We start from the raw sequence: 144,179 nt of genomic DNA on the forward strand, positions 1-144,179 counted from the left end.
CAACAGCTGGGAACACCCGTCCTCGTCCCATTGTCCCATTGTGCTGCCTCCCTCTGCCTTTTCTACCAGGTAGCTACTGGGCTGTTGGACATTCCTTGCATAAGTGGCTACAGAGAGCTCTGTGGCTGATGTCCCTTGGCTTGCGGGATCAGGGGATGTGTGTGCCGGCTGCAGAGCCTAGCAGGGGCAGTGAGCTGAGGGAGCCAAAAGGTTGCTCTGTGTCCTGCATGGCAGAGGGTGCGCTTGCAGCATGTGGGGCTGCAGGGGCAGGGCAGCTCCCTGGAGCTGGATGGTTCCCCCAAGGGAATGAATGAGGGGGATTTCACAGAGAGGTTTGAATTCATGGATCATTTTCAAGTGGCAGAGAATTCAAGGCTAATTCTACTGAGTAAAGTTATCACCAGTTTGTTTGTGGTGAGATGGCAGTATCTTCTTAAATTACTACACAACCATCTTGGTTTTAGAAGCCCGCTGCTTTTCACCTGTTTGTATCAGAATCATCATTTGGGTCGTGGCTTCTCCCTGTCTGTGGTAAGAAAACGAGAGCAATCAGAGCCCATTCCTTTGAAAACTGATTTACTGCAGGTGAATAGAAATGCAGTGTGAGAGTAACAATCTCATAAAAGTGAGCATGGTAAAGTCTGTCTCGTGCTGTGATGTTGGGTGGCTGTTGGACAGCTGTTCTAAGCGGATTTCCTGCAAACTGCAGTCTGAGTGGCTATGTAGGTTTTGTTCTCTGGAGGTTTTGAACCTGCATGTCCACAGGAAAGTTGCTGTCCTGGCGAAGAGTAAATTTTTCTTTTACACCGATGTCTGCTTGTCCTGATCTTTGGGCAGGACACTGTGTTTTTATTGTTTACAACAGTTACATGGCAAATCACAAGGTATGAAACATTCTCTAGGACAGGGGGTTGCACCTTAATTCCAGATTTCCTGCTGGCCTTAGTAGGCTCCTGTGACATTTTAGGCAACTGACCTACAACTAAACTCGTAGTTGACCCACAGCTTGTCAAAAATTGAATCCCTCACCCTGACCACATAACCACATATTTCCCCAGTAGCAAGTATTGCTCTATGCTTATTAGAAATATTTATGTTTAAATAGTCCTCTAGGAAAATCCATGTGATTCCAGGTTTAGGGCTTGACACAAGGCCGTGTGTAAGCTACATTCCTAGTCCTAAAGAAACCTGAATTTTTGTAAAAGGCTCTGGAATTTAGTGAACTCTGACTTCCATTAGTTATTTTCTAACATGATGCTTGCTACTGCACCAAAGCATCAAGAAATGCCTGGCTATTTTTGGTTGATGTTCCTTATAATAAACTCAGCGGGTGTTAGATTTAAATTTCTTCAGAACTTTAGGACTAATTATAGGACCCTCTGCCACCTGCTTTTGTGTTTTTTCCAGCTTGGAGCCCCTGGAGACCGGCATGGCAGGGTGAAGACTAACTTAAACGAGATGTAAAGGAGGGGGCACGCAGACAGCATAGAACAAGATAAATGCATGGGCACAGAAGGAACAGGAGCTGCTTTGCTTTCCAAATCAAACAACTTGAGCCAGAGTCATTTAAAACCAAACACTGCCAGCTTAGAGAAAAGAATTTATTAGAAACTGTTAAGCACTACACAAAACTAAATTTTAGAGTATTTTTTTCAGTAGACAGCACTCCAGCCTGCATATACAGTACTGTGGACTTTGGGCAGCCACTGTGCTCATAAGGTATATCTTTCAGATGAGACATTCAAGCAGCATGCACAGTGAGACAGGGGAAGGAGTGCAAGGAAAACCCTTTTGATTTGCATAAATTCACAGGAGGTACAGTTTTGTTTCCCACAAGGCAATTTGGATTGAAGGAATCACCACTACCCTGGAGGCAGCAAGGGGGCTCAGCTCCCCCCCTTTGCCCTCAGTGCTGGCGCACATTGGGACTTTTCAGTAGAAGGTGTTTGAATAAATAGAAATACAGCTTTCATCCTACTGGGACACAGCCAGGACTCCGAGGTTGCTGTACTCCCCTTTCAGGCAGGCACACCAGCAGAGACCTCACTGCTTTTCAGGAGAAACAGGAGCAGAGTCTACGGATTAAGGCAATGCATTTCTTTAATTCAACATAGAAATTGTAACAAACTGCGTATTTTATGATAAATTCTGGAGTATTTAATTGTAAAAAATAAAGTTACTGATCACATGCTACTCTATCTGCTATTCTTCATTAGGTTTTGAAATACAGTGGAGCATCGCTACAGTCACTGCCCCAACAATGTGGCAGCCAGTGACAGCTTCTCTTCCACCCAGGAGCTGCAAACCAGGAAACTAATGACCCCTGCCTTCTCCCAGTTCAAATCCTCCCTTGTTTCTTCCCATCTCCCCCAGTTTCCACCTCTCTTCCAAAAGAGGAAAAAAACCCCATGAAACACTTATCTGACTCCTGAAAGGAGCTTTATAGCAAGGCTCAACTGTATAGACTAGAAAAAGATACAAAAAGTGATTAAAATCCAAAAATTCAGAGAAGGAAAACGTAATAAAGTACGCATGGCGTGATAAACCAGGATACACCTAGCAATTTGCTACATTTTTCAAAAGTGCTAACCAATTTTAGCTTAAAGTAGTTCAAGAGATCTTACAAATTGCTACCATAGTGTAAAACTGAGTATTTTGAAAAATCTAAAACCTGACTTGACTGTAGAAAATGTATTATATCTGTTTCTAATTTACATAGCATTTGTATTTAGGCACACAAAAATAAATATAGACAGTCAAATGCTTCATTAAGTCTGCAGAAAGTTATAGTTAAAACTAAGCAATCAACTGTTGTGACAAACATCACATTTTTACACTTCTCTCTCTACACCACACATGTGTACCAGGGTGGATATCCCTTATTTCATCCTCAGGCTTCTGCAAAAGTTACTTAAGAGAGTGAGACTGTGTTTTCTGCCAAAAACAGGTAATTTGGCTGGCTACAAAGAGATAATTTCTCAGAAAACTGATACTTTCTGTTAAAATGTTTTATTCCTGCTTCTGGGCCGGGCAACTTCGGGCTGGAGCAGAAGCCAGGCTGAGCTGTTACGGCACAACAGGACTGGAGGGTTAGTGACAAGATTTTAATAGCACTGTGTAAGAGTAAGGGAACAAATCAGAGTAGGACTCCTTTGAGAAGGATCTCAAGCTGTTCTTTCCCTAAGGAACACACAGTGATCCCAGTATTCCAGCAAGTCTCCCTGCTGCTTCCTCAGTAAAATTGGTTTTACCTTAGGTGTAAGCATTCCCCAGGCACATTCAGTGACCCCACAGCTGTTTTTTACAATGCTTGTGGTACCTCTAATAACCTCTCTCCAGTGCTCAGGGAAGCAGGAAGACATTTGGCTTCCAATGGCATGGGCTCACCAGTACCAGTCTGGTGATCCACGCCACAGTCCCTAAGTAATGGAGAAAAGTATTATGCAGCTGAGATGGGCACAACTGGCAGTCTCTGGTCAGCTGGGAACCTAACAATAAATTTCAGCTTTCCTGATTTCACTTGAAGAAGAAACTTTTCTGTTTCTGAATATCCAGCTCTAGTACACTAATTCCCCACTAGCCTAAGGGCACAACCTGAACTGTGGTTATCAGTGTGTGGTGACTGAGGGCTTTCAACACATAAAAATTATTCAAGTTATCCCACTATCTTGAAACAAATTGAAAAACATCACAAACAATACCAAGCAGCATAAGTTTTATTTGGTGTTACAACAGCTGTGCAGCACCCATGCTTTTGGGCACCACGTTTTACTGTTTATGACTTTTCAAAATCTAAACGGTTGTTCAGGCAACTCCATGTGCTTTTTTAATATACATATTGTGACCCCTGCATTCAGCCTGTCCAGTTAACACTAGAAATATTTGTCAATGCAATTAATTATTTCACCTTTGCTATAATTAGGGAGCAATCAAAAGAAAAATTTTACTTTAATCTGACTGATCACATGTACTGTACATACCTGTTCCAAACCCAGCGTACTCAGAAGTTTCTAATTTAATGCACTCTCTTATTCAAGTCAAAATGCTGTACATCTACGTATCCACACAATCGTACATTCCTAATGATTCTTCTTTACACCTTTATTCTTTTTAGACATCTGTTTTTAAAAAGGAATAAAGAAGTTGCCCTGCAGATCTATATTTCTTTAAACAAAACATTATACAACTACCTTGAAAAATAATTTTATCAAAACCAAATTCAAATCACTGTCATGTACAATTTTCAGTTAACAGTTCACATTGAAATTGCACTTTGCAGATAGAACAAAACTAAAAAATGAAAACATATTCTATTTCCTTTCACAGGAGACTGCCTCTTCAGGATTTTTCTTCCGTGAATGCTTGTATTTGTCTACATACGCTTTCACTAGATTTGCCACTTTTGCAGAATTCACTTCTCCGCTCTTGCTATGACAAACCTACAACAGTTTAAAGAACAAAAACACTTGAAACACTTCCGTTGATTTGCCATAGTCCCATATTATTCATTTATTTCCCCCACACTCCTGATTATTCCATCCCAGGCAAAACATATTTTAAAACTCCTAATACTTTCCGATTGCTTCCCAAATACTTCTGAATTCCCATTCAACTCTTCCACACAATAACCAGGTTCTGTTCTGAGAAGCCAAGGAAAGCTCTTGTGGATGGAGAAAGAAGAAAGCTATTTTTGCTTCTCCCTCTTCGCCCTTTCCAGCAACTATGAGCTGTTCCCACAAGAACGAGAAATGCAGCCCAAAGCCTGCCCCAGGTGAAATGTGTGCAGCTCGGATCACTGCACCAACTCACTTTATCCACAGCTTTCCGCACAATTTCTTTGTATTCCTCCTTAGTGATATCTTTGTTTTGGTAGAAAGGTTTAATCGCGAGCTTGACCTCTTGTGCTGCTTTTTCTTGAATTAGCAATTTCTGAAGAGAAAACAAACTTGAGTGTTATTTTTCACTGCCTATGTATCTTTATCAATCACAAATTAAAACTTCACAGGAAAAAGGTTGCTACAGAAGATTAGAAAACCACCAGCCCCCCCACACACACATTTCAGCTCTCATGGGAGCTGCCTGTACTCTGCTAAGAACAGAACATTTTCCCACAGCAGTTCAAGTAATATTCATAATAGTGCTGCTTTAAAGAAGACTACATTAAAGAGTCAGTTGCTAATCTGTGTCCTATGGCTGCCACAAAAATATTACACACACAATGGTATGGAGCATATTACACTGAAGGGTTATTGTCATAACTTGCTATTTTTTAGTATATCAAAATGCATTTACATAAAAATTAATATTTATACATTTTAATGTAAATATATAGACAGTGTATATATAAATATATGCTGAACTTTGAACTTGCCTGGTCCTTCTTCGAGCTATCTGCACTGGCTTCCACTGTTACACTTGCTTTGTTTTCTCCCAATTTTACAGCTGCATTAGAGCTCTTCACGTGACCTGATGACGTTGCATTACCCGAATTTGGTCCCTGAACTGTTCCCACGTTTCCCAGGACTGCTGCTGGAGCAGGCAAGGCTGGAGCACTCATGCTGTTACTTACATGAGCAGCATTTGGAACACCCTGTTTTAAAAAGTTATCAGCTGTTAATAAGTCATTCTTCCATATGGCAATGTGCCTTTCTAGGAGTCTCAGCTGCTGCAGAATGAGCACAAATACTGCATGCTTTGGTTCATTACCTAATTCCCACACTGCCCATTATTATGGAAAGTACATACATTACATTAGATCTACTCAAAGGAAAAAATAAAAAGAAGAGCTTGAGAAGTAAAGCATCTTCTATGTCACCACAGTGGCTGCCAGTTTCTAGCTCTGATACCAGTAATAAAGTACCCTGCAAACAGGCATGGAGGGTGTTAGTACAGGGGGAAGGAAGTTTATGGCTGCAGAATCAATCTGATTTACAAAACAGGGCTGTGATAAGTAAACATTTTTTAAAAAAAATCAGCACCTAAACACACATGCAAAAGGTATCTTAAGCCATACTTGCATTCCTGCATCATAATGATGCTGCTTTGAAAACATCTATTTTCATATTGGTTATCAGCTTGAACTTGCAAATGCATTTCAAATGTAAATACACAGGCTAGAGATGAAATGCTGGCTGAAGTACCAGGATCTGTTTTTCAGGGAAAGCCATTTTCTGGTCATTTCCAAACATCACCAAAAGGCACTGTACATACTTGGGAACTGAGAAATTAAGTAGCTCTCAGACTTCAGATAGAGGCCATTTTTAGCAAAAGCCCAAACCATCCTCCTGACATGTTTCTGGCAGGCTACACTAAACACTGCCTTTTTGCAGGTCATCACCATTACTTCTTTATACATCTGCATTTATCCAGATGGAAAATAATGCAACAGGAATTTGAGCTCTTTGGAAAGAGAAATGGAGCTGTTATAATCAGCATACTAACGCTCACCAGCATGCTCTCTTCATTTTCTTTTCAACAGGAAGGACAGCTGGTGTCCTGCAGTATTCAGTCATTTCTATTATGCTACCCCTGAGGAACCGATGAATGAAAGCTCAAAGAAAAAGCAGCAGTGGCTCCCTAGAGCATTCAGGTTCATGGACGTCAGTCCACAAAAGCAGGTACGAGCAACAAGTGTAACACGGGCTTAACAAGAAGTAACTGTGTTTTGCAGCAGTACACAATCTTTACAGAAACACATTTATTGCTGCATTAGATACTCATTTCAGAGGCTGGTAGCCTATATTCTGACTTCTTACACTTTTGGAGGTTAAACTTACTGGATTTCCAATTGTGAAAATATTTTAATTACAGACAGGAGTCATTAATCAAATCAGCAAGCAATCTACCAGGATTTTAGTTCCAGAAGTACCTTGCTGGTTTACTTTGCAGTGTATTAAGTTATTTCGTATGACCTGCAACCCCACTCAGTATTTCCCACAGCACTTAACTCTCCTTGTTCTAACTTAACGAATATGAACAGATGACAGCAGTGAAAAGTGAGAACAATGTAGGCCATTTATCAGTTCACTTCAGATCTTTAGAGATGATGCATGAAAACACAGGGTTAGAAATTGTTTGTTCTAGAACATCACTTTTTCAACCTGCAGTGTAGGGGAAAGCATTTTAGGTTAGAATAGGCAGCAGCAAAAGAAAAGCACAAACCCCAGTCAGCTCCTGAAGAGCCCTTTACTTATCATAAATGCAGCATTACATCTTCTTGCAGGGCCATGGATTCTCCTCCAAGTTGTTCATATTCCTTTCCCTGATATAAAAGCTCTTAATATAAACAGCTGGCTACAGGAGGAGCTCACATACACGAGAGTTGTTTTAAAGATATCTTGAGAGTCATAAAAAGATGGTCTGACCTGCGCATGGCAGAGTGTTTTTGAAACTGGAGAAATAAAGTGGGAGTTAGGTCTCAAACAGGGCATGCAAAACCGGGAGAATCAGGTAAGAAGGGGGAAGTAAAGAACATCAAAGAGGCCTCAGAAATTATTAATAAAAACACTCAAAAGATTACACAGAATAGAAAATGCATGTATGGGGAAGCCACTGAGATGGTGACAGCTGGAGAATGGAAGTGTGGAACAAATGGGTGCCATGCAGTACTCAGCAATTTTCCTCTGCTGATAGACCCCATGGGATGAGAAATGCAACACAGAAGTTTAGATCACTTCCTACATGCTGCTGAAAGGGAATTCAAACATTTCCTAAAATGCTTAAAAATCACATTTGGAAGGGGAAAATATAGTTTTGGAAGCAGGTCACTTCTAAGATGAAAAAGGTAATGGACAAAACTGATGAAATTTTTCAGTGTTCCACTACCACAGAAACCCAGTTATGATGTTGTGTGTTGTTATTATTTAAAAGCTACAGTCTCTGAACAACCCATATGCTCATGGATGCTTCCACTTCAAATTTGGTGTGGGGTGGAAGAAAACAGGCAAGAGAGAAAGAAACTGCAAGTATAAATTTATGGTATTCGACATAAAGAATCCTTAACTGGTATTATTTCACCACTGCTCTGCCATGGCTTCTGATAAAGCATACCTGCAATTGTTTTCCATCTTGCTGTGAAGCAATGTAGTTGACTTGTTGAGATGGTGGGGGTGGAGGTGGAGGCGGAGGTAATCCCTGAGAAATATTTGTGGGAGCAGCTACCTGTATGAGAGGCACTCCGGTAGGGAGATGCATGGGCATTGGAGGGTGGACGTTGAAAGGATTTCGTTGCATATTCATCAAGGGAGGATGGACACCCACTGGATACGGGAAGATATTCATAGGTTGGTGCTGTGCATTCACTTGTGGCATTACATTCATTTGTTGATGCATCATATTTATTGGTAACTGAGAACCATCACTTTGCTGGTTGCCTTGGTCTTTGAGATTTGGATCTGCAAAAAAAAAAAAAAAACCAGACAGTATATCAAGAAGAAATTCTGTACTTCATAAAGCAAAAGCAGAGCCAGGTGTTTAAACTCTTAATTAAGGACAGATTATCAAAAAGCTTTCTATAATCAGAGTATTTTCAAGATACTGCATTACATTATTACACAGCACTCACCACCATATATGTCATGAAACCAAATGCTAGCTTCCAAGTTTAAAAAGTTCAGGTTACTATGGAAGCCTGCATTTTGAATTTCTGTTCTCTACTTCTTCCTATAACACAGCCAATAAATTATTTCATCACAATGAAACCGCAATTTTTCACGAAAGAGCAGGAAGACAACATAATTTATCCAGTTCCACAACTGCAGAAGGTTAGTCACACATTACCACAGCAAGTCTCTGCTTCCCTTTGCCTGAGTCACACACACTCACTGTACAGTTCTGGTAATTACAGAAATACTCAGCTGGGATTTTTCACACTGAGCAGTAAGTCATCCTCAAACAATTTCAGAGATACTCATACTCAGAAAGAGTTGTTCCAAAACCCCATAGTGGTATAACAGGTAAAGCCTAGAAGTAAAAATAAACTCTTGGGGTAGCAGGTAGCACTTCTTAAATAAATTACTTTGACATCCAATCTTCTCTTCAACAGAAGCCAAAAAGTTAAAATCTAGTCACAAGCAGCAAGCCTTCCAGAAGTCAAGAAATTCGTTTGGAGAAATGATTGATAGGCTGTAATTTAAATGTCCTTCCTTAGAATCCCTTTCTTGAGGAACCCTGACATCTAAATCACAGGGATCGCAATCTAGGGCCTTACGTGTCAGCCCAAATCCTCATTTTTAGCGATAATGGGATAGCAGAATCACTGAGGTTGGAAGGGACCTATTGAGACTCTCTGCTCCAACCTCCCTGCTCAAGCAAGGTCAGCAAAAGCAGGTTGCCCTGGAGGACCATGTCATTCCGAACCGTGTCATGATGGCCTGTTTTATCCAGTTATGAGAGCTTGCTGTACTATTCTCAGCTGAATTCAGGTTCCAAAAGTGAGTAACAGCATGATTGTTCCTGAACTATAAGAAAAAGTCTTTGAATCACAAAATGCTTTCAGTTACAGGTTTGGTAAGCTTTCCCTGCAGCAGATTAAAGGGTGAAAGTGTTGCCTCAAAAGTAGGAAGCCACTGATGCAGTTGTCTCTCAGAAGAGGGAGAAAACTGCTGGCACATGGGAAGAAAATGGATAAAAATGAAAGGCAAAACAAGGTGACAGTGTGAGAGTGCAAGTGCAGTTGTCTTTAGAAATGGATTTTATATTTTTTAAATTCAATTCACATCTACCTTTAAAGATTATTAATCAGGGCATTAATAATCTGTGGATGACTTCTTAGCTATTCAGAATCAATCTCATCCACAGTTAACTTATTTCTACCAAAATGTTTATTTCTGGCAGGGTAGTTGTCTTTTAGATATAAAAACTCCTCAAAAACTAATTTAGACTTAAATTGACATTTTAGAGGAATTTTAATACTGAAATACAGTAAAAGCACTGGTTTTGTATTTATAAATTTCCCTAGATTTTTTTTTTAAAGCATTTCAACAGGACTGTGCTTATTTAGGAGCAAGATTAACATCAACATGGTGCTTTGTCATCTCTAAAATCTGTCGTGTGGGTCTGCACAGGCAAATTCATGTCTTTTGAAACAAATCAGCCTTTTTAAAATTGTGCAGATGCCAAAAGTAACCATGAAGAAGATACGCTTTCTCTTCAGCCAAATCAATTTACTTCAGCAGCACTTTTCAGATGCACAGTCCTTAAACCCAAACTTGAACTTTACTCAAAACCAAGAAGCCATCAAAATACAAGAAATCACCAAACTCCACACCTTTACCCCTCCATATTGTAAAAAGAGTATGGATTCACCCCAAATTATTTTTTAAAGAACTAATCAGCAGACCAGATCACAGGACAATGTGACAGGATTTTAATCAGCTACTGCATCTGTGACTAAGCTATTATATTTCAAAACCATTAATACCTTGTTCAGGTGTCTCCTCTTCTTGTCTCATTCCCCATCCAGACTGTGGGCTCGATGAATTGCGTCCCCTTCTTGAATAATAATTCTGCACATCAGCAGGTAAAGTCTTCCTCACAGCCCAGCTGGATGCAGATGTCCACCCAGACCTGTCGGCGGGTGTATCGAACGAATACTCTTGCTCATTCTTACGCTTGTATGGCTGCTGTTCTGAGAATCTTGAAGCTTCATTCCCAGAACCATTTGAGTTCCCTGAGAGAGGTTTTCTGTTTTGCCAGTGATTGTCACTCTGGTCTCCAAACATGAAACCACCTCGGCCACGCCCACCTCGGCCACGCTGGCCTCTCCCTCGATTTGGAATCCAACCTGAGCCAAAGTTTTTATTCCAAGACGGTCCTGCATTATCATGCCTGCCCTCTTCCCAATGTGGCTTCTCTCTCTCTCTATTCCTGACTTCAGGAACAGAGTTTATCCTCTCCATTACCCAGTCTGGACAATCATTCCTCTGCTTGTCTGAAGAACATTGATCATCATTGCTTTTTTCTGTATTGTCCTTCTCTTTTTTAAGATTTTCACTCTGTTTCTCTTGATCACTTCTGTATCGATCATTTCCCCTGGGACTCCTCCAGCTGTCATTTGCCCATCTCTCTCTCCATCGAGGTGAATGACTTTCCCTCTCATTTCTAGAAAATGACGTGCCTTTATTTCTAGTCCTAGATCGTGATCTTGATCTAGATCGTGACCGTGACCTAGACCACCTCCTATTCCTTCTGTCACGATCTCTTCTTTGATTATCTCTATCACTGCTTCGAGACCTAGATTTTCGCCTTGGAGGTGAATCCTTAGTTCCTGATCGAGATGATGATCTCCTGCTTTCCCTGACAGTTTCCCTTTTGGGAGATTGAGATGGTGGTTTTTTCTCATCTCTGAGCGTGTCTCTCTTTGGAGAACAAGATAAGGATCTCCTTCCCTCTCTCACATTTGCCTTCTTGGGTGATCGTGAGCTCCTGTCTCCAGTTGTCTCCCTTTTAGGGAATGGTGACTGAGATTTCCTGCCCTCTCTCCTAGAAGGAGACCAAGTTGTCGATGGAGAGTGAAATCTAGATCTTCTAGTTCGAGCCTTTTTCTCTTTTTTGAGCTCTGGCTGGCACTCTCTTTCTTGAGAAAGAGTTTCATCTTTTTCATCAGAACCTGATGCAGAGTTTCCCATATCACACTGTAAGGAGTTCACTTCTCCTTGCTCTGTACTTTCAGCTGGTGGTAACTGCTCAATCTTAGGTTCATTCTGGTCACTGCAAAATGAGTCACAGTCCATTGGTATCATTTCATTGTTGTCTTCACCAAAATGTTTATGTTCAGCATTTACGTGTGGTGATTCTGAAGTTCCACCCTTTTCACTTTCTGAAATGGTGTTCTCTTCTAAGGGTTCTTCTGATGTACTGTCCATAGAAATACTGTGTATTAATGCATCTGGTTTTTCATCTTGAACAGGTTTTGTATTTGCACAGTCTGCTACTGGTTTTAGTTCAGTCTCAGAATTATCTATTTCCATGGCTTCAGGATGCTCAGGCAATTCACTTCCAAGGCTCTCTAATGGCTGATCTTTTCCCAAAGGTTCCAGATGTTCCAACAATTCATTTTCTGGACTAACTATGGGCTGATCTACTTTTGTCAAAGTTTCTGTGTTCTCCATTAATTCTTTTTGAGGACTACATGATGCCTGATCTACTTTTTCAGAAGTTACATGGTCACATACATCATCTTTGGGACTAGCTACTGTTTCCATTTGTTCAAGAGTATTTTCACAATTGTCCTGATTGGTAAGATCTACTTTTTTTTCAGTAGCCTCTTTTACTTCAAATTCCTGAATTTCACTTCCTAAAGTTAGTATTGGGGGTTCTTGGAGAGAAAAACTTACATCTGCATTGCCTGAAGTATCTTCATCTCTGTCACATTCTCGTGTAGTTTCCTCAACTTCTGCATGCTCGCTACAGCTTTCCAATCCATTAGCAGATTCTGTTTCCACATTATTCTTCTGTGAGAGGCTTGCATTATTGCTTTCATTATCTGACTGATGGTCTTTATCTAAAGTTAGAACTGCTTCAGGCTCAGCAATGTCATCATCTTCCACTGAACCACAGGGCGATTTTTCAGGACGCACAGAACTTCTGAGTTTCTTTTTAACTGCAGGTGTTTGTTGTTTAACTGCTCTTTTAGACTTGCGTTTTGGAGGAGCCTTCTCTGGTTCTGCATGAGTTTTATTCAGAGATGGGTTATTGCTATCAGAGGCACTGCAAGCAGAACTGCTTGATTGAGGGGAGCTGTGAGACTGACTCAGAACCTCATTTTTGCTGTTTCGTGCAGACCTCCTCATAGGAGTAGTAGTAACGGATTTCCTCCTACTTCCTCTAGTGCCAGATGAACCAGAAGCTTCCTTTTTGTCTTCTCCTTCTTGGGTACATGCAACAGCATATCCTTTGCCTAAAGATTCTAATAAAAATAGAACACATTAAGATTTGATAATAACCATTTATCTGAACATAGTTAAGAACATCTGCAGTGTAACAGATACCCTCAAATAATACAATTTAAGATTTAGTATGAAATACTGCCACAGCTTTTTTTTCTTTTTTAAATGAAGACTGGTTGTTTTCAAGAACAGAAGCAAGTTAAAGTGACACATCAGACATCTGAACACACACTTTAGAAGCAGTGCCAGCACGGCTACATGGACAGTGATGGCATTCACAATGAATCTGTTATTGACATGGCTGCTCAAAGACAGTCAGCATTTAAGCTGTTAGAAAAGTAATGAATTATCCACACAACGCTGTTAGCATATAGCAGTTCCTGTCAGTCTATAACACAGGCCTGTTGATAGTGAAGCTCAGCACTAGAGAAAGGGACATTTTCCAATGGCCATCAGGGGATGATCACACAGGCAGCAGTTGATCAGACACAGCAATGACAGTGCAAACTTATTCACCAGTTACAGGGCAAACTGAACTTGAACTCTGCCACAAGGTACCCAAGGTGCCTGTAGCATTTAAGTGAACAGGGAGTGCAACTTTTGGGGCAGCCTGCAGTGCATCAAAAAAACACTAAAGCTCTACAAAGAATGATTAAGGCACACCTAGCAAGCAGCTCATCTCTTGTGTTAGTACTGCACTAATTTATTTCATGCCATCTACCATTTGACAAAAGTCTTGGTAGGGAAGCCAAGGGTTATATTCACTGCACAGGGAAGACTGCACTGCCAATAGCTATGAAGGCTTATGGAATTAAAGATAATTAAGTAAATATACTTGAATGTAATACTTCAGAACTAAATTAATTTCTTGAGATGTCCATTAATTTGTTTCACGCTTTGTGTAGATTTCAGGAAGCATCAAGAATGTGGTGTTTAAATGAATTATTTTACAGCTTCAATTTCATACAAAAATAGTGCAAGCTTACTAAGAAAGATTAATTGCTATGGTTTTTGCAATGAATCTCTCATATCACAAATGTGATTTTAACTCCTTGTACAACATTATTTCCCATGCTTTTGCTACACTAAAATATTTGTCTGATGTATGCATAAGCAGATTTTATAAAAGTAAGATCGGAATAAGAAAAGTAAGTAACAGCAAAAAAGCCTCTTTCTACCACTTACTACTTTGTTAGCAGAACAAAAAAAACCTTTCACTGTATTAAATGCAAGCAATTATGTCAGAAAATGAACTCCACAACCACTTCGCTAGCCTTTAAAAGAGCAGAGGACTATAATTACATCTTCTGACCTTCCTTGCAAACACACAATAATTTGCCTGAACATGAAAAAAAATACAATAGTGGTTTTGGGATTCGTATGTCCAATGATCAAATGACCGCTTAAGATAATGAAAACCAACAATATCAACTGTATAGAAGGTACCATGTCTTTAAAAGAAAATATCATGATGGTAAGAACTTCCAAAGGAATTTCAGGTGACTGACACTATTTCGGTTATCTACTCTACCAGTCTCACCAATCATTTTGTTACAAAGTGACTTTACAGTGGTTAACCAGCACTAACTCAAACAGGTGGCTGTCTCAGACTAATTATGTCTTCAAACCTACTACAGTAGCCAGGAAATCAAGTCAGATGTTACATGACATTTCACATTTTTAATATCTGTGATAATTTTCTTCAAGGGAGAAGTAACCATCTTGCAATAATAAAAAAAACCCCAGCAGAATACAAGTGGAATGTACAAATCTGGACAGAATTAAAAGCTGAGTTATTTTTCTAACACATTCAAAATCTACATGTGAAGCAGAAACCTCTTTTTAGCATGCCTACTACTTAAAATTTTAACAGAAAAGCTTCACAAGCTTTGGACTTGGACCAAATACAAGGCATTTCAGCTCACTGACTCTTTATTGAAAAATATTTTATCACACAAAAACTGCATAATGCCAGCATAAATCATAGTAGTATTTGTAGAGTCACTAATGCATTTTCAGGTCAAATTAGTAAAAAAGACTATTAAATGGTAACAGACTTTTAAAACTGCAGCAGCTACAGGGATGATTCAGGCACTGCAGTTACATGATCATCACTGGTATTTGTATGCCTCATTGAACTACCCTGGAAGCTACTGTCAGCTGGTACTCTGATGCAAAACTGTATACTTTAGGTGTGACCAAAAGTTGAGGGGAGTGTAAAAAGAAAACAAAAAATGCTTATGATATGACCTTAGGCACAATTTAGTAAAAAATGCAAGAACCAGTTTGCATCTTTTCTTAAAAGCATCTATTTTCTTCATTCTCCTTTTCTCCACCTTTTTAAAAAGCCAGTGTCCTTTGATATATATATTTGCCATGCATCTCTAACAGTATTCTGTTAGAATACTTTCTCTTTACCTTTTCTTATGCATGTCAGCCTTTTACTCAGATGCTATGTAAAAACTAAATGGGGAAGGAATACTCACTCAACAGAATGTGACTAAAATCCTCAAGGGACATCTTCATATCCACCATCCCTAGGTTTTACTAGTAAATTTTAAGACTCTTACTTCCTGCATGCTCCTTATCAATGGAAAGTCTTTAAACAAAACTTGAAGATTACTTAGAACTCGGAATCTTAAAACATTGTAGTATGTCGGCACTAATCTTAAAATTCAATCTTTGTCCACAGTAAAAGTATCAAACTTCTAATCAAGAAAACTGACAAAATTCTGTTCTAAATATAATTTTTTAATGCTTCCAGTGCATCCTAATAAAAAAGCCTGACTATAGAAATAGAAAGGTAGAAAGGGAAGTCAAGAGGTATGAGCTAACATGCATACTACTAGAACCAAAATGTGGAAGGATCAGTTACATTGCACTGCCAAACATCAGAGATCTGAGGAAGCAACCTATCTGCTTTTCACAAGGAAATGTGGAGGTGAAATACATACCTTTAAAAAGAATAAAGAATATGAATGAACAAAGAAAGTTCTTCATGATCCTTCTACTACCTATCTCCTTCCAGCAATTTACTTCCACACAATTTTTGTAAGCCAGGAGACCCAAATCTGTCCTATCTCTTTGCCTTCTAGGCAAGTGGTGTGATTCCCAATTCAAAGAAGGTATTAACTCTAGCCTTAAAAAATAGGACTCCTTTGTTTCCACTTCTTTGAACTTGTGCAGCCTTTTGGAAGAGAAACTACATTCTTGCTGAGTGTGGAGACAGAGGCTGTTAAAGTAACTGGAGGAAGGCAATTCCTTCCATGTCTTGTCTTCTGCCACTTTCCTGACAGATCCTGGAGCTCCAGTACTTTTGCAAGCTTTTGCCTGCAGAGCTTGTAGATAAACTGAAAGAGATCCATACACTTCACTGCTTCCTGACTAATGTTCTTCTCTGTCAGAGAAGTTTGTTCCCGACACTGCACAATATACCTCTGAAACACACCATTCTTAATGCATCAAAACAAGATTTATCCTTGAACAATGGGAAACGAAGAAAGAAGAGCACAAAAGAAAAAAGTGTTGCAATTAGAAATAGAGTTAAGTTACATAAATACTTACTAATTTAATCTTCAAAAGAAAAAGTTATACCAGCTTTGGGGTGGATGATTCATGGTCTGTATTCCAATTTCAGAAATTAAGTAGCTGGCTTTGAAATAGTACCAAACTGCATTAAAACAGATTTTTTTTTCACCGTTAAGTGTAACTAACTCTGTTTGATTCCTGATAGTCATATTTTAACAATACTCCACATGAGCTATAAATAAAACTTACAAAAAAAAAGTTTACCAAAGTTTTCTGAAGGCCTGATATTTGTTGGAAGAACTCTCCCAGCCACTGCAGAAGAAGTGAGAAGAAAGGTCTCAGCTTCAGCTCCATAAGATATTAAAGGAACTCTGGAAAAGTAAAAGCAAAAGCAGTAACATTAGTTGTTAAAGCTGTTTGCAGCAAGTTTTGGAAACAATGCACAAAACCAAAACACATTAGGCAACTACAACCCTTCCAACTTCATCACAGCTGGAGAGAAACACAAAGCTGACAGTGAACAAAACTCTTCTTTGTCATATTTAATTTCAGGCTCATTTTACTGCCTAATCTATTAAAACTGTTTGAACAAAGTATGTTATGTTAAAGCAATATACATCTATCTTTCTTTAAAGTCAAACATCGATCAGTAATAGCCTACTCCAAACTAGTAGGTTATACTGGTGGAAATGAGAGTCTGAGTGCTGATTTAGAACCTCAGCAGAACAGCAACCTTTTCTGCAGAAAACTGAGAAATAGTCTACATGAGAATTTAGAAAAGGCTTCTTTTTTTTTTTCATACAAACAAAAGAAATATATACTTATTCAGACTCCCTCAGCAAACCTTGGGCAAAAACAGTTTAGTTAGAGATCTACATTCTTTACATTAACACTGAGTGATAATGAAACTTCCCTTAAGAAAATGTACATATACAACAATTAAATTATTTCAAACCTAGATGCAATCTTTTATTATAATTAAAAAACTCTTCACTTCCTCTTTTAACTTTAGTATTTGTTTTTATACCAAAGAGAGTAAAGAGATATGTAGTGAAATTGAGATTATAGAACCAATTTCTTACTGTGTTATTTTAAAATCAGTTATTTTTGTGGTTCTGCTTTATATTCACAAAAATATCCTTAGGGCATGTTTTAACACACATCTGCTCTCTAACAAAAACACCCATAGAATTATTTTATGTTCTCTATTTCACTTGATAGAGCTCCTGCTAGCTCTTTTTAGATGCAAACAGTATTTTTTCCTAAATGATGACAGAAAAAGTGATAGAATCAACCCATGAAAGAGGGTACAGGGTAGTGTGGGGAATCGGAATCAGACTGATGTTAAAGCGAATATAATTTGATATCTAGGGACAGAAATAATTTTAAAAACTCATTGAATATTAGCTTCCAAATAGAAAATACATTCAAACTCACATTTCTGTGAAAAGGTGACACATTAAGATGCACAATTCAGTGGAGTTACTATGCTTGTCATGAGTACCAAAGAAGTATTAAGACATACAGAAAAGAATCTATTGACATAAAAATACCAAGCAGCAAATACACAAAAATTTAACAAGATAAATGTAAACGCTATTCAGTTTCACGAAAATGATATACTATCTAAAGAGCAATTTGAATCAATCAAACTCCAAACTTGAAGTATTAAGATCCACTATGAATCCCAAACACAGACCTTTCAACTCTAGCAATCACAGATGAACAGGACAATTCCAGTTCCTGTCTCTTCTGTCTGATCCCTGCATTGACTTCTGTGAATTCTGTACTGAAAGACAAATTTCATACAAGAAGTTATAAAAAGTAACTTTGTACTATGACAACTTTGTATTTCAGTAATTGCTTCTACCAATGACTTTAATTTAACTGTATTAGAACTTTCAACAGTCATGATTAAACCATGCATTGGTTATTGCTTAGAGGAAAAACACAGTCACAGTAAACATAAAAAAAGTCCTAAATAAATAAAGCAGATGGAATGGAAAACAGGAGATGAAATGCATCTGCTGGGGAGTTGAAGGATGGAAAAACTTGCATCTTGACAAATAAATTCTGTTACATGCATGGCAAGAAGTTCATGTTTTACAGACTGTCAAAAACACACAGACATAGTAGGTTTTTTTTTTTTTTATTAGGCCATATTATCCAAATAACATTCTTTTGGACTGTTCTTTTTCCATCTATTCAGTGAACAATTTTTTTAATACACCCATTCTTAAGTATTAGGCTTAATTAAGTATTTTGCTTAATGCAAAATTGCTTCATGGATGTTTAAAGTATTCCTCTTGGAATCAAGGAACAACAGCAAAGAAGACTGTTTCTGATACAAACCAGGATATTTACTGTTAACTCTTTTGGTAACTGCTGTTGTAATAACAGGGCTAAGCCTTTCCTATCCAAGGCTTCAATTCAGCAAGGAATTAAACAAACTAAAAATAAAACTCTTATTAAATCAATGAGATTAAATACTCAAGTGTGTGCTTCTTATGCTGAACAAATGAGAGAAATTGGCATGTGCCCTTAACAGTACTCATTTTTAAATGTTTGTGTTTATACTTTAGCTGCTCTTCATCAATGAATAAAAACCCTGGCAATCTTTCAATTTCAGTATTTCAAGGCAATATATACACACGTAGGAGCAGAAGGAACTTCAGAATCTACAAGACAGTAACCCATCAATTGATACGAAGCGCTAGTACACACTAACCAGTCATTTCTACAGCTAAAAAAGGATTCTTCACTGCTGCCACCAGCCAGAAGCGTGCTGAAGAAATTAGTTCTGATGCACTCGTTCCAACAGGTCTGTCTTCTGGGCTACACAAAAAATAAATGATGAATTAAAGACACCCAAAATAAAATAATTAACACTAAATACATGAAGATGCACTGAAATTAAATTAGGTCAGCAAGACTTTAGCTCACAAAAAGCAGAAACCATAATAGCTCCATAGGTATATGCAGAGATTTGCAGTTACAGCAAACAAATTTTCTCTATTCATTTTCTAAATTTTCAACACCTGCTCTTTGCAGATATACTTCTTATTTTATATAAAGCAAAATCTTTAATGCTCTACACAGACACTACAAATAAATAAGCCTGATCTTCACTATTGCACCATTCTGCTACCTAATGCACCACAGTAGGTACAGCTCGAGCACCTTCACACCCCTGCACAGCAGTTCACCAACTGTTCTGTTTCAAGTAACAAGAAAACATAATGAGGGTAGCTGGGATTCTCCTTTGCTCTCAGGCAGGAATAAAAAATTGACAACAGACTGGTGTGTCTAGTTACTGGGCCCTCACACAGAGGCCCAACACTCAGAACTCACTTAGTATTTCAAAACATACCACCACCACCACCTATTTATGTTGCTAACAAGGCCCAGCCGTGCACTGTCACTGTCTGCAGGCATGCAGGGAGCTCTGCAGCTGGGCACTGGGGCTGGATGCTGGGGGAAAACCAAAAAACAAACCCCATCAACAAACCAATAATAACCCTCCAGATACTCTTCCCCACACTGACACACTTACCTACACTGATCCATTTTTGCCACAGCACCTAAAGGGCTCATACCACCTCAAATCTGACTAAAACTTTCCTGTTCATTCCCTATGACTGGTATTCTGAAACAGGAATTTAGAATACCCCCATAATTTTAATTCAGCAAAGTGAAAAATAAACTTTGTAATGGAATGTATATAAATATATGTCTCAGTATGCAGTCATTATCCATGTGCTCCATCAAACCTTGGCACAGAGAGCTACTTTTGCTGGGAACATGCCTTATTTCATCAGTACGCAAATTTTAGGTTTTGCCTAAAAAACTGCTGGGTTTAAGTTTTATTTTAAGAATAATATAAATTTCGAACATTAACCTTTCTCCCTCCAATTAAAAAAGCTATCCAGATGTTCCACAAATGTCCTTATGAAGTGGTTATTAGTACATCAGGGCTTTCTTTTAAATTCTTTTAAATTTTGAACATCTCTAGAATAATTGAGCCCTGTACTTCCTCCTGAAGGTTTTTAATGGTTCTACTTTTGTTTATGCACCTTTTTTTTGCAACAGTACTATTTGAGACATTAATGCTATTAATCACTTCACCACAAATCAGTGAAACTAAAAATGAAAGCATTCCCCAACATGAAGTCACATTAGTGGCTGATCTACCATTAAGCCCTATCTTTCCAGTTCAAAACCCCTTCAATTCAGTGAAAGGTACCTTTAAGTTTACAGGGTAACAGAACCAAAATTTCCAAATACCTGATTTAGAAGGGGCAAACTGGAGCTAACGATGTCCCTGACAGCTATGGTGTAATGAGCACCAAATTGAAGTGACAACTCAGGCCATCACCTATTGAAAATACACAGGATATACCCCACACTACGTGAAACAAAGCAGTAGCCAAAACAGGGACTTGAACAGAGCTTTTCCTCCAAATATTGAAATTTCAGGTAAGACAGAATGATGGCAAATGATGGCATTCACACTTCAGAATTAAATTTATGGCCTAAAACTTTTTCATTCACATTCATTTACAGGTACAACTATGAGTAAGAAAGCACTGAACAAAAACTGTCCCAGAGACACAAAGTATTTTTGAAAGGAGGGATGGTAGAAACCAAACAAGAGAGCCTTTACAGCTCCTTATAAATCTGGCATCGGGTGATCCTGTGTTTATAGCCTAAGATTTATGAACAAGAAACCTGGAAACAGAAACATTCTTGACAGTAATCTCACATTAAAAAAAACCCCCAACTTGATGCAAACCATAATGTCTATGGCAGATTCACATAAATTACTTGGTTGATTACATCTATGTATTTTATTGAAAATAATGAAAATCTTCATACAGTGGTGCTTGGCTAACAGCTTGTAGATGAAATCATCTTCCTTTGGTGAAGATAGATGAAAACAGGGTTCAGTATCTTATAGTGTAATATCCTAATCTAAATGAAAATATTTACCACCACAAAACTAAATTTAATCTGAGAAAGACACTCCTATAACCTAGCCCTATATTCTAATTACTTCAAGACATAAAGAGACCAAGTAAAAAAGCTTGAATCATATTAAAATTAGCAAATAGACGTTAACCTTGAAAATAACCAGGAAGGTAGCCTTCAAAATGCTCTAATAAAAGCATTTACAAATGTTTCAGTATCAGAACCAACCTTGTTTCTCTTCACAGACAAAGCTTTCTTGTTTTGTTTGTCATACAAAATATTACCTGTGGAACAAGAAACAAAACTTAGATCTTAACTTTAGCATATTAGTTCTTGACTGTTCATCAAAATCATTAATGCAATGGGAGGTTAACAAAACGTCTGTCTTGAATGCATTTGCAATGCTTACATACAAACTGAGTAAAATGAAAATGCATGCACCTTCACAATAGCTTTCTAGATACGAAGCAGTTTTTACCTCTTCAGGTATTTGCTTCATTTCCTAAGTTATGAACAGACTTATCAAACAATTTCTATTGAATAAGCCCCTCAGAATAGCAACTACAAAATACAGCTAAGAGTTGCTTGTATCTGAACTCTCACTAAAACACTTCTGTGAATAAAAGCTAGTCATTAGCTGTTCTCCAGCTGCCTGATGCAGAAAATTACTTGAGGCTGAAACCACATCCATTTGACTTGTGACTGAAACTGAAGAGGCAGTTTTCCAGTAATATAAAAACAGGAGTTTCACATACTGTAATTCTGTTCTAGAAGTTCCACTTCTACTACTTGGAATTTTGGTTGTATATACAAATGTAAGCAATTTAAAAAAATTAAATTGGCTTATCAAGAAAAGATATTCTAGAGTTCCTTAATAAAACAGCAATTCTGGCAAATCGAGGACAAATACCAACTTACTGTATTTTTTCTTCACAATTCTGCTTAATTTTACTGTTACTGGCCCTCTGTCTGGACATACAGCCCTTCTGCAAGATCAAAAAAAGACATTAAAAAAGCAGTTTCTAGGCACATTCCAAACAAACTCTGCTCCTATTTAAGGTATTTTTATTTTGCGTGCATAAACCAAGTTCTAACTGCTATTAAAACCTGAATTTGCATCATGAATATCACCTTCCATATATCAAAAGCCACAGTGCTTCAAAAAGCTTAGATAAAAAAAAAGAAAACCAGTTTACACAGAAGTTCATATCCTATATTAAATCAGAATGCTCAATTGTTTGATTTCGTGGCAACATGTGAAAGACGTTATAACCTGCTTCCTTTTAAGAATATTGGTCACTGTTAATTCAGAATGGTGAATTTTATTTTCTTATGAGTCAAAAAAGGTAAATTATCTCCAGTTATTGTTTCTGTAGTGAAGTCTGCTTCATATTAAACCTCAAGAACTGTCTTTTTTTTTAAACATTCCATTAAACACTGACTTTAGATATGCACTATTTGGCAAAATTCATCTCTGTAATCCTGAGCTTCCCCTTATACAATGCAGCAAATGTTACAAGATAAAGTTTATCAAAACAGAAATGTTAATTCCATATAACAACAGAAGTGTTCCCTCTCGAGCTTACTAGAAAAAAAATCATGTCTTGACTACAACTATGTTTTATAGAAGAGGAACATCACCAGTGCTTATGATAACATGCAAGGAAAGTGGATGTTTGTTTAGAGAAACAAAGAAAAATATTGTTAAAATTTGATCTAGCCGTACTTCAAATTAATATAAAATTTGTCAGAATTGCTTGAAATTGCAACTTTGACAGAGCTCAATGCAAGAAATACATTGCCCTCTACTTCTTCCTTGCTATTTTAACTATTCAAGTGGGAATTACAGCAATGATAAAAGTAAAATTAAACTACCACTGGGGAAAAATAAGTTATTTTAAAATAATAAAAATAATTTTACAGAAAATTCCAGGCTGTACATGTTAAACAAGTTCATTTTATACATTTTGAATATTCCAATTCAAATGCTTGAAATTACATGGAGAACCAACCTCACAAAACTTCTCATCTTTGCATGGCTGTAAGTTTTGTTATTGCAGGCACAGTTTTCCTCTTCCTCCTTCCTCCTTAGCTGTTTCTTAACCTGAACCTGTATTGTAAAATAGAGTCAATCCAATCTAGAATCTCATGACACATGGACTTTAAATTCATGCAAAGTCTCTTAAGGTCTATACAGAAATTAAGCTCAAACAGAAGGACTAGAAAACATTTCAAATCTTACTTCTTTGACTTCACCGTTCGTAGATTTTTTTTTTCATTCATTTTTCATAAAATAGAAAAAACCTATACCTTGGTTTGTTATTGACAATGCCTGAGATGCATACTAAGTTCATAAGACCAAAAAAAGCCCTGATCATTCAGACTGCCATCGCAAATGTCTCAGAGCTACACACTAGTTTCCATTAAGAATCTATAAGCTAAGTTTTTTAAAACTAAGTTGGTTGTTCAGAATACACAAGGTTCACCTAGGGAAAATGCTGAACTACCACTCAACACGCTTTCTCATAACTAAAATACACCTAATTTTGCTCTAGAGTAAAATAACTTATGTATTTTATACAACACTGAGTTTTTTCCACATCTCAAAAACACTGAGAGCAATACAACTATTGTTTAACCCTATGAAGTTGCTTCAATGACTACACTAGAATTGTTTGTAGTAGAAATTTTGTATTTCCTCATGCCTAAACTTGGCTTTTTATGCAACCCATTAATGGATTAGCATTTTAATTCTGAATATCACAAAGAGAAAGCTGCCAGTCTCCTGATAGCACCAGTGATGATGCTGACCACTGTGTCTGCGTATCTTGGTACACATTCCCTCTATCCCTACTGCTCCAGTGGCTCTTTTTCAGAGTGGGACATTGTTCTCTGCCCACCGGTTTACACTGCAGTTCTATGAACAGACAACCTTTCAAACTGTGTTTTGATACAGCCTTTACACTCTACCAAATGTAGATTTCAGTTTATACTGTTTCAACTGCTTCCTTGATTCTCCAGAAATAAAGACGACAAAATACACAAGCACACTTTTCTATGAGAAGGAAGTATCTGTGGTTGCCAGCATGGCTCCTTCACAAGTGACTGCCTGGGCCTCAAGAAGTACAAGAAATGAGTAGTGGAAGCCTGTTTTCTAAATGTCACTAAGTGAAAAACCAGCAGCTTATGAACTATTTATAAGCATAATTTGATCACAAAATTTCCAAATCTCACACAGAATCATCAACATCTTTCTATATACATTTTTAAGATCATCTATCAGAAGAGTTTTTTTCCTACTTGATAAACTACTCTCCATATCAGAATTTTTCTGAAGAATTGAAAGCTGAAAAAAATTCAGAGATTTGGGTTGAACAATGCTTAACATTAATTGATTCCTCTTGCCTTCATGTATTTTTGCCTGGGAATTGTAGGCTGGGAACAAAGATGATTCACCTTAGCTAAAAAAAAAAGGCAATATTGCATGATAATTGGTATAGCAGTTGTTTGGAAAACCTAGTTTAAAAAACACTTTGAGACCAGTTACTATACTTCTGTTCTTGGATATATCATGAAAGCTCAAAGATACTAGAAAGTAGGAACAGAAGTTTTATGGTTATTATTACCATGGTAAATACTTGCTTTACAAAAATAATTAAGAATAATTCCTAGCTTCAAATATGTAACAGAAACATTAAAGCAGTAATTACTTTGTTAGGAAAGCTTATTTAACACAACAGACATGAATAGAAGGTTGCAGCATAACTTAGATGTTCCTACAACTGAAGTTATTTAAGAAAATAAGTCTGGAACGTACCTTTATCTGCTTATCTAATGCATCCAGCCTGCACACTGCTTGAAATGGTCTGCGATCAATAGGACATGAAGCCTGTGTCTGAAAAATTATTTTTCTTACTACAAACTTGGTAAAGAGCTAAGAGAAGCCCTAATTTTCTATACTTTATTCGCTGTTATAGTAGCTTACAGAAGCACACAAAACCCCAACTTGTTCACAGTAAGAATGCACTTGGACACATTATCCATACACTCAGTATTTTGTTTCATATAAGCAGATTGCTCTTTCAGGAAAAATCTAAAGGAAACAAGAATGTAACTCAGAAGTTGTGTTTAAAAAAGGAAAAGCATTTAAAGCATTTTTCATCAAGTTGCCTATATTTTCTCTTTTTTTAATCCCTTTTAGGCAATTGATTTTATACCAATATATGTCTTGATTTTGGCTGGAATAGAGTTAATCTTTTCGTAGTAGCTGGTACACTGCTTTGGTTTCAATGTAAGATTAATGTTGATAAAACACTAAAAGCATGACAATATGCAAATGTCCTCTACATTTCGTATTGTTCTAACATACAATTTCTTAATTTCATTTTCGACAGAAAGTGTGTTGGGCTGTGTAGTCCCCAAAACATAAAACTGGTATGGCCAAAAAGTAAACAGGGCAACACCTTCCTCACCTTGCTAATCTATTTGACTATACCACATCTCTTCTATTGTAGTCAGCAGAGACAACAGACTTCTGCATGTAACACATCTAAAGTTTTACAAATCAATTTTCAAGAAAAGGAAACTGAAGGCTATTTTACCCTACTGTTTGATGGGAATAGCAATTTATTGGTTTTCCCTGATCACCTAAATGCCATCTTATTGAGGCTGCACTACATCAGATAAAACACAAACACAGAGAAAAATAACGCGTTATTCACCGTGGAAATGGGAACTTCAACTGAAGCTCCACCCAAGTGGATCATGAAATGAATCAGCTTTAAGAAAAATCCACACTGGATATTAACTTTTGCTGTGAGAGAACTCTTTATTCCTTTTAATTCCAGATGTGTTTGCTGTGGGGGCATGGTTCTTTGTTTGGTTTGGGGGTTTTGTCATTATTACACCCTCCACACACACCTTAATTCCATTGGCCTTCCAAGGCTCAGTTCAACATTTGTAAAACAAAATAAAAAACCAAAACACACACCCAGCCTCCAGCCCTAATTCACTCACTGAACAAGACCCAGTATATGAATTGCATGCCCTGAAGAGGCATGTAATTTCTGCACTTTAGAGAGCTACAGATCTGTAGCAAGCAAGATGCAGTACTAGAACTACATAAGCAGCTATGAAAAACCTGCATATGAACTCTGCCCCAAAATTCAGTTGTGAACTTCATTCTTGTCTTTTCACTGGGGCTTCTAATTTTCCAGTTAATTCTGTTCTTTTCTCAATTTCAAAGAGTACTCAACTTTTTTACCTACCAACCCCCAAACACTGAGTATTCAGGAGTTTCTGAGCTTCTGATTTCAATTGAAGTAGATAAAACCAAATTAGACTGATTTAAAAAAAAAAAAAAAAAAAAAACACAAAACAAACCAAACCCAACAACTAACAAAAAAAAGAAAAAAAAACCCCAGGGGGAGTTTCAGGAACAAGCTGTTGAACAAGAATGTAAGTTAAAGCCATTACCTACCCTTTGATGCTCTGGTATTTTATCCTAACTAAAAACTTCCTCTTTTGGGGGATACCATTGTTCTCTGCAGTGTCATGGCCCCAGATAAGAAATGCATATTGGGTAATTAAGCCAGCTCCCTAAGGACTCAGATCATGAAGACAGTTTTTGTCCTGCAGTCAAGGTAAGCTAACCCACAGTAGCACAGTAGTGCAATGTTCCATCAGGATATTTGACAGCATGTAATGCACTCTAGCTTCTGAATCCACTGCAAACTTCAAGGTACATAGTTTCATTCTTAGATATACCAGATTGTAAAAGGTAGGATGAAGTTATTTTTCTTAGCCATTTTTATTCTTGTTTCACGATCTACCTTAGCTGAAATGTTTATCCAGTACAGTCCCTTCCTACATTAAATTTACACATGAATGTCAAGTTATCTTCCCAAGTTTAAGTCACTGTAAGTTACATTAACTCATTGTAATAAAGTATCATAGAATACTAAGTGTTACTAGCAGCAATCCAAATAACAAGTGTTTTTGCTCCACTAGAAAGATGTTCAATATTCAGTTCTTCTGGACAAATGTTTAAAAACTTAATACAATTATACACAGTAGTAGAGAGGGAGGAAAACATACTGGAAGAGTCAAAAACTACCATTAGGTTCAGATATGTTCAGAAACAGCAGATGCTCTTTCCACTCCTACTCAGTTGCTTTTCGTAGCCTTAGCATTTTCTGTAAGCTGACAACATTATCACAAGAGAAATTCTAGTAAACTCAGGACATTTGCATGTACACCCCCAGCCCCAGGTGAAGTACAATTGCTTGGTACCCCAGGGGAAACTAGAGGTTACTTCTGTCTAAACATGCATCAGCTCTCACCTGTCTGCTAACAAATAAAACAAACCTTTAAAATGGAAGAAAAACCCCCAAACTTCCCCTGTCCCCTTTCCCAACAGCAAGACAAGTTTTTTGTGTTACGCAAAGGACTAAAGTTAAAAAAAGTAAAAAAAAAGTCAACATTCACTACAAGAAGCAATTATGAGGAGTGATGGCCTTTAACTCATCTCTCATCTTTTTTGAGAACATGGTTCAGTAGCAAAGGTGTTGAGTCCTCTTTCATCAAAGGCAGGTTAGTAATCCCACACTTCTGAGGTTTCTGTTCAGGGAGCCTTGTAAGTAATAGTGAACATACACCGTACTTTTTGTTGAAAAACATTTAAAACAAGAAAGAAGATGCCGAGATGGAACAAGTCTGAGGAGCAGCTACCACTTTTATTGTACACAAGGGAGGAGGTATGTGAAATATGTCACAACCTTAGAAGAACCACAGATTCATACAATATCTTCCTTTAGCATAGCTTTAAAAATCAGAACATGCAGTATTTATTATAATCATCAATAACATTAGAACCTCACTTCTGGTATTAGTGACCTGCTTTGCTTCCCAACAGTTCTTTCCTTGGAAAAACACAGACTAGTAGCTCAGCACACTTTAAAATGTCTTTGATTGTTTTATTTACCACGTGAAACTATTGAGAGTTTTCATGTTAAATCTGATAACTCCACAGTGATTCATTCTTTCATTCATCCTGTGATATCTGAAGAATTCACTTCATAAAATACGTAAGCATTCACAAAAATCTGCAAGCCCTGAAAAGTTATTCAGGAGCAATATGTTTGGTTTTCAAATTTCAAAAAAAAGAAAATTTATTGTATTTTATTTGGTTTTTATGACTCTCTAGAAAAATCTTACTTTAGCTCCACAGGCATAACTTAATTTCTATATTCCTGTAACTGCTAGAGTGACACAAAATTCTGATCTCTAAACTCAAGGAGCAATTGTCCCCTACTTTAACTGCATCACTTCAAACAGCTTTTGAACAAAGTGAGGTAGGCAAAAGGCTGAAGCAGTTACTATATTCCAGCTAGGAATTTTCAGAAAGCTATATAAATAGGTGCAAGCTAACCCCAAAACATATCTGGCTGATAAAATAACTTTGACAGATATCCACATCTCATCAAGTTCCATGTTATGAGATTTCATAACAAGTAGTAACAAGATGCAAGTACAGAATTCAAGTTGCTGCAGTAAAGCCCTCCCCCAATTTTTTTTTTCTTCAAGTAGCTCATAATAAAGTCTGTTCTCCAAATTTTGTATTGAAAAGATGATGCAAAAAGAAACATGATCCTACACTCTTAGATAACCCATTAAACACAAATAATACCAGATTCTCATAATTAAATTCAGGCTTAAACCTGAGTTAAAGTAGTGTCCATATATTTTACTTCATCTTGTAATAACAGTGCAGTAAAAAGCCCACAATTCCACCTCCAGCTTCAGTGAACAGGGAGACCATTACACCACATGTAGTGAGAAAAACCCTCTCCACATTTTGATGAAAGTAGGCAGACATCAGAAAATGCACTGTTTTCTAGAAGCATATAAAAACTTACGATTACTTTTTTTTTTTCAGTCTACTTTTAAAAAGCAAGTACATTTAAAGGTTTTATAGTTATGCTTTAGGAAAGCACTATTTCTGACAAGAGTATTTTTGGGGGGGAAAAAATCACTGATGGATAGTAACAATACAGAGTGCAAAAGAAGAGAAATTAGAGTTTTAACATTGAATCAGCAGACTACTTAGTTACAAATCTAAACAGCTCTCTTCTCTCTACCTACATGACACAGTAGGCTAGCTCTTAAATTCCAATACAGAATTGCCATAAAGTGTTGACAAATTAAGTTCCATTGTATAGACATTATTGGAACAACCGGAGTAAAACAAAAACCACTCAGACTTTTGCACTTCACTTAAACAGCATTAACATTCATAAGTTGCTACATGAATGTACTTGCAAAATCACAAAGTGGTTGATGATGGAAGAGATCTCTTAAGGTCATCTTGCCCAACCCCTCTGCTTAAGCAGAGAAATAGCCAAGAACAACTGTATACTACAAAGCAAACATGTAATTTGCAAAAAGGTATCTAAAATCTACACTTTCTGAAACAATTTGATTAATACAGTTTTTCTGAACATCAGTTATCAGATGAACTGTCTATGTATAGATCACTTTGGGTACACTTGAACAATAAGGTTTTTCCCACTATTATTTTTGGGGTTTTAGGTTGTGTTTCTTTGAACACAATCTATGTTTGGTTCATTAGCGTCATCTTCATCTTGCCCACAGTGCTCTGTACTGCAGATCACTGCAGAGATCGTTGCCACATAAGCTGATTTGTTCCTATATCTTTTAGAAAGGAATCCAAATCAGAAAGAATACACATTAAGAATCCCAGTTATCATACAGGTAACTCTCCTTACCCTCAGAACAATATACATGCGCAGTAGCATACTCCACATACTCAATGATCCAAACCTTGAATGAGCACAAAGGCAACGACTACTCTAAGAACTGAACATCAAAAGCTACGAACAAAAACACCTAAAAACATCCACTAGAAACATAATGCAAGACAGCTCTTCGTGCCAACTGCTTAGTTTTATTTAGTCAGCCACAGATCCTGTACAGGGCCCTACATGAATGTGCCCCCAATGCTTTGGAGAATTTATGACTATACATACTCCACTTTCAAATTCTCCAGATGAGGAAAAATTAATGAGGGAAACCAGGACCATTATCTTGTTTATGAGATAAATAACCTTGGTAGGTGAGGGTCACTGAAATCAATGTCTGTTACACAAACATTGTCATAATGCAGACAACACACTGAATCTTTTAACACTCTTCTCTCATGATGGCTCATAAGAGGAATTAATAGAAGGACAGAGATAGAAATCTCTGATACATTTACTAGTACTCTGAAGAACAGAAAGGAAGTTTAAAAGCCTACAGTGAAGTAAATATTGTTGCCAAGATTGTTTTCTTTGAATAGAATAGAAAAAAAAGGTAGAGATTTTTCTCTAATGCATACAGGCAAGATACTACTGCTGCTAAAGCAGTTTCTTAGCTGAGGTGGTGTTAACTTTGTGCATGTTTGCCACAGAAACCTAGTTAACTTTTTCTTTGAATCAGTTTTACTTAAATGCTTTCAGAACCAATTATTATAAACTAAAACATGTGCTTACCAATGAAAATACAAAACACAAGTTTATCAGAAAAAAAGGTTTAAAAATTCATTTTTACCCAACTAGTTTTAATATACTAATAGTATTACAGACAACAGAAACACACTAACGTAATTGCTTCCTTTGGTGTAACACAACATCACTGATGGTGCTCGAAAACTCTGGACAGGGGATTTTTGTTGTTGGCTACACCTTGCCCCTTTTTTTTTTAATGTGGCCAGAATAATGTTATCACATAGACGTTCTTTATACTGAAAGCAACCCTTCATTTACACTGTCCTTCCAACATTCCCACTGAAGGGTATGTCCAGTAACCTCAGCTCCAGATTTAGCACCTTTTACTTTTTATGATCTTCCAGCACAGACTCACTGAAATACAAAGCCTCAAGCTTGAAAGTCTTCATTAGTAAATTACACCATGTTGGTTTACAGAAGTGGTTGACAGCTGGCACAGGATGACAGACATTTATGTTAATCTTCATGTGCCTGCTGAAAACAGCCCCCAGCAGTCTGCCAGCCCAGTGCTGCCCAGCAATGACTGGGAGAGCACTGATTAGTGTGGCCAAAGGCATACAAGTTGACAATATAATAGTACAGAAGAGTTTAACAGCATAAGCAACAGAATTTTGTGCATAGCAATGCTCTCAAATGCCACAATTAATACAGCCAAAGAGAGCAGAACAATTCAAGGGACATATTAGAAGGTTACTCTGAAGATTAACCCTTGTGGGGATTCTTGGTCTGCCCCTTAATTTTCTTTTAGGAGTTAAGACACCTTTATTCAAAGGGAAAGAAAATACAGCACTGACTCAACTGTAAAGCTACTTAATTCTGAAACTAAATGTTCAGATTTAGCCAACAGGATCTAATGTATTAGACCTGTTCCATGGCAAGTTTCCTAGCCCTCTTTAGCCTTTGGATTAAAGGCAATTTTTATATATTGCTTTTAAGTGCTTTTTTAAAATCTATATTCTCTCTCTCACTTCTTAAAAAGCAAGATGTTCAAAGTGTTATGGCTGCTGCTCTCAGACAGAAGACCTGCTGGTACATGACACTTGACTGAAGCTGCAATGTTGAAAATTGCCTATAGATTGAAGAGGAAGAAGAACACTAAAACTCTCACCCTCTGCCTAAACTACCTTGGTTTTGATTGGAGTCTACACAGTTAGCCATAAACTCTAAGGAGAGCAATGATTACATACAATTTGAAAACAACAGTTTAAAGAAGTCGTTTCTCCTGTTATAGTTTGAAGTCCAGATGCAACACAGAAAAACAAAGGAAATATCCAGCTTGAAGATAGACTGCTGACAAAGCCTCTAAGTGTATGGAACACAACTGAAGATACACAAAAGAACAAGTCAAATAATGTGAATATTAATCTAGTCTTCTTTTTTTTTAAGATTTCATTCAATAATTTTATCCTCAATTTTGTTTTTCTCCAGCACTTAAAGAGGTAAACACCATTTCTAAAAACAATTTGTTAATACTCCAAAAAAATACTCAATCTTTAGCCAGAATTAGGCAGTATATTTTTTTAACAGCAGCTAATTTTTATATCTTTTTTACATCTTCATTACTCAGAATGACTTAAATTATGGTTATGATCAACCAAGAACCAAAGAAAGCTAACCCTTATGCAACACTTTTCAAAAAAGAACACATTCAGTTACTAAATATTAGTAACAGGCAAAAAGCACATGGCATCAGCATGTTTTAAATGCTGACATGCTTATAATATGTTTCTATCATTCCAATCTATAAAACGTCTGCTTCTCACAGCTGAAGCCTCTGAACCATCACCCACTTTTCAACACTTCTTTTGCCACTTTACTTTTAATTAAAACTACTAGATTAGGCAGTGGAGTTCCATCAACTCAACAGGCCTTTCCAGGAAAGGAAGTCTGGCTGGTTTTACCTATCTGATGTCACTAATGAAAAGCAGCAGCAGCAGCCTTATGTAGCTTTAGAAACACCCCAAACATCTTTTTTTATGGAATTGCATCTACTTTACCTGTCAACTCTTAAGAGAAGTTGCTTTTATTCTATTTGAACAGCACTTCAGACCACAAAAAATAAAATTGACGTGACAAGAAAAATGTCATATCATTCATCTGCCCCTTTAGAACAAGAAAATTTCTCTTCCTCATTGGGCTTAAAAGCATCTGTTAGACAATGTGAACAAACTCTAATCCAGCAGCAAGCCAATAAATATACTGTACTGCTTCCCTGTGAATGTCACTTTAATGGTTTTCAGCTGTCATTATAGCAACCAGCTAAGTCACTCAGGGTAAAATTGCAGGTGAGAATTTCCTCTTCCTTACAAATAAAATTGCTCCAATGAATCAAATGCAAACCAGAAAATCTGGCAACAGGAAACTTTATTTATTATCTGGTTTGTAAATCTAAACCAACTTTCATGTAATAAACTTTCTTTAATGCTCTGAATTTGATACAAATTCTTCAGAAAATTGTGTTACCATTGGCCTTCAGTAATAAAAAGCACAAAAATTAAGTTAAAAATATGGCAAGAATAAGCATATTGCATATATACATACCTACAAGTGATAACAACCTTCTAAAGGGAATACTGCAACCAAAATCATCGTTTACTTCAAAAGAATGATAATGCAAAGAAATCAAACAGTGGTCTCACTAAAATGAGAAACTAATTCAAGTACACAGAAGCGGGACAAAAGGCAGCAACCCCCACTCATCCCAGTACAAAGCAATATTAATTTGGTGGTTTATACTGATAATTGAAAGTTACAGGAAAGGTATAGACACAGACTTAATGCAATGATTGCATGACATAGGTGAGGGAAAAGGGGCTAAATAGGACAAGGTCGCCAAGGATTTGTTCAACAAGTCATTTTACTTTAAGGTTCCAGAACTATCTACAAAGTTATCGACATAAAACAAACAACAGCCATCATTAAAATGAATTTTTTCTCAGACCAGCAGTAAAGCTCTTAGCTGAATTCTCTTTACAGTTAGAAAACGAAGGTTGTATCACTCATTTTGTAGACTAACATGAATACATATTGGTACCAGCCCTGAGCTGACACTATGACAAACAGCCTAAGGGCTATCACAAAGTAAGATTAAGCTAATAAAAATGCAATATTATAGCATGTACGTAATACTGTCTGATCTTCCAACACCAATCTGTTTACTTATCCCTAATCTCTAGCAACCATTAAGTTACTAGAGTAAGATTGTCTAGTGAAAGAAAACACAAAATACTTTATCACATTAAGAAGAAAGTTTTCCAAAATCTATTTACAAATTGGTCATTGAACACTTCCGTGAGAAGCCAAAATCTGTAACTTTCTTTAAAAACAGCTGTAGGTATTAGATGTAATAGATTTCACTGAAAAATAAACACACACCTTGGTGCTCAGTCTTACCTCAGCCCATTTAAGAATACAAGTCATGCAGAAGATATGACTGCAGCTCTCAGGAAACCCAATCTCTTGTTCTAGAAGGCAGTTCAGACAGATGGGGCACGTGTTGCCATCATACAACAAAGTAGAACAGGAACAGCTTTCCTCGTTTTCTTCACCTGGTATTATTAACACTGACACTTAGAAGTTTTGACAGTTTTTGAAACAAAGTCCTTCTAGATTTGAATAAGAAAGAAGTACGAAGATACATTTTCAAGTGCTTCTCTGGCCAGCTTCTTGGCTGCATTAGACCTGAAAACTTGAATTCAACTTACTTGTAACTACAGAAAATTGTGTTTCAGGTGAAAAAAGCTATGCAACTTATTTCATAGACTATTGTACTAGTATTTGCCATTAAAACAAAGGGAAGTTAATTACAGGGATATTTCAATAAAGCAGGCATCAGTGTTTCCTATTGGTTATGTAGTCATTTAGACATTACTCTCCTTTCTCCTTCTGTATTTGCACTCCCTCCATGACACAAATTACACCATCCTATTGTATATTCATTATCTTCTATACACATGATCTACCTTTACTTTAGTTTTTCTTAGAATTATCTTAATCTGAATATCTTCAAATATTTACCTAATGATGTACATTAAATAAAGAATACTCCCAATTTTGTTAGAGTTAGAAAGTGTTTTCAGAATACAAAAATGTATGAACTCTTCTTCAAGAAATTTTACTCTGAATTAATAATTTTCTCTGAATAGCAATTGCTATCAACATTTTTGTTTTGCTACTAGAAGTTAACAAGTGAAAACAAGAGAAGAGACAGGAAATTATTTGGGGACCTCACCGGCCAAAGTCAAATGTTATGAGATAGAGGTTATGTTTACACAACTTCTTTCAAAACAAGCTGCATACTAATTGAGAGAACAAATGAAAAAAATCAGACCTCCACAGCTTGGACCTGAATAATATGCTTCAGTATTTTCACACACACAAACTTTACCTTCCATGCCTTCATGCGTTTGATCCTCACTATCTTGAATACATTGCTTTCTGTTCTTCATCTTACAAAACGTAGTCTGGAAAACACAGAAGCAGTTCATTTAGATTGCAACTTGAAAATAAAAAAATTAATGAGTATTCTCCATTTCACTATAACTATGTAGAGTAGAAATGCATGATATTAGAAGTTAAGAGATCACTTACAGTCTATTTGCAATTTATAAGTATCATTATTGCTAATCTAGCAACTCATGTTTCCAATTTCAAAATTTGCTTTGGTTCAACGGATGCAAAGTTTTTGCAGTGTTTTAAGACAACCGCTGGTGCTTTTATTTGTAAAAATTAAATGTATTGCAAAGTTTCCATGCAAACCTGCAGTAACTAACACCTGCAAACTGCCCTATGCAAATGGCTGAAGCAACAAACTTTAAATGCATAAGCACCAGAAGACTTGGTTGCTTTACAAACCTAGAGTCACCATAGTAGTGGAAAGTGAGAACAATGAAAGCTGCTTATATTTGTATGACAAAAGAAAGAAATAATTCAAACTATTTGCACTCAGTAAAAAATGCAGAGAAATTTGTATCAAAAAAGGGACAGGTGACAAGCACAGGTGCAGAGGAGTATCATGAATGGGGGTGCACTTTCAAACTGCTTTGCAAAGGAGGTATCACAGATAAAGTACATCCTAGTGATCCACATCGTAAAGGTTGAAAGAATTTTTCCTTGCATAAGAAATAGCAAGGATATGTTCTTTGGAGGCTTACTTAATACGTGTAGAATGAAACACACATTAAAAAAAGAGTATCTATGCCAAGGACTGAATCTCCTGCGTTTCAAACTCCTGTAGTCACAGCAGAGATGTTGTACACACCTAAAGCTCCAACCCAAGCCCTAGAGGGAACAACAGGTTTCTTCAAAACTATATGAAGCTTTAAAAATTATTAGTATTTAAAAGGACAAATTAAAACTTCAGAAGAGATAGAAAAAATCTGAGATTACCAAGATCTGCCACTTAAGCATTCAAACCTGAAGCAAACCAACTGAGGTCTACTCTCACACTTCAGCACCTTTGCTAGACAAAGCAGTGGGACAACTGAAAATGCCACAATCACACTCCTCAACTAAACTTCCTCCTCTTTCACTTAGAAACTGCAATATGTTACCACCAAGACATCCAGAAGAGGGAGAGACAGAATTTGCTTCCCCAAACTTTTTTCTGATCAAGTCTTTATTGCTTCATCTTGGCAGCAGGAAGTGTCTTAATGATCATTTCTTTACACTGAGAAAAGCAACTCTGCTGCACATTCCCATCACACATGCTTCTCATTTTCTTAGGCAATCCAAGAAATCAGGACTCAGATCTGTGAGTCTCAAAACACAGACAGTTTGCTAAAGAAATGGTCAAAACTGTGAAACTAATTAAAAATCTGCAATTAGAATTCAAAACAGCTTCAATATTCCTATTAGAAATTACTTTTTAATTCCCCAAAGGGAACACAGGAATCAGTCCAACTGACGGTAGGGGAATGCGAAGGGACAAGGAAAGAAAAGCCTAGCTTTAAGGGATTTTCCCCCTACACTATTGCATTTTTATATCAAAAATTACTTCAAAAGATATCATTAGGATACATGGCATCAGGCTGGTTACCAGCACTAATAATAACACAGACCGAATTGCAGCCAATGCTGTAAGCTACATGCAAGTTCTGCTGGCAGAACAACCACTGCCCCGACCTCCACCTTTTGCAAACTAAGCAAAAGGAAATCCAGCCAAAGTCAACTTGCTCCTTTAAAATTTAATGCCTTCAACAAGCAAAATACGCACAAAATTAGGGCAGGTAAGACCACCAAAACCATATTTGAATTTAGGAGATTGTGGTCTGTTGCTTTTACTCTGATTTGCACAAGTGGCTTTGGCCCCAGAAAGTGTAAATCATGCAGTAGTGTGTGGTACAGATGCTTTTATACATAAAACATAGGAACATCCCCTCTCCTCTACATCTTAAAACCTCAGCAATGCTTTACAGAAGCAGAAAATTCCACAAGCTGTACTCAAACATCTCTCAACCCTACAAGTCCCAGGACACCTTATAGCTGAGCCAGTTTCAAGACAAGATCAAGAATTCTGTACTCTGCATACATCCACAGAAAATTATTTCAATAGACACAATCTAGATACCAAATTAAGGAGCAGTTTTTGAGTTCACACTTATTATAATAGAGGTCTTGAATTCACTAAAGCAGATTTTAGAACACAGAAGCTCTTCAGGTTTGTTTTTCCTCAGAAAAAGTAACCTTTTACTCCATTGTACTCTTTCTAGACACAGACATCCCAGAAACTCTGACACACTTCCAATAATCAGAAAACCAGAGATCCTAAAATTCTGACAGAATATCAGTAAATCCAAGATGTGCAGCAACTGAAAACATTTATGTGGTGTTAACCCATTCTTCCCACAAGCCTATTATTTAAACAGATGCTGAGTGCTGCCAATGCATTTCGCAGATCACTTTGCACAGCACGACTTTGTCAGGTTCACGGTGCATTTCACACACCACAGCAGAGGAATTTAATACTACTGAAATATTTACAAATAAAGTAAAAGATACCATCAAAATTTACACACTCTTTAACAAATTAACTTTGGAAAGACTGTTTTCTCCACTCCTTTAAAAGGGGCATGACAAGCATTAGAATAGCAGAAGAGTTAACATTGGACTGTTACTAAATTTATAAAATTAAGAGCAGAGTTAGGAAAAGAGAACCTGGTGGTTTAGAAAGAGCAGACAGCATAGAAAACAGAATACTTATTTGTCCCAAAATGTGACAAGACAGCGACAAGCACTATACTATGTTCATGCTGACAATAAAAAAAAGTCACTCCTCTCCAAATTCTACAGATGCAATGCTTCCTAAAAATGCCTAAAGACAGCATAGCATTACAGCTGAGATGGTACTTTCCTGGTGCTTGTACATTCTCAATGGAATTACTTTCTAAGAGAAATATCTTAATTTATTTAATATTTGAGATAAAGACAAGGGTATTCTAGTATATTAAATTGAGAACGGTGACCAGAGACATTAGCACAGGTACACAACACTACCCCATCTCCCTGTTCTCTTAAAATAATTAAATGTTTAAGTTTCCGGGCTATTCTTCCAAGGAAATTAAATTCCTGTTCTTGTTTTCAAGGAATGCATCTGCCAACAAAAGTGCTTAGAGAGTTGACTGTATATTGTGGTAATAGATTTGTCACTGTCCATTTGAGGAACACAGATTCATGAAGTACTTCAACAACTCCATAAAGCAGACTAAGTGCCATGCACACACTAAACTATTTCCTATATCACAAAAGTACAAGTGTGACTCACAAAAACTACTTCATACAACTCACAATCTAAAAATACAGACGTATTTCAACTCTAATTCATTGTGTGGAAAGAAGAGACTTGGTCTGTTCAGAGTCATGTCTCTGAATTTCTTAATGAATCTATTATGTTAAAATCTTAAAATTAAATAGACATAGAAAGATCATTGGGTTAAAAAATTACAGAAGCCTAATTATAAGTGACACATGAAATTAGCACATGCCTCCTTTTTGACTAAATACAAGACAAAGTCTTTACAAGTATTCTTTATACCCTGTAAATAAAATGCAACAACTAAATACACTCTTCCTCCAACACAATAACAGTCTAGAGACTCATCTACACAGAAGTACCTCAGTTCAACTGAAAAGAAGGATGGAAACCAAGAACACACGCAACACGGTCTCCAATGAGAAAGTGCAAAATTATGTCCAAGACAGCTTACTCATTTCTGCAACAGATTTAACTCAGAAAACATTTGTAATCGAACTTTCAGCTTCTTAGATAGATGTTGCATTAATACTCAGAGTATTAATGAGTAGCAACTTATTTTGACTGTTCTGTTTCTATTAAAAACATTTTATTTTAAAAAGGATTTGGGGGACTCTTAGTTGTGGTTTGATTTTTTAATAACTCAAGAAACAATCAGTTTCAATTGTGAAACAACAGCCAGACATATATTTAGTACAGGGAGTTTATGTGCTTAATGAACAACAATAACACCTTTTACTCCCATCAAAAATTTGGGCAGTAATAGGTAGGACTCTGTTTCTCCCTATGCATTTTCATGGTCATTAAGAAACCTGGGAACGAGGTTTAAGCTGCTCCTTCAGCAAATGTGTTTTTAAAGAAAACAGGTCTCAACAACTAGTCACATTCACAAAAACAGATTTTTGTTGGTTTTGGGTTTTGTTATTGCAGTTTTAGTAGTTAATGACAGAACATGTATCCACTGAAGTTCCTCATATGGGCTCATCATAACCTCTGGACCATTACTGGTAAAATGTCCAGCTGCTGATAAGAATTTTGAAACATTTTGCCAGAACTTCTGTGCTGTCTAAGAGATGAGCTGAGAAAACACTTATAATTTGCAATTGCAGTTAAATATTTGAAGAGCTTTTGACCTACTTGTATCACTATGTCTAACACAACACATACACCAAGAAAAAGAATAGAAAAAAACCCCACACTACTGGGTATTTGTCTAAGTACATCAAGAACCTTCACAGTTGTTTTATTTTTTATTTGGAAAAACTTCTGATTTGTCAGAAGAGCCTGGAAGGTAGACTTGCTTCAAGTGACAGTTGAGTAATGCTGTTTGCCCTTCAATAAATGAGGGCTACACTGAGAATCTGGAAGCACTTATCCTGGATTGTCTCCTTTGTGCAGTAAAATCTCTTGCCCCAGCGCATTACTGAGAGTAGAACCAACGGTGACACTCAAAAGCAGGCTTTTAAAGAGGATCTTTACTCTTTGTAAGCTCAAATTGCACCTTGTCTGCATTCCCAAATCAAATGCAATAGAACCAACAAAGAGAAGGAAAAGAACAGTGTTAAGCCTTGGGGAATAAAGAGAGAAATCTTTTTCTATAGGTGGTTTAAGCCTATTCATGTAGATCCAGTGTCTTGGAAAGAATCACTGCTATTCAGGCAAGGAGACACTGCTGATTTAAAGACTCTTTCCAGACCCTCTAAGGATGCAATTACCCAAGAGAGCTGACCTAGTCTAAGAGCTTGCTCCCACCAAAAGGAGCAGCTATGTTTCTCACCCCTAGTGATGGTGAGCAGACTCACGAAGTGCCACAGGTGTCAAGAGACAGAATTGCAAGAGACAGAATGAGGGAGGGAACACATAAAAAGGGCATTGCCCCTTTTGGCAGTGGTGAGGTGCAAGAACAGCTCTGACTTTGTTGTCAAACTGCACCCCCTTCAAGGATACAGCAGTAACTAGATTTGCTGCCAGGTCCATGAAAATGCAAGGTAAAGTCACAGGAGAAAACTACCAAAGCCAAATGGCTAGAACTATACCATACTAAACAGTACACTGCTGTCTGTTGCTCTTTCCCTTCCCTACATAAAAGAACCCAAAAAAACCCACCCTACCCAAAGCAACACAGTGGATATTTTCCTCAGGATTTCTTTTTTCACAATCTAGCAGCAAGACACTGACATGTACATTTCAATTGCAGATGCTGTGGCTACAGCTATGCCCCTGCTAGAATCAATGCTTTCATTTTTGTGGCCTACTCAACAATAACAACGTGAAGAGCAGCTGCAAACACTCAACACTCGTGTCCAGTCAGCACTGGACAGGACAACACCACAACTGCCTCCTTAGCAGGGAAGGCAGGCACAACTCCATCAAAATGTGCTTGAGAACTGCTGCAGTGACTCAGATGCAGTGATTATCATTTAGTAACCTGTCTGACCATCCAGAAAGTCAAGAGTTTTAAGGAATACTTAGAACCTTACAATGGACACATACACAAGGTAATCTCCTTCCTGTACATAATGCTTATAAACTGTCTCAAAACCTGCAGTACAGATCCTCTCTTTTTAAAACAGTGGAATAGGCAGTGTTCCTCAATGAAGTTTAACAAAAGAGCACCTGCAAGACTTAGGCAAAACATAAGAGTAGTAAGACACACCATTTAAGAAGACTTCACATATTTGAGAATATTCTATAAACTGTGGGAGACATCAGTTCTTTTACAGAATGTTGGGTGTTGAAGTGCTGCTACAAATAAGATTGAACTCCAGAGTTTAGCAAGCAAAACACTTCTGTTTACTGTATAAAAAGGCAACCTAGCAATGTCAGCAGTACCACTTCACGTATCTGTGCCTTGACAACTTATGATGATCCCCAAGTTGCTTTAGCATGCTACAATTACTAAATGAAGAATACTTTACTCATCATAGTTATTCAGATACCTAAGGGTGAATAACCAAGTTCTAGCTCTACTTAGAAAAGTCACTATCCAAAAAGCGTCACTACAATACAGACCTAGACAGATTACCAACTTGAAAAAAAGGGCAATATACTTACATTCCAAAACTTGCACTTTGGTGTTTATATCTCTAGCAACAGCATGGAGACCATGTAATGCTCTTTAGTACAAACTTACCAAAGCTGTAAGAAACCTAAACCGCAACAGATTTACTACCCAACAGGTATCAACAAAGTTACTATCACCAACGGGAACCTATTAAGGAACTTCCTGTCTCTCTCTGTACTGAGAAACACAAGCATGGGAGAGGCATCCATTCAACATCAGGATCCCAGCCACGCAGCTGGCCTCCCAGTCTCCCAACCTTCAAGTCCTTCCCCTCCACAAGTAATTAGCTCTCATTAATTTTTAGCTAGTAACAAAGAAAAATAAGGACGTAGGTTACAGAAGAGCTATTAGCTTGGAAAACAAGCAGTAACAAAATGACAGTCAAAAATTTAACTGGTAATAAAGCTAACAGTCTTCAGCAAAATTCCAAATCCCACCCTTCTCATCTGAAGAAACCATCCAAAAGAGCATGCCATTTAATCATCCTTAAGCAGTAACTAACCTAAAACAACAGTAGGCACCAATGTTTGTGGAATACTGTTGTATCACCCCTCCTTCCCCACAAAGATGACACACATGGAAGGGCTGATTTGCCCAGACTCAGAAGCATCCACATAACTACTGGGACATTCCATATAAAAACCGATACTTCCAGGTATGACATTTGACCAAAACAGCTGAAGCATCAAATAGATATTAATTATCTTGGTCAAAAACACATTGAAGAGGTTTTCCCTATATTCATCAGTTCTCACCACCCTATCATACAAGATGGAGCCTCATTTCCTGAGGAAGCTCATGAAGAGGTGAAGGAAAACTGATCACAAGCTTGCACAGCATTTAGTAGTTCTGAGTATGGTACTGAACTAGTTACTTTACTGGCACGGATGGGTAATTAACTACAGGAGGCAAATTTCATTTCTCATCTTTCTGCATGTCTACTATAAAACACTTTGTTCCACCAGGATAGATAGCAGAACTTTAGGATCTCTCCTGAACTCATTTTAAAGGTGAGAGTAAACTGTGTACTTCAACAGATTTCTCCACAAGTCAATGTAAATCAATTATCCCACAGGATTTTCAGTATCTGACAGCAGATGTGAGATTAACTCAGACCATGTGACATTACATGCCAAAGTATAGCTAAATGGCACCTCTATACTATCAGTATGTTTCAGGGTGACCACTGACAACCAAGATGGCCCTGTGTTTAAGTAAATTCAATTCACAGACCAAAAACTAGATAAAGCTAATCTTGCTAATCAGCAAGGAACAGAATAAAAACAAAAACAAAAGGCACTTAGGGGAGTTAGTTGTCACAGTGCAGTTTCATTTGATTCAAAGTATATGTTCCCAGCTGATCAGTTTAACCTGTAACTTAAAGTCATGCTTGTGTCCCAACTGACTTTCTAGTGACACTTCTCAAATCTGTGAGAAAAACCCTTCCTACTCTGCTAGAGGACAAACTATGTTACTCAAGCTTCTGTCAGCTCTTGACAATGCAAAAACAGAGAGGGCAATGCCATACAGCTTCTCTACATGCCTAACTAAGGCAATTTTGCAGGGTAGCTCCTCAGTAAGTCTGCACTGATAAGACTGCTTTCCAAAAATGCTCTATATCTTATATATTATATAAGACTAACCCAGACATAATCTTTACAGAAGTACACAGCTGGGCTCACAATAGCCATAAGGAGGAAACATTCATTGGAGCTGCAGTTAAGTCCCTTGGGAAAAAACAGCTTCATTTATACAGAAGACAGGATGAATAAAACCTAAAGACTGATACAAGGTGCTGAAATGTGTATTCACAGAAATTAAAAGTCCACCTTATTTTTCTTTCCAAACCAGTATTTTCAACAGAAGGCAATATGCACTGTGCTGCTGTTTCTCCTGTGCATGCATGCGTATGATAAGACTCTCAACAGAAAAAGCACAACACCACAACCACCCCTGCAGAAAAACATGTGTTTGCCACTGGCTAAGTCACATCATTTCATATACTGGTAATAAAACACTGAAATACTGTAGTAATTGCTGTAATACAAAGAAATATGAAAGAGAATATAGTGTACACAACATTCTGTCGCAAAACATGCAATTCAGCACTTAGGTGTTCCTTCTAAGTAGTCTGTGACTAAACTGGGTGAAATTGAGATTTACAAACAACAGGAACTCATTAGGGATTAGGTACTATTGTCATGGTGCACATGGTTCAAGCAACTAAATCGAATCAGCATAAACTCAGGACCTTGCCTTCTGCTGCTCAGGCTCTTAGTCACATGCATACTTTTGCAGCTGAAAGGAATAGCATTACATACCAAAGTCAGCAAAAATGGCTCAGCTATTTCCAAGAACAGAGGTTTTTTTAAAAGTACTTTTTTCTAGCCACTTGGAAGCACTAGTATTTTCATGCAAAGATATTTGGCAGCAGGTCACAAAGACTAAGAACATGCTTTTCACACAAGTTACCCTTCCAAATACAGCCATGTCACAGATTTGGGGGGAAAGAGTTTGCATTTAGTCAATAAATCTCTCCAAATCATTGCATTTAATTTTTCCCCCGATAAACTTGGGTCTGTGTTTAGCATACACAAATAATTTAAAGTTCCTATCCCGCTGCTACACAGCACATGCAACATTCCCACAAGATGAATGAGCATACTTCAGCCAGTGCTATGGCAACACAGCAGGACTTGTTACAGTCATCTCTCTGATGCTAAAGAAACTAGAAAGACCATCTTTATTTGTCTTAATACCATCCTAATCACACCCAAATACCCAGACTTAACCATCAGGGATGCAGGAGCTGAACCAGAAGACCTTGCAAAGACAGAAGCAGAGAAGGCCAAGACCTCTTAACAGCGGAAGGAAAAATGATTGGCAAAACCGGTGGAGTAAGACTGAGCTCAAATGAAAAGCTCAGGGGCAAGAAACACATTTAAGATGCAAAAAGTAATGGGGCAACAGAACAAGAGTAGTAGGTGATTAGAAAAGCATCCTGAGCTGTAGACAAAAAGGATGAATGCAGCAAAGGAAGAAAGAGCATGCAATTGTACAACTACAAACTACCACTAATTTTTCTTTTACCTAAACCATAGTAGTCATATTTTTAAACTTCTGAATGTTAAACCATTGCAAAATGAATGACATTCTTCTAAAAAAATTTATGTAATACACAGGCTCCCCTATAACTTTATGGTTTAACTTACATGGAAAAAAAATGGACTACTGAAGATTGCATAGAACCATAGACACAGGGTTGATAAAAATACCCTGAACTTGAGTCCTCTATTAAAAGCATGCCGTTCTTTCATTTGAAGCATCAAATCAAGGGTTTAGTGATATGACATGTTCATCATTTAAAAAAATTGTATTTCTGCAAAAAGAAAATTCAGATTACATGTAAAATATACAGACATTGAGTCAAAAACAAACAAAAGAAAGAAAATAACATACCCATTTAAAAGTACATTTTGCCTCTCTGAGGCATATACTTTAAAAAAATATATACTAGATGAAAGCTATGGTGTCAAAAATACAGTCATCAGGCTCCTTCTGGCTTTGAATAACAGCATTTCTTAAGCTCAGGTCAAAGCTTTTGCAAAAAAGCTTTTGCAAAGCTACACTAACCTTTTGCAAAACCTGAACAAAAAGAAGTGCTGTATTTGTGAAAAAAGAGAGTTTGCAAAGGATTTATGACTACTACATTAATTTTAAGCATCATTACTGTATTTTGTACAAAATCTACAGTATCTGTAGAATAACAACGCATTGGACATAATTTCAGAAGTAGTAGATAGGTGGGGAACAAGCAGTTTCAATTACTTTTGATCTTGTTTTCACAGCCTTTATTAGCAATAACTTTCAGGACAGCTAAAATAAAGTTAGAAAACCCCAGCCAGGAATGGAAGACAGGTATGTAAGAGAAGGTCTTCTTAACACAAGCAGCAATGCAAAGAAAGGTAACACAAACTACTAATGCAAGATGGTAACCTCAGATCTGAGCTTGAAAATACAACCTGAACTCCATCATCTTTCCTTCCTTTCCTTTCAATTTGTGAAGTGAATCTAATAGAAAATCATGCTAATCACCTTTTTGACTTCACCATATACGCGGCATCAAGAAATTATCTACAACACAACAGTACTTTACTGTGAATTCTTAAATAACCAACATAGACTTTGTTATAATTAATTATTCTATGTCACTGCAAACCTTCAAACAGAACTTAAACTTTCCATGTCAACAACACTAGAAGCTCTTTACAATGATGAACTCCACTGTCATTCAGAGTTTCTTGCCAGAGTAACAACCACAAAATAACCACTGGAACCCAATAACTTATCCAAGACTTGCATAAGGTACCTTTCTTGCTTGGGATGATGAACCTGTATTTTAAAAAATACAATTGTATAGGTTTAAAGAGAAGAATATACTTTACTTTCATCACTATAGGTATCTTTATTTAGTAACATCTCTAAACCAAACTCCAACAAGCTCAAGGTAGCCCTAACAGATTGATTTTCTCCAACTGTTTCGTAGGACTTCCAATTACTTTTTGTTACACCCATCTATCCACAATGGTCACTACCTCTTACCTAAGAACTGATAAACTAAGAAGATTCAACAAAAAGCAAAACTGCATATAGAAAGTGCTTATTCAGTAGCTATATAGAAAGCAGAGGAGAATTTCATTGCTGCTCCAGTGTCCAGAATTACTGAAGTTATCACTTTGAATAGCGAGCAGACCAATTAAGAACACACAGCTACCTTAAGATTCTACCTTAGCATCCAAATTTTTAATATCAGTTCAACTCATTCTCATGTAAGTGTCTCCATCTCTCCTGTGGCATAGCAAGAAAAGCACAAGTTTACATTGCTCCAGTTTTGGCCTGTGTTGCTATCTAATGATATGGACATAGATGAAGACTTCTATCAGACACTGATCACATGGAATTTCACATTCTTTATTACTGCTGGCAGTCTAACAAAAGCCAGGTAGTAAGTAGAGAGACAACAAGGGCTAACTCAATTGACATTTCCAAGCAATTTCGTACTAGCTTGGAAAAGTTTCAAATATCACTAAATGCATCACTCATGTTTACTCACAGATAGTACCTGTGATGGCAGATCACAGTTAAGCAGTACTTTCACCCCTAACCATTTCATTTTAGCAGGAGCTCACCAATCCTTAAATTAAAAAATGCATTAAGACAGACATTATTATTAGTGTCTATTAAAAAAAGTGATCAGATACTGCAATTTACCACACTATTAGGCTTTAGAAAACAGCTACTGGAAGACATAGTTCTACTTCCCAATTCTCTCTACGTATTCTTATATATATATATATATACTTATATATATATATATATATATATTTATACACACATGCAAAATCTGAAAATCTCAGAAAGCTAAGAAATACCACCAATCACAGAACCATAAAATTAAAAAGTTACTTCTTCATTTTTGCTATGACAGAGAACTTTTGAGTTAAAATTCCAATTCTGTGTTCTCATGGAGGAAAAAAAGAAAGAGCAATACTACTGTTTCATCAAAATAAATTTGTGAGACAGCATAACTTGCTAATAAAAAATAAATAGGTGAAAATACTCATCTTAGCACAATACACACAAATGTAAGACATAGATGTACAATGCCTACACAGATGTGTGTATATGTATTTGTTTCCTGAATAAATTAAATGCAGTATTTTGATCATACTTTTGTCAAGTCAGCTAACAATTTTCCCAGTTTAGAAGTTACAACTTCCACATTTATTTATATAGAATTTGTTTCTCCAACTGAAAGTCTTTAGGAAAGTTGATGCACTGCGAAAGAAGGACATAGGAAAGTTAAACCTTTCAAGAAGAGCCAGCTTCCTCTTTCGATTTTTTTTCTTTTTTAAAGCTCCCAACAGAGAAAAACTACTTGTTGAATGTGGTGAGCGGTACTTAAGTACACATTATGCACATTCAACCTTTGAGAGCCCTTCCAAGGCATCACCTTCATGCCTTTGGTGCTCCACCAGAGCCAGATGCAGAGGTGACAAACAGCTGTTTGAGACAGCAGAGCTGCAGCTGTAGGGAACAGAAAGGTAGAGGCACATTCACCTTCCATCTCCCAGCAGCTGCAGCCCTCCCTTTGCTATTTCATGACTGTAGCTACTTTCCTGCACGACAGAATCAAGTAGTTCAGGGTATCAAAATAAGCAACTTTCTTGCAAATTGTATCCCTATCCTCACCAGTTGGGTGAAAAAGAGATTAAACAAGTAAGGAAGATAGATACAATATCACCGCACACAGATCCTCTCCAATCAAGCTCACTGCCTTTCAGGGCAAGGTGGACTAGTACATACAGATGAAACAAAAAGTGTCTATGATGCTGAAAAGCCATGAATTAGCCCTTGTTTTGAAGTGCTCCAAAGTATATGCACTTAGAGATCTCTGGAGTTTATGAGTACAGAGGATGCTTAAACACTGAATCTCCACTTGTAATTAAAAAAAAAAAAAAAGGTAGAAAGATTGGGCAATGTCAAGATTTATAAAATCTATTTCAGCCTTAAAGGGTTTAGCAGATTTAACCATAATAATTTCAGCATTCATTCAGAAAACCCGGTAACAATGCTTGAAAGCACCGAATAGTCAGTTTAGCCATCATGAGGAATTGCTCTGCATGTTTTTATAGGTATTAACTGGAAGGACAACTTTCCTCCCTCACCTTAGACTGTTGGCAAAGAAAATATGAACAGTGGACTGACAGAAAGCCAGGCTTCAAGAATTTTGGTGTAGGTATGGCAAGCCAGCCTATCGAACTTTTACCAGCAGTGGTTTTTTCACTCCTATTAATATAAAGTATGTTTAAATACATCATTATTTGAAAGACAAGTTACCCTTTGATTACTGTATAAAGCAAACCTCAGTAATTTAAAGTTTTTGCATAGGTTTTTTTTAGTACTCAGGACAGTGGAAGACTGAGAAGATTCTGCAAAGAATCCCTCTAACAGCATAAAACCAAAAACCAATAGATGTTTGTAACCTGAGATGAACCATCATGTATGATGAGCAGAATCACCTATAAGTTTTATAAAACCAGGGGCTAGAAGCCATGCAACAACTGCATTAAACTACAGCCAGCTGAGAGCACAAAAAAACTCTTTATCATCTGGATGTTTCCAAGGGAATAGCTGACTAACCGGAGAATAAGATAAACTTATAACTGCCTGTTGGGTCAAGCACAACAACCTTCACATACTGTGATGGAGAACCATAAAATCATGGCCAAAACACTCACCTGAAAGGTGTTTCCAAAGGTAATCTGAATACGAGGTGAACCAGTCAACCCAGGACTGCTATTCAAGAAGGTCAGAAAAAACATTCTCTTCCATGACCATTTGGAAGAGAGATATTTCCTCACACTGATGCATCCTCAGGCCATAAAGCTGTTGTCTGCTCTGCTCATTGCAAAGCAGACTTTAAGGTCAGTGAAACATGAAAGAAAATGGATACATTTCTTATTTGTGTAATTTGTCACTCTGAAAGTTCACACATCAACAAATGTAAACTGTTGAAAAGAAACCTTCAAAAGATTTAATATTCTGACTAAAAGTCTAAGCAGCCTTCCCCACCTCCAGTATGTCTCATCTTATTTAAGGAAATCACAAAATCAAACACTGTATTCCTAGAAATGCTAAAGGAAACATTTGAAAAAGTATTTGGGATCATTTCCAAGTATTTTCCAATGTCACTGAAGAGGATGCTATCCATTTTAATACTGTGAGTTTCTAAATACAGCTTTTCCAGTTAAAAAAGAAGAGACAGGGATTATCACATATAATCAACCGAATAGCAACAAATTTTTTGTCACTCTGTCATTTCATTTAAGAAGCCTACTACTTATTTCCGCTAAGATCAAATGAAATCATGACAAAATGACTCTCCCACGTGTAAGGGTCTGAATACCTATATATATTTAAGTTAGATTATACTTCACTTAAAACTATGATCCACTGAAAGAAAATCAAAAGTCCCCAACATATTAGTTATCTACAAACTTAACACTGGACACTCAGTTAGCTAGATTTCCCTTTAAGGTTACCGAAGCTATAAAATTACAAACTTAAAATAGCTGTTCAATAATCAGGGACATTCCAATCCATTATATAAGTATTACTTAGATGGGCATAGCCTTAACCATCTCTTGACATTTTAAATACATGACTCTGCCAACAACACCTAGTTACTGATACTAAACACACGGTAACTACCTGGCCTTTCTCCCTATTATCTCGTTCTTCCTAAAAATTTTAAATTAATTAATAGCCTAAGATGAAAACATCGTGAGAGGGTGGGGACCAGTTTTAGTCCTAACAATACTGGTTTGTTTTGAAGTTATAAACGTGGAGATGGATTGTCAAAGATGAGTTACATTTGGGGCTCAGGCTAATAATATTCTTTAATACTCACCAAAGGGGGAAAAAAAAAAAAAGAAACTGGGACACCATGTACCATAAAACACAAGAACTGAAGATTATCTCACTGGCTCGGTAAATTGCTTCCAGGCTCCAGCGCTCCCCTGCGCAACTTTGCTGATGTCTAAGTCAGTCGCGATCCCACAGCAGCACAAAAGCAGAGCTGGGCTTTGAGCTGAGCCTGTCCGAGCAACTTCCCCCACAACTCTAAGGTCCCCGGTAAGTCCAGAAGCTGCTCCTCCAGCAAAAGCCGCCGGTGTTTACAGCTCCAGGCAGCCGGTCGTGCGCCCGCCCCGCCGGGAGCAAAGGGACGGCGGTGCTCCGCGGGCCGTATCTTTGTTCAGCCCCGCTCACGGGTCACTGGGCAGGGCTGCTGCTCCTCCCGGTGCGGCTCCACAAAAGCTTTCGGCACGGAGGGGGCCGGCGGATCGTCCCGGCCGTCCCGCTTTGTTTCCCTTCTCGCCCCAGGGGGGCCAGCGGGCACCAGGAGCCGGACCCGCGTCTCTCGCCGCGGCGACCGAGCGTCAGCACCGGGCCCGGCCGGGCTACCGATCGGCGCCACGACGCGGGCGGCAAGGAGAGGCGGGGAGGGGAGGGAAGGGGGGAAAACGCGGCCGGAGCCGGCAGCAAACTCCGCCCCAGCCCGGCGGAGCGGCGGGAGCGCCCCAGCCCGGCGGGCTCCGCGCGGGGGCGAAGGCCCCGGCCGAGGCGGGACTGCGACCTTTCCCGCCTGCCCTCCCCTCCCGGCCCGCCAGCGCCCGGCCCCGGCCCGCGGCCCCGAGCACTTCCCCTCGCCGTGCGGAAATTCCCGAGGGAGGCGGCCGGCGCCAACCGCCGGTGCTCACCTGGCGCCGCGACGTCCCCTGGCGCAGTCTCTGCCCCGCAGGCAGCGGCAGCTCCGGGTCCGGGTGCCCGCGCCCCCTCCGCCGCCTCGGGGCTCGCGGGGCCCCGCGCGCTCAGCGCCCGCCGCGCCGCCACATGTCCGCGCGTAGCCGGGGAGCGCGGCGGCAGGGCCGGCGGCGCCCGGGCGGGGGCGCTGCTCCGCTCCGGCAGAGGCGGCGCCCTGGCAGCAGAAAGCCCCCTCCAGACCGCCCCGCGCCGCCCTCCGGGAGCATTATGGGATAGGTCCTCCAGCACCGCCTGGAGAGGCGGGGCGGGAGGGCACGTGACCCGCGGCACCGCCCCGGCCGGACCCAGCCAGGCGGGTGGGCGGGGCCGCGCGGGGCGGGCGGGGGCGCCCTCTGGTGGCGGCACAACGGACGGGCGCGGCCGAGGGATGGGTGCGCGGCTGGTGACGTCATCTATCCGCGACGCGGGGCGCCCTCAGTGCCAAACCTTTTTATTTATTTTAATAGTAGTAGTAATTAGTAGTATTTTAATAAAATTAGGCAACAGGCACACTGGACGAAGCCCTGTGGCCACAAGAGTGTGTGACGGGGCAGCGTGAGTCCGGCCCTGCAGGGGGAGGAAGCTGGAGGGCCCCCGGCGCCGCGGGGTCAGCGGTGGTTAGTGCTGGCTGCGGCCTGTGGCCTCACGGAAACAGTGACGTCTAATCCTTGTACATTTCCATAACCAGTTGTTTTAAAAGCTGTTTGCCGTGGTGTCGTACGTCCTGATTACGGCAGACAGGAAAGCAGTTCAGTGCAGCAGCCGCTTCTGTGCGCTGACCCTGTTACATCTCCATCACAGCACCTCCAGACTCTGCGTCTGCTGGAGGCTCGTCCATACGGCCTCAGAGGCAGCGGAGAGCTGGGAACCGCCGTGAAGAGCCCTCAGCTGAACGCCCAGGGCAACACACGTGCCATAGCAACACGCGACAGGGAAGGAGAAGCAGCTCCCCCAAATACGCAGGCTTGGTTGAGTGTCTCCTTGCATTCAGAATGAAGTCACAGCCTGAATCGAGTAAAATGTGTATCAGCGTTAGCCTGTCAAAAATTATGTTACCTTATTAGTTGCCATGATTACTGAGAGAGTATTAATTTAGGATCAGCTCAGAAGAACTTGAATTAAGTAAGAGCAGGCTGTGGGAGAGAATGTAAGAAGAGTCACAGGAAGGAAGGAAAAGACTGTGTTCATTGGAAGGCTGCAGGGAAATGTAATAAGAAATAAGACTACTCCTACAGTTTGGAAAACATAGACTTAGGAATGGAGAGTAAATGTTTAAGGTAAGTCAGACTTTAAAGTTATTAAGGTTAACAAATTCCCCAAATCTTCAGTGGGATTATATAAAAAAAGGAATAAGGTGTTAAGAAAATTGGGATTAAAGAAAGCCTTGTTGTAAACACAAGTGCTGTGTTTTGTCTACACTGAGATCTTGAATGACCCTAGAACTAGACACTGAAGCAATTAGGAAGGTAGAACCACAGCAGCAAACCAGCTGTGTGTTTGCCTAGCCAATCGCAGGGATAAGGTTTTGTTGCAAGGAGGGCATACCGCACTCAGCTACTGTATGTTACTCTTTGTTACTGTTGAATCCTTAACTAAAGTGGTTACTAAGTCACTTGGGCTCACAGTTGCAGAGAGAGCTTGGGATTCACTGTTTCTGTCACAAGTCGCAAAGATGTTACTGTCACCCACTCGTGTTGCGCAGAAGAGCCATAATAAGAAGAGAAATATCTGTGTGAGAAAGGAACGCAAAGAGAAACACTCATCGCCTCTGACGTGCTGTCTGTACTTTGATTTGATCCCCTGACTGTCTGTCTCATATCCGTCCCAGTACTGGCCTTTATGGTTACTCACACAAATTTGGCCCTCTCTCACCCACCTTTTGAGATGGACGTGTTCTGCACACTGTTTATGATGGGGGCGGGGGGAAATCTGGGAGTTCCCTTCTGTCAGCTCTGGCAAATGTGTCTTTAGTTTTCCTATGTGTACGTGAAGTTCCAGCCTGCAGACGTTTCCAGTCCAGTCAGGGCTGAAGGACAGTGCTGTCCAGTTGGATGTCTGCTCCCAGAACCAGTCTGCCAAGGATGAGCGGTCAGTCAGTTCTGCCAAAGGTGAGCATGAGATATAGCTCCTTCTGTATGCCCTGTGCCTGCTGAAAGGGGGAGCGAGGAGTTTAGGTTTTGTACAGGTGTATAGAAAAAGGGGGTCATGAACTCTAATTTTCTACTAATCTCAGTAAACCCTGTGATACAGGCACTTTCATAAATTTATTGGGCTGCAGTCATTCATGCAATCATTAGTATTTTTCTCAAAAATCAAGACCAGAGGATGATTTGACCTGAAGGGATAGCTGAAATATCATTGGAAATTGAGATGAAGATGGCAGGAAAAGAAGTATTAGCTGGGGATAAGTTGTTAGGAATGGATACACAAGTTGTTAAAATTTCTGGATTAGTGGATGAATTGTCAGCACCAGCCAGTTTTGCTGAAAGGAGAATCTTATGTTCAAAATCTTAAGATCTGGGAACCAACCTTGTGATTTTTGACATTTGATAATTTTTTTTCATGCTTTATGGTGGTAAAAACCTAATGTCTTTAGTCTGTTTTAATGTGTTCTAAAGTCTTCAGCTTCTTCAAATGTTCTTCAAGTGACTGATGGCAGAGGTTGTCCTTAGTTGAGGTGGTCATCACACCAGTAAATCCTTTGTAGGTGAAGGATAGGGCTAGTGGAGGCAGTTACTATGGCCGATTGTCTTTTCTAGGTAGGTATGAGTAGGGCTGTTTCTTCATTTTCCAGCTTGATCCAGAATGTTCTGCTGAAAGACTGTGGGTAAATCTAAGCTGTAGAAGACACAAAATTTTTAGTGGTACTTTGGAGGCCCTTTGTGCATGCCCTGTGTTTTGTTTGGGAGATTTACTCTGCCCACGTTTTCAGAGTTTCCCAGTATCTGTGAGAGCTGGAAACGTTCCTGAAGCAGAGCCTCTCACTGGCTCATGTTTCTCTCAGGATGGCAGCATGGTGTGGAAGCACAAGCAAAGCTGTATTCATGGTGCAGCTGTGAGTATGATCAGAAGCCAGATGTGCCAGAGAAAAACTGGAACACATGCCAGGAGAACAGTGTGAGTGGGGGTGTGGTCATTTGGAGAGGGGAGCAACAGGGAGTGTGATACTAGAAATAAGATTGGTATTAGGGTGAGGGAGAGAGGGAGATGATGGCAGAACTGACTGAGAGATTTTGATCGTGATATGGTAGAGCAAAGGAGGGGAGGTGATGCCTGATGAAAGTAGGGATGAGTCAGAATGGGACTCCTGGAGGGCAAAATGGTGGTTATCCATGAGAGCAAAAATTAGAATTGTCATAGGGCACAGAGGGGAAGATGGAGACAACTGCTTATTTGTGCTGTGAATTTAAATTCTTAACTTGGAAGTATTCTGTTCTTACACTGGGAATACTGTAACACGCATATATCAAACCAGGAGTCCCGTGGAAAGGAAGTATATATGGACAGATTCGTGGTAGATGTTTCAGAGATGTTTATTTCTCCAGCCGCATGGCCGGAGCTCTGCCCAGGAACTGTTCCAGTCACGGGACCAAGGGTCCTTCTGCCCGCGCAGGGAACACAAACCAACCAATGGGAACGAGGCTGAGCAGGGACAGGGAAACCCCGTGTCTGTGCCCTCAGGGCCCCTCTCCCAGGGCTCCATGGCAGGGGGGAGGGACCCCAACATTCTGTGCCATCCTGTACCATTTGCCATTTACACAACATTGCAATGAAGGCACAGGTAATACATGATTTATCTATTGGACTCTTGGATTTTAAGCTTTGAAAAAATGTAGGTATATGCAAATGGCATAAAAAAGGTGGACTGTGAGAGTTCATTCAGAGTTCATTCACCCTCTCTGCCCCATGAAGGGTCAGTCATGTATATGATGCTCCTTCACTCAGTCTATTCTTCAAGATCTCTGGTGCTGGACTCTCCTTCCAAAGCCTCCTTCCTCAAGCAAGCCATTTCTCTGGTTTAAAGTTTATACTTTTGAAAAGCTGTTCTGATTCATACCTGTGATCTTCCTACTGCGTCAGAAGCCCTTTCATTCATCCCTGTCCACCATAAGTGCTGGTATCAGGTTGTCCCCTTTCTCTTTGAAACAGATTTTTACTTGCTTTTACCATTTTTAATTCCTTTTCAATCTCTCTCTTAGGTTAAACAGCATTGAAAGGCCTCCTAAAATCAAATATATGTTAAGTGCTTTGTCTGCCCTATCCAAGGGGCTTGATATTTTGCTATAAAAGGAAATGAGACTGCTTTGGTAGCAGTTGTTCTTGAAAAATTAGTGTTGGACGTTATCTTCTTCCTAACTTTGAAGTAATTAAAAATTGTTAGCTTGATAATTTTTTCACAGAGGTTTTTTTTGGGCTCTCTCTCTCCCTCTTCCCAGCAGTAAATTTTTATTATCATTTTAATTTGAAATTCAACTTTGTCTTGTGTTATTTTTTTGCATAATAATATATAATGTGTGAAAAAAAAATTAACCGAAAATAAACTAAGTGGATTAACTTGTTCCAATAATGTGGTGTTCTGAAGTCTTTCTTTGGTACTGGCATTCTCATTTCTTTTTAGGGAATTTTCAATTTTGAAATTCTTAACTATATCTATATCTATATATATATATGTATCCTAGTAAGTAGGTTGTATGTTTTCTTTGTCAAGATGCCTTGAATACTTGGCTGCACAGAGAACATTATTTCAGTGATAGAGCTTTTCTTTTTTTTTCTTGTTTTAAAAATTGTTTGATTGAGAGACTGTTTTTTTATTTGCATGCAGTATGTCTTTGCTTGCAAGTTTCATTGTTTAGAAATACAGCATGATAGTCCATAAATAAAAGTAAGTGGGATAAGTTAATACACACCAAGGAGGAATTTCAGACTTCTTTTTTAGCCAAAGGGAATGTAAAAGTTTGGTCTAACACCTTAAAAAATGTTTTTGAGAGTATAGTCAGTCGCGGTATAGACAACTGTTCTGTTTCCTTTTTTCTTCTTCTTCTTTATTTTTTTTCTTGTATTTGTTTTAATAAATTCACAGAATCACAGAATATCCTGAATTGGAAGAGACCCACAAGGATGATCAAAGTCCAACTCCTGACCCTACACAGGACAAACCCAAGAATCACAAATACTAACAGCCATGTTGGAAGCAAAATTATCAAGCCTCTGCTTTGGCTTGTTAGTTGGTTGGTAGGTTAGTTGACTGTTGTTTTTTTTTTTTGGTCTTGTAATTTATTCAAAGATACTAGTCAGTTGCTACTGGTTCTACTATTCGCATTTGAACTGGCCATGTTTGCCATTTAGTAAAGTATATACAGTTGTCCCTGTTGGCCTAATCTTTGGCAAAACTGAGTTTCAAAAGATGGATGGGTTTAGATCAGATAAAATTTGACAGCACACATTTCAGATTCACAGTATTTCCATATCTGGTATCCACACGTCAGTTCCTGGGAGTTTCCTGTTCAACTAAAGTATGGTCTAGCTGTGAAGCTGAAGATCTTGGACAAACCTTAGGATATCAGACTTTCTCAGTTCTTTGTGGGTAGCAGCAACTCTTCTGTATAGGATCACAGGAATTTTGTGATGGTCTTGGCTGGAATTTTTCTCTTGTTACGCCAGGTTGTTGGTCACACTTTGACTGTGCTCCATGGAGATAGACTGGAATTCTCTGGAATATATCCCACTGTAGAAATGAAAGATGCTATAAACAGCAATATTCAATATTTGGAAGAAGAAAAGGCTTCCTTGTGTTTAGGGCTATGAGGGAACAGGATGTGAGATAATTAGCCATAACTTATAATATATAGCCATGTTGTTTCCTTGGCAAGAAATGGGATGGGTGTTATTGTTCATGGAGACACCATTCTTTAATTATTCCAAGAGATCCCAAGAGCATTTTGCACATATCCTAGTACTGTGCTTTGACAAACCACATTTATTCACGGTCTTAAGACAAAAAAATCCTCAGAGCTTTTAACACCTCACAATTTCTACCAAAAATCCAACAGTGCACTCCTTAGCAAAAATAGCCACCATTCTTTCCTTGTTCCAAATTATTAGTTCTAATTTGTGGGATGATGACCTGTCTAACCAATTTAGTCCATTGAACTTAAGCTGAACCATACTATGTAATGTTTCTCTTCACCACCCTGAACAGGCTTACTTGTTTCACTCAAACTTGGTGTAACAACAGGTTGAGATAAATATTGTTTAAAGTGTTGGGTGTAAGTACCACCCTTCATCTTAGAAGGGCTATAGGAGGTAGCTAAATAAAAGCAAAGTTAAACTCAAATTAAAGGCACACATGGGCTTGAACTCATTGGATGGAAAGGTTTTGCTGTGGGACTATGTGTGACAGCGAGAGGAGGATGAGAGGGAATGAAGTTAACTGGTGTCATGGTTTAACCCCAGCCAGCAGCCAAGCCCCAGGCAGCTGGACTCCATAGATGGAGGAACTGCTCTTTATTGTGTGCCAGCACTTGTGGACATCAACAAACGTAGCGAAGAGTGTTCCTTCCCTATCTTTTTTTCTTATTTTTGTTTACCTCAAGGGATGAAAACATCTCATCTATCAAGAGTTTATGCAATCTGAACCATACTGGAGAACATTGTAATACTGCAATCTGATAGCCTTGTTTCATGTGAATCAATAATTTTGTACTCACATGAATATCTAAAAGATTTTTATTTTTTAAGCAGATGCAAAATGTCCATTAGTTGATTTTTTTACATGACAGATATGGACAGATTGATTTTTCTGAAATTCCTTATTTAACCTTGAGAAGTTAAGAACACTCTTTGGCCTTTGCTGGTTCCACTATAGAAGAACTACTTATATTTCATTTAAAATGTTGAATCTTTATCACAGATTTGCTTTCTCTAAAGTATCGATTAACTACTGCAGTTCAAAGGTGCTTTGAAATCTTCATCTTCCTTAGTTGTCCAGCATGTTGGATCTTGCAGTGTTCTTTGCTCTTTCTTGAGATTTTGAATACACCAGACTTCTCAAAATTTCCTGCACTTGCCACTCTTCCTGTTGAGGAAATCTGTATCCATAACTTTGTGGTTTAGCAATGGCAGTAGCAGGATGAACAGGAGTCTCTGAAATCCAACCTACCTTGCCATCAAGTTGTGGTGCAAGAGAAGTTAAAGAACATGATGCAGAGCAGTGTCTCCAGAAAAAGTCTGTCTTTTTGTACCAAGAGACATTACCTTCCCTTCCTGCCTAATCTGTCCCTCTCCCAAAGGTTTCCATTTTTGAAAAAAAACTCAACCACACACAATACAAATAAATCCCAAACTGATGGTTCTTTACAATAATCTGCCGTGCCGTTTGAAACATTGTTTCTGCTCTCTGTCGTGATGTGGTAACCATCAGCAAAATGGAAAAGCAGATAACCAGAGATGGCAATACTGTCTTTGATTGCTCCACATGAGTCAGTCAAGCTTTTCTGGAAGTACCCAGAGAGGGCAGATCCATGTTCACTTTTGGTAATGTTTTGGTGAGGTGGTGATGAGAAAATGTGATTTTACTTAATTGTTTTGATTTTGAGATAGTTAATTTCATCTTTTCAGTAAGTCTGAGTCAGCCAAGCCTGTTGATTCCCTGTGATGGTTGCATGGTTCTTCTTCACAGAAGGCAGAGAACAGAAATGTAATTAAGTGTCTCAGAGGTGAAAAAAGGAGTTGCTCTGAGGCAGCAGCTCTCAGGGGCTGGACAGCTTATTGGAGGACTTTCTTCTATTAACTGCTTTTAGAATTGTGTATGTTTCTTTAAATGCATTCAGAAAATGTCACGTCCTAAGCACAACAGGCAATAATCCAAGTGACTAAAATAAGAACAAAACTTGGCCATAACTTCAAAAATAATAATTTTAGGCTTCAGATTATTTGCTATATAGCTCACATGAATTACATCAATTGCCAACACCACCACCATCAGCTTTTCGAAACAGTTGTTTAGTTTTGTATTACTATCAAATACTTTATCTTGATAGCATAATTAGTGATTTACTGCACCCAAACTGGGCTATGTTATTACAGTCCCTAGACAGTAATCCCCGGCTGATCACTCGCTTGAGTCAGCTGAGTGGTTGCTAGCTAATGGTCCAATACAAACTGAAGTGCTGTTCACTATCTAATAAACACATTTGTTCATAGCACACTTGCTAATAAGGGCACCACTAAAAAGAACATCCCTTAATCACTGGAGTATTTTTAGTGCATACTAAACAAACTTCTTACCCAAAAGAAGAACTAAGCATCCACTCTACTAAAAGAACACCCCACTTAATACACACTGAGAACAGTATGTTCAAAATTGTGTTGAAATTAATTATTTCTGACATTTTCCCCAAAATAACACTTTAACAAGCCTCTGCTTGTCTGCAGCTGCTCAGGATGACATTATGGAAGAAGGCAGCTAGGTGGAGGACTTGTTAATGTTATGGTGCTCACATTCATGCAGCCATCATCGAGGCTGGACTAGAGGAGATGTTAGTTTCATGCTCTGAGAAGAGTCATTTTGTTGAATTGCTGAGATTACCCACATGTTATAAAATTAAGGAGAAATATAATTATTTCCTAGGTCCATCATCACATGCTTTGGGTTTTTTCTAGGCTGTTTTGATTTATTTTTTTCTATGCTTACATGAAAAAATATTCTTGTCACTTAAGCTAGGATTTTTTCCAGTGAAGCTTTTTCCACCTGAAGTTTGCTCGTCCTTTGTATTTAAAATGCTGAAAGAAAAATTTAGCCAAAACTCTAAGCACTTTCACACCTGTAAATACTAGCTAAAAATAGGGAAGTAACCTTCCCAATAATAATTCTGTGACTTGAGCACCTTCTAATACCCCTCTGCTGCAGTCTTTGGTGCCAGAGCCATGTGGCACACTGCATGCTGTGGGGCCCCTGGCCCTGCTGCTCTCAGCTCTGCACGGCAGAACAGTGAGACTGTCATGATATGAACACATCACACAAGCAAGGCTCATAGGACACAGAGGTGGAAGATAAAGTTTGGAGTAGTGTCTAAAAAGCAAAGCCGTAATATCTTCAGCAGACCCAGCAGATAAAAAGAGGGACTGGGTTGTAACTGTCATATAATGTCAGAAATCAGAAGGGATCTGAGCCATCAAACCCAATTAGCCAGCTATTGAAGGAAAGAACATCTTAATTATGTTCTTCCCCCAACACCTTTCTGCTACCATAGACCTCTTTAGATGGAGTGCCTGCAGGTAACTGCTCTCATTGCCCACAACTCCTTAGTGACATGTTGTCCTTTGTGGTCTGTGTTTTCTTTTTACACTGGATATACCCTTGTGACATGCCCACATAGGATGGTTATGTATCCATTTGTTTATCAGACAGAATTCACAGAATCACAGATTCCTTGTGGTTGGGAGGGACCTCTTAAAGGTCATCTGGCCCAACCTCACCTTGCTCAGGGAGGGTCACTTAAGGTTGGTTGCCCAAGACCATGTCTAGATGGCTTTTGAATATTCCAAAGAAGGGATGCCCAGCCTCCCTGGGCAACCTGTGCCCTGATATTCAGAGGGAACCAGCTGTGTTTCAGGTTGTGTCTGTTGTAACAGGTTCTTTCTCTGGGTACCCTTGAAAAGAGCCCGGCTCCATCCTCTTTACACCTTCCCTTCAGGTGTTTGTACACACTGATGAGATCCCTCTGAGCCTCCTCTTCTCCAGACTGGACAGTCCCAGATCCCTTGGCCTTGCCTCATATGTGAGGTGGTCCAGTCCCTTCATCATCTGTGTGGTCCTTAGCTAGACTCCCTCAAATAGCTCAATACCACTCTTGTAGTGGGGAGCCCAGAACTGGACACAGTACTCCAAGTGTAGCCTCTGCAGTGCTGAGCTGAGGTGAAGGATCATCTCCCTCAACCTGCTGGCAGTACTTTGCCTAACACTTGCCTTCTTTGCAGCAAGGCCACTTTGCTGGCTCATGTTCAACTGGGTGTCCATCAGGACCTTCACGGCCTCTTCTACCAAGCTGCTTTTGAGCAAGTGTGCAAAAAAAAAAAAAAAAAAAAGAAAAAGAAAATGCTATCAAATAGAAGAGTTGTTCTATAAATTTCCAAATTTACAAAAGAGCTAAGTAGATCCTATTAATGCCATCTTCCCAGGTTAGTGAAAAGGAAGAGTTATAATGTGTGAATAAAATAGCCCCGTTTCTGCTGATGGCGCATGTTGTATATTTTGTAGCTATTAATAACTGAGCTATTAAGGGGAGTCAGTAATGACCTGCTCAATTCAGCATTAAAATTGTGACTGAGTCTATAGCTGATCTGTGACAAACTTTGTGTTTTCAAGTATTAGGGTACACTGCCCAATAACATTCTAAGCACATAGTCAAGGGTGTTCGGTTTTGCCTACCAACTTCTTTCCAGCTGCTTTAAAGTCTATAATACAAGTGGTAAAGAGACTTCAAATAAAATTTTGTACCTTTTTAACAAAATTGAGATCCAGAACTGAGACTGCACCTCTCCAGCAGAGATATGTTTCATGTTCAGCCAACCCCGCCAGAACATTGGATATGTTGAATGTTCTCTAGCCCTGCAAACTCAGTGTTTCCTTGATGCCATTTTCCCTATCACAGCATCAAAATATTAGCTCATGTGGGAGGTTGGTGTTGTGGTGGTCTGGAGAGCACTGCTGCCCATGAAAGCAATTATTCTGCTTCTCCCACTTGCTGATCATCTTACCAAAAGACTTCCAGAATAGGTAGGGAACCGTTCTAAAGCTGAGATGAAATTACCAGATGGCAGCTGCTGCTTTTTTTTTCTGTGGTGGAGTGATGGACAGCCTTCTTCTGCCACTGCTCAAAGCCATGCAGAAAGCTCTTTGGAGAGGCTGTTCCTGAGGTGGCCCTGAAGAAAGCTGGATCCCTGGACTTGCATGAGGCAAGGAGAAAATTCCTGTCAGCCAGCTTGTGCATGCTCCCCATCCCTTTCTTCCCCCCAGCTCCTGGGAACACTTCCTGTGGCAGTAGTTTGTGGGGATTTCTGTGCTAGTTTTTGTAATACAGATTTCTAAGTTTTAGAGGAAAAATGTGGGTTTTCATTTGATTCTGAACTGACTGATAATTCTTGAAAAATTTAAATAGAATAAAACCCTGCATATTCTAGCTACAGTTGTCCATATTTTCTCAAACTTTAGTTACCTGGATAATTGTGGGAAATGATGCAAAGTCCTTTTTGAATAGGACCTCTTCCCCAAATGAGCATCAGGATGAGCAATTGGCAAACCCCATCAGAGAACCTTCCTGGGGCAGCTCCTGCAGAGCAGGCAGCAAGCAACTGTTGTACGCCTGCAGCCGCACAACCAGCCGCATGGTGGAGCTAGGCTTGAGGAGAAGGAGGTGAAAACATCCCAGGAGACGCTCCTTCTGGCTTCGGAAGGAGAGATGCTGCCTCCCAGAGCGCTGGCAGGTTTCCTGCTTGTTGTCTTCCAGACGTAAATGATCAGTAGGCTTTCAAGTAGAGACCAAACGCACAAAGAAAAAGCAGTTGTTAACAGGGAAGAGGTTTAGCAAGCTCTTCAGCAAAGCTAAATAGCAAGATTGAGTGCCAGTGAGCACAGGACCCCAGCTACACACCTGCCTGCTGCAATGAAAACATAAGATTAGGGGAAAAGTTTAATTTTCTGGATGTTGAATACCATAACTAATTTCCACCAAAAAACCGAATTTCATCAGGATCTAAAACACAGCCTATGACTCAGAATAAGGCTACAGTTGTTTCTGTGGACATTGCTAACTGTGAATAAGAGGTTTAACTGAGCAGTAACATCCTGCCTTTCCAGAAAAAAAAAAAAAAAAAGAGGATTACTGCAGCAACTCCTTTCAGACGACTCTTCTGTTCACTGCAATGAAATCACTTCAAAATTAATTGTCATATTAAGTATCAGTTAACCACACCATTTGAAGGAGATACAGAATTTCTCTCTCCTGATGGAGTTTCCCAGCAGTCAGGCAGGAGAAGCTGTAGGTGGCACCATGGCACCCTGCGGGAGGTGCTGGGCAGTTCTGACTCATAACTGAGCTGGTGAACAGAAACCACAGACTCAGTGGACACGCCACTTTTATGGCACGTTGCAATCTCCCTCCCTCCAGCGGCCGTCCTGGCCTCTATACATTACCCATCCCTGGCTTTCCTCACCAGATAACTGCTTGTTCACCCTCTTCCTTCCACTCATCACAAACACTCATTGTACAGCACCAATACCACTGGGTTTTGCTGTAGATTTATTCCAGTTATCCTTTTTTAGAGAGGGCTAAAATCTGTGATTGAGCACAATGATTGTCCCTTAGGGAAAGGGACAGCCAAAGATGTTATTAGTTCCTATTAAGTGGCAATGCAAAACTTCACAGGATCAGGTTTTATATGACTGGATATATTTAGCAATTTAGCAGTACTGTAAGTGAGGATGTGCATCATTTCCTGGGATTGTCAAGCCTTTGATGGAACTCTTGGAATGCAATGAATAATATTATTACAATACTGTACTTTCTTAAACATAGTGGACATAATTGAAGTCCCACCCACAGAGGTCAGATCCATCTGACTCACTATTGTTAAGAGTTAAGAGACTTCCATTTATTTTAACAATGGTTTGTTTAGAATATGAAGTCAATGAATTTCTTGCCTTTGTGGAAGGTGTCATTTTACTATGTCAGGGACAATGTGGAGTTCTGGAGTAAAGCTATAAATAGAGTACAGATACTATTGGATCTAGTTGTCACTTAACAAAAGTTAAATCTGCTTTGATTAAATCAGTGAAATTATTATTTGCATCAGTGTATTATCTAGTCTGGTATATTTAGAATGGGTCTATACCTTTAAAAGTAGGATTGCTAAACGGATACCAGTGTAGGCTATATGAAACAATAACACTTTCAAAAATTCTGGAGTTTTAGGTATTTTGCTTACTCCTTTTATCACAGTTAACTAGATTAGAGAAAAAATTGTATTCCTCATTTTTATGTCAGTATGTATTTTACCATCTGGAGCTTTTGCAGAAGCACAGAACCAATGCACTGTATTTGTATCAAGCATTGCACTGGGACTTTTAAGGGGATCCCATCAGGAGAAAAAGAGTTTAAGCTATTATTACCAATAACAGCAAAATAATTATTAATGAAAGCCATTAGCAAAAAGCAATCTCTATTTTTCAGCTGATTAGTCTATGGATTTGATAGCTGTCTGTGCAAAATTAGTTTCATGGCTTTGCTGATATGGCCACTAAGATCCAGATCTTCAGAGGCATTTCAGTTTGGGAATCCAGGGCAAGCCTGGTGCTTGTGTTTATTATTAGGAGCCTAAATAACTTTGTGGAGCCAGACAATAGTTCCTGCTAATGGAAACTCCTTAATCTGTACCTAACACTGTTACTTTGAACAGTCTGGTTTTCAAGCTTAAAAAGAAGAACAGGGAAAACCAAGACTTCTTTTTCTCTCTTAAAATAAGGAAAGAGGGCTGAAAGGTTCCATCCAGTGATAGTCTTTCCACACAGAAGCTCATGCTCCTAGAGATGCTTTTGCAGGGTGACCTACCCAAGGTGCAGGGATGGACAGGACAGTCAACAGCTGCAGTGAGGATGCAGGTTGGCAGCCCTCCTCACCCTCTCAGTGAGGGAACCACAAAGTGGCAAAAAAGCAGCAATTCCAGGCAATGCATCTTCTAGCTTTCTTAAGGCAAAGAACTGAAGCACTACAGAGGCCTGACATCTCTGAAGGAGATGTTCTGTAACCCTGCAAACCCAATCTGCTCCACTGCGCACCACATGCCATCCCCATTGTTTCCCTTGGAGAAGCTTAGGGCTGGCAGTGCTTGTCCTCATCATCAGCACATGCTTGGTGGGCAAACCATCACCTTACTCCTGTCCATATTTACTGATAACTGAATGAGGAGCAGACTTACTCAGCTGGGGCTGCAAGTATATGTTATACTACTTTTCTTTCATACTTGCATGAGAGAAACACATCAGCACATATTGCTGCATGTGGTACTGGTGAATGTTCTGGATAACCAAGGCAAAAGATGCTGGCAGCATCTGGCAGTATGAACGGCCAAGATGCAAAGGAGTAGAAGGGACAGTGCTTGAAAGCCAATTCTCAGATCATTGTACAGATCTCTGCAAATTTTCTCCTCAAGCTGAAGGCGAAATGGCAGAGTTCAACACAACACTGGAATGAATCTAGGTTTCATTCATGATTTATTTTGCTGTCTTGCTTACATAACCCACCTAATCCTGCCTCCTAGCTTGGTAAATCACAGCTTGCAGTGCTCTTCTTAGGCATCAGAGGATCGTGATGAAAAGCAAATCTCATTACCCATCAGCAGTGCAAGAGATAGAAAGTAAAGAGAATTATAATGTTGCCACCTCGGTGGAATCAGTTTTGTCTCCATTTTTATCCAGTATTAACTCTTAGACACACAAATGCACTGTGCCAGTGGGGTGGTAAATGAGGTAGGAATTGGAGTACAGGATTTTCCGTGACCAGAGGAGCCCAGATCTCAGGCTGAAGGTGTGGGATTAGTGAGTCAGGGGCCATGCTTATTCTAGTGTCCTCAGTTAAGCCCTCAAGTAAGTAGGCAGGATTTATAAAGAGATACTGAACCTTCCAAAATAGCACTCTCACTGGCATATCTTGGCCAATAACATCAATGTGAGGCACTTAAAAATATGCTCTTATTTATTGATCTAAGCAGGAGATGAACTCTTCTGGCAATTTATTCCCAGTGGGAAGACGGAATATCTGGGACATCTGACCTTGTACACCCTCCCTTGGTACTGGGGAGGTGCAGGTTTGTCTTTCATTCTTTTGTGCAAAAACAAGGGCAGTGCTGAAAATATTTGGGGCGGTGGGGGGGGTGGAAAGGCTGGCCTCTAATTCAGTCACTTCGGTCACAAAGTTACATGAGTAACTTTGGTCTTGTTTCTTCAGACAGCTGGGCTTTTTTCTTACAGTAATTTGCTGGGATTGAAATAGAGTATGGCCAAACAGGCCCACAGGGAGGAAGGGGAAGGGTGAGCAGAAGAAGCACTAGGGTGGCAGTCATTCACAGGAGCCTTTAATCCTCAGATTGTCTGAAAAAATGAGGCTAGCTAAATATTGGCTGTCCTCCAACAAACTGCTCCTGGAAAACTGCTCTCCTGGGGAAGGGCTAAACTAGGTGTTCAAACCAGCCCCTGCAGACCTCAAAGATGAAGTAAAGTAGAGTCTACTACAGAGACAGCACCATTTTTCCTAGGCCCTCCTTCACTGGGAGCTGAATCCAGCCCTTGACAAAGCAGGGACATGGGATCATTGCTCCAGCCTGAAAAGGATAGATGGAAGCAATGCTGTCAGAGCACGCATGACCCCATCTCTCTTCGACCAGTTCTGATTAGGAACCTTGTGTTTTGCAGCAGTAGCAGAACAAATGCAGTCAGGAAGGCCATGTGAAATCAATTTTTGTTTAATTATTCATTGCATATTTCTATGCTGTACTGAGAAAATAATTCCAAACCCTATAGTACCCAGCTACTTTCAGCTGCTTTCCTGAAGGCAAGCATGTGACTCTGGTTTCAATTGCTACTGTAAATATACAATTATTTATAAACTACCTCAGAGGGACCATATGGTCTCCTTTTGAATAAAAATGCACAGACAGAGCTGAAAAAAAATCAGTGAAAGAGAGGCATAGTAAATTGATATGTAGCAAACCATCTGCTTCCATGTTCGAGTGATGTTATAACAAACTGCAGGAGGCACAACTAAGACAACTGTAGAGAGTCAACTCCTTCTTGGTATTTGTGGATCTTCTGCCTAGTATCAATTTTGTGTTGTCATTTGCTCCAGCAATATACCAGGAAAGCCGTATTGGCTACCTTCTTCATGCCTGGGACTAACAACCTTCTGTGGTTTCTCTTGCATATGCCTACCCAGTGAACACCCCTCAATTTGATTTAAGTTGCTTTGACTTTTGCTAGGTCTGTGAAACACACTGAGTATCACTAATCAACTGTGCTAAAATTAAAATGTTTTGAACAAGGTTATTTCTGTAAATCAGAAAAAAAGCCTGATGTAGACCTCATTTATTAAAATATTTTCCATGCAGGTCCAAAACTTACTATGGCTTTGCTTGGATGATGTCAGAGTAATGTTTGTGTTAGTTCTCAGTTATTACAAAGGAGCTGTGAAAGCTGCAGAGATCTAGTTTATGTTATTGCTCTCATAATGTTGGGATACCGTAAGTACAGGTGCCAAATGGAAGCATCATTGATGTCACTTGGGTTATGGTGCAGCAATGTGAACCCTCAAATGGGTCGCTGGCTCCGCAGGGAGAGGGTGGCTCAGTACCAGCAAAAGTGCAGTGTAGTTGGTTGTGGGCGTGAGCACGCTGTCCTATGCTTTGCTCCATTCAGCGCTACAGGAGCTAGGCTGCTGGCAGTCCCTCGAAAGCACAAGGGCAGTGACTGAAAAACTATGGGTTTGTTATGGCGATAAAAGAATGACAGGCAGGACAGCAGTCCTAGCACCAACCTCATGAGTTTGGGAACAGTTCAGTGAGCCTGTCTGGCACATGCAGTGAGTTACTTTTGCTCTTCCATGGTTTGTGAGCTTGTCCAGGGGCCAAGAAGCTGTCTGTGCCCTTCCTGCCCAGCTTCTGAGAGCAGGCAGGCAGAGTGAGGATGACCTCTGTGCATGAGGAGAGGAAGTCTCAGGTCTGAACTGCACCATGAAAATCCAGCTCTGGCTACACTGCCTGGGCAAGGAGGAGAGGGGAGACACCTGAAAATACTTGGGATCTTTATAAAAACTCAAGATAAATATAATTTTCTATAAAAAGGCAAAGGAAATGAACATATAAAGAATATAAGCAATGTGCATTTTCTGAAGTATTATGGTTATAATAATGTAACAATAATACGAATAATATAATGATCAATATTATTAAAATTAATTCAAATGGCTCGTGTTTTGACGTGGGAATTTCAGCCACAGGGCAGAGACTGAGTCAGACAGAAAAGAACAGAAGCATTAAAAAGGGAATTATAAATAAACTGATTTGCCTTATTTTCTTCCCCAGTCCTCCTCAAGGCCATCAAACACAGGACCACAGTCAAACAGGCCTTCAGGCACACACCTCCTTGCCTGGCCAACTCTGAGGAGATGTTGAGTCTCTTGTGGACACTTTCTTCCTTGCAGTGTGTTTCATGCCTCTCTTCAGAGTACATTGAACAGAGACTTCACCATCTTGACTGACTGTGTATTGCAGGGGGCAGTTGGACACTTTCTCATGAGAACCAGCAGCATAGAATACTGAGATGAGAGAGCAGCACATTACTAAAAATGAAAGCATGGCTCATCTAGAGACCTGTATTTCCACACAAAGCTTTCTGACCCTCTGTCAATCTTTCCTTACTTCAACCAGTGGTAAAGTTATGTATGTGCAACCTTTTCTTCTTACTCCCCTCCTAGGCTTCCCCGGTGTGGTGCAGCTTGCTGGAGCATCTCTTTATAGAGCGTTTACCAAACTTCTTTGGCTGTAAAGCAGTGGACAGAAAAGAAGGTCCTTCTAAAAGCACTATCTTCTCACTTGAAACAGAAAAAGCAATAGGCATACAGCATCTTGCAGAGAAGTTAAGACTGTCACAAGCAATGTCAGCTGGGCTGCTAAATAACATGCACATATTAGTGCAGTGGTATGGCTTTTTTTTTTTTCAGCTGTTGAAGCAAAACATTTGGTGACTGTCTTATCCCAGCCCTAACCATTTGAAAAATGACTCCCAGTGAGGCTTGTGTTTGCCCTTCATTAACTTGACTGGGTGAGGTGGATTTGTTTCGTGGGTCATCAAAACCTTGGACACTGGAGTAACACTTCAGCTTCTGTGTGTTCAGATGTAAAGCAACAAAAAAGGAGGAAATACTTTTGGTGACCCAGTTTCACTGGAGCTGAGAACAGATAGATGTATCTTCTATAGCGTGCAGTATTGCTGCAAAGTGGTGAAGGGGTGAAGTGCTAAACTGCTGGTGTCTGTGCTGATTTGCCTCCTGACTTGGATAAGTATGACAAATTTGTGTCAGGGATTAGTCTTCATTTGTAGCCTGCAAGGACAAATCCTATAGGCAGTGATGGTTTTATTCTGCTGACTGTGGAGATGAGTAAAAATAGCAGCAATAGCTAAAGACAGTCTTATAAATATGAGTGTTTATGCAAAATAATGTTTGCCACCAGAACAGAGAAGACTTTGGGGCCTAGTTGTGCAATTCTCAGTAGCCAGCACTATCTGTGGTGGCTACCTCCTCACAGCTTGGGCCTTGTGCATTAGATGGTGTTTCACTGTGCTCTAGAACCACTATTGTGCTTGCCTTTAATTTTCAGCTGAGATTTGAAGTAATGTTGTCCTAAGAGACCTGGAGCTCGTACAACTCTAGTGCGGTAGTTTTCATTCCTAAAGATATTTTCCTTAGTAGTACTGTCTGTTTTCCTGGGTTTTTGTTAACTCTCTGCATCTTTTACAGAGTCAGTTTAGATAATTTTTCATTTCTTACCAAGGTTGGAACAAATAAAATATAAATCCTTTATCAGCACTAAAAGATACAAAGGCTTGAAGTCTACCTAGCATTTCTCTTATCCACTTCAACTCCTCAAAGCTATTCATATATAACTTAATATCTTAGTAGAAATCCATTAAGGCAGTTCTTCAGAAGCCTAAGACATTTTATCAGGTTATATAAATCTAAGGCTAATTCCATTGATCACAGTGGACCTCAACCATTTCACAGCAGGTTGTGAACCTTGGAAAGTCTGTGGAAGTAGTGCCTGGGAATAGCTCTGTGTATCTAATTAGTAAATTAGTGTGGTGTGCCTACCACTTAGTAGTGGTTACTAGTACCATTTATGAAATAAGCTCTGTACCAACCCTAGACTTCTTTGCTCATAAAACTTATCACTTGAAATTCTTGTCAAACATTAATTAATTCTTAGAAAATGTACAGCATTTGTATACGGACAGTATATAGCTAATCTGGTCCTTTGTAACAAGACCTTGGGTTTTCTGTCTTCAGCTCATCCACATCCTACTGGAAGGTCTCTGGGATTGAAAATCTGCTGAGGAGATCCATGGCAAGGATACATTAAATCTCTTTCACGGTTTTGAGCCATATAACATCCCAAAGTTGGTACTTCCCCATCAAGGCAGCAGAGTTGTTACCAGCTGTGTGTTGGGACAATGCTGCCTTTGGTGGAGGTCCACTGATGCAGCACCTATAAAGGTGTGGGGTTGAAAACACTGCGTGTTTTTCTTGTGGATAAATGCCCTCTTCCTGTCTGTCCCCTTATGAAAAGTACCTCTCAGAGCTGGCTTTGATGAATCCTGCTCTTTGTGGGTGTTTTCCTGTCTCAGCTGTGCTAACCACGTTGTTTCCTTAAGGTTAAGTGGGTAGGTAGAGTGTCTTGCAAGACTTGTTTTCTAGCTATTAGTTTTGACCTATTTTGTGTATTGGTATCTGGGCTGTTTGTCCAGATGTGCGTAAAATAAAAAAATACCCCCAAAAAGAAGTTTTCCAATTTTAGACAACTGTTCTGAGCCCTCAGAGGGGTATTCATATTCAGTTGCTTGAGAGGAAGTATGGCTTATTTCTGCAGTAAACGGGACTAGTGGTCTCTTGTGCTTGATAGAGGGTTATAATGTAAATGTAGAAATGTTCTTGCTTGAATGAACTGATTTATTACTGTGCTCTCTTTTAGGATAGTGGAATTGTCCCCAGAGAGGTCAAGGGGTTGGTGATGTACTTGCCTGATGTGCTGAAGTGGAGCCTCACTCGCTCAGTGCTTTAGCTGCCTGCATGGGGTTTGCAGACTGCATGGGATACATCTTCTGCTCTGATACACGTACTTATCATGGTACATCTAAACTCATACTCTGGTCATCCACGGGGACAAGCTTTCTCCTCCCAGTTGTCCAGAGCATGAGTCCTACCGAGAGCTGAATTTGCCCTGGTGTAATCTGTAGCAGGCAGGGACATGCCAGAGCACTAGATGAAGGAAGATAATTAGATGGCATTCATTTATCTGAGCACACTTCCCACTACTTAGAGAGCACTCTGCATCTTGGTGGGCACTGGCAGCCTTGTACAAAAGATATCAGGTCATTCTCTATTCTTTGGCCCTGAGCAGGGGTGAGAATATCATCCCCTCTGTGGGTGAGACTGGTCTGAATGGTACAGTCAGTAATCACGTGTTACTCTGGGACATCAGCAGCCGTGTGAGGATGACTCGTCTGCTTTTGTAGTGATAATGAATGTGTTTTGAAGCCATCAACACAGCTAGGACTCATTTGTTTTGTCTTTTTTTTGTCAACTGAGTTTAATTGTTTCACAACCAGAACTCTTTGAAAAAACAAACCATTTCTGCATCTTCGACTACCCGCATTCCTAGGGTTTATTCCATTAACTACAGGGACTGTGGATTCTGGTTAAAATAATCTGCCTCTGGAAATGGAGAAATTGACCTGTGTTGTGCACAGAAAGATGCCAATTAGTCCTCTACTCAAGTAAAAATTTAACAAAGGCTTGAATGTTCCTGTGCCTGTTGCTTTACAAGATTGTTTATCAGTTTACAGGGAGGCCACGCTGCCTTTTCAAAGTGCTGCTGGAGGGCTGCCAGCAACAGTAACAGAAACTATGCTCACTGTTTAAATGCCACTGGATGCAGGAACAGCAGACTGATGCCTGCTTTCCTTTCATTTTGTGGTTATCTAATTGCAAGAGATATATAATTCCTTGTTATGTCAGGGAAGTTGTTTCTCCAGCATCTGGTACTTCTCTGATTATCTACAAACGATATCTGAAAATTAATAGCTATTGTGTAAGAAGTACTACTGGGAACTGCTGCCTGCTCTAAGCTCGAGAAGACTTCAGAGACTGCAAGAACTGGCTTTGTCAGTGAACATATAATTTTCTTTTTTTTTTTCTTTTTCTTTTTCTTTTTCTTTTTTTTATAACATCCTAGTAAATTACAGGCTTTGGTTATGGTTTGAAGAAATGTGTTCTACAAATGTTGTAGCATCTGTATGCTGCTGTTTTTACTGCAGCCATTGTACAGGTCATTAATCTGATCCCACATTGTAAAAATTTCTCCACCCTCTCCAGTTGATGCCTAACTCTGCTATGTTCCCTTATAATTACCTGGGGTAGAACAACAGGTTTTTTTATCCTCAATGCACTTTGCTCTTGCAGCAGTGCTGCTGAGCACCATGCTCACCCCACCTTTGTGACAGACTGCACACCCAGCTCTGATGGGCTGCTCCCAGTGGCCGGGGAGACATCTGGGCAACAGATCCTCCTCTCATCCTCATCGGCTGCTCCCCAGGATGAGCTCATGACACAAGCCTGAAGAGGAGAAATAGCAGCTGCAGATGCTCCCATGTCTGATACTTGGTTTTCACCAAACCCCCCTCTGCAAGGGTTGTTGCCGTCCAGTGCTGTGCAAGGGGAATGGTTGAGCAAACCCCTCCTAAGCAAGGTGAGGGGAGACGGCAGGTTTGCCTGGGCTGTGGGGCAGGTCTATAGCAGGCAGTAACAGGGATGGTCCAGCTTTGGTTGCAAAGCTTAAAGTGAGCACTGCTGGGAAAACAGTGGCATTTGGAAAGAATAATTTTTGGGAACCTACCTGAGCACGGGTCCCAAAAAGTGTCCAGGAAGACCACTTGGGAGCATGTCATGGGCATAGTCAGTACTTGGTACATTCAAAGAGTTTAGTCTGAAGTGGTGATCTCCACCAAAAACTAGGTCTCCACCAGCTTTTCATAACTGGCAAAAGGACAGTACTTAAGTTTTACTGCCCAATGGGCAAACACTCTCCCAAGGGTACATGTCCTAGGTAACCCAAAATGCTATTGTATTCCATATCCATCCGTGTCCAAAACATCGTTACTGTTTAAGGCCCAGCAGCACAGCCAGAACCGCAACTGTGGGGCAGTAGGGAGGTGATGATCCCTTTAAAAGTTTCGGGTCTGACACCTTTTTCCCTTTGTCTCCCTATATGCAGTTGGCAGTGGGGGCTGCTATCTTGGAAGGGGTGGTACCCTGCCAGTTTGGGTGTCCCTGTGGAGTTTGTGAGATTTAGCAATTTTGTATGTAGTGATTATTCACTGCTATTTTTTGTCTGTTGCTGTTTCACTCATTAGTAAAACTTATTTTTTCCACTTACACCTACTGGTATTCGTTCTTTATTGGTGGAAAGGGATTGGTTGGAACTAAGGGGAGGTAACTCATTTTAGAGTGTCCACCTCTTTAAATTGTCTTAAACCAAGACAATGTGGCAGGCAGGAGGAGGGGGATCTGGTTACCTCTGGGAAAAGGACCTGACATTTTAAGCCAGACAGCATTTTTAAGGAGGGGATGTGGTTCTTGTCTCCAGGGTACATTCTAACTCATGTTGATGATACACTTTCCTCCATTTTTCCAGGACAGCAGCTTCTGTGGGCCCATAGCTCAGGGAACTCCCAAGGTGGCTTTGATCTGCAGACTGAGTCTCAGACAGGGCTGGCCTGTGCCACCCCAGCCCTCACCATTTACTTTCCTGGCCATATTGTGTAGGCCTTGGCCGATCAACACTATTTTCTAAGAATACCAACAACCTCACATTTTTCAGGCAGTGAGCCATGACAAGGTTGAGGCACACTAAGCCAGCAGCACTGTTCCTTGCCAGTGCCATGACATTTAGTAACACTGACAGCTTCAAGAGTCTCCAGTTTCCCTAACTGTAAGCTGAAAGAGAAATGCCTGGCACTTAATATTTGCAAAACACAGATGATGAGTTGCTTGAAAACTTCTAATGACCCTGGGATCTGTGTTCGGAAGTATTTCAGCCAGAGATCCTTAACACAACTGACTGTAAAACAAAGGGTGCTGCTCTCCTGCATGGGGCTGAGAACAGGGAAGGAAGCTTCCTTGTAGGAAACAAAGCCCATGTTCAGCTTATTATGGGTTTGTGGTTAGAAAGTCTTAGAAATTGACTTCATCACTTGTGTCTGTTCCTACCATCACTCACTTCCCAAAGTTGGCATGAATTCTTACTTCCAGGTCTTAGTGTAATGGAGAATGAGACATCTTAACAGTGGCTTGAATTTGGGCTTCGGCTTGAAGACTAAATGCAATTTCACATGAATTTTAAGTCAAACTAAGACCCCACTTGAACCATATGGGAAAATGTCTTTCTTCAGGTAAAAGCATTGCTTGCCCTAGGAAATAGTAATTCTTTTTTTTTTTTTTTTCCACTCCCAAACAGGGACTGGTCAGATGTACTCAAAAGAGATCTGGCTGACTTTGGGGATACAAGCCAAAAGTAGAAGTGTGTGGCTGGAAAGGAGATTGGCGTTTTTAACTTTGGCTGTGTGGTTTTAGGTGAACTTCAGGTGAAGCTGTCAGACTGCACTGCAGAAGGCAACAGATATTTGTAGCAGTCTCTGAAGCAAGGAAAAAAAAGAACTACAGTTTCTCTTTTTTTTCTCTGCTCCATAAATTATGTTCCTATGTCTTAAGAAGGCTGAGCTTGGCTGGGTAAAGAAGTGTGTGCAAATGTATGCCAAACAGAAGAGACTATTACACCAGGTCACTGCAGAAGCTTGTACCTCTGTGCTCCCAGGTTTACAGTTTGAAGATACGTCCCCGGGCTTGGGGACCAGACAATGGCTTCCAAATCCTCCCGTCCCTTCTCCTGCAGAGGAGCCTAGGGAGCTGTACTCGTCCCATGCAGTCAAGTAAGCTCTTCAGTTGTTTGGACTCTAGCCAAGAGGCCTTTTTGTAGGTGGTCACTATAATCTGAACACTAGTAAAATTAGTGGTCAAAGGCAAAAAGTTAGCATTTTGCAGACCTCTTAAGACTTTGTCAGAGGTACTTCGGCAGATACAGCTGCCTACAACATTAGTGTCTTTGGGTATCCTCCTCACACATCTGCTAATGGCTTCTGCTTCCATAGCCGAGAAAAGTCTGGCAGGGGTTTAGTCACTTCGGGCACAACTGTGACATCTAAACACAAACCCAACTTAACAGCAGCCCTTTAAGTTAAACTGCCTGACTTGACCTTGAAACAGACTGGCAAGCAGTTTTCAAGGAGTAGGCAGAAATAAGTACTGGCCTTGAGGAATGCTGTCATCTTCAGCAACTTCAGACTGTTGTAACCATCTGCCCCAGCTTCAGGTCCCTCTAAAACTGTATCAGAAACTTCACCCTAATGTTCCATAGCCGTCTGTTGATGCTTTGCTCTATATCCTGCACCAAATCTAATGTAGTTGGCTTTGCAAGAGCTGCATGCCCTAAATTCAGTGAAAATACTTGTATGAAGAGCAGGGAGCATTTGCTGTTCAAGTCATTAAAAGGACACATTGTCATCCCTTTGGAAGAATGAATATGGCCCCAACATTGATTTAGATCACTATTTTAATGTTTAAAAACTAAGAGGTAACAGAGAGATCATAGAACTTGATACATTTTATTTACACATAGAAACTGAAAAACTGTTGTTTATTTGAATATGAGCAGCACAAAGTTAACAGGTGATGTTAACAGAAGCAAAATATTACTGATGACTCACTTCAACAATCGTATTAGAGATGAGCTTGTATCAAGCATACATGATTCAAACAACATTGTTTATACTGGATCTGTGTGAGCCCTAGCATATGTTGGGACACTAAAAACAGGTTTCTATAAACAATGCAAAGTTCAAGTCTAGTGGAAAAATACCTTTACAGTTTAAATTTTGTTGGCTATAACACTGAAAACAAAATGTACACTGGTATTAATTTGAAAAGCTCTATAGAACTGACTGTATATAGGTTTTTCCCCCAAATTTGTGCTCATGATAAAAGCAAATATTATTTCATTTTCATCCAAGCCCATGAAGTAAACATGAAAAAAACCCACAATTATTTTTAGATGCATTTCTTAACCTCAAATTTTCAGCAGTCCTGAAAAAACGTTTCCATGCTTTACCAGTGAGAAAGTCTATGCAAGGCCTCTGATGGATGCAATCTCAGGACATACCCATCCCTCCCCTCCCATCACCCTCACCCCTGGACATGCAGCTATCCCACGACCTCTGCCTGTTCACATGGTGGGATGTGCAAGCAGTCCCTGGCCAGGGAAGCTCTTGGCAGCCTCAGGTGCCAGTGTCTAGGTCACATGAGAGCAGCAGGGTCTGAGGCAGAGCAGCCACAGGAGGGGCTGGAAATGGCACCAACTGCTTTGGTTGCTGCCCACCCCTGGCTTGTCATTCTTTTTTCTGAACTACTGGCATTTCTGATGGCTGAAAATGGAAATGCAGAAGCTCTGCCCTGACTTCTGGGTAAATATACACCTGGATACAACACAGCATAATGCTGGGTCAAATTGCTGGCTGCAGTTTGCCATGGTTTCCTCCATAAAGCCTTTTCAGGACTTTACTACCAACTGACCTCAGCTGAGGAAGTAAGAGGTATCTGGGTACCAAAGGGGCCCTTTAACAAGGGAGATATTTTACCCAACAGGAAGACTGGCAAACTTGCTGTTGAGAAAACAGGGAGTTGTCCACTGGAAGTAATCCTAGCAATTTAACTGGACTTTTTATTTTTCTTTTTACTTTAGGGATGTAATTATAATTTCAAGTTTAGGATTTAACTTGTGAACTCTTGGGAGAAGGAAAAGGATATACATTTTTCTAAGAAGCTAAAGTATTTGTATTTCTATTAAAATTATTCTTAATATGCAGAGCCTATCTCAACACTTCTATTCATAGGGGATAAACAACTGCAAAAATATACAGCATCCTATTTATTTACAATATATATGTACATAAAAATGGAATTTCCTACAATACAACACAACTGCATAGATTTGTCTTCAGAAACATAGGTATGTGTACAATTTGTGAATTCTAGACTTTCCAGCCCTGTACCTTTTATTAATTAATTATCTTTTTTTTTCACAGTTTGTTACAGAAATCCTTACATTAGATACAAATAAAACATTCTTTGCTGTACGTTATAGGAAATAAGGATTTTCTGACACCAAGGGCTCTGGGGATTTGTTTATGAAAGCACCATGGCGCCAGCGGATAAAGCCATCTCATGGAGCTGCTGATGGAGCAGAGTACATTCTGTGGTGCCTTTCTCCTACAGGCACTGGAGTGGGGCAGTAGGACTGGAGGTGGGACACCACCACATGAAAAGTTTTGTTTTGACCAAGGTGCTCTTTAGCCTTAATGTAAGGTTCAAGCAAAGAAATGTATCCATTTAAAGATAAGCTAGACATACCATTAATTGTTACTCTTTAATACTCAATATCAGAGAGCTGTGTTGCACTTATGCATTGTAAGGCGGATGTACAGACAAAACCCACATATCAACCAACCCACACTTGCACGTGTGACCTATTACAAGTGGAGCACAGGCTTCGGGTTCTTATGTGGCTCAGAAGAGCAGCCCTCGGAGCGGATGAGCATCCCCATCCCTGACCTCGCAGGATGAGACCAGCTATTATTGTGCCCTGGGCCTGCACATGTGCCAGGCACCACTTGGTCCATGTCAGCTCTACAAAAGGTCTGTGCTGATGCACAGATTTGGCATCAGCCCTCTGACCAGTAGCAAGCATCACCCAGAGAGGTCACTGGTCACTGCCCCGAGATACTGTTCCCAAATAACTATTTACTGTGTTTTACTACCTAGGCATGTTTGCCATTGGACAGAGAAGGGCAGCTGTATTACGGTTGCTTTAAGCCCGTAACTATTTTCTTTGCAATGTGCTGTGGACTAGGAAAGGCAGCAAGGCTGTCTTTTAAGTGTAGGATTACTTCTTACAATCTTATTGGTAGTCCCTGCTTCTAATTAGTCCTTCCTTGTCCCTCACCACTTGATTGTTGCTATTACACAAATGAGCATTTTAAAGATTTTTTTTGCAGTTATTAGGAGCAATTTGGCATCCAGTCTATGACACTTGCAGTGCTCACAATAGTGATAAACTCTCTATGAAAAGAAAGCATGCTATCACCTACTAAGTAGATATGGTACTCTGGATCCTATTAATTTTACAACAGAGAAACTCCTACAGCATTTCACTGTGCTCTTAAAATCCTAACTAAAATGTGGGACTCATACAATCGTGGCTACAGGTTCACTATTCCAAATGAACTGAATAACAGCAGTACATTTTACAGATAACCTCATACAAATATTGTCATCCATCACTGATGTTGACAGTTACAGCAGGGTCTATTGCATTCTGTTAAGAATGTATAAACCTGATGAGAAAACAAAAAGCACGTTATTTCACGTTCATTACCACAGACATCAATAAACACATGATTCCCTTCCATAAATATCTATAAATATGATGCCAGTAAATCAGTCTAAGCAAAATTCCCTCTTTTTTTTTATTTTTTTTTATTTTTAAGAGACCCAGAAACAAAGTCTGTTTAAAGACTTAATATTTTGGGTATCCATTTTTCAGTATATAAGACATGCTTTGGTGGTCCAGTACCTTGGGTAATTTCACTCTATGCATACTCAGCTCATTCTCCCTATTTATTCAGTAAATCTCCAGTATACAAAACAAACTGGGAAAAAGAAGAAGGCAGAATAGCAAAGAGGAGAGAGAGGAATAGTGATGGAGGAGATTTAGGAGGATGAACAATCAGTGACCCAACAGCTCTTCAAGTCGAAGGAAGTTGGGTGCCAAAACTCAATGGTTGGTATTTCAAACAGCAGACTACAGACTACTGGGGGCAGGGCAGGGGGAGAGGAACGAGGAGGGAGATGTCACAGATGTGACCTTGCTGGAACCCTGTGCAGCAGACCTCTACTACTTCATACCTGGACACTTCAAAGTCATTCCCAGTATCTCGTCTCTCACAACCCCCCCTATGCACAGAGCTGTACTGCTCATTAATCAGTAGTAGAAGAAAGATAAAGGGGGAGGAAAGCAGGAGATCCTGGTAGCATCTTAAGGATAACACTGTACAGCATTCTCAGGTCTGAGTTAGGTTTTTTAGGATAAGATCCAGAGAGATTATAAGGCACCTCAAAACCTGAAATGCAACCTCAGCAAGCTGAATCAGAGAATGGAGTGAGATGCTGGGCTTCTACTGCAGTGACCACTGAGGGTTGGGTGCCTGCAAAAGGAAAACCACAAATTTACATCCTAAGCTGAGAAGATGCCTGGAATGAGGTGCAAAGAGGTAAGAACCAATCACAGGCTCTACTCCCCAGAGCTTGCCTAACACTTGGTCTTGCAGGCTATGGTAAGGACTTCTCTGAGAATAAAGGCAGGGATCAGTCCCATAAAGAGACAGCGCAGAGAGAACTGGTGACCTGCACCATCACAGGCAAGGGTCTGAGACCAGCCACAGGAAAGCACAAGGGACCTCAGCCCAGGGATCCCAAATAGCTCAGCACTTCGTATGTTAAAGGCTGGGCTAGGGGGTGCTTGGGAGAAAGGATGATGCACCAGAGAACTTGTTGGGAGCCTGCGAGTGGAGGTCTCAGGGGCCTGGAGGAAGGCAGAATAAAAGAACCCTGCACTGCAGTCTAGCAGGTCACTTTGCCTGGAGGGAGAAGGCTTCCAGGTTTGTTCTTGCTGCTGGGCTACTCCAAGGACTTGGGCAGCTTGTGGAATCCACTCTGCCTTATTTCTGGATCACAGTGAAGTATTGTCAGAGGCAAGCACCTCACCGCCTATGCTAAGGTACAGATCTGGAAATCTGGGCTTAGTAGGCTTAGTTTCTGGAGCATGAACAATGTGCATCTCAATGCCCAAATTCCTAGGAAGGCCCCAAACGAACCTCTCTGGATGTTATCTTTAGAAACCAACTTTCAGGGTCCTGAGACGTGTTCTGTGATCTCAACTCTCAGTGACTTCAAGCCATGTAGGACAAGGCAATGGCAACTGAGGCAATTCAATAGCTCACAGAAACCCCAAGATCCCAAATACCCTATCCCTAACCTTAAAAAGAGCAAGTTGCAATGACAGGTTCCTCACAGCTGATGACAGTCTGCTTCCACAGTTACAAAGGGTGTTGTCAACGAACCAGCTACTGAGAACAAGAGGGTCACTGCATACTGACAGGTATGGCTTGAGCACACCAAGGGCATCACCTTGGGCATGAAGCAGGGCTCCCTTTAGCCATTAGTTCTTTCAGTGGGAGGCACGCTCATATTCTGAGACACTTTTTAGCTCACATGGTGAATGACACAAAGTGAACACGTTTATGCTGCTGACAGTGCACTAACAGAAGATGTCTGCTCAGGATGGTGAGTGATCACCTGCTTGGCTTTTGAGTCTCTACACGTAGTTCTCTACACCAGCTATAAGGCATTAGGCAAATGCTTATTCTGTGGACGACTGTTGCAATTTACAGTGTTTCTGCTAGTAGTAATTATCTTTTGTTATGGAGAACAATGTAAATTGTAAATGTAAATCTTTTAAATATAAAAAGTATTTCTGTTCATTTAAAGAAATGTTACAGATTTCAATTTCCATTAGAAATCCAGTAGTTTGGCAGAGTGAGTCAAATCCTGCTCCCACTGCTGTCAAAGACCCCACTGACTTCAGTGGGAGGAGGGTAAGACACAAGAGAGGAGCCAGTCCCTACAAGGTATGGAAAAGGCATGAGGTATGATTAAATGCGTAGGTTTTAACAAAACTGGAGCTTGGTATTTTTTTTCTGAGAGCAACGGAGCATTACTGAACAGTGTAATGCTGAAGAAAATGCAGACTTCTTATGGAAATCTCCAAATGTCTGCTTCCCTTCAGGCTCAAGTACTCATGGTTTGGGGTCAAGTTCTGGTCAGCCTCCAACTCAAGTGTGCCAGGGGAATGGTGGCTGGCAGTGGTGGCTGTTCTTCTCCTGCTCCCTGCACCACATCACAAAGACACACACACACACACACACACAACACAGTCTGTTTCCCAAAGCCATGGATGGGCCAAGGCCTGGGGCTGGCTCCGCCCCCCCCCCCCCAAAACATTGAAGAGAAGCACCGGATTTAGGACCTATGCTTACACAGCGCTCAGTTTTGCTCTTGTGGTGCTTTTCATGCCTGTATCCAGAATGCTACCCTTAACCCAGTGAGGCAAATGGTGCCTGAAACAGCAACAGAACAAACAAACCAACAAACCAGATGCATACAATTAAGAGAGCAGAGTTTTGGCTAAAAGAGGGGGGAAGGATATGAATGGACAACACTCTAGTTGGAATTGACAGCAACAGGCACTGCTGCCCTAAAGGAGCAGAGCTTGTGGCTAAAGGGCTAAGGGTAATAATGGAACAATGCAATTCATGGGTGGAAGAGGAGAAACTTGTGATGAATTTCTATGAGCGATGCTCTATATAGTCTCATGGACAACACACAGACTTTTTGCTGATCAAAGAGTGATATGCCTGTTGGAAGAATGGGTCTGTTTTCTGCAAGAAAATACACCCATAATAGTATTTTCAGTACTGGATAATCATTATTTGGATTTGATTTGAGTAAACTCACAAAAGGTGGAACAGACAACAGAACGGATGGTTGCAATTTTGGTGTGTAGCAAACAGGGTTATCTTCTTTTGAGAAGAAGGTGAACTTCAGTGGCCTTCAGCACTGCCTCCTGACTGTACCCAGTCATAGATGACCAAGGGAATGCTCACTAGGGAAAACAATACCCCCAGTGCCAAGAAAAGAGAAGCCTGAAACAAAAAAAAAGGAGAGAAATTTAACAAATGAAAAGACAGTTAATTCAAGTATGTTAACTTCTCTTAAGGAGATTCACAAGGTGATGTATCAAAGTTATCAGCTAAAATGAGCTAGCACTTCTGGTAAAGACAAGACCCACAGATAATTAAACAGATTAGCGTCATTAATAATTACTCGCTGAACACCAAACTAATTTTTTTTTCTCCTTTCAATTCACTTCTTAAATACTGATCATCCCTAAAGAGGATTAAGTGAGTCTGTTTTTAGGACTGATCAGCTCCGCTCCTTCCAAAGCCTCACAGAAATCAGTATGTTCTTCCCACTGGATATGTGTTCATCAAAGTCCAGCCTTTTTGTCATGGGATCTGTGGATGCAGCCAAAGTGAAACATGTTTTCTACCTGTCTGCTCAGAGAAGAAAGGTCTGACCTTAGAATGCTTGCAGTGCATGCCCTGTTAGACTGGGAATACACAGGAGTGTTATATCTTTTCAGCTGCAGCTCTCTCTGGGAAAATCTTTCCAAGGCCCATTCCTATCTGCTCATGCATGCCAAACAGCTAACATAACATTTCAGCTGGCTGCTTCATGTGGAACCACCCTAAGTCTGACTCAGGTCCATTGAAACCATGAGGAATACTGCAAATGAAGCACTTTGCATGCTTTCTGGATCAACACACAGAGAGAGCTTGCTGGGCTGAAAGGCTTGCTGAGGTGGGCTGGAGGGGTTCCTGCACCCTGCTGACAGCTACTGCTGCTTGTCAGCCAGGGAAGTAAGTACCTCATGCCACAGAGAAGAGCCTCCCTAAAACACAAGATGCCATGCATGGCATGGCCCCTCCACCAGGGGATCCCCAAAGTAAGCAAAGCAGCAGGGCGAGCACAGCTGCCAGCTGACTGAAGCACAGGGGGAACGTAATGTAAAGGAGCTCACACATATGTTCTGATTAGGTCTGCTTTGCACCTGGTACATTATAGAGAATGACAAGAGGAAAGTGTTGCATTGATGGGAATGGAATGCATACCCAAATCCTCTGAGTCAACTTTGATCCATCCTGCTGTGTAATTTTTAAGTACAATGACGAAGGAAGAATGAAAATCAGCATATTGGCAGAAGTGACCCCTGCAAAATTCAAATGAATGAGTTTTGTTAACTGTCAGCAACAGCTAATTATTGCATTGCTGATTAGTAACTCTTTTTTATTAGTAGTACAAAACCAGGATACTGTACCTACAACTCCAAAAATATCTTTCATGGATGGGATAAAGATGACTAACAGGTTGATGATAACCAAAAGAACAAAAGTAACCAAAACATGACGGCATAAGTCAAATTTTGTTTTTCTGGCCATCTCAAATAATGATGAACGCACCTGTAGGGAGAGAGAGAGAAAGTTCTCTGTCAAGAATAGTCTATAAGCCAATTCAAAGCTTCCCATGTTTATTTTAACTGGTTCTTCATGTGACAAGTGCTGCATAGATCTGTCAGAAACTCTGGGTTGCCTGATGTAATGTCCTTTGAAATACTCCTTAAAATTGTTATTTCAGAACTGTAGGTACATGTGCAGTAGGATATTCCTCTTTTTTTTAACATGCCTTTTTGAATCCTTCTCCACTTAAAAAGGAACTTCACCTCTGAGCCTGCTCCAGTAAAGTGATGTGAAGTAAGAGAGGAACCTTGCAGATTCAATATAAAACAGGTGTACGACCAAAACTGATTTATTTATTTACTGCATAGAGAACTTCTCCAGAAGTTAGTGGGAGTCTGGCACCAGAAAAGACTAATCCAAGCTCAAGCTCTTTTTGTAGCTGCAACACTGTAGTCTCAGCCACCACTGGACTGTGGTTTGAAGAAATGTGCTGTGTACAGCTGTTACCAACTTCCAAACCACGCAGACCTCTTCACTTACAGTGAAAAACAGCACCGGCACGGTGAGTATCACCGCCACGATCACAGCCAAGCGCACGGTCAGGATGAGGATGTCATCTTTGCTCTGGTATTTGTGAAGCAGATCTGACTGCACATTCTCTATGGGAAAGACAGTAAGGTAAGTGTTCTGGCAAAAAGGCAATTAGTCCACAAAAATCATTGCTTAACAACAGCCTTCTTGAACAACAAGTGATTTATCTGTAAACAGAAGAGTATGGAATGAAACATTCTTCAGTTAAAACAGAGCTTTGAACAAAATCCCAATGATCCCATTATTCCGGATTAATCCTTTGGAGGCCTGATTTAGGAATGCATCTTAATTCATGACAGCACATGCCTAAGTCTAAAGTAATTTTCACTGTAGAAGAGACAACAGTGAGACATACATGAAAGCTTGCTTACATATACACATATAAACAAAAATAGGTAAAGTGAAATCAGCTATTTTTAATTGGTTCTGTGGACTTTTTAGAAGTTTTAAATGATATAAAAATAAACACATGCACTGCAATGGCTGAACTTAATATAAACTGCAAGGTCTTGAGCTAAATTAGTCTAAACAGCAAATAAACTTCCAGCGAAAAGCAGTGCCCCTGTTCTCAACTGAGAACAAAGCCTATCTCAGGTCAGCTCTCAGCAGGATGCTCTGAAATTTGCACTCAAATCCCTCAGCAGCTCCTCTGAGGGCTGCCAGCAGAGCCCGCAGCTCAGCTCCACACTGGCCAGCAGCCCCAGCAGCCAAGACAAATCACAGGGGTGCTTAACGGGGAGGGGCTGGCAATATTTTAATACAACCTCCTGCCAAACTGTTTCCTTGAAGCTGTGATAAATAGTGCAGAGCAGGTCTGCATGTACTAACCAGCAGGAAAACCAAGTTGCTGAGGGACCTATGTGTTTGCTTTGTAATTTTTAAATATCCACAAGCAATAACCTAAGGGGTTGGCTGTTAAGCATGCCACAAAACACACTTGCTGCCCCTTTTTAGGCCCATGTTTCGTTTCTGCCTGCTAATCTTAGAAAGCTGGTGGTAAAACATAACAGCTCTTAAAGGGAACCCAGGGGCCATGTCTAATTTACCATCTTTGGCAGTTGGTAAAACCTCATGTATTCCTGGAGGCAGAGGGATCTGTCCTGTGGCAAAATGTGTATGCTCCCCCCAGGATGCCCTTCTGGGTAGAGACCACAGGTCAACACCACCTACGCAGTGCCTGAATCCCCACCAGGAGAAAGAAAACGCTCTCCCACCTCCCTGCAGATCAGGAGTGGGGTTTTCAAGCCGGGCACATGCACAGCTTCTGCAACACAGAGCTTACTCTGCTCCTGCAAGCACAGACTGCAACTTCTGTACCGCTCACGGGCTGCAGCCAGGTAGGAAGTGAAGGGCAAGGCTTACAGTTGAAGGTCTGTTTTCCTTTCAGCTAGATACACCACAGAGCCCAACCACACTGTGACCTTTTAGGGGAAGAAAAACACCTCTTTTCTGTAATTCTGCAATGTAAATATAGTCATCACTGCAACACTTTTGAGAACACAGCAAACAGACAAGTACTATTGGTGTAAAGAAGAAATGGTCACAATAAAAATACTGTTCTTACCCAGGTAAGGGTAGAGAAGAGGGTTAGAACACTGTAAGTGAACATATGAAAGGTAAGGTCTTTTCAGTCTCAAGGGGAAGAAGGAAGGAATTTTATGGAGGAACTCTATATTCCCTCAGTGTCTTTTTTGCAGCCTGTCACTGCACTGACACTGCAGAAGGCCCAGCAGAGCTCCACAGCTTCCACCTCTGGGCTCTCAGTGCTGGAGAGCAGGGATGCCTAATGTGGGGAGAGGCACACAAGACACCCCAGGGATTCCTCCACCATTCCCCCTCAGGAGGGCCAGAAGGACGCAGCCCCTACCTCCTCCATGGACTCCAGACCCTCGTCCTTGAGGGATGTGGGAGATTCCCAGAGAGGAGCGCCACAGATCTGCCTCCTCAGATCCCTGGGGCAATCACATCAGAATCTCCTCCCTGCCAAAGCGAAGGGGTCCATGCTGATTTACACCCACTTGCTCCCTGGGGCTGCTAATTTGATGCATCTCTACGAAAATGTGTTAGATGGGAGCAGCTGGATGAGAACGGCTGATGCTGTTGTCACTTGCAGCCTATTTGTGGGTTTATTGGGAAAATTAGAACAGATGACCTCAAGTTACTTCAACACATGTATACTCAAGGCCTCATAATCAGAATGAGAGTCTGAAAAAGCAAATGTGAGATAGGTACACTTTTGAAAAAAAAAGCCACATTTCATATTTACTTATTTTTTTTCTCTTGTAATTGGTGGCTAACAAGGGACAGTATAATGAATGAGGAGGTTGTAACAAAAATGTCACTTGGAATAGGGTGGAGAAGACTGATGGGTGACTCTGAGGTAAAAGGCAAACATCAGCTTTGTCACCTGTCTTGTGACCCCTTAATGGCCCACGGAAAAAGACACTACTTTTCAACATTCTCATGATATTGGAACATGGGAGTAACTTCCTGGGCAACATTCATATTTTATCCTACTTTACTTAACAATTGTGCCTTTAGGGCATACATATTGTATCCTTTAGCGATACGACATAATTTGTTTGTTAACTGAACTGATATGCATGGAAAAAGACAGGGTGGGAGTCTCAAACACTGAGATCATCATCCTTTGGTGGCTGAGCTGGGACAACACTCAAAGCTTCCCCACCTTCACTGCCAGTTTGTTTAACCAAGACCTGAACAGGTCAACTCTAGGGGCACAGGGAAAACATTTGGTCTGTTGCCTCTATGATGAAAGTGTTACTAAGAAAGTGAAAAAGCTGTGATGGCTGATTTGTTGCTCATTTCCTAGGACCTGCTCTCAAATCTGTCTCAATTTTTGCATGCTTCAGCCATTACCAATGCACACATCATTCAGGTGAGGACCTTGGAACAAAATCTTAGTGGGGCCCAGCTAATCCCCAATTCTGTAGAACAATCTCTCCCTCATACTTTGAAAATGCCTTTTGCAAATAATACTTTCATTTGTGCTTTTCATCCACAGGGGAAAAGGAGGAAAGGATTGATAACTTCAATATGAGAACTTTAAGGAAAATTATTTGGAAAAGTATTTTAATATAAGTGGATGGGATTTTCCTTTCCAGCTGGGATACACTATTGATTTTACATGTATCCCCTTTCTACTCTGATAAGTAAAGAACTGCATACTTACCGTAGAAAGTCAAATAGCCAAATATGGCAGTCATAAAGTACATCAGAAACATGGCAAAAAATGAGATATTTGAAACCAACTGCATTTTTTTCTGTGAACGGCTGGAGAAAGAACAAGAAAAGAACACATAAGAATGGTTGGTCTGGATTTTTCCATAGCTGTTTCAAAATGTATTAGGTGTTTGCATAAGCATAGTAATTCTGGGGAGACTCATGAATTCATTTTAATTTAAAACAGAAACTCACTGACAGCTGCACAAGGAAGACAAGGACTGGGGAAAAGGACCCTACTTGAGGCTTAAGTCAAAAAATAGTGGGTGCGACCTGTGGCTCTGCTCCACGTCTGTACCTGCTTCAACAGTGAAGCCGTGTGGAGAGAGGATGACCCTGAAACACTTTGGTAATTAAATTAAAAGGTCAAAATGAAGGAAGCATAAAATTATACAGAGAGAAAAAAAAAAACCCAAAATGTTCAGAATGACTGCAGGGAAATATTTGTGTCCCCATGGGTAGAAAATACTGGATTTATGCAGACCTGTAAATTAGGTTAAATGTAAACATTTAATCTTTAGATATTTATTCTGAAGAATTCCCACTCCAGTACCTCAACTCAGACTTTTAAATCCACACAAGGATGCCCTAATAGGTACCTGGGAACCTGCTCCAGTCACTTGAAATTTAAAGCACCCAGCAAGTGTCTGAGGGTAGTCATGAGTCTGACTGACCTTGACCTCTTCCCTGGGGCTCCCTCATAGCCCAGGACCATTGCAGCTGCCCAGGGCTGCCAGCAATGTCACAGCAGGGCTGGTCTCCAGCTCCCCACAGCCCATCCCAGCTGGAGGTGTCACTGAGACAGCAGCACCAACAAAGGTCTTTTAATATCAGTGAGGCTGAAAGCACTTTTATTTTCCTGGTACTGCAACAGATTTTTAGTTGCACTAATGCTGTGGAACAAACGCTGTTAGTGGAACACACGCCTCTCCTATGCCAAATGTCAGTCGGCAGAACTTGGCTCCCCCCAGGCGGCTGTGTACTTCCAGGGAAAACTCCCAAGTACTGCATTATTCTCCACCTCCCTCGCCCCTGCCCCAGGGGCACAGTATGCCTAGGAGGCCAGATTTCCTAGCTGACAGCCACACTAGTTGGCATGCTGGGTGTTACTAAAGCACACCTCTGAGTGGCACGAATGATTCAGAGCACCTCTGTGCTAACATTTTCCATGTAAAATGGTTCAAAACAATCAACTCTAAAAAAAAAAAGGGCTTACTCTTTAAGTTCGCTGTAAATCGGGAGGACTGATGGGTGGCACACAAATGCAAAAGCAATGGTGGGCAAAGCGTACACGGTCTGTTCAGAGAGAATTTCAGAAAATAAGTTAAGAAGTGACATTTCCCCCAGTGGTGTGAAGAAATGTTCCATGTTCAACTACCTCAGCTCCCAGCTCACTGGACTCTTCAACCAAACATTGAGAGCCTTTCTGAGAAGGCAGAAGACCTGTCAATTAGCACGTATTTAATGAAATGTGGAAAACAGTGCGCTTTCAACAAGAGGACAAAGCCTTTGCGTTGGTGGCGTGAGTGCAGCCCTGACTGTGCTCGCAGAGCACAGAGCTGGATGTCACGCTGCTGCTGGCTTTGCCCCCTGGGATGGGTTTGCCTGCCCAGCTACTGCCACCGTTACTAGCACAGTGTCACGCGTAAAAGGGACGTGTGGTGGGTCACCGCTACGCTACCCTGCCTTGGCATGGAGAGGGGTGCGCACCCATGGTGCTAAGGCTGAAGTCCTGAAGAAGAAGCCCGTATCCAGACTGTAAGAAAAGAGAACAGGAATGCAGAACTTACAAATAAATGGATATTTCAAGGTACCAGAATGAATCCCTCCATTTCCCAGGCCAACAAAAGGACTAGGAGTGCTGTGGAAGGAGCATGCTTTTTCTTGGGGAAAAAGAAAGACCATTATGTCACCAGGAAGCACAGGAGGCCTCCAAGCGGGACCTCAGACCCTTCTCCACTAAGTACTCAAGTGGGTTTCAGCCCTCAGTGAAACTTCACAAATTGTATCAGTGCTCAGGCACTTCCACTCTCCTGAGGGAACAAGTATGAGCAGGGGTCACAGGAAAAACAGGCCCTCCTCTAAGGACAACATGAGTCCATTCCTACATGCAGCTCTGTCCCGCCCTCTGAGATCTGCTTGTGCTGGCCACAGGCATCCCCTTCCCACACAAAGACACCTGTGGTGCACCCCAGGCCTAATGGATTCAGTAAATGTGCTGGTTGCTCCCCGGAGGTCCTTCCTTGCCCAGGCCTTCGCCACCTCTCCCTCACTCACAGCACAGTCCTGTTGTGGTGTATCAATCTGTAGGGATGTTCAGAAGTTGCTTGGACACAGTGCTGGGTGGCCCTGCTTCAGCACAGGCGTTGGACCTGGTGACCTCCAGGTCTCTGCCAACCTCAGATGTCCTTCTATTCTGTGAAATTGTCCTGTCTCTCCTCTCACACACTGAAGTTGCTAAAATGACTGGCAAATTGTTAGGCCTGAGGGCAAACCTCTGGAGTTCAGCTCCAGCATGCCTAATTCAGATGGACTGATCCTTCCAAAGTACCTCCATTGGCTCTGAAGCAAATGATGACACTCACTGCAGAAGAAGACTACCCTTCAATGCTTTCTGAAATATACCTATACCTAAGCTGCTGTTGCACACCAAGTTAACTAATTCTTGGTCCATCATGCTGGATCTGGGGTGATGGCTACCCCCAACTAAAGAAAAGTGCTTCGACTGGCTTCTTCAACTGAAGCTGGTGGGTTAAATTTAAAATGAAATTACTTTTTGCACACCTCTGCTATAAATGTGCATTCCCTATGAATGCAACTAAGGCCCTGAGGACCATTCCCTGCTGGATAAGGTGCTGTTTTACTGGGAACACTGCATCCCAGCACAGCTGACAGGAGCCATCCTCCTGCTCCCACAGTTACAGACAGCTGCTTTCTCACATTCTCTCAGACCAACTTTTTCTGCAGCTGTGTGGTGATGGAGGGAAGCATCCAGCTGAAAGGCAACCAAGTATCTGCTGGATTATCTTTCAGCCATATCCTTTTCACAATCCAGTTCACCACATGGCTACAGAAACATGTACCCTGTTACAAAGAAGTGGTTTGTGTGCAGAAGGACAGAGATTACTTCTGGGCTTTGGATGCAGGTGTGTGTGGCTTACTCAGTCTCTACTGAACAACAGCCTAAAGGCACAGTTGCAGCATGGACAATAAGCAGCAGTGGAAAGGAAAAATCTCCTAAAAAAGCATTTATCGTCCAGTGGTAGCTCAGGCTCACAGCCTTAACACATCTACTACTGGGGCAGGACAAGACTGCAAGGAGGAACATTCACCACGGCATCTCTGTGGGACTGGGCAAGGAGACCCACTGTGTATTCACCACTGGATCACAAGTGGAACCATGGAGAATCAGGCCCTTTGTGGTGCTGATCAGAACAAGAACATGGGGTGTAGGTGCATATATTATGTTAATTAAAAGTAAGTATTATAAAAAGAAACATACCTTGGAATTAAAGATAACATACTTTGGCTTACACATATGTTCATGTGCTGAGCTATTTGATACGATAGGTGATGTTGCATTTAGCCCTTGTCCATCACAGGGAATTTGAAACTTCTTGTAAATAACCTAGAATAAGAGCAGAAGATAGCTAATTGCTAAAACAATAATAAAAAGCAAATTAAAATTAAAATATCAGTGAAATTGTGGGCATCCTGGCCTCTTATCAGCAATAGTGTGGCCAGCAAGACTAGGGAAGCGATCATTTCCCTGGACTCAGCACTGGTGAGGCCACACCTCAAGTGCTGTGTCCAGTTCTGGGCCCCTCACTACATGAAGGACATTGAGGTGCTGGAGCATATCCAGAGAAGGGCAACAGAGCTGCTAAAGGACATAGAGTGAGTCATAAGAAGAGCTGCTGAGGAAGCTGGGGATGTTTAGCCTGGAGAAAAAGAGGCTCAGCAGGGACCTTATTGCTCTCTGTAACTACCTGATAGGAGGCTGTAGCCAGGTGGGGTTCACCCTCTTCCTCCAGGTAACAAGTGACAGGATGAGGCGAAATGACCTTAAGTTGCACCAGGGGGGGTTCAGACTGGACATTAGGAAATCTTTTTTCATGGAAATAGTTGTAAAGCATTGGCAAGACTGCCCAGGGAATTTGTGGAGTCACTGTCCCTAAAAGTGTTTAAAAAATGCACAAGTGGATACTTCACTTGAGAACATAGTTTAATGATGAACAGCGTGCTGGGTTGACAGTTGGACTTGATCATCTTAAAGGTCTTTTCCAGCCTTAACAATTCTGTGATTCTAAGTGACTCATCCAACAAAGAAAGCAAGCTGAACTTACCACTACCAGGAAAAATACCATGCAGCTTAATGAAAATCCACTGGTATAGCCAAGGTATCCTGAAAGAAATGAAAAGGAAGTCTCACACAGAATAATTTTATTAGTCTTATCTTGGTTTTTACTTTTTTGCTTCTTCATGAAAAGTTCAAATGTATTAAACATTTAGTATGTATTGTGAACTTCTGGGCAGGACAAAACTATGTCCTGCTGGTGTGGGAGCCTCCCATAGTCTTTCAAGTCTCCTAGCTTTCAGATAGGCCTCAGCCTTGCTCTGACCTGTTGTGACTTCCTCTGGGCCACCTTTACATCAGTTTAACTAACTTTACTTCTAAAAGAGGCTGTGATAATTGAAAAAAACCTGAAAGTGTGCAGTTGCAGTCAGAATGTGATCCAGGTTCCCTGATATGAGTCATGTCAGCTGAGTTTGGGTTTTTGTCTCAAAAGGAAGATTTCAAACGGACTTCAGTGCCAAATGTTGTTACATGGTTTTAAAAAAATACAGTATACCTACCGGCATCTCAGTGGATTCAAACACATCAGAAAATGCAATTCCCTGTACATATATCTTAGTTCAAAGTTCAGTACTTCCAATTAACCTCACCAGTAAAAATTTTGATGCTGATAGTAAAGTTTTTTGTAATCTCAACATTTGTGAACTTGTTTTTACACATAAACCAGATTACCTTACAAAATGAAGACCCTCGACCATAATTTTTAAAATCCATTTCCACAATTGTATGGATAAAGCTGGTTTACACTGAGCTCAATCTGTGATATTCAATTATCAATACTGTGATAATTTAGGCCTACTTTTTTCAAAATGCTCAGAACACAGATTATTTCTGAATCAGGGAGGCTGCTTAGATTGCAATGAGAGCATATTTTTATTATAGTTGAATTGTCAGTTTGGCCATCAGTGGCACGATGTCTGGGTTCCTTTTTTTGATTCCCCTGATGGCATTTTCATCTTACCTAAGTTCTTAAGGAGACATAAAGGGAGGATTATACAAAACGTCACTGTGACAACAAGAATCCGCCCATCCACGTACCATTCCCTGTACAAAACATTAAAAACACACCATGAGCACAACCTTAAACGTTCTCTGGTTTTCCTCAGTCATCCTCTTTGATTGCTATACTTACAGAACATCTTTGGTCTCTGTACCCTAAAAGCTCCTACAAAAGGAGAGAAAGGACCACATCTTGGCTTTGCAGACTCATTATGTATCCATAGCAGTGCTCTGACTCAGGTAGGGCAGATTTCCATAGTCACCAGACAAAGTATTACCCTACCATGGAGATCAGTGCGTGGGTCTGAGAGGCAGAACAACCACCTCAGTAACCTGATATAAGCCTCCATGCCAGGATGACAAAAGATCATGCAAAGGGTCACAGAGCACAGTGGGGCCAGGGGGGGCACCACAGTAATTTGCCAAACCACCCAGGCACGTGACTGGAGCAGCAAACGAGGCTCCAGCAGGCTGGCATGCCCTAGCTTGCCCAAGTCTGTATTTCCTCTACCAAAGTGCTTTGCATCCTACTGGAAAGAAAGAAAGAGGAGAAGGGACAGTGTTAGTGATGTTCTGTATGACCCATTTCCATTGCCTGGTCCAGTTTAGTAGGAAAGCCTGAAGAATGGGATCTCTACCACCTTCTCCTTGCGTAGCAGCACACCATATAATCCAGTGCAAGGGGTATTTACTCGTATAAAAAAATGCCACCCCTCTACTAAAGTAGCTGGTAAATGCCAAAGAGTGATAAGGAGCAGAAATCTAAGTATTATATTCTGAAGTTGTCACATGCTGGTATCTAAGAATTTCACTCTGTGGACATTGTTTCAGGGGGAAAATCATGTAAGAGGCTGAGAATGCAGGAAAACACACAGTATCTTTAACTTGCATTGTTCCAAAAATTTCAAGTGTTACCTAACACTGCAAAATATTGGATTCTATGATAACAGTTTTTGTATATAGCAAAACTCTTCATGAAAATCTGGTGTGCAAAGAGGGCAACTAAAGCTCTTATTTCCTATCTATCTTCTCATTCCCAAATGTGTCTTGTCTTTTATTAACCCCCTGAGATATTCCTGTGAAAATCTACTTTGACAAACCTAAAGGGTATCCAATACTTAAGAGCTTTTGTAAACATATGCTTAAACTTTACTATACAATGTTAACTTCTACAGTCTAAGTACCAGAACTAATTCAACTTACGAAAAAGTTTCTTCTTTTCCCATTAGAAACTTTATGGCAGAAGGCAGCTCATTTTTGACTATGAAGAGATAGCTCAACATTGCTGGAGGAAGAAGAAGGTAATTTTAGAAAATGGGTAAAATAGTTTGTGGAACAAGTACCGAGAAGCATCCTGAACCTTTTCCCACATCAGTGTCTGATGACAGAAGACCCCAAACTGTGACCCTGTAAATTACTGATCACTCAGTAACGCAGTATTTTTAAAGGGCTGCATACAAAGTGATAGCCACAATTATATTGAGGAACATGAAGATCCCTGGATGTCATGGAGAGAAGGAACCTGACTTGTTTGTAGCTGTAAAATTATTGAGATATTCCTGGGCTTTGTTTTTCAGTATTCCTCATTTCCTTTACCTCCAACATTCTGAAGAGATGTAGATCCAAAGACAATCATTCTCCCTGGGGTACCAAAGACCTGCTCACCAAGCTTTTCATACACCATGCAGCCTGCATGAGAAGAAGAGGAGAAAGGTAACACACTACTGAAAGCTGTTGAGTCGAAGCATTTACAATTCCTTTTCAGTCAAGCACCTGTCTATGCAGCCAAAACTGCCCTTTGCAAGTAAATAGGGAGCTCTCTTGTAATTTCTAGGGTTAAAAATTACGTAGGAATGTTTTCTTGACCTCTGTAAATGCTACTGTTGGCTACCAGTCACTTCTGAAATGGAAGCTGTTAATGAGAGTATCACACTCCTTTAACGAGTCTGTCTATACCCCGAGTGACGTGTTAAGTTCTGCTATCATCATCCCAGCACATTAAGTTTTGCACCTGCCATGAGAGTAATGTAGAAAGGCTCCTCTGCAGAAAAAAGCTGGCACAGCAGGATCCACAAGTCAGCAGTGGCAGCCTGGACACACACTACTGCCATTCTGCAGCTCTGCTTGCCTTGACTGAAGGTTTAGAGGATCGTTTATGGCTTCTAATGAACTTGTGAATTCTCAGTGTTGTACGATTTTGGTAAAAGCAGGGAAAGGTGTAAAATATAACTGAAATTTCTTTCCAAATATCTGTCAAGCTTGTGAAACTCCTCTATTAATTAGTTTGTGTTTCTGTTAAATGCTTTTTTTAACTTGGCTGTAATGTAGGCTGAGACAGACTGGGCATTGTGAAGATGGTGAGATAAAAAGGAACAGAAAGAGAAATACTGCAGATGTTACAACAGACAGATGATTTTTAAAATGTATCCCATTATCTGGTTTTCTCTGTATTACCTTACAGCTGACATTTCTGCTTTGAAGTTTGTGTGAAAAATAAGTTTGAACTTAAATGTACCAGCAACATAGAAAACAGAACTTAAGATTTTGGGAAGTAATGAGGCACAAATGTGTCCACATTGAGGCACCTCTATCTAGTTTAAATAGGCAGTTGCTGACATTATACATGCTATAACAGTAATCATGTGTGTCCAAATTGCATATTTAAATATTACAGTATTCTTGTGCACCGATTATTTTAAAAATATGGCTTCAGACATTGTTAACAAGGAAAGAGACTCTTGGACTTCAGGGCACAGTGTCATTTGACATAATACTGTGTTTAGATAATGTATCTGTGTTACAGTTACACTTCTCTCTGTGAAGAAACTGTTCCCTTTTATTTTATTCTAAGAAAACTCCACCACAAAGATTATCAGGAGTGTCACACTAACCACTAAGGACAAACTGCATTTCCAGGTAAGCTTCACCATAGGCAAAGACTCATTATATTTCATTTACAATTTGCTTTGTAATGCAAAGAAACTACATGGGCTGTTCCTTCTAGCTTGCTGAAGATAACATTTCTGGGCACCAGAATTCATTCTTTGTTCTAAGTTTTCCTCTTTACAGTGATGCTGTTCTCCATAAATTGTCGTTAATTCTGGACTTCTGACCCAAAGCGTGTCAGGCCTTCCTATTATGTCAGCAAAGTGACAGAAACTCCATCTTACACAAAGCACTTGGCCTCATTTGAACACTTGTCACCTCTTGGTCTTTACATTCTACTGAATGGCATAATATCTTCAATTACCTGTTTCCTTTGAACACACCAACAGGAGATGTATTGAATAAATAGACAGCAGCGTGACCGAAACCAAAAGCAGCCTAAAAAAGAATGGAAAATAAAGCTTACCATACGAGATGAGGTCTGACATTGCAATTATTTCACATCAGGTCATATTCCCATTGACTCTGAGATAATTTTTTATTCTTCTGATAATGCAAAAAGCCCTAAAATACCTGTGATTCACATCCTGCTTGCAGTTCCACCATGGAGGTAGAAAACCCTCCATGCAGAGGGATACAACCAAATAAAACTTAGCAGAGCTGCAGAGCACAGCCTCTTAGTGAGTTACACCTCCCTACATTGAAAAAAGCAAGAATAAAGATGTTTTATCAGATAGGAATGAAGATTTATCAGAGCATGGACGAGCCAGATATGTCACTCAACATCCATTCTAAAACTTTTTTTTCTGGAAGCAGAGTGAAAATTTAAAGGAGAGTGCTGTATTTAAGGACTTCCATGCCAAATGGAAGCATCTTTTCCCAGGACATGTTTCATATGCTACCAAAGGGGTGCCCAAATGGCTTTTTATGTGCCTCACAGTGCCCAAGGAAGGGGAAGATCTGGGGAGTTAAGGCTTGACTGGCTCCCCTTGGGAATAAAGGCTCCAACCAAAGGCTTGTACTTTGTCAAGGTACGGATTCATGTTCCCTTGCTGATGTCAGTCCTGGTCTGACATGATCCATAATTTAACTTCACACAGAAGAATTGCAGGAAGTGATGACCAAACTGTTTGTGTAGGGAACTTGCTGGCACAAATTACAATTAGTGCTGAGGGCCAAGTGCATAAAAGCACATTTTCTCATTGCTCAATGTCTTTAATCCAAGCACCATGTGTGCCTTCCTCTCCAACACCACGACACACAAAGACCTGATGATGTTTTCATGATGTGTGTGAAGAGCATTCAGACAATCTGTTGGCAATTCCTCCCTTTATTATGACAACTACCCTCCGGACACTGAGAAAAACAAGGCTAAAATTTAAGGGAAAACAAACTGCTGCTGTAGATAGGCAGCAACACATCTTTTTCATAGGAATACATAGAAAGAATAGAATGAGAAGCCTCCTTCCCCCCACGTTTTTATTAGTTTAGACTGGAAATACTTTAGTGCCAAATAATGACCGACTAGTTTCTTGGGGCCAGAGGAGCAGGGAGAAACATAACGAGGTGATAAGAGGAACTGTCCTTTTGCCAGCAAAGAATGATGGTTGACAGTAACAACACACTCTTTGTACAGTCCTAAGGGTGTTTCTCCTCGAGAAGGTGGAGAAGAGAAGGAAGACCGTACTGGCTGAGGTCACTCCGCTCCATTTTTTATGGATTTGCTAAGCCCTGCTCCTGCCCATGTTCCCTGCTGAGCTGTTCCGCCCGTCTGCCTACAGACACGGTGCTCAGCCCCAGTGCTCGGCTGCTGGGGCTGACTCACTCCCAGCCCAAATGGCTACAGCTCTGCATGCCAGCATCCAGTCTGTCTTAATACTAAAAGCTCCTGTTTTTCAGGCACTGAGCTCATGGAGCCTTTGCAGTGGTAAAAATAACACTCCCAAGCAGCCAGGTATTTATCTGATCTGTTGTCCTTAGCTCCCCATAGGGCTCCTACAGACACTTGGCATTTTCATTAGTACTGTATGAAAAACTTGTTTGTGCTAGGACTGTGGTATGGACAGGAATATTCGTGCCAGAACCACCCCTTGGAAAGGAATGAAAATGTCCATGCCACTCGCTCTGCACAAATTCAAAACAGAAGCAGGGGAGCTTGCATTGCAGCTCTCCAAAAGCACTCCCCTACTTTTTATTTTGTCTGCTTTCAAAGAAGTGCTGGTAGCTATGGAAGCAAACTGCAGACGCAAAAGTCACCTTGCCCCAAAAGAATAAACAGTTTAGGCCAGGAGACTGACACTGTGTTGGGAAGGACAAAGTGCTTCTGTGATGCCACTGCTGTCTTCTCCCAGATGCCACATTTACCAGGTAAACTGAAACCTGTGCTGTCCCTCCCTTCTGTGAAGTCCCAGGCTTTGGGGCCAGAAGACCTGTGAGGCTTGTGCAGTCACAAGAATTATTTCACTGAACAGTTCTGAATCCTCAAAAGGTGCAGAGGATGGAAGAGCACGGGGTTTTGCTCTCGTACAGCCTCCCCTGGGGCTGGTCTGCCAGCCTGCCCTAAAACACTGCAGGAGTTACACTGCGGCTTCCTGACCCCTTCCAGACACACCCAGCAGAAGTAGCTGCAGTGTTTAACTCCAGCTGTAGCCTCATACTATTCCTGATCTAACAAGCCCCTCTGCCTCAGCAAGGTTTTCAAATCACATGCAGTGCTGGGCTAAATGCAGGCTGAAAGCACCCTGTACTTGGCCAGCCCGTATTTCTCTGCAACATGATCCATCACTTTGGTCCTGGCTCTCCAGGATGAAACCACAAGCAGCAACAACTGCTCTTGCCATCCCCAGGTGGTCCAGCTCATCTCTAACCTCCCAAACTTTTTGTGTTATCTTTCTGCAGCGAAGCTGTCTCTCCTTTTGCATACCGGAAATGATGCTCTCTTTTGGTCTAGGCTGTAGTTACCAGTAACACTGGGATTAAGTTCCTCTGAGCTCCTACCTCAGTAATTTTGCCTAGAAAGTATAATGCTTTGTTATGGCACTGTTAAGCAAATAAGATGTGTCATTGCCATGTTTATTTTGCACATCTTATGCCTAGGATATCGGATCTGAATTGATCCAGATGTTCATGGCAGTGCACACTTCACGCTGAAGGAGCCCAAAAGTTGTGAGAGTGGAAATCAGGCTGGGTCTGCTTTGTTAGTGCGGAAAATACTCCCTTAACTTTTCTGCATCTGCAGAATTTTCAGGGATGGTGCATGCCAATACTGGAAAAAGCAACTTAGAACCTTTCCAGAACTGTGCTACTCAAAAGCAGTGAATTTACCTCCTTTCTCATATGCAAAAAGGAGTGAAAGTATTGTTAGGACTCTAATCACCTGCAAAGCAGAAATGATCTACCTGTGACAGTGACAGCAGAACTATACATTTATGGGAAAAATGTACTGAATTAGAGTGTAAGAAAAAAAATCTAACACTAATGGACTAGGTTTAATGCTGAGATTATGGCATGAGAGCAGAACATCTAAAGCAGTCCAACTTTCAAGCATGAGTACAGACACCACGTTAGGATCCTGCACCTCCAGGCTTCAAAGAGAGAAGCTCTACTAGCTCTGCTCAGTTAGGTCCTGCTAACTTCCTTTAATCTCAGCTGGCTGCTCTATCTCAAGGCCAACAGATCTAAAGGCATCATAAAACTAACAAAAACTATTATCCACTTTTAAATGCACACAGTTAATTCTATAGAGCACAATGCTGTCATTTACTGTATAAAATCCCCACATTAATGTTTGGCAGTTTTTTGTGCAATGTGTTGGTACAGATCTACACACTCGCTACTCAGGTCGAGCTCAGTCACCAACACACATTGCTAGAAGTTTCTCTGGTGTTCACATCACCTGTCTGACCTACTTCACTTAAAAGAAACTGCATTTTTATATCCTTTAGAACAAACACATTTCAATTAAATCTCATGAAAAACTGCTGAAAGAATGAGAAGAGGATGGGATTATAGAAAACTAAAGCAGTAAGGAGAAATTGAGGCTCTTCCTTGGCTGAGACCCTATTATCACAGAAGAGGTGACAAGGCTGAAAAGACGGAACTTTTTTTTCTCTCCTTACAGCAGTTATTGCAACCACCAGTTTGTACTCTCAGAGATGGAGCATGGGTGGGATATTCCATACAGGTTAGAGTACTGGGTAAAAAAAGCAGGAAAAATAAAATAAACTCTGTCACTCTGCTAACGAAAGATGTAAATTACAGTCCAGATATTTTACAGCCTAGTTTAGTGACAACACAATAACGAGACGTTCTACGTTCTTAAAGTAAATGGATTAACTCCTTGGATTATTCCTAGATTTTACCCAGCCACAGCAAACTGTAAACTAGTAGCATGGATCTAGCTACCCTGGCACAAAACCCCAGAGCAGATGGCTATATGTACCACTTTGGCCATCTACTCCGCTTTATACAGGGCTCATACTATGTATTTCCCAAAATCCTAAGAAATAACAAAAGTTCTATATTTTTAGATTTGACATTCAAGAAATGACATCTCTTTAGAGCAATCTGTAAACTCAATAACTATGTTGAATAGTTCTCAAATATTGTAAATTACTGTATTTCTTCCCTCAATGAACATTTATCATTGAAATCTGCACACAATTCCCAACTGATTCTTAACAATCACTTTTCACAATGAAACGTCTCATACTGAGATCCAGAATAACACTGTCTTAGTCATTCAGTGGTACTGTTTCATTTTTAAACTAATTAATTCTCCTTTATAAAAAGCCTCTTTTTTTTTTTTTTCTGGAGTTAAGTAGTCTACCTCGGCTCCTTTCTATTCTAAAATCTTGGCTGTATTTATGTTGGTTTTCAAGGACTCTCACATAAGAAACTGAAGAAACCGTGGGAGTGAGATGAAAATATTATATGTAACATATAAAGGAATATAAATATTCTTGGTTTAAAAAAAGTGTTTACTGCACCACGCTTTGAAGAGAGCTCTGGAGATCCTGTGACACAAGTAACAACTAGCTACTAACCCACTGCAACTATTACTACTGAATATTTTTTATGTCTATGTAGCTTCCAGAGCACAGGAAAAATCCCTGTCTAAGTCTGTAGTGAATAACATGGACTTAAATTTTCTCTAGGACTGTAAGTAGTGGCTTTTTCCTCAGAAACATCTGACTGAAAAAAAAGTCTGAAACTTGTAGCTAATATTTTTGGGCTTGAATGCTGTACTTCATTACATATAGACTATAAATCCCTCCACTTGCTGGCAGTACACGCATTCTTTAAACACAGTGAAATTCCATGGAGATCAGCTACTCACCACATGAATACTTACAGAAAAAGGAGAATTCCCGTGTTGGCCAAGGCAAAAGCAAGACCCAAAATCCCACTGCCCATAATTGCATTGCTAAGGTTGAAGACGGACATTCCCAGTGAAGTAGTTCCTGGGATCTGGAGAAGTAAAGACAGGTGTGTCAGCAACAGCTTGGAACAGAGCAGGGAAATGCACCTCTGCTTCAAACCCTGTGTTTTGTGATGTATCAGAGTAAATAACTACTGCTATGGAAATGACTGAATAAAAATTGGTTTGAAAGAGGAGAAAACGTGGCTGAACTCTGTCACAGCTACACTGCTCGCTGCCTGATAGATTTTGTAAACCGACCTAAACAGTACAGGCAACACACAGCTCATACTGCACTTTCAGTTTTAAACCCCTTCCTTCACTCCACCTGAGAAACATCCTGGATGTGTAATTTATATGGTAAAGCCATAAGGATCCACCACAGCTTCCTGCCCAACAGAGGCTAGAGGGATTCCCTTGCCTCAACCCAACCAACATACTTGGGTTTTTGTTTTGGGGTTTTATTTAAGTGCTGATCTCAGGCAGTTCCTACTGGAAATTGAATTCAGTTATAGTTGTGTGTGCCCAGCACTTCTGAAGACAATGTCTAAAGGCCTTTAATATACACAACATGAAGTTCATTTTGACAGGGAACAGAACAGTGAGAGAGACTTACATATTCATCACATTTCTTCTTCTCCAGGTGGCTGTTAGTGAGACTTCTTCTGCTTTCTCGATCCGAAATAAACTTGCTGAAAGAAGTCAGAGGATTTATTTGCAGCAAATGCTTAGAAAATGTGAACACATTAATTCCATAAGCAGCATGTGATCACAAAATATACAATGTACAAAATCTTGTGAAAAGAGGTCAAATTCATAACTGTTCAATGAGCCAGATTATGCCTCACTGATGCAGTGTACATTGGGCATCAATAAAGGTAACATCAGCACAAGATCAGAATAAATGTGTATATACAAAATGGTCTTTTAGGCTATTTAGGAAAGCAGCAGAACCGATTTTGTGGATGGCAAAGCAATTTGTTTGCACAGAAGCTAAGAGGAGATACTTCTCCAGGGTCCTGCAGAGGCACACGTGACCAGTACCCTCTGCTCCCAGCCACTGCACGTGGGGTGAGAGTAATTAACACCACTCTGCAAGGCAAGCAACCGTTCTCTGCAGCCGAGTGGGTTGTGTTTATTCCTTTCCCTCATTACCAGGCCCTGAAGATCCTGTGAAGCAAGTACACAAACCAAACAGATTTCTTCTTCCACTCCCTATCGACCTCAAAGACTTCTGGGCACCAGCTCAATTCCTTCCTTCCTTCCTTGCCAGGCTGGAAGGTCCCAGGCACACAGTTCACCAGGCAGTGGTGATGACCCCTCTGCAGAAGAGGGAAGCGTAACAGCATCCTGGGTACTGACTGTAAAATCAAGCAGTTCCAAGTTCTAAGTGGGAAATTTGGGACTGCAGCTGCTGCTGGCCAGAGACAACCCCCCTGTTCCTCCAAGGAATTGCATCCTCCAAGGATTATGGGAGTGACTTATATTCCATGATTTTTGAGTCAAGATTATGGTTGCATACTGATACAACAAAGCATATACTAAGATCCCACCCCATCTGCTGAGGGTCCAGGTGATTAGAAATTTTAAGTCAAATTGTACTACAAATTCTGTATTATGCTACTTACAGATTGCACTGCATTGATTCTGCTTGTTGAAATCCTGTGCCATTCTAGTCATAAATTCTGTGCTACACTAATCGTAACACCCTGCTAAAAAATAAAGCTTTAATTGTAACTATGAATTACTGCCATCATCATTTCTCTTTACCCTTTATTTGTTCTGTGTCCTTGATGTATCCACATTTAGGAACTTACTGTCCCCCTGTGGCTGTGTTGGTATCCTTGAGATTTACAACACTTCTGATTTGGATGAGCTGTTATTTTCTTGCAGATCTTCTCTTCAGCAAACATTTTAGTTTGTATAAAGCATTCTTTCAGCTTTTCATCTTTTGAAGGTTTATGCACAATTAAGTCACTGGCATCTTTGCTAATCCAACAGATGGTTCTTAGTCTGCACCGGCTAATGCCTCAGTTATCGTACACATCACATACCTAACCAGGGACTGTCACCAAGTGTCAGAGCCCATTTTAGCTGTAGGTACATTAAGCTGGCTCTTCTTAAATTGAAACAGACAAACAACACCGAACACAAACAGCAGCACTGCTGTTCCTTTCCCACAGTGGGAAACATCTACTGGTCAGGGATGCATAGTTCAAATTGTGACTCGACACTGCGCATCATCTCTGTACATCTAGCAATATTTAGGCTGGTAATAAATCCATGAACTTGTAAAGACAGAGCTTGAGCAAACTTCCCTACTGCCCCAGCTGTAGCCTAATTACTAGTGATATATATGCTAGCACAGCTTCTAAGGCTATGCCAAAATCATGCAGCTATAATGCTGCTGACTTGGCTTCCACAGATGACACACTGGGCCTTGTGTCTTTAACATTTTTGTCTTTATGCCTTAAATTTGGGCATAGATGGCAAAATGTAAGTAGTATTTCAGCTGGGTTTTCTTTAATTTTGACTCCTACCCATTGGTCTGCTTTGATTTCTTTTATATCAATAAAAAAGAACTATAGGCTTATCCTGTATTTTTTAAATACTAACTTCAGCAACTACTTTGCTGCAAATATAGACATGATGTCAGATTTACCAGCCCTAACACAGCTGGAATAGATGGCTGAACCTCCCCCACCGTTTTAAGAAGTGAAACACAACCACTTCTAAGACAGACTGATCCAAAATTAGCTTTCCAAAGCTCACCTTGTAGGTATTTCCTCCTCATGGAATAAAATCTCAACCTGATTCAGAGCATGTGCTTTTTCTCTTTCATGTCTGTTTAAAGTCCTTCTCTTGAACGCAGGCAGCAGAGTGTGAATGGTTTGAAAAAGACATTCCAGCTCTCTCTCGAAACACCCTGCAGGCAATTTGTACAGGCAGGAGCACAGAGAAGAGTTTTGTCTCTTTTGGATTTGTAACTGCTGCTGGGAACATCTGTGGACTTTGCCTTCTTCTGTCATTTATGGAGATCATGTGTCATTTTAGATTTTGTCAAGAGTTATGATAGGAGCCACTAGTCTGGTCCCCCCAGTTCTGCCGATCCCCCAGCAGCCAGTTCCCCCTTAATAATTACAAAAATAACAAATTTGTAGATACTATTATTGTTGCCTTCTGGTATTAAAGTTCCATGAAAACAATTGTTAAAAAACTAATACAGGATAAAGATAACACTTCAGTAACATTGCTTCAATAGAAAAGCGACTGTGGGACTTTCCATTAGAATACTGCTGACAGAATAAACAGCTTCTGCAAAGCTGGTATCTTCTTCCATGGCCAGCAAACATGTCATTTCCTTCTGGATGGGACTTTAAAAGAACTAGTCTGATTTGATAAACTGATCCAAAGTACTTTCTTCTGAGTTAGTTCTACAGTAAAAATGGAGTGGGCTTGTTGCCTGGCCTATCATCTCCTATTACAAGCTGGGCTCCTCATCCACCCTGCATTTCCCACGTCACACTGCACTTTTCTCCATTTACGCTGTGTGATGCGTACAGGAGGGCAGAATCAGACGTGGGAATGCAGGTACTGGGCTCCCAAACTATGAGGTACACAGCACTGAGCTCAGCTTTTTTATGGGCAGCTTCCCAGCGCCTGCCTCCCAGCACCAGGACAGCTTGCCCAGACAGCTCAGCAGCGATGCAGCACAGCGGGATGTGGGGTCTGCCTGTGCTGCATCTGCTGTTGCAGGCAACTTAATCTGCAAGTCCAGAGGAGAGGTCTGCCTTGGGACAATGCTTGGTATGGCCATACCATACGACAGACAAGTTTTCCATAAATGAAAAATATTACTGATCTTAAATGAAATAAAATTTTAAAAAACCCAGTAGGGTGGAAGGTAATCCAATGAATTCAACAGAAAAAATTCTATCAAGATACTGCTTTTTATAAACATTTTTTTCCTTTCAGGGTGGTTTTTTCCCCTAGAGCATATGAAAGGAAACATATGTTGGAATACTGGAATTTCTAGTTAAACCATGCCATGTATCTGCTCTGCTTAATAGATGAGCTTAGAAAACAAGCCATTCATTGTCACAGAATGTTGTATTTTTGACCTTTATGAATATGACACAAATTAAGTGAAACGCCTGTTCACGCCGGCCTCTCCCAGCCCTCCCAAGGATCAGAGGCCACTGTGAGAGGTGCTGTGGCAATGCACTGTAGGACTGTCTGTGCCATCAAAGCCTTGAGACTCCCTGACAAGCATGAAATCCATTTGCACTGTTTGTTGTCTTCATTTCAATTGCTTTACCCATCATTGAAAGACGTAACCTGTCCTTACACATTTCTGCTTTCCTGCTTTGTTTCCTGTATCACAGCTGAGTATGAACAGACTATACAAAACTTTTCAAACACATAAATGAAATATCCTGGCCAAGATATAATGAGCTCATCCTTGTGATGCATGAAGCCTCACAGTTGGCCTGGAAAGGATATCTTAATCTAGTTATTTTCCTGGCTTGATTTAGCGCAAAGTAGAAACATAGCCTTATTGATAAAGAGGTTTAAAAAGGATGATGTTAAACTATGGTTTCCAAATTTCATTTATTTAAAGACTTCAATAAGAAATGTTTGATTAAGGTGATATCCCTAAGCTAACCACTTTGGCTAAGCCCCCGTAAGAGTTAGCCAAAAGCCATTTAGCCATCTCAGATATGTTTAAACATAATTAAATTAAAACGGTATTTTCCAATGCCTTAAACGTTTGTTAGGGAAAGCTAATTTTGCCAAGATGACAGAACTTTATCCTTAGGCAGCCTCTTAAACTGCATGCTAACTTGAGCAGTGGCAAAGATTTCCAGGGCAGGCATGAACAAGATATGCAGAAGAAAGCTTGATCTGACTTACACTATGAAACTTGGACCAGATCTTGGTATACCTACTAACAACCTTGTTAACAGAACAAGGGGTGCTGATAACTTACTAGTAGCTGTAAACCAAGACAGGCATTCAGACATCAGCTTCCTGAGAGCATCGTCACAGATATCTGTAAATGAATAAGTTATCTAAATGCTGATTTACAACTACGTGCAAAGATGGCAAAGTTTTATAGCCAGGAGACATAGTTAAAGTCACAAAATCCACGTCTGGGTTTGATGCAAATCTCTGAACTGACATTTCCAGAAGACATTCCCATTCAACATCTGCATACAAAGAAAAACCCCTCTTAGTGCAGCCTCTTCAAATCAACATCCCCTCCCTACGTATAACTGTATATTTAAGCCCAGAAAAGGCTGGAAAGCCAAAGTAACATATAGGATTCTTTTCCAAGATCAAGAAATATTTGGAGTTTACAACCAGATTTGGAATCAGCTTCTGTCTGGTGTACCATCTCCAAAAGACCCTTAAAAACTTGCTCTACACTGAGCTTGAAAAACTATGTGCTGAGAGAAAAAAATGTTTAAAATTAAATACAGAGTGCAAAATCAAACAGGTTGAAACAACAAAAAAATAAGTTAGTTGAAAATTACAGATCTAATCTAAAGCTCAGGTGAAATCAACAGAAAAAGTCCCGCTGATTTTGATGGACTTGGGCGTTTTACAAGGCCTCACATCACATGCCAGGCAGGACAAAACATGTTATGCCTGTTAATCTCTTACTCCCTGCAAAAAAATGTGTTAGCCATAATAGTTATAGAAAGGGACTAACCACATCCTTTCAGGACACGTTCAGCACGGGTGCAGAGCAGGATATGCCCGCCTGCTCGCCACATGCGATGGTGTGGAGGTGCTTGCACAGGGCACCAGCTGCGAGTGGCTCAGTGACAGCCTCAGCCCCAGGGGATGCTGGCAGGGCTGCACTGGTGCCAACGTGCTGCTGCAGCGGAAGCTGTGGTCACTGAGAGCTGCCTCGAAACTCTTGGTTTGGACACTGAGGGGAACATGAACAAACTGGGATATACAGGGCACAATAGACATGCATGGGATGCAAGTAGCTGTCCCATGAGTGCCTGGGCAGAGGGCTACGAGAACCGTAATAGGCTACATCCTATAGCCAGACGAGAGATCTTTCTTCTGCAGAGGAATTGAGTTCTCCAGAAAGGAACAGAAAATTGTGGAATATGTTGATCTGCCCTAAGAGCCAGAACAGCAATCAGAAATTCTGCCTCTGACTTTCTGACCCTCTTTCCTCACTCCACTTTTCTTCTTCCTTTTGCCGGCAGTCTGGATCCGACCTGTATCTTGCCACGCTTACTATGCCCTAACTCCACAAAGCACATTGTGACCACAAAGGACCAGGCACACACAGCACGATCCTTCCCCACCCTCTATAAACATTCACTGAGAACGAAGCACCAGCAGGGTTTTTCCCCCGTAACAGTTACTGATGGCATCAGCCAAAGTGCTGGGGAGGCACAGCCAGCCCAGTATAGCCACTCCTTGTCTCAAGGATATAAATCCTCGACAGGCTCCAGGGCATGAATTTACCACTGTCAGCCCCCAAGCTCCTGTCCTTACAACATGAACCAGCAGGAAAGCAAGCAGGTTCATGCTGGAACTGTTTTGTTTTGGCAAAGTTGGAGGGGTTTTTTGTCTTGCTCCTGCCTTTTTTTTTTTTTTTTTTAACAGAAGTGGTTTGTGTTTCGTTTCAGCACTTTCCATCAAAGCAGTTGCATCAGAAATCCCTGACCAGCTCTAATCTTCATCAGCGCAGCTGCACTGCGGTCACAGCACCACCCGCCCTGCTGGTGGCGGCCCCAGGACTTCCCCGGGGCGGGCGGCGGGGCCGGGCTGGCACTCTCCTGCTGGGGGGCTCACCCCCGCCACCAGCCTGGGCCCCCTGCCCCATCCCCCGGTACGGCTCGCTGGTTTTGCTGTGTGAACGGTGAGGACAATGCTGGGTGCTTATTCCCACACCTGTCACCAAGATCCTTGTCCACCCACGCAGCTGCGAGTGCCACAACTGCCTCTAACCTCCCTTGGGAAAAAACAGCTCTGAATTTTGTTTTAACTCTAGAAAGTGAGTTTCTTGTGTAGCCAGCAAAGATGCTGCCAACAGGAAGAAAGGGCAAGAGAAGAAGATTTTAAAGATCCTAAAATAGGTGGTGGCAGCCCCACAGTAGGGAGCAGAATGATGTGCCAGCACAGGCTTCCCAGCAGGGCTGGTGCCCCATGCAGGTACTGACTGGCCCTGTGCTCCACCTTGGTTTGCAATATTTGAACAGGAAGTTTGATCAAAACAGAGCTTCCTATTTTACAGCTCACAAAATACAAACAGGGTCTGTCAACAAGTCTTTGCTGTAAACTGGATGGCTCAGCACCTGTTGGAGGCTGGCAGGAAGGTCTGAAGAACTGCTCTCTAGTGGAAAAGGCAGCTCTTCAGAAATGACTGTAAGCCTACAGAAAAAGCCAACAGCCTAATCAATGTACCGGTAATAATTGTAACTAATAATTTTGACAAATGTTGATGCATTTTTTAAACTTGATCTGAGTTAGGTGTAAGACTCTGTTTTATCATCTTCTTGCCACCTCTGCCTCAAGGGAACAAACCTCTGCCCAGGTTAGCTTGCCAAATTGCAAATACAGACTGGACCTACATTTGCTGCCAACCACACCGGCTGTAACTCCCCAGAAGCTTGGATACACGGAGGTGGCCAGGCAGGTTAAAATTGTCATATCAGAGATCAAAGGTCAACTAAGAGACTTGCCAAAAATTATGCCGTTGTATTGTTATTACTTCTTTGCTGTGTGCAAGCAGACATTTCAAAACGTTGTCTTTTTGCTGCATTGTATGTTTGTGAATTTTATTAGACTAATTTGAAGGATTTGAAACGATGAATAAATTGCTACTCTGTTTGCTTTATCTGCTATTGCAGCCTATGCCCAACAGATGTTACGTATGAAATTCAAATTACATCTTCAAATGGAGCATGACTTGGTAACGAATAGTTCAAGACATATACTGAAAATTAGAATGCTGTTTTTAAACAGTGCGTCAGTGGAAAAATACTCACCTATTTATCTGGCCATTTTCCACCTCTGTGAAATCATTTGAATCATTGCTGATGTTATCATCTTCAGGGACAGTCATATTCTGCAATTCAGTCAGTTCTAATCCAGCTTTGAAAGGCATACTGGGTGAGGAACTGCACCTATCCAAGTGGCTCTTCAAATACTAGTGTTTGGTTGGTATCTTGTGAGTAAACTGCAGCCACAGTGTCAGCAACCTAAATAAAACAAAAGAAAAAAATCCAAGATGTATACCACCAACAGCAGGCAACATCTCCAGAAGAAACCAGCGAAACCTGCACAGGAGGGACCATCCATACCAACCAATTTTGTATTGTTAGATGGACCTCAGGTTACGACCTAAATGAATTTCAGGACAGGAGTAACCTTATATGTCTTAATGAGATCAACCTCACAAATTTACCCTGTCCTGCAATCAATTGCTGAACACAGTATTTTTTTTAAAAACTTGTGAGCAAACCAAGCCTGCTTGTTTCAGGAAAAAGATTAACCTCCTACAAATTAAGGAATAAAAATTACTTGCTTGTCCAAGTCCCGATTCAATATTTGGTGTTTGTCTTCTGTCTGTTCCCAGTTCTTACTTAAGAATATAAAATACATGTCCATGCTGATACTAAGTGTGATGGAAAGAGGGATAGAGTTATCCCAGTACTCTGTTCTACTAATACATGTATTCTAACGTGTTAAGGATTTTTGGGAAAGCAGAGGTGAAGAGGATGCTTTGTTTAAATTTTTGTATGGTTAAACTTGTTATGAACAAAGAGAGAAACAGAAAAAACCTAAATCCCTAAGCTCACATATCACAGAAAGAAAGAGCAATGTATACCTTGTGTCAAGCAGTTACTATCTAGAAATGAGGTGATCTCTCCTCTGATAGATGTGCTCCATAAAAGCACTGAGAATAACACCAAAGGCAGATCAGAGAAGTCTGCTACAGTGACATACTTCCTCATCAGCAATGCAAATCAACTGAAAGACCAGTATTTTCCGGAGTCCAATCACTCTCGGCTGAGCTACAACTCCAGCGTGGTAGTGAGGCAACAGCATGTTACTCACAAACAAGCTCCTGCACCATAACTCTCAATTCCCATTTTGTGAATGAATTTCCTGTAGTATTGCCAAACAACTATTCAGCCTGGGGTACGTGGTGAACCCTCATATGCCAGATTAATTTGGGGGTATTTTTAAATTCTCAGGGCTACCTCAAAGCCATCAAACTGCTTGCATGCAACCAAAGAGGCACGAGCATCCCCAGCTCTTGCAGGGCAAGACAGGAGGATGTAGTTCACTTGTTCAGTTATGACATCTGCCTGTTTCAAATTAAGTTTACAGAAGCCAGTACTTCTGTTTCATACCACGTCCCCACCATGTAGAAGAAGGCTTTGCAAACGACCAATTTTTTCCCTGTAAATACTTTCTCAGAAATGCCATTTTAAAGCTTACACATGCTCTTAACAATTCCCCAAGAGCCCACCCTGTCCAGACTTCACGTGCCAAGTTTAAAGGCTAGCCTCGAGGCTAACAGCAGGGCAGGATGTGATTATGGTGACTGGCAGGGCCTGGTGCAAGGGGTGTGTGGACTGGGTACTTTTCGACTCCTCTGCAGAAGAGATTTCCACTACAGACACCAGGAGAAAACTGCTCAGGTATTAAAATGTTGGCACAATAAAATATCAAAAAAAAAAAATTGATTTAGGCTGCTGATAAATAAATGTAGACTGGCAAGCAGAGGGTGAATTTAGCATTCTGGAACAGTCTTCCTGGAGGCTGCAGGGATAAAATAATCTACCTATTTTGGAAGAGAAGCACAATCTTTTTATAAAAGGATAAAGCCACAGGAGACAGCGACTGCTGAGGTGGCAAGGACCAAGCCCACTGAATCCTGAAGTTTCTTGTGACCATGAGTTCCTAAAATAAACAATTTCTTAAGAGACCTGGCAACCTCTGTACCAGGATCTGTGTCCCCTGGCATTTTAAAACCTGTGTAAAGATTCATCGGAGATTCAAGCAGAGAAGCTTTTCCTTTTGGCACCGTTTTGCATCACGATGCCCAGGAGGATTTTCAGAACTGCCTTGACATTGCCTGTACTTAATAAATTCCCCATTAAGTGTTTCAAAAGCAGGTGCTGAAATTAGCAGTGCTGTGAGGTAAGCAGCACGCTGGAGAGCCGGCTGCACAGCTCACTGACGTGGCTCCAGCTTCGCCCTCTGCCCCTCTGTCACTGAAACACTGCAGGACCAGACTGGCAGGAACACAGCTCCCTGCTCTATTCCCAAGCAATCTTTGCCACGCGAAAGTGACAATCTTTGTCTGTTTCAACGAGAACTCTGCTTCTACAGAGAACTAACTGAATTAAGACTGTTCACAAGGGCATGTAGTGATAGGAAATGGGGGAATGGCTTTAAACTGAAAGAGGACAGGTTTAGGTTAGATAATAGGAAGAAATTCTTTGCTGTGAGGGTTGTGAGGCACCGGAACAGGTTGCCCAGAGAAGCTGTGGATGCCCCATCTCTGGAACTGTTCAAGGCCAGGCTGGATAGGGCTTTGCACAACCTGGTGTAGTGGAAGGTGTCCTTGCCCATGGCAGAGGGGTTGGAACAAGAAAATCTTGAAGGTCTTTTCCAACCCAAATCCTTCTGTGATTCTATAAGACAGAGCAAAATCTTAGAGCAAGCTGAAAAACCGGCAATCATTTCAGCAGAGTCCATGTTCCAGTCAGACGAGTTGCTCATGAAGCAGCATGACACTGGGCACATTTCTGAATATACCTCAGCTTCTTGCTAGGTAAGTGCTTTACTAAAAAATCACCAAAACAAAACCCTGAAACAAACAAAAAAAATTCTTGAATGAAATAATGCATAGCACTTCCAAGTATGAGAAAACCTGATGTCAGTGTCAAAACATGAGGCGGGTGAGGAGAGAGTGGTGGGGCTGGGAACTGAAGTTTTCATTGTCATGGCATGAACTCATCACAGATCTTTGGCAAAGTAAAACCAACATGTCCTTAGCACCTCCACCTATCAAATTAAGCTGATAAGAGCAACACTAACACTCAGTTTATGAGGTGCTTGAAGATTCAGAGACAAAGGGTGATAGAAGTGTGATATTTGGAATAAAACACTATGCAAATCACAAAATTTTTGTAATGATAACTTCATTGATATCTTAGAGATATACAGAGAAAACCCTTTGTTACTGCTAATTACTCGGGGCACCTTCCACAGTCAGTGGAGTATTGGTGGTCACACGAATTTCATCCCCAAATCACCTACTCTAAACTTGGAATTCACCCATGTGACAAATCAGAGTCTAAATAAAATCTAAAATCCCAAAGGTTAGGGTTCATGTCAATCAGCTTCATTCCCCACAAGTCAGGCGTCCACTCCAGGCCTGTCACTTGGCCTCTACAGCGGAGCCTGGTGCTGCTGAGGACAACCCCACCCCTACCCATGGGAGGGGTGTGCAGTAACACAGAGCTGTTCCCTGCAGTTGCAATAGCTTTGCTCCCAAAAGGAGATTCAACACTGGGATAGCTGAGCTAAGCAAGTTGCCACCTCAGGTGTACGTGCCACTAAGTGCTGTGGGAAAAAAACCCAAAATTGCTTCAGCTAATAAAAATTCACCATATGGTGACGCTGAGCTATATGGGAAGCAGCAGGGTAGTATTTGTACTTTTATGGCCTTTTCATTCAAGAAATGTCTTAAAAGAAATGCAAATAAAAATGCTATGTTGGCAAGAGTTCCTAGGCTGAGCTTTATTCCTAATTCACATTGAAAGACAGTAAATAATCATGTGAATAGTGACTGCAGAAATCCCAAACACCTCAGTCACTGTGCCTACTACTCTGTCCAGCCTTAAACCTCTCAAAAGGAAAACTTCCAGAGACCTGCCGTCAAACCTCTCTTTCCAGACATACACCTTGTAAATCATAAAGGAGAAATTAGAATTTTGCTCTTACTTCAAATTTTTCTATTCAGATGTGCAAGCGCTCCTTCTTGAAGAAGGCATCACCCCAAGAGAAAACCAGCAAAGAGCTAATGACGCTTCAAAAGGAACCTCAAGGGTCTGTGTTTGGTAGCTGAGCCAGCCCCTCTGTTTAGACATTCTGTTTGGTAGAAAAAGCACTGCTCTGGCCTAGGAGCTTAGCTTTCTCTTTAAACATCCCATGATATGTCTTGTAAAAGCCATTACAGATAATTTATTTGTTGTGTGCTCCTTGCAGAACATGGGAAAGATTACAACTGGTCACAACTTCAGGAGGACTATGAGATGACACAAGAAGATAAAATGAGTTTATTATTTTCAAGGGCACTGAGACCTTCACAAGCCATTAAAACACATTCCAAGAACTGTGGTAATTTTCTCTGTTGACTTGTGAAACGTAAGAAAAAATCCCTGCAACTCCAGTTTTCTAGACTGTTAAAATTCCACAAGAGAAGTAATGGGATCAAAAACTTCGTATTTGAAAAAAAATATGATACTACGGACAATCTATCTTTATTTCTTCTGGTTTATGCATGAATCCTTTCTAGGCCGTAAATGGAAGAGGTGTAATCTCAGAAAACATGTCACCGGAAGTTGTGTTTCTAAAAAAGAACATCATGTCCTTTTTAGATTACTCCTGGTAGTAATCACAACCGCTTATTTCACATGCCATTTTTACATATCCTGTAAATGACACAGTTCAAGAAGTGTCATCTTAAGGCAGTGACCCAGTATGTGAGAGGCATTTGGGTAAGTGGTCAAGCTGGACAACATCTAGTCCATCTCTGGGTATGGTTTCTGCAATGTGCCCTTTCACACTCACTGGGCACTTCACTCACTGCGTGCTTCCCGCAGTCCAACTGTCCTGGGGTTGGTAAATATCCAAGACACACTAAGCACTTTTAACTATGGAATTCAAGTTAATTTGCTCAGAAGACAAAATGTGACTCAACTTTCTTCTCAAAGGGAGTTTTGCAAGAACTCCTCTTGGTTGGTTACAAGTCATCAGAACCCTGCACTTGAATTTCACACAAGCTGTTTTTATTCCTGCAAAGCCTGAGATATGATACGTCTTTCTTTGCTCATACTTTTGAAAATTCTTTCAAAGGAGAGTGATATAACCAGTAAGACACCATGGATATAAATAATGAAACACAGAGCCTGAAACTCTCTGTACAGACTATTCACTTAAATGACAAAAAGCAAGAATAGGCTTTATACGTAACAGTATCACATTGGGAGGCAGGGAAGCAACTATCTCCTTTTTGTTCCACGTTAGTGACACCTGACATGAGGAACATAAAGCTCCAGATTTACTCCTCATCTACAGGAAGGACAAAATGGAGAGATTAGAGAAGAGCCACTGAGATAACAAGAGCTTGGAAATTAAAAACTGACTCACACTCACTGAGCAAACATCTGCAGTGCTTGAAATGTCATTGCCTCCAGCTCCTCAGCTCTGCCCCTCTGCAGCAGGCTGCAGCCACAGGAGCAGTGGAAGGAAGCGGGTTCACCGTGACCCCAGTGGTGTCCCGGCTGGGCCCAGGGCGCCACAGAGAACCAAAAGAGTGCTGGCACACGCCTGTCCTGCCCATCAGCAACAGCACCAGGATGAGGGCAGCGTGGTGGCCAGAAGGCCTTTGAGCTGCTGCAGCCGTTTGCTTGGTGTCCGCAAGCCACCACCTCTCATCCCCAGGCTCCTCTCTCTCACAGCCCCACAGCATGCAGGATGCAAACAGTTAAAAGATAAGATGGGGGGTGGGAAAAAAAGTGATAGAAGTCTTGGTAAGGAAGCTCAGAAAAGGATGCTGTAAAACAGAAGTGATGAGAACAAACGTGGATTGTCAACCTTCCTCGTGGTAGTGCATGACCTTGCGCTGCAATAGGAAAATGCTCCTACTCTGCCCCATTGCTCTCCACACTGCCCTTCCATGCTGCCATAAAGAAAGGGAAGACAGTCCCAAATTAAGTCTCGACAGGCTACTCAGCTGATCAAAGGCAGGCAAATAAGAAACCATAAAATCCCAGTCTGATTCACCCAGTGATTCATTACTTTAGGCAAAACATTTAAAGATGAGCCATAAAAGAAAATGGTTTTAAGTACATTTTTGTTTTGAGCCCTTCCCAGTCAATTTAGGAAAGGCATTTGGCAAGGAATATAGTCACATTTTTTCCTAATTATATTTCTTTGTGAAATCCTCTCAGCAGAAGAGATCCCACAACGCACCACCACAAATAAACGCGCTCTTGTCTTCCACAGAAAGTGGAAATGCTGTATGAGTGGGGCTTTATGGGTCACTGCAACAAAACACACTACCCAGATGTATTTCTAAGGGTTAAACAGCAGCTCTGAAATTCCCATTTAAATAAATTTTGTACTACAGAAGGAAGAATCCTTTGTATAAATTCATGTGTAACTCACTTTTATTCTGCCCCAGTTTACAAGCAATTTCTCTGCCTCAATTTTCTTGACTGTAAGAGACTCAGAGCAATATTTACCTGATAAGCTTGGACAAATACTATGAGAGTTAACTGTAAAACATGAAAAAGCTGCCCTTTTTCCCAAGAGCAGCTGCTCAAACTTCTTCAATTGGATTAAGGTCACAGCAGTAAGTATGCATCAGAAGGAAAACTGAATTCAGGCTTTAAATACTTAAATATTTCCACAACATACATCTGTCTTCAAAATACAAACTTTTAAGCGATGGTTATTGTCATGCTGCTCCCTATGCAGATTCCAACAGAAACGAGCAAGATGCTAAAAAGAGAGAGGAGAGCACACGAAGGAGGAGAGTCCCATTTCTGCTCGGTCACCACTCTTACCCTGCTAAAGAACAACCTCCCAAAACAGCTAACACAGACAAAATGTAGGACAGAGACCCAGGATGAGCAGCCTGCAGGCAGGAAGGCCGAGAGAGCACTGCCTCCCCCTTCCATTCTTTAAAACCCTTGTAAAAAGCAGGATTTGGGCACGAAGGACAATCGATCCTCCATGTTTTACAGCAGTCTGCAGAAAGCCTCAAACAACTCCGGGGATAATCCGCTGCATACGGGTGTGTGCAGCTTGGCGCTCACTGCCAGCAACTGCCTCCCATCCTCACCCGGGCTGGAGAGCCCAGTTGGTCCAACTACAGCATAAATAGTCTCAAGTGACAAGACAGAGGATGCTGCAGTGTGCTTCAGTGAAGTGCTCTCTCTATGGTGCCTCTTAAAAAGAAAAAAACCCGACCTTCCAAAAAGGCAAAGTCAAATAGGAGTCATTCTGTATGACAGTGAAGCAGATCCCACTTTAGTCAGTGAATTTCCACCGAGCCTCAGCAGAAGGCCTCTGCTTACCAGCAATATGGCAGTTCGGTGATTTCACGCAGGTTTTGCAAAGCGGATTTCAGCGCCATTTCGGCAGGGGCTCCTAGCCTGGAAAGGGCACTTACTGATACCTATATCCTTCAGCAACAGATGGAATTTCCTTCCAGAGGCTTTTTAAACACAGTTGGTGTTTTGGTAGCAAATGAAGTAAAATTTAGATGATTTCTTTCTCCTCCTGTCGCTGTTTTTACTTTTGATTTCTGAAGGTTAGACTCAGAAGGCAGGGAATTTTTTCTTTGTTTTGTTTTTTATTCCTGCAATATATTTTATCAACTAACATGTATCTTTTTCTTACACTAGAACAATGTCTTTAGAACAATGTCTGTTCTATGTTAGTTTGCCTTTCAAGCACATATGAAAGCCAAACAAACCAGAAGGTGAATGAAGCACCTTAAAGCACAGGTTCCTATTTACAATTTGGACTAGAGGTTGGTAGAAATGCCCCACAGCGGTCTGGGACGCTGAACAGCCTAAGGACATGAGGTGAGTTCAGCGGGTGGCACAAGGAGACTATAGCTTCTCCTTCCATAAAACGAGCTGCCAGATCCAGGGTTTATTTCAGTCCTTCCAATGTCACATAAACAAAACACACCTCATCGTCTCCTCTTTCACAAGGAATGAGACACATCCTAGCTACAGGTTGCACTACGAACTCTGCAAAATAATGGAATAAGCCCCCTGCCACCAGAGCGAGCTGGACGTGTACACACACGTGAGCCACTGCACACGCAGGCATTCATTCACTCCGGCCTCTTTTTGTTCTCGCCTGTGCTCATTAAAAGCGACCACCTCAGCTGGTACTATGTATTTACGGGCACCATGCACACGCGTGCGCGCCGTGGGCCCAGCCTGCATTTTCTGTAAAACTTGCACTGACCCCGTGGCAGTGCTGGGTTTAAGGGAAAGCCAGGAACGTTCCCAGGGCACGGCGGGGGCTGCGACACGCGCGGCCCGGCCGCCATCAGGGACAAACTCATTTGTTAATGCTATTTTTTTTTTTTTTTTTTTCGCTGCCAGCGGAAGCCGGAGCCGACTGCCAGGTTTTTGTTTTATTTCTGCGGTTTTTGTTTGTTTGTGGGTTTTCTCCCATGCTCGCCTCAGCACTCGGCTAGGGCAGCATCGCGCCCCGGCCGCGGGAGATGCCGCATGGCCGCCCTGTTCCCTCGTTCCCTCCGCCCCGCCGGGCTCCCCCAGCCCCTCCCGGCTCGCTGCCTGCATTTTTAGGGTTCGCACTGGGCAGCACCAGGGGCGAGCAGACACGTTTTGCGGGGATGGGGGGAGGGTTGCGCAGACGGCGGGGACAAAGCGCGGGCGGCGGCGGGCTCCGGGCTCCGGCCCGCGCTGCGCGGCCGCGGCGCGGAGACAAAGGGTGCGCGGGGAGCCGCGGCCCCATCCCTCCGACTGCATTAGCTGCTGCCTACCTTCCCCAGGAGCCGCGGGGATCCTCTGAGAAGCGATCCACCCTTTCCGCCGGGAGCCGGCTGGAGCACCCCGACAAATAATGACAAGGATAATAATAAAATTAAATTAAAAAAAAAAAAAAAAGGAGAAGAAAAAGGAGCGAGGATGGGGCGCGAAATTAAATTGGCGAAGGCGGGGAAGATGCCCTTCCTCCTCCCGCCGCGGGTGTGTGCATTTGGAGGTGGGCGGGCTGGCGGGAGCGCGCCGGGGCGGGGGCCGGGGCCGGGGCCGGGGCCGCGGCCGCGCCGCCAGGTGCTGGGACGCGGAGACTGCGCGGAGCGGCACACGTGTCCGGGCTGGGCACCCGCGGGGCCCCCGGCACGCCCTGCTCCCCGGTCTCATGGACGTTCAGCACCTTTCTTTTTAAAAAACCTTAAGTTTTTACTCTTTTTACAGCAACAATCATTTTTCTCTCTCTTTTCACGCCACTGCTGGCCATAGGAGAACCCATCCTGGCAGAAAGGCCGGATTTTTGTGGCTTGAAATGGTTTGGGGACATTGTTGTGTTACCCGATTACCTGTTTTGTCATGCAAAATGTATATGCTCAAAATGCTGCCATTTGTGCAAGAGGTCAGAGCGTTTCCTGCTGGGGCAAAGCAAAATGAACAGGGAATTCGATGCTGTAGCTTGTTATTTCCATACTAATCTCTAGAAAGCATTGTATGAGCTTTTTGTCTTGGAAAAAACTTTTTAAGAACTAACCTGAAGCAAAATGGTGTTGCAGCTGTCCTTGGCTCCCTCCTCTACCGAACACATGACTTGCATGGGGTATCACAAGGCAACAAATGAAAGGATGATGGAGCGTGTGGGTTTGGGGGCAGTTTGCCTGGCCACCCATGGAGGGTAATGGCTTCTGGGAAGCTTTCATGGCAACTCTTTCAGAAGCTTCTTGAGGTACTTGCTCTGGAATTTCCACTACTGAGTCTCCTAAATGTCAGGCCAAAAAGTCAGATGACACAAATGAAGAACTGTGGTTTTCAAATTACTGACTTTGCATATACAAATTGGATTCCTGTTTTGGTGCTTTCACCACTTTTTTTTTTTCAGTACGGCAGTTCACAGAATCATATAACAGTTTGGATTGGAAGGACCTTTAAAGGTCATCTAGTCCAACCCCCAACAATGAACAGGGACATCCCCAGCTACATCAAGTTGCTCAGAGCACCATCCAGCCTGACCTTGAATGTTTTCAGGGATGGAGCATCCACCACCACTCTGGGCAACCTCTTCCAGTGTTTCACCACCCTCTTTTTCCTTATATCTAATCTAAATTGACCCTCCTTTAGTTTAGAACCATCACCCCTTGTCCTATTGCAACAGGCCCTGCTAAAAGTTTTGTCGTTTTCTTTCTTATAAGCACCCTTTAAGTACTGAAAGGCCACAATAAGGTCTCCTTGGAGCCTTCTTTTCTCCAAGCTGAACAACACCAACTCTTTCAGCCTTTTTCTCATAGGAGAGGTGCTCCATACCTGTGATCATCATCATGGCCCTCCAGCTCCAACAGCCCCATGTGTCTCCTGTGCTGAGGACCCCAGAGTTCTCTGAATGTGAAGCGCTGTGCAAACAGCAATTTAATTAGCACCAATTGCACCCTGCTAGGACAAGAGCCCTATCATCCCAGTATTGAAAGTGAAGCCTGAGGAAGAGCTAGCTGAACAAGGGCATTAAGCCAAGGACTGATCTTTTAAGCTTACTCATGTGAATAAACCTCTTGGGGCTCACATCAGAATCATACGCAGTTCCAGAGAAATTTCAGATTGACAAAAGATGTGGGACTGGAGTGCAAGTCAGAGACTTCACTCCCCATCCAGCCCTCAGTGCAAGGTACTATGCCTGAAAGCAGAAAAGAAGGTATTTGCAATCCACTCTGACTCTGTTAGACTTATATATGGTAAACTGAAAATCAATCTCTCCCCCAGATTGTTGAATAAAAGTGTGTATTATATAGTGGATGGGGTCAGGTGGCATTGCTGTAGGGGATAAGAGGAAACTACTTTGTTTCTTTAAACAAAACATATATCAGGCTATCAGGTGAATGATCACTGATTTGATGTGTTTGCTACCATCTTTCCTGTTATGGTTGTAAAGGCAGGCTATTTGATTCTTACCCTGTCATGTGCATTCTTAGAATCGAGGTAATTATTTTTCATAGAACTTTTAAAAATATATTTTTAATATATCTTAACACAGCTCCACAAAAATGGCAGCACTTCTCAGAAATGGAAACTATTTTACTTTTTACCTTTAGTATTTCAAATTTCTCAACTCTTCCTCTCAATACCCCTCTGACTTTTTATCACTGTTGGTTCTATTTGCCTTGATATGCTGTGAAACCTTGATGCTTGTGGCAAGCATCTTCTAGTTTTATGGTTTCTTGTAATCTTTTTTCAACAGGTTTTCATAACAGTCACTACTTATTGACCCTATTCACCCTCCTGTGTCTTTCTCTTTATTCTTTTCACTCATTATCTCATTCCTATTTCTGGTTTAGAGATATACCAGAAAGATTCAGGAATTTACTGTTACATTTTTCTTTCTGTTGCCCATCTCAAACTGGTAGTTCTCTTCTTGGATGCCTTTCAATGCACTTTTATCTAGTCAAAATGGATCCTCTTTTCTTTCTTCTGAAATAACCCTGAGCCTTCCTCTCTTTGTGGTAACACCATTCTCATTCTGCTTTTGTTCAGACCTGCAACTTCCAAATATCCTTTAGATTATATTTTGCCTGCCTAAAATGAATCAACAGCCATGTTCATTTTCAGAACTACCCTCTGAAGTGCAATGTTCTTCCAGAGTCTGGAAAATTCCCTTTTGTACTGCCCTTCGAAAACATGCTTATTGACTAACTTATACTGTCTAATGTAAACTGCTGGTATGCAACAAAAAATATATCTACATAATAAAAGTGAACTTAAATCAAAAGACTTCTTTGGTGGACTAAATTATTGCACGTGTGAACATTAAGCAATTTTCACCATGCAGTTTCAGAATGCTGTTTGATTTGGCATGCATTTCAGTGAAAGTGGGGCTTGTTTGTCTTCTTTGTTGTCTTTTGCTTTCAAATTACAGCAAAGCCTACCAGACATTCCAGACACAATTCTTGCACCTGAAACAAAGCTGATGACAGAGTGTCATTAATTTTGTATGATTATCCGTTCGACCATTTTACCCTTGGGCAAATATATGGCTACAGCCCAGGGGAACGGAGTTGCTGGAGTTGGAGGTGGCTGTGCCTGGGGCAGAGGAATTCACGGCTGATGTGATGAGCCTGACAGGTGGAGCTGGAGGTGCTTACAGAGTTCTCTTCACCTCTATTTTAGTACATCCGTCATTGGCATGCTTGAACTTAGGTGTTAGTGCTTGTGTGAAAGAGAGGAGAATAAAAGAGAACAGATCAGAAGGGTAAAGCCAGCTGAAGAAGAAAAATCCTGTATTTTTCAGAGAAGATCCTTGCTGCTAGAAAGTGACCTTGAACATCTTTGAAGTCTCTGACTGCCCTTCAAGAATAGTCAAGAGTGATAAGAAAGCAAAGGGTGTAGGCAATGGCTATTTTTGCACCTGAGTATTACATCTAAATCAAGTTGAACTAAAATATACATAGAATTGTGGGACCTTTTTTTTTTGTTTGTTCACTGGTTTTTTTTTGAAAGAGGAATTTGTGCCCATCTGCTGCAGAGAGCCAACAGGCTTAGGTTTGATAATGCAGTGTCTTAGCCATGGAGCTGCTCACAGGAGGGGGCAGTACTGGTCCTCTTAAAGGAAGTAATTAGACAGGGAGATTCCTTTCCCACAAAGGCTTCACAGAGACTGTGGGCTCAAAAAGTCTTGGAGAAGTGCTGCAAGGACAAACAAAATACTGGTACCTACTTGGGCTCAGTGTGGTTCAAGCCCAAACATACTATGGGGCTTGCTAGTGTGGGTGAAGTCTTTCAGGGTGGAACAGCAAGCCATTGACTGCACAGTACAAATTTCTTCTTGGAAATAAAGTAAATGTTTCAACAGGTATCTATGGATTCTCTAGTCTGCCATGTCAGGATTTGCTAGCAAACAAAAATAAAGGTTTCTTGGATATCTATCACCATGTTAAAAGCCTTCTGGTGCTAGCAGGGTCCCAACGCTGAGTCTGTGACATAAGCAGAGGAGGATATTTTGCCTAGCAGCTGAGCAAGGGAGAACATCAGCAGCTACGATGCATAATGCACGAGCTGTACATGACTGGTCTTGCATGATACTCTGAAAAGAACTGCCCACACTTGTCACAGATTTCGTGAACACTGATAGCATCAACTGTGTTTAAACATGTGTTCAGCCGCCTCCAACTCTGCATGTTGAGACAATCAGTTTTCCAGGGCTGCGAAATCTTGCATGCATGTCAGTAAAGCTGAGACCATGAGATGTTATCACTTGTTAGTTTCCTGGCCAAAGCATGGTGTGTGACTGATGGTGAGTAATCCTGGTTTAATAGGAGTTGTCCTCTGCTCTTCCTCTTCAGATGCAGGAATTCACGCAATGAACCAGGTAGTTGTGCTTTTTCTCCTTAACTCCTGATCATCTGCTCTAACTCTTTTCTTTGGTCAGAACAAGTGTTTTACTGGGATACAAAGTTTTCAAACTTCTTGCATGAGGCTAAGGAAACAGCAATGGCTAAAACAACGGAGATTTACAAATATGATAGATTCCTGCAGCGATAGTAAAAGTTTCATTTAAACACACTTTAAAAGTAAGTGTAACAAAATGCTCTTTTATTTACTTGCCTTTAAGGCATTGCTTCTTGACGTCAATTTATAGCACTACAGACCAGTTTATATTGTCTGAGTAGACCATAAAACTTTGATCTTTTTGAAATGAGTAAATTCAGACTTTGTGGTGACCAGGATGCCAAGTTGTGTTATAGCATAAAGATGAGATTCTCTCTTTTTTCTCCCAGAAAAGGATGGGTTTTGCCACCCCATTTGTATAGAGTAACTTCAAGGGCTTGCTTGGCATTTTGAGGGATAATACCTGTGATGTCATGTTGTCAGAAATTGTCCTGGCAAATTGCAACTCCTAGTCCCAGCATATAAGGCATAGCTATTGAGAATGGGATGCATCTATAAACATGAGATAATTGATAACTGTTGTGAATTAAATTATACTAAAAATACTTAGTTATGTATTGTATTAAATTATACTAAAGATAATTTATTTAATCTAGGACTGGCCCACTAGTGCAGAACCCAGTAATTGAATTATCCTCTGTTAAAGAAGATAGATTAAAAGATAGATACACAGATAAATAGATACATAGATAGATAGATGGATGAAAGAGAAAAAATGAAAACTGAATTCAGAATTTAGGTGCCAACTATTATATATCAAAGTCCATAACATTAATTAAAAGCTTTTGAAGTTGCTGAACATATCTCACTGCTGCTTAAATCCATGGGAGTTGAGGGAACTCAGTATCTTTAGAAATCAGAGTGCTCATTTCCCTGACTATGTGTGAAATTAGATGCTGAGCTGTAAGTAGCCAGGTTGTACATACTGATCTTGGTGTAATCCTGCAATTATGTGTTCTGCTGACGTCATGGTATCATGAAACATCATGAAATGAGGGAATTTGGAAAAAAGGAATGAACTTTTTTTGGACAATTCCCATCTAATAAGATGACATAAGATTTTCAGGACGGTGGAAAAATGATGAATTCTTTAAATCACCACAGTAAACAAACAACAAATAAAGCTTAGATTTACACACAAGAAATTCAGACTCAGGGAGTAGAGGACTAGGTTAAAATGAAGTCCATTAAGAACATCTCGATGGCCAATATTTTTTAAAAGAATAAACCAAAATAAAGCTATTGACATGCCTGAGGGCATTTCAGGGAGTGTGGCTGAAATCTGACAGAAATAGTCAGTTTATTTAAAATCTGATGTTTTTAACACATCTGTAAGACCAGGCAGATGCCTCATGTGGTACCCAGGACCCATCCCATACTTCTCCTGGTATTTACATTAGATTTTGCAATTCTGTAAAATACAAACAAATTCAATATTCATTAAAAATTAATTAAATCAGTGAAAGCAGAATTTATTCCATCATTTACAAGGCTTTGGGTATTGCATATTCCATACAAGTCCTAGACTCTGACAGTGCTATAGGCCAAGGCAATGCTCTGTGCATACATGTTCAGTGGTTATTAAATGTTCATGTCCTTAATTATGTGTTTATGGAGGAGTAAAGTTCCAAAGAAAAAGCATTAAACTAATAAAATTAAACACACTGGAATTTCATGTTATAAATATAGCAAAACTTCCTGATCTGCTCAAGACAGGGAAGTCTCAAGCCCTGCTGGTGCAGCTGCTTCCCCTGAGCTTCCCATGCAGCAGGGAGCTGGTCAATACCAGTTGTGCCTCACAGACAGGCTATTGAGCTCAAGCTGTGGATGAGGAGAAAAGGCAAATAGCAGACAAAAATGTCAAAGTATGCAGCTCTATTAGCAATCATGCTTAAACACATTCTGAGGTACCTGTGTGGTAACCCATTTCTCTCTCTGGTTTTGGGCTTCGTGTAGCAGCTGTCATTACAGTAATGAAGTGATTAGATCTGCTCTGTTGCCTAATTACAGGACTAGAAATGGCATGCATTCCTGCAATCTAGTTAAGTACTCTATCTCTGAATCCTCTGATTTCAAGGATAGTGTTTGGGAAATTATCTTTAGAGTACGTAATTTTTTTTTTAAGTGCACTAGATTGAAGTGAGGAGTCTATCATAGTGTAGAATTATTGATTACATTAAGTACTTAGAACTTCCACAGCATTCTTCTCAGCATCTCCTAGTATTTTGCTACAAGGGGCAAGTATTATTAGTCCCATTGCAAATTGAAAACTTGGGAGAAAAAAGGAGAATACATTATTTCTTTAGAATTCCCATCAAATGTTACAGCAAGACTAGCTAGTTCAAGAGTAGATACCCTTTCCTTTAATGTCCTCGAGAGGATGCTACAAGCAAAAGACCTTTTGTTGCATTTCTTTTGGATGAAAGGATCTCCCATGCAGGTCCTGGTGCTCTAGGTTTTGGGTACAAAATAAGACTGCTCACAGTCTCCAGCTGGATACAGCACCTGCAACTTTTATTTCCCAGAACAGTTCCCCACTGTTTGTACAATTCTATATAGTCATAGTAATGCTAGAAGCACAGCGTTACAAGAGAGGAGACTTCACATGTCTGCCATACTTATTGGTATTTACCTCTATAGGGGTAGGACTGCCTTCGTACCAGCTCCTGACATCTTTGGAGATGGAAAACTAAACCTGCTCCTTACCAGCATCTGTTTTATTGTCTTCCAGCAGCTGTATATTTGCCTACAAAAAATGTATTTCAACACTGTGTGCTTAAATCCCTCTCCTGTCTGGGCTTACATCCCTTAGTGTTGTATCTGGGACACTTGGTGTGACCAGAAATTGAACACCTGAATCAGGTCTACCTGCCTTATCCTGCAGCCTCTTCTGGCAAATGTGTGCTAGCAGAAGATGCTGTTCACTTAGCAATGCATACAACTAAATGTGTACCTTCTTACAGCAGACAGGATAATCATTATCAGTGGAACATACACAACTCAAACATTGGCAGAGGCTCTTCACACCGGAAAAGGGATTCAGTACTTTCGATTCCCGCTGCTTTCACTCATCTACAGGTCCCTCCTGTTTCACCATCTGTTTCATGTTGCTTAGTCAGAAGATGAAGAAAACAGGTAACAGTAATATTTTAACAAGACTGCGTCAGAGGTAAAGTGCAATAAAATTTCAAAGACTCGTGTAAAAGTCTAAAGGTTGGTTTAAAAAAATGCATCCTGAGGAAACTGATAGTAGAAAAATTTCTTACAAGATCAGAGTGCAACACATGCTTTCCCAGTTTGGTATATAAAGCTCTGAGAAACCAGAAGGCAAAAGATATATTACAATATGTAGGATATATAAATTTGCATTATTATTTTATGGTTAAAATTTACAGATATGTAGTGTATATTATATATTAGCTGATGCCGCTGTGGCTCGTATAATAAAAACATTTTTAAAAAAATTCCTGAGAATGGGTTTAGAACTTGTATTTCATGCAGGAGTTTGACTATAGTTTGCTAAGTGTATACATAGTCCAAAATGGCCGTTTCGAAATGCTGTCTTCCTTGCCTTGGCAGCAAGCCATAGCCTGATCCTGCAAATGTTGTGCACTCAGGTACTGAAGTCACATTGGAAATATTGTTATGGACTAGTGTACAAAGCCCAATGTGTTTTTAGTACTACCATTGTGGCCTAATGCAGATGTAAAAGGAAGGCATAACTGCATTTTGAAAATGTGTTCTGAAATGTTCATATTCATCACAAATGCTGCCTGGTTCAGGTTGTGGATGCTTTTCTAAAAGATTGTAGTCTAAAACTTCTGTTTTCAAAAAGAGTTGGGGTGCTGGTTTGGCAGAGTCCATCACCCCTCTATGCATGTGCAGGGGGGGCTGTGAGTAGTCACCTCTTAGACAATCTCAGTCGGTGCTAGGGCTGGCCAGAAGCTTCCTGAAGACAATGAAGGCAGAGAGATGCATAAAAGAAATGCTGTGCTGAAGCACCTTCTGCAATTCAGTCCATAATGGGTAGTCCAAGATGTAATGATGTAAATAATTGCTCAGAAGTTACAGGGGCCCAGGGGCAAGGAGCAGTCCATGGAGTAGCATGCCTCCTTACTAGGCTGTGGCATAGCCATCTCATTTCCTTCCAGGAAGGCTGGGGCACATATCCAGGTTAGGAACAACATTATCCTGAGCCTTGAGCTCAGATCTGTTCACAGAAGGGCCATTGCAAAGGCAGAAATGGGCAGGTGTTGCACAGGCAGCTTTGCTTCTCTAAAGCCTGAGCTAGCATTTTTAACTCATGAGAGCTGTCTACAGCAACTTGTCTGGGACCTGACTTCCTACTGGAAGAGGCTGGGCAAGAGATTTTTAATCCCACCTCTTGATGCCCCCTTCCCAGACTGGGTGCTCAAGAGCCCCCACTGCCCTGCTGTTTCCTTTCCCCAGAGCGGGACCCTCCCGGGGACCCAGGCAGCCTCAGTGGGGGCACGCCATGGCAGGAGCAGCACTGGGGTGCTTGGGATCAGGGCAGGGGTACAGCACTGTCAGACCTGGCGAGGGCTGCCTCATAACACGGGGGAAGGGGCTGGTGATGCTGACCTTGGGTAAGATGCAGAAAGGATGCTCTACATGCTGACCTGGAGGGAGCACAGTAGCTCATTCCAGCTCCCTGCAGCAGTGATCACAGCCCTACAGGAGCTACACAGCTCTCTGGGTTATAAAACTGTATTTATTCCTGCCTCCCAGGTAAATGGCACTGTTCTGCAATTTTCCTTGGGTTTTGCACTTTTTGTTTTTTGCACTGAAGTCTGTGTTTAGTGCAAAATTGAGAGTTGGGAAAATCTGGATGCCAAGTGGCAGATTTGTGACAGAAAAAAGTAGCTGAGCTCAGCCACAAACTCCTCTCCATTCTTCTTGGTTGAGACAGGACAAATCCAGTCCCACAATGCCCCCCAAGCCACCTAATGCTTGGAGCATGCCTGGCATAGGAAATGTCAGGATTTTGATTATGGTTTTAAGAAACCCAAATCAGGACCTTAAATGAAGGAGGGATGGGACTTCGTGGCATTCCCACTGCCACAAACAGAACCAGGAGCCCATACTACAGGGAACCAGGAAACTAAAAATATGGTATAGCAGAGCTTGATTCACATGCATAATTCTGTTTGAAAATGTTTTGGGTTTAACCAGGGGAGTGACTGATTGTCAATTGCTGAGAACCTCACCGTGTGCTCAGTAAATATTCTGCAAGCAGAGAGGCAGCATCCATGAATGATCAAGAAGCTCTCGAAGCTTACAGCACTATGCAGTTATTACAGTCTGAGCATTTTTTAAGCAGAGCAAATATTTGCTTTCAATTTCACAGCTAGCTGTTGCTGGTGACACATGCGGCCTCTATGGGCACAAACACTCACTGACTCCTTGTTTGCCTTTTGGTTTTCCGGTAGGAGAAGGGTTTGGTGCCAACATATAGTATTAAAAATGTAAAATTATTTGCTTTTCTCTGACGTTCAGCTAGTTTGAAAAGGCTACTGATGCTTTTCATTTAATTTCTCATGTGGATTAAACAAATATTTACTTTCTCATGTGGATTAAACAAACACGTGCCACTCTCAACAAACACTGCTGCTCATGACTCATTAAGTTGTGCTTCCTAACCAGGTAATCAATTGCCTGAAAATGTTGCGACAACAGAGTTGATGACCTGTGTAATGTGAAAACGAGGGTTACACAACCAAAGGCTGCCTTCTTCAGGCCTTTTGCACACGACAGTGCTGCGTTGGGACTTCTAAAAATGGAGGGATTTTTTCTCATCGTTTTAATCTCATGCTTGGAAAATTTTTGGATTGAAGTGTATGGTTTTCCCCTGCCTTTTCCTTGCCTTGTTTCCCTTTATTTAGGCTAACTTGCATTATCAATACCATTATCACATTACATAGTGAGAAAGGTGGAGCACCAATGTAATTAATTAGGGACAGACAAAACTTTCCCTTTTCAATACCTTCAGTGCATAGCTCTTTGCTAATTAAAAGACCCCACTGCCAACTCACCTGCATTGCCCCATATGCTGATCCAGACCTCATCCCAGTTTGCCCTATGGACACAGGGACAGTAAGCACACACTGTACCCTCCCTCATTTTTGAGATAATGTTCAAAATCTAGGTGGTCCATCTGGGGCTGTTTGAGTATGGATACTTATCTGCGTGCTCTCTTAGCATTTTGGAGTCCACACTGCACATTTGGAGAATGAAATAAAACTTTTAAAAATAACTTTTCAATCTAGTGTTGAACAGCTCTTGGAAAATATTCGTCTCCTAACAAAAGTGACTGTCACCCCCCTGCATTTATCCAGTCTAAAAATACTTTGTCATATAGAATTCACTCATATTTCATTCTTGGGTCTATAATTTTCTCTAAGGATTTATTTCTTGCTGTGGAAGTGTTTATTTTCTCCCATGCCAGTGACGCTAGTGCTTGAAGTGTTTATATCGTTGTCATGTTGCTTCAGTAAAACTTGCCCTTGGTTTTTTACTCATTTGGATTATTCTGTGTTAGCACATCATGAGAGATGGCAACAAACCAGGACACAATTCTTGGAGATGGGGTGCGCTAACACACCCCGGCAAGAAGAGGTCTGCACACTGAGTAAGGCAAACTTTTGAGCACACATGTCTGTCTCTGGGTAAGATGTAGAAGCAAACTGCAAAGCTTGGCAGAAGTGGAGGGAAGCTGCTCTAAGCCAAATTGGGCATGTGTAAGTTCGGCCACCCAGCAGAAAAGGTAGCTGGTACTTGCTCAGCAAAATGGAGAGATATGATAAATGTATCCCTTGAAGTGTGGGGAGGGGTAATGTATCACCTGCCCGATGTGAGAATGGGAAAGGAGCACTCAGTGATGTGCAGTGACGCTTAGTTTCATAGCAAACTTTGGTTTGCTGCTTCCATTTCAGATCTGTACAAAAGCTTGTGTTCCTGCAAGCTTTTTTTATTTCTAATTTTTTTTTACCCCAGTTCATCTAATAAAAGATATAATCCCTACTTACAAAACTTGTCTTGTTTATTTCTTATGCCTTTTGGCTACAATGATGCTGCATCTTTTGATACAAATATATGTTGAATACAATTTATTTTGATATGTGACAGCATATTCTCATCTTTCATTTTACATCATATGAAGGAGACTATATGTTCTTGGGAAAAAGTTCATGGAGGGAAGTAACAAAATTAAATTGTGATTCCTATGATTTTAAAATGGACTTTTATGAGAATATGTGTTCCTCTGCTACACTGCAGTTTTCCCACCATCCTGTTTACAGTGTACAGAAAGATTTCAATGTTACTTCTTTGACATCTAAATTGAAAAGTCTTTATTCTGTTTCCCTGTATTTGGTTTTGAATATATAGCTTTATCTCTTTTGTGTTTCCTGTTCCAGGAGATAGGTATGCACTTTTCAGACAAGTGGGAATTGATTTATCTTTGATAGAAATATGTTATGACATATAATGCTCTTATTGATCTATCATGATGTTATCCTCATATGTGCTTTCCTTGCAGAACTGTTTTCCGTGTTAAAGAAGTGAGCAGCTGAAATTCTGATAATCCCAAGCTAAATCTGAATCATGCTCCTTAGTCTAAATATAAAACTAATAGCAAGATGTGATCAGAGTTTGCATATGTCAGCTTCATTTGCAAAATCAAATTCTGCCAGGAAATGGAAAACAAGAAAATCATCCTCAAGAGGATCTTAATAGCCTCCAAATTTGAATATTTTCACTTTTTTTTTAAAATTTGATCCTCTTCAAGGATTAATAAAATACATCAGGATGGTGTTTCCTATATAGGAAAATTAACAGACAGAAAATGATGTTAAAAGGTCTTTCATGCAGAATGAAAAAAAAAATATTGGTAACAAGAGGAGAATGAGAAGTGAATTTAAAGGAAATAGTTGCTTTTTCATAACTTTTCTACTTAGCAGCAGCAGGCAGGAATTTTCCTAATTTTCTGCGAAGTGTTGGTCACTAAGTAGTCAGTGGGCAGGAAACACAGCGGTGTTGCTCTGTGTGCTGTCGTATGACTTCACCCAGCGGATAGCAGCGGCTTTGCCGGCCCGCGCCAGGGCCCGGGGAGCTCCGGCGGCCGCGGCACCGGCGCTGCCCCGGCTCGGCAGCCGCTCTGCGGGCGCACGGCGGGGCGGCACCCGCCTTTAAACCCGGCAGCCACAGCGCATGCACACCGCGGCCACCTCGAGTCGCCTGCCTTTGTCTTCCTAATTCTCCTGCTGAAAGACTCCTTCCAAAAGTGGCCATGTCCTCCCCGGAACACCTTCAGGTCCATTAGCTGAGAAGTTCCTCAAAACGTTTACTGTGAAAGGACATCTATGAGAAATTCCTTGACTGCTGCAGCTAAAGGAATGTCTGGGAATATTTGTAAGAGCTCATAAAGCTGAAAAACCGGTGTGTTCAAAAGCCAAATGCCTGGAAAATGCACCCCCAGCGGCACAGTTTGTTTTTGCCATGCTTGGCCTTCCTGGCCATGCTGACGCCGTGCCCTCTCTGATGCTGTGAAACACACGCAGGTATATGGAAAATATCACGAGAACAGTTTTGGTAAAGATGCAGCAGAGTTTGTAATAGGTATCCACAGCAGGCCTGGGAGCTGGGGTCTTCTCATGCCACAGGGATTCTCTCTGTCACCTTTCTCAGCACATGTCCTGGTTACTTGCTCGTTTCAATGCAAAGTTTGAGCTCCAATTTCTTTCTTCTGTTTCCAAATTAATTCTGTATAGGAGGTCTTGGGAAAAAAACAAACAAACTTGTTTTAGACTTGAGTCCAAAACTACTTTAAAATAAGCATTAGTGACACCATTCAAGCTACTTAAAGCAAACACTTATTTTGGATCCCCAGAGCCCCAAGCACTGTGCAGGGAAGGCCAACTTTGCCTTTAAGTTCAGGCAAGGCTGGACCAAGTGCTGGTCTTCTTCTCCAGCAGTGTCATTGCGCTTGGAGTACAGCTGCTTATGTTCCTGCAATAAAAGCATCCTTAGGACTGTAATAATGATGCTGTCAGGTTTGAAGATGATTTTAATAATTCCCAGACATTCTTCTGTGTAGAAAATGTGGTTAGATGATAAGTGAAGACCTTCACTGGATTTCGGAGGGGATTTGCAGCTCTCTTTCTGTTTGTGCCTCAATTAATCCGTGTTAACTTTGTGGTTTGTTTAAAAAAAGTGAAGGTAAATGTGTGACAGCTAGTACCAATATCACATGAGATCGCCATTGTTAAGACTATAAATCTCTTCAAAGCAAAGAATTTATCCATTTTTGTGTCTTCCAGATAAGTGAACAACTTGGCAACAGCAACATGATCCAAATTAACTATTCAAAATCTAAACTTCTTGCAATTTCTGTGTTGCTATGATCTTTAAAGTAATTCACCACTGTCATCTGCCTTTGGTGCAGCCAACTATAAAGAAAAATGAAAATGGCCTCACATTCCATTAACATACTTCTTCACCTTGTTATTCTTTTCAATAGGCAAAGTTATCCTTCCTCAAAACACAGGCATAGTTCAGGCCATCTATTTTGTTCCACAAAGGCTGTTTTTAAATCCCCAAGAACAAAGATATTTCCTATGAGTCAAGGCAAATTCCTCCCTTCAAATGTGAGTATCACCATCAATCTTCTGGCCAGAAAACATACTTACTCTCTTTTCCTTCCTATCTGGTTCCTGGAAAATTACATCATTCCTACCATTTTTTAAAAAAATATTTTCAGGAAGTGAAATTTCTAACTCAAGGTCAGAACCGTGTTTATGATTTGCAATTTTTACAAGATCCTTGTGATTCAAAATATTGTAGTTGATTGTGAGTAAAAAAGCCTACATCATCACTGGTATATTTTGGCATAGAGCAACAATCCTAGGATCCCTCCAAGCTATGGATCAGGCTCACTATTTCCCTAGGGAATGAGTAAGTTTTACGTTTTCTATTTGTAGCACCAAAACTCATCAGTATAAAAGCTTTTTACAAAGCGAGAGAACCCTTTTCTGGAGAGAGGCACACACGTGCCCGTGTATTTGCTCTGTAGCTGCTTAGGAGAGGGACGAATGCTCTGCCTGCAGTTTGCCTGTAAGGGCTGTTGCGGGGCTACACCAGCCGATGCCGCCCAGCACTTCTTGGCTGCCCTGAGACACTTTGCTGTGCCAGGAACCAGTACTTCTTTGTTTTCCATTAGTTTCCTCATTGTCACCTTGAAAACCAGGACAGGAAAAGGTTTATGTATCTTTGTCTACGAGTCAGAAACAAGTAATGTCTGAAAAATCTTAGTCATCCCTATTTTGGCTTGTTTGCAATAGTTACCCACTCTTAAGAATCCGTGTTTAAATGGTGATGTGGACCTCCATGCTACTCCAACAAGCTACCCCCTTGATTTCACTGAGCACATAAATGCTGGTAATTGCTCAGAGTCAGCAGGAAAGGTTCTGGCTTACAATGATTTATTTTATTGCTTATGTTAATGTGCCAGTGGGATAGAAGATAGCCTTGTGGGCACTAAGTAACAAGAGCTAAGTAGTGACTCAGGTTGCCCTTGGAGACTGTCAACACATACAGTTTTCTCCACTATTTTTTTCACATGATTTCAAAATAATTCCAAATGATTATGAATACTTATTAATTGAGCTGCTTTACAGGCTCTGCTGGCTGATGTTCAGTTCTTCACACTTTTTGTTATATGTACCTTATCCAGGATTTTTTCCACAAAGTCCTTTCTCCCTTTCTGTTCAGGGAAGGCAAGGACACAAACAAATAACCACGAAATCACTTTGGGGTTTCTGATGTTTTGCACAGGCATTCTTCTCATCTCCCTTTTCATTTGTCAGTGAGTCTACTTTCTCTCTTCTTCACCATTATGAAATCATTCTCCTTTTCTCTTCCTCTCCAGGCCTCATGTTGTCTCATGTGTTTCTTCTGGCTTGCTTTCCTCCCCTGAGATTTGTGCTTCAGCGACTCCCATTGCCAACTCCAAAAATGCAGTTGTTTACATTTTCGCTCCTGCTTGTGGGAGCTCTCAGTGACACTGACCTGCTTGTGAACATGCTGGGGAGGATGAGAAGACCTGAGGAACCAGCAGAGCCCACTGTGATGGATGCTTGGCCAGCAGTGGCAGCTCCTTTCCCTGTGCAGGATAACTGGCTGCTGGCAGCTCTCATTCCCACCCTTCAGCCATCATGATCAAGCAGCCCGTTTGTTAGCACACACTTGACTTTTTGTCTTAGACACCTTTCTCTTTTGGGCAGCAGTCAGCTCAGTGGCCTGACCACCTCTTTGCCCCTGCATCTGCCAGCTTTCCACATCTTCCAGCTCCCTGGAAGGCTGTGGGAAAAGTGGACTCATGGCTAAAAACACCGGCTAATGAAAAAAGCACAAACTCTGAGGATTTGCAAGCCAGATCAGTGTGCAGAGCAGCAGGTAAGCATGGCCAAGCTGCAGCAGGAGGATGCAGAAAAAACTTTGTGCAGTTATATTTTCAGTTATGCTCTTTAGCGCCAAATGCAATCCATAGTTTAGTAACATTAATGCATCAGTTGGCTTTCATAGTCACTACCATGATATTGCAATATTTCTCACTGCTTCTTTACCACCGAGCCTTTAAAATATTCCTCCTCTTTTGTACTTCTATAAAACATGGCAGTCAATTTGTTAGACTAGGTGGAAAGGACCAATGTACTTCCACTTGGAAATCTGTTCATCTTTTCAGTCTATGAAAAGATCATATGGGAAGCTACAAAGCAAATGAAAAGCAAAGACATTTATTTGTGAGAAGAAAAGAAGTGCCAAGAGTTTGAAAAACCTTGGGAGAATTAGAAAAGTGAGTGGTCTTAGGCGTCTGTAGTGGAGGGGGAAGGGAAAGCTACAATACACTAGTCTGAAGAAGAGTGAGAGAAATGAGAGCAGGAAAGATTCTGCAGAGGAACTTCTGTAGTTTATCTCTGTGTTATTGAACTGTGCATAATAACTAATTGTGCACAGACAGGGAAAGCACCATTCCAGTAACTTCAGCAGGGAAGAGTCTGACTCACATGGGCAGCTTGATTCAGATAACAGCAGAACAGACAGAAACAAAATAAACTGTAAAAGTACTTTGGATTCCATGTATTTAATTTACTCAGTATTTATAAAAATAAGAAGGCAATAAAAGTAGTTACTCTAAGCAGTTGTTGATGCTTTTTTCAGAAGGGTTTCATGGTTCTTTAATGATTCTGGATTGTGTCTGTTTCTTTCCAACACTTACCCAACACATATTCGAGTAAGAAAGGAAATACTTCAGAGGTTTAGTTTTGGTGAAGCTGCTGCTAGAAAATGCAGAAGAAGACTGATGTTCCCTGCCAAACTAAAATTTGCAGGGGAGGACAGCTGGATATTCTAGTAGTTAGCCATGCTCAGACATAATAACCGTCATAGGACTTCTCCACTGGGACTTGGAGATAAGCAGTGTGTTGATCCAAGATATGGATTGTTTAAATGTGTTGAGAAATTTAACCACAAGACAGAAACCGGCTCTCTTAAGTGCAGGAGTAGTGAAATGCTGCATTTGACCTACCACAATGGGTAGAAATCTGTGGCAGCAAGAAAACAAAAACATTTGTTTTATATTAAATTACAAACTTGGTTTTGAAATACAGTGTGACCCAGATGGTGACATGGCCTGTATTTTCTTTGGTAGTTTATAGGAACTCACTGCAGTACTTAGGGCTGGGTCTTGGGGGAAAAAAAGGCTGCTGCACTTAGGTCTCAAAATCAATTCAGTGTTCACATTAACTGTATAAGATCTGAAGGAGCCAGGATGTGAAATACAGCATACCTGAAATGAATGCCCTCATGGAGGAAATGAAGATTAAAAGCCAGCTTGCAGTGACTGTTAGCATGAGTACAGTCTTCTATAGTACAATGTGTGAGAGGAATTTGAGAATCATGGATATTTCTGGGACTGGAAAAAAACAATGCAGGTGTGGAAATCAGTATTGGCTCTTGTCTGGTTTACTGAAACAGGAACTTGTATTCACTTCCCCATTTCACTTTTTACTGTCTTTCCATTTAAGTGCAAATAGATTGGAATGGCCCTTGTATGTCTGTTCCCAGTGTGTCCATGCAGACAAATTATGATCATTACATTAAGCAGGACTCATTTACTACAAAATGTTTCCTGAGAAACCCATGGTTTTAATAATCTGTTTAGAAGAATGTAAGCCTTGTTTGTGCCTGGAAACTTCATCTTTGCAGTAAGGTGAGAGAGAGACCTTTGGAAAGAAAGCAAGTGCCAAAATCTGGCACAAGCAGAAAACATGCAGCCCCTCTGAGCTGGGTGATGGCAGCAGGCTATGGACCATTGCCGTGGGTTAATCACTAATCTGTGTTAGTGCAGATTTTGTAATTATTTTGCTCTCAAGACATTTCAGCTCCATTTCTGCAGGCAGGCTGGAGGATGCAGCAACCTTGCTGCTCCTGGCACTGCTCTTTGGCAGGAAATACCTGCACCCAGCCCTGGCCCCTGGTAACTTCAGCAGTTTCTTGTGACAGCTCAGTTTCCTGCAGCTGGTGTTCTTAGGAACTTCCTCACTTGTTTCCCAGAAAAAAACATCCCTCATATGTAATTTTCATTTAAGTCCAGTAATCCTCACAGAGCAACAGTTTCACAGCAGATGCCTCCCTACTCATGTCAGAAAAGTAAGCACAAATGCAAGTATTTTAGGGGCAGCTATTTTCAAACCAATCTTTTGGAGGTCTCCTGGTTGCCACTGTTTTCTGATGGACCAAGAGGGGAAACTGCTCATGCTCTCTGTGGCTGCTTTTCACATTTCCACAGAGCTGAGGCTCTGCTGTGGTCTTTTTGATCCCCATCTTAGCATTTTCCTCATTGTTTTCTTCAGCCATGTGTCTTGGTTTTGAAAGACAGGTGTCTGCTAAGGAAGGCAGAAGCCTCCCTTGAAGTGGCAGATGTAACCCCTTTCCCTCTGAGTTATTATAATTTTGAAATCAAGGGCCTTTAGGCAAAGATGTGGGAAATAGGAATAACAGTTCTTTACTATATATATATATATATATATGTATATAACCAGTCAAACAAAACAACAATAACTATGGCAGTAACAGCAAACACAAACCCAGTGCCAGCCTTCTCGGCTGTCGGGCCCTTTCCCCTCGGGTGCAGTTCCGCTCGCAGCCGGCAGGGGCGCTGGCGGCTCCCGGTGAGCAGGGCAGGTGCGATGGTTCCCCCGCGGCTGCAGGGGGCGCTCCGGAGCGAGCTCGGGAAACCCGCGGCACCGGTGCCCTGGGATCCCGGGAAGGGATGGAACAAAGGCTTCACAAACCCCTGGGCAGCCGATCCCGGACTCTCGGGAACAGCAGGCTGGAACGGCAGGCTGGAACGGCAGGCTAGAGCGGCAGGCTGGAGCGGCAGGCACAAACACAAATCCCGGTGGCAGGCGAGATGTATCCAGATGGGAGAACCCCACGGAGGCCCAGGCAGGCAGGGCGAGCAGGGCTACAGCGTAGCGAAAGCTCGAAGCAGCAGCGGGGTAGGGCAGCCACAGCCCGGTCTCCAGCAGGACAGGGAAAATGGCTTTTGGGATCCCGGCGTTGTTTCCAGCAGAAAGAAAAAACGGCCGAAAAAAGGAACCAGCAGCTCCTTTCTCTGCAGCTTCTCTCTCCGGACGCTGAGAGCGAACTGCACCCACACCCAGGTGAAACAAAAGAGTGGCCAGGCCCTTTTGTCTACTCTTAAGCACCCAGCGATTTATCGTCATAGTAACAGAATGGGGGAAAATTCCTTTAACAGAAAAAAACCTAGATCTCTTAAAACCCCAACACCATGGTACTGGGGGATGCTCCCTATGTCTTGCCCACAGCAGAAACTCCTGCCAGTTTTATTCATTGCCTGAGTCCTCAGTGGGGTTTGAGTGGGACCTCCAAGTGACAGCGCTGCAGGCAGGGTGAGGTGCCCGGAGGATGGTTCATACCACCTCTCATTGGACCTGTCTGTCTGTTCTGTGTAGTCACCTGGGCTCCAGCCCCAAGGTACATTCCACCAGTGCATCAAATAATCTCACTGCAGTGAGAAGGAAGGAGCAATATTGGAGGTTCAGGAACTGATATTTGTTTTAACAAAAAGTAGATGTGTGATTGACCACATTAGCCCCAGCCGAATAACTCCTCAGCGTTTGGGAATACTCAGAGCACCTCACTTGGCTCCATTTAATTTTGCTGCAATGTGAGCTGTTTGGAGATGATGTGAAGAAGACTATTAAAGATCACAAAAAATCTAGTTATATAAACTACCTTTCTTTTCCAAGACACATACTGAGTTTCTACATTATTGCTAGTACCTATCCAGCATGTATCACTTATCAATTTATGTTCTGCAATTACCTTTTTTTTCCTCCATTTTCTATATGTCAATATTAATGAAAATAAAAATCACCCCTTATTTCTAATTTTTATAATATTTTCAAACATGGCTGGTTATGCCACCTGTTACTGGGATTACCTGACCGCTCTAGTATTGGAGTATGTTTCTGTTCTTTCAAATGGTACCTAGCTTCAGATGATTCTCCTGACATTTTCCATCATGAGCAACTGCAGCAGGGGGTGTTTTTTGTGCATCTCTGTGGAAGAACAATCAGACAAAATCATTTAGCCCATTTGAGAATAAAATCAGGGAAAAGAGTATGTTTTCCTGTAGTAAAATAATAAATCATATTTCCTGGAAAAGTTTCCCCTGCTCTGTCCTCTGCCTCAGGGCTTCATGCTCAGCCAAAGGCTTGAGGGGCAAGGGTTGCCTGAACAGAGTGTAGAAGTGGCCTTCTTTGGGCTCCTGAAGAGCTGGAGGGGTGGCCAGAGAGCAAGAAAGTAGGACTTGTAGTTACAGTGGTGGCCATAAGGAGACCAGGTGGGCAGAGACTAGAAAAATCAAAGGAATATATTTCCAGCTGTGCCTGGGTAAAGTAAATGTGGAAGGATTTGTGCTGGGCTGGGGCAGGCACATAGTCAGGAAGGTGGTGGGATGAAGGAAGGTGGCTTGCAAGAGGAACTTCAAGAGGTGGTGTTCCAGGGGAGCTGGCAAACTGTCAAGCAAGAGTGACAGAGTTGACAAAGAGTCACCTTATGACAGCCAAAAGCAGTTGTGCAAGAAGACAGAAGGAAATGCATGTGAAAGCAGGTGAGGTCTGGACTGTCACTCTTAAAGAGACTGGAAGTAGAAAGGCCAAGGAAACTGGTGCTGGGCACATCTACACTGGAGATGGGATGGCATGTCCACAGTTCTTGAAGGAATGGAGGCTGCCTCCTGGCATATTGGTTTCTTCTGGAGTTGAAATTTGGGCATACACTGGCCACACTCTGCTCTGTGTCTCTGGAAAGGAGACCCGGGCACACAGACTGAATGGGGGCTGATAGCCTGCAAACAGGGATATGAGCTAACCCACAGGGGACCAGAGGACATGACCTGATACAATCCAGCTGCTGTCTGAACACTTGGGGGTGAGATGGCTAGGCATGACCTTGTGACAGGACAGACTTGGCAAGGTCAGGGTGGAAGAAAGAAGCAAATTTCAGGGGAACTAGAAGAAAGTAAAGGTGCCATCTCTCTCCTGGACAGACCTCAAGGCATTCACAAAGCCCAGCGTTGTGAATAAACTTGAAGTGACAAGTTAGAGCAAAGACCTTGTGACAGGTAGAGAGACTCAAAGCACAGAATTTTAGACATTGTCCCAAAGTAATTTCAGTTCCTGTTTTAAAATCATTGCACCATCTCATTCATCTCACAAGATGAGCAATCTTCCCATTCTGGGGAGAAGTAAGATGTAGAAAAGACTACTTCTCATGTTATTTAAGTTGATGGAATTGCCTAATTGTAAGGGTGAGCTTAATTGTTCAGCTTGTCAAGCACCATTCTAGGGAAAGGGCTTCTGCACTGCTACGAAGTTAGTGTGTGATGGCAGGCACCTTATGAGAATGAGCCTTTCCAGACATGATCACCCTTTCCAAACTGCTAGCTTGGTGCTTAGGGTTCTAGCTTCAAGAATGATCATCACGCAAAACCTGTTTGAAGTTATGCTTCAGATGCATGTAAGCAAATGCTGAAATACAAAACTGAACATGTGGAAGACATTAAATTGTGGACTCAAATACGTGGCTGTGCCACAGTGCTGCCTCTCCACGCTCCAGGTCCCCAGAGCTGTATACTGATTAACACCTTAAAGGCCTGCAACACTGTGAAAATGAGTAATCTGTGTTTCACAAAGATGACATTAAAATGAGAACTAGAAAGAATGAAGGCATTCATCCCTCATCAGGATGATGAACTACCTACACTAAACACACAGAAAGCATCTTAAAAAAATAATGAACAGCTACTAAGTAAGGATTCCAGGAAGAAACCACTATGCGATCTTGTAATTAATGCAACCTTAATTGAGGCATTTCCTAATTTCAGAGCATTTACCTATCCTTTAATACTCCTTTTGTATGGTGTTTTCCTGTACACATGAAACACTGAGTTGCAACTCCACTGTCTCTCACCCAATTCTGAATTTTTGGGACAGATATTCATATGACTTGATAGATGTATTGAGAACCAAGAACACATATGCTGCACTTGGTTTTTACCAGTTTCCAAAATGGAAGCAAACCAGACATACCAGTTTTGAAATTCTTTACATGAGCAGTTCTTCTCCTGGAGATTCAAATGAAGGAAAGGGACATAGGATTTTAGCAAGACTCACTCACTTACTACACTTCTATAAGACCTAACACACTGGGTCTATTTTCCAGGTATGCCTTTTCCACAAAAGAAATTACATAATGCAGGTTCCTTGTAGAATTTAATCTCTCATTTTAAAGCCCAGACTTGTTCTCTTTACCCCTGTGGTGTCCTAAATTGTGGATGTAGTTGTATGCCATTTTTCCCCCCCTTTCCTGAAAAGTGCTCAGTAAGGTAAACATGCATGAAATTAAAGGTACGCTTTTAACATCACCTCTAAAGAAAATCCTCCAACTGCCTCCCCCAAGAAAAACATCACACGGTGGCTTAGGATTATCTCTTTCTTTATTTCAGTTAAAACAAACATACAATGTTTCATTGAAACTGTGTTGCTGGCCACCAGTCCAGCCAGCAACCGTAGCTAGACTGCTGGCCTCTACCAATAAGGTGGTATTTACATATGTACACGGATGTACCGCAGGATGCCCGAATTTGGCGGCCTAACGAGTGTTAGAGCGCAGAGGTGGTTAACTTGCCGCATTCAGGAAATCGTAACATCCATGGTAAATTTTGGAGAGAAAGTATACACGAACCTGAACAATGCTTTCTATGGACCCAAGTGATTCCTGTGTTTATTGCAACATATACATTTGTAATAAATACAATCTTAGTGTTTTCTTACACACCTTAGGCGTAACACACTTCTTTCATCTCTGTAAGCATTACACTTTGTTGTAAAAGGCTCTTTCCTTTGACAGCTGTTACACAGATGTACAACATGGACAACTCCTTGAAATGATGTAACAATCAGTAATGAGAGAGGAATATATACATAAATCCTGGACTCAAAACCTACATTATATACATTATACTTACAGTATATACACACATACAATTTATGTACATAGACTATCATAAATATTGAAAAATAGTTTTAGTTTTAATGGATTAATGCTTTATAAATAACATGTTACATTTATGACTGAAATATCATGGAAGACAGTAATGTCTAACTGAGGTGACAGAAAAGTGGTTTAATACTGAAGCTGCTCTTTTAGGTGGTTTGTAATGTAGGTAACTTTAAACAGACAGGTTTCGAAAAAAATAATAATTAAAAAAAAAAAAAATCACTCGTTGGAAATCGACCCAGCCAAGTGGAACTCAACTGTTGCAGGTGGAGAGTCAAGTCATCAAATTATGTAACACACAATGTATAATCTGGAAATTGCTACATTCAGAGAATTAGTGACAAGTACAATACGCTATGAGGTGTCATCACAAAAATCTTCTTCCCTTCTGGTTGCCAAGGAGGACTTTGTAGTAACTCCTCACTTACAACTCCTTCCTCTTCTACAGTTGCTGCGAGAAAGGAGGATACTTCTCACTTTCTTTCCTCTTTTTAAATGCTGGCAAGGGAAGTGCTTCATCCCTTATGTGCTACAAATTGCTCAAAGGTAGACAACATTTTAATCCTCTTCCACCTTTGCACATTTGTGGAGGAAGAAGAAAAGCTGCCAAAGTACTGAGGAGGCACATGCTCAGCACTTCTGTGGAGATCAGGTAACATGGGATAGTTAGCCATGGATGTACAGTACCTGAGGCAGAGAAGTACCTAAGGAGCATTAGTGCTGACTCCAGGATCATTAATTGCCAGTTGAGTACCACTGAATTAATAATACAAATAACACAAGAGGAATCTAACTTGTCATTACAGTTTTACGCTATAGTCTTAGTGACCAGTACTTACAGTCATGCAGAAGTATCAATACAAAATACCTGCAGTTGTTTTTCCAAAGATTTTAAATGGCTGGGCAGAGCTTGACATTATCTGCCAAACAGTGACTATTGTTTAGATTTATTTCTGATTAATTCTACAAGAGCAAAAAAGTCTCAGGCACTGCTTTTTCAATGGATTACAGGCCTTTACTTGTTCTCTCTGACACGACGACTGAGTAAAATCAGACTTTGTAAATCAGATTTCTAAAACATCGTGTCAGATGAAGACAGTTGACCACATTGCCATGACTATTTCATTAATAATCTCTATCTAGGCTTTTGTACCCAATATTGCTGTGTTTGAGAACCTCTTATAAGCCAAGTACGCTGTTATACAAGTGTTACCTCTCTTCAACCTGGGACAAGAATGAAAGAGTAAACATGCACTAGAAACAAAATAGCTCATCACAACCATACAGCACCTGTTTCATCTGCTAGGGCTCGTTAGAAACTTATCTATTTCTGAAGCAAACAAGTATGAGATGACTATCCAGCCTATGAGGTTATCTTTAATACTACTATACAATATAAATTGGAAGAGGAATCCCAGTTGCATATGTGAAGAGAGTTTGTACCAAGCATGAAATATTGGTGCAGTTATTTTGTGGATTTGACTCAGAAACAGAATAGTCAAGTAATTCAAAACCCAATAATGGATGAGGAATTTGAGAAATACTGTACAGTTTTTGAATATTATACAACTAGAAGACTACATCAGGACTTTTTTGTTTTCCTACAGAGTGTTTCAAGATAGATTGGACAGAAAAAAATCCCAACAAACATTGTTACAACTGACAATGGACATTATTAATCAAGGGAACGTGAGGAGGGAGTTTTGTAGTAATGGCATCATATGCTCCAGTGCCATTCAGTTTCTATCTACAACAGGAAAGAAAAAAAACCCCAAAAAAGCAAAAACCACAAACCCTGTTTTACTCAATTGCACTACTGAGTACCTCAAGAAGGGAAAATGTCGATGCCATCTTTACAATTTTAGATTAACTATGCTTTTCTCAAATGCACCCTTTTCTAAAGGGTGGGTTGTTTTAAAGTTTGAAAATTTGCATTTCCACACCATTTTTGGTAACTCTAGTTACTTACATAAGCTGACAAAGGATTTTCAGAATTATTTTCACTCTCATTTGAACTAAGGGAATTTCATGGGAAGTATTTAATATCACAGAATTTGGACCTGAATTGGCTCATTTTCTGTTTTGGTCATTAGAAGCATTTTTAAAATAAAATTTCTTCTAATTATGCCTCTACAGAATCATAAAATGAGTGGGAAGGGACCCATCAGAATGACCATGTCCAACTCCTGACCATGCACAGGGCACCCCAAGAACCACACCAAGTGCCTGAGAGCATTGTCCAAACACTTCTTGAACTCTGTCAGGCTTGGTGCTGTGACCACTTCCCTGGGGAGCCTGTTCCTGTGCCCAACCACCCTATGGGTAAAGAACCTTTTCCCAATATCCAGCCTAAACCTACCCTGACTCAGCTTCATGCCCTTTCCTTGGGTCCTGTCACTGGTGACACGAGTGAAGAGATCAAGAAAGTCAAACTAAATTTAATTTAGAACACTAATTAAATATTTTTTTGAGCTCTTCTATGTTATTTTTCCTTCTTTTTAGAAAAATGTTTCTCAAAGTCAAAATAGTGCTTTTGAGGTCTATAAGAATTTTTGGTACAAAAAAATAATAGCGTTTCTCTCTTTCTCTCGCTCTCTCATTGGTTATTTAAACACTTTGCTGTAAATTAAAGAGTTCTTTCTCACATCAAATGGTTCCATTAGGCACATTCAAGTAAAATAACAAAATATCCAAGTAACAATGATGAAAGCCAAACATGGCTTGATAAAAGTCTACAGAGAGTTCTGTCCATTCTCTGGAATGGAATAAAGTTGTCACTTCCTTCAGCCAGACACTCACGTGGTTTGATGTTAATATCCACTTCCATCATGCAGAATAGTTTCTTAAAGACAGAGTTCAGATATTCTACAATCAGAAGAACCATCAACAAAGAATCTGCCTTTTAAAGGAAGCTGAATAGCACATTTTCGTTCTCAGTAGGTATCTGAGTGAACACTGGCATTTGAAGTAGAGTATTACAGAGATTAAACCAGGGCAGTTAATGGCCATCAGATGTAACATTCTGGGTCCAGTCTAGAATAATCAGTGTCATACACCCAGTCATCACAAGTATACCACTTAGAAAGAAGAAGGAAGCCTGAAAAAGAAAACATAAAAGAAGTATTTCAGATTCTGCTAGGACACTGTTGGTAAACACCACAACATACACCTATAAATTCATGCCCATGTATAACACAAATGCCATTGCTCACGGAGGACAGAGTAAAAGAGACCAGAGATCAAGTCAATGACAAGGAGCTAAGTGTCTTCCTCATATTTGGGGTCCTATCTCAAATCAAAAAGTACATTTAT

The 144,179-nt window shown here is 40.9% G+C and overlaps 3 protein-coding genes and 1 long non-coding RNA gene across 9 annotated transcripts in view; 1 reads left to right on the forward strand and 3 right to left on the reverse strand.

The window, feature by feature from the left end:
• Positions 1-1,587: 1,587 nt before the first annotated feature.
• On the reverse strand, positions 1,588-51,204 carry SCAF11 (SR-related CTD associated factor 11). Of its 4 annotated transcripts, XM_019279812.3 has the most exons (16): positions 50,237-50,833; positions 49,065-49,243; positions 35,337-35,412; positions 34,343-34,497; positions 25,201-25,278; positions 23,396-23,493; positions 22,302-22,369; positions 21,612-21,667; positions 19,144-19,250; positions 18,115-18,204; positions 16,680-16,786; positions 10,421-12,907; positions 8,050-8,393; positions 5,372-5,590; positions 4,810-4,929; positions 1,588-4,439 (listed from the first exon to the last, which is right to left on the reverse strand). In XM_019279812.3, exons 2-16 carry the CDS (start codon positions 49,146-49,148, stop codon positions 4,311-4,313), a joined length of 4,218 nt encoding a protein of 1,405 aa, XP_019135357.2. In that variant the 5' UTR covers positions 49,149-49,243; positions 50,237-50,833; the 3' UTR covers positions 1,588-4,310. The 4 variants fall into 4 exon arrangements, with proteins under 4 accessions (XP_019135357.2, XP_039427142.1, XP_010411914.2 ...); XM_039571208.1 differs by lacking the exons at positions 49,065-49,243; positions 50,237-50,833 and adding an exon at positions 51,087-51,204; XM_010413612.4 differs by lacking the exon at positions 49,065-49,243.
• A 14,559-nt stretch (positions 51,205-65,763) lies between these two features.
• Positions 65,764-73,385, forward strand: LOC120411837. The gene is made up of 2 exons (XR_005604385.1): positions 65,764-65,991; positions 68,260-73,385. It is a non-coding gene; the product is annotated as an uncharacterized LOC120411837 (long non-coding RNA).
• Positions 73,386-75,600: 2,215 nt separating this feature from the next.
• Positions 75,601-117,776, reverse strand: SLC38A1 (solute carrier family 38 member 1). Of its 2 annotated transcripts, XR_005604407.1 has the most exons (17): positions 117,560-117,776; positions 108,771-108,983; positions 101,366-101,441; positions 100,684-100,799; positions 95,695-95,768; positions 94,041-94,133; positions 93,648-93,729; positions 92,407-92,489; positions 91,435-91,493; positions 90,591-90,716; positions 88,305-88,384; positions 87,039-87,139; positions 83,795-83,913; positions 83,116-83,257; positions 82,910-83,007; positions 81,693-81,880; positions 75,601-78,454 (listed from the first exon to the last, which is right to left on the reverse strand). XR_005604407.1 is itself a non-coding variant. In XM_039570308.1 (16 exons), the coding sequence occupies exons 2-16, from the start codon at positions 108,887-108,889 to the stop codon at positions 81,779-81,781; spliced, it is 1,470 nt and encodes a 489-aa protein (XP_039426242.1). In that variant the 5' UTR covers positions 108,890-108,983; positions 117,560-117,776; the 3' UTR covers positions 75,601-81,778. The 2 variants fall into 2 exon arrangements, 1 of the variants encoding a protein (XP_039426242.1); XM_039570308.1 differs by having other exon boundaries at positions 75,601-81,880.
• A 22,510-nt stretch (positions 117,777-140,286) lies between these two features.
• Positions 140,287-144,179, reverse strand: part of SLC38A2 (solute carrier family 38 member 2) — a 16,170-nt gene continuing 12,277 nt past the window's right edge. For both annotated transcript variants that reach the window (XM_039570596.1, XM_039570595.1), the window contains one exon: positions 140,287-143,964. In XM_039570596.1, the coding sequence (XP_039426530.1) occupies positions 143,866-143,964 (99 nt within the window). In that variant the 3' untranslated portion in view covers positions 140,287-143,865. The remainder of the gene's footprint in view (positions 143,965-144,179) is intronic.

The sequence above is a fragment of the Corvus cornix genome, chromosome 1A (genome assembly GCF_000738735.6).
Source record: "Corvus cornix cornix isolate S_Up_H32 chromosome 1A, ASM73873v5, whole genome shotgun sequence".
Classification (NCBI taxonomy): domain Eukaryota; kingdom Metazoa; phylum Chordata; class Aves; order Passeriformes; family Corvidae; genus Corvus; species Corvus cornix.

Coding starts and splice junctions, on each gene's coding strand:
- SCAF11 (XM_019279812.3), bottom strand. CDS start 49,148: ATGTTTTTTCTGACCTTCTTGAATAGCAGTCCTGGGTTGACTGGTTCA. Junction 16,787..18,114: donor GTGATTGCTAGAGTTGAAAG/GTCTGTGTTTGG, acceptor TTACTTTTCCAG/AGTTCCTTTAATATCTTATG. Junction 4,440..4,809: donor TGCGGAAAGCTGTGGATAAA/GTGAGTTGGTGC, acceptor AAACTGTTGTAG/GTTTGTCATAGCAAGAGCGG.
- SLC38A1 (XM_039570308.1), bottom strand. CDS start 108,889: ATGCCTTTCAAAGCTGGATTAGAACTGACTGAATTGCAGAATATGACT. Junction 94,134..95,694: donor GGTGTGTTCAAAGGAAACAG/GTAATTGAAGAT, acceptor CTTCTCATGCAG/GCTGCATGGTGTATGAAAAG. Junction 92,490..93,647: donor GGAAAAGAAGAAACTTTTTC/GTAAGTTGAATT, acceptor TGTTTTGTACAG/GGAATGGTACGTGGATGGGC.